General features: G+C 40.6%; 1 protein-coding gene and 1 long non-coding RNA gene across 2 annotated transcripts; one reads left to right on the top strand and one right to left on the bottom strand.

Annotated features, from left to right (window-relative positions):
• Positions 1-55,633: 55,633 nt before the first annotated feature.
• pwwp2b (PWWP domain containing 2B) lies at positions 55,634-115,230 on the bottom strand. Its single transcript, XM_076285260.1, has 3 exons — positions 114,952-115,230; positions 75,459-77,103; positions 55,634-56,263 (listed from the first exon to the last, which is right to left on the bottom strand). The coding sequence occupies exons 1-2, from the start codon at positions 115,086-115,088 to the stop codon at positions 75,459-75,461; spliced, it is 1,782 nt and encodes a 593-aa protein (XP_076141375.1). The 5' UTR covers positions 115,089-115,230; the 3' UTR covers positions 55,634-56,263.
• A 13,104-nt stretch (positions 115,231-128,334) lies between these two features.
• LOC143124788 (uncharacterized) lies at positions 128,335-129,171 on the top strand. Its single transcript, XR_012987081.1, has 3 exons — positions 128,335-128,397; positions 128,489-128,542; positions 129,135-129,171. It is a non-coding gene; the product is annotated as an uncharacterized LOC143124788 (long non-coding RNA).
• Positions 129,172-144,179: the final 15,008 nt, after the last annotated feature.

Raw genomic sequence — 144,179 nt, 5'->3', positions numbered from 1 at the left:
TCACTAATTCACGGATTGGGATAAATGCAGAGACCAAATTTCCCTCACAGGATCAAAAGAGTATATATACTTATACTTATTGCCAAACTCACCCTGTATGCTTTGCTGTGCGTGTGTGCAGAATAAAACTTCAGCAGTATCCATGTTCATTTTGGGTCTATTTTTGGGTTAATAATCAACACAACGCAGAAGTCTATCCAGTTATATATGCATGCACAAAACAAAAGTTGTGTTTGTGTATGTGTAAAGTAAAGTACGCAAAAACGTATGCACAAATTCTCTTGACATACAGTATGGCTTTGGGGGCATCTCATGTTTTTTCCTCCTTACAAGTAGGAAGCATGGTAGCATTGGTAACAACAATAATCCTAAATGTCATCCTAAACTGAGATAAAATGTCAAATTTCAAATGTTTCTGTAATTAGGTGACAAGACAATAGTTTAGTAGTGGATAGATGTATGCAGACCTATTCTTGCCCATGGACTATTTTACCTAAATAGACAAACACAACCACCACATTGCTGTAGACATGTTTCATGTATTTATGACAGTGGTGTGAAAATGAATTATGCTTTCCAAATGTAGGGTGACCCCGAGAGCAATTCTTGCATGAAACAAACTGTGTAAACAACTATGTATGAAACAGTCATTAGCATCTGTATGATGAATATTTCCATGTTACTGCCATTTCCCAATTCCCCCAGGGCCATCGCTTGAATGGGTGATTCTATCATGGAGGTCTCCTTTGAGGCCACCCTATACCCAGCCATAGCCTAATAAAAGGGCCCTGACAGATAATGATGATGCTTCCTATTTACGTTGCATCCCATTTAAACATTTGGGAAACCTCTCTAAAAAATGTCCCTCACTACTAGAAGTTTTGTTTTATACACCCTATACACTACCCTCAAACTGGCCTGAATGCATTTATTCTTCCTTGGATAATGGACAAGCCACAAATCATGATGGACAATGGGTGTGTGTGTGTGTGTGTGTGTGTGTGTGTGTGTGTGTGTGTGTGTGCCTGTGTGTGCCTGCAGCTAGGATTTAAGTCTAAGTGTGGAGAATGGAACACATCTGAAACACAAGGAACACACCCATACAAATGCATCACTTTGACCCAGTTGACCTCCCAAGACCCAAGACTTCATGCACAACCATGTGCTTGAAAATAACTCAAGGAAACCACATATGATTTGCTAATGTGATGTTATCTCATTAATCCTCTCCAAATTAAGTAAATCCACTATATACACCAACATAACAGCATTTTATTTCTGATTTGCAACATTATGGGTCCACTTTCAGATATGATAGACATTGACTTGTGTGTCTTACTTTATAAATTAGGGCCTACTTGAATCTTGTTGTCTAGGTTGCACTCTCACAAAAATAACCATGTTTTTTTTTTTTTTTGGGGGGGGGGGGGGGTGATTGGGATTACACAGAATTAAAGTAATATATTTTACATAGCCTATTCAAAATAGTTGATGTGAAACAGTAATGTTACATTTTATTTAGGAATCTTTTTTTCCCCAGAATGAATAAACTTACTTTTTCTTTTTCTGCATAATGCATGAAAATAGCCTCAGGCCAAATACTTTTGAAAGCATGGTAGTCCACAACTAAAATAAATAGGCTTACTAGATAGAGTATAAGAGCAGGCATCACTACACATCACTGATCCTAATGGAATAGTGAGCCAGGGGATGGGAGATGGGGGGATGGGTTAATCTAGAGACACTGGTGCCAGACAATGCCCTCATCCCTAGTGTCATGCCATCCATTGCTGGTGTGCTCACTGCCAGCAGCTTTCAATGACTGTGCTTCAAAACCCTCTTGTTACATTGAGGGCAAATAGAGGCCAGGGTTGTTCTTCATTTCTCTTGAAGTGAAATGAACAACAGACACTTCTTGACAACTGCTGTCACAACCCACAACCCCACACGTACCATTTCCATGAACTGCTAAGAATATCAATTTCCCAGTGGCATGCAGTGCACTGTATTTCTAAGGCAGTTCTTCTGTACGACACTTCACATAATACATGACACTAACAAATCTAATATGTGCTGTACTACTCATAAATAATTTAGTGGGGAGACATTATTTTAATGGTGTCATTTCAAAGAATCTATCACACACACACTCCTCTTCATAGGCCACTGTACATTGTTGCACCCACACCAGCATTGTCTCTTTAAAATACTGTATACAAACACTTTATATAAGACATAGCTTTAGTGAATTCATTCAGTGATTCAGATTAGCTTCAAAATGTAATGTCTTTGTCAATGCAACACTTTTCCACCAAATTCCACTTTTCCACAGACAAACCACACATTACATAGCCCAATTTAGAGTAGCCTAATCTCCTTGACACATGTAATAATCACCTCATTCAAACAAGTGTATACTTAGCTACTGTATTACAAAAAACTAAATCAGCTAAAGAGCATGCATCAACACACAAACTACCATGGCAATAACAGCAGCACACATAGGATACACAAACTCACCAAACACATTCAATAGTAAGTATAGCTCCAATTTGGAGGAGGCATCATTGCTTATGAATAAACATTTTTAATGTGAAGTACCTAGAGTATTTTTAAAAAAAGCTTTTGTTTGCATTGATGTTACTGAGACTGACAGTAGCTACACCAAGTTTTTCATAAAGTATTTTGTTGTGCAGGTTCACAGTTGGCTCATTGCTCATGATTAAACATCTTGGTGTACAAGATTTAACAATTCCCAAAGGGAAATTCAAACTTCCAGTCGCTCAGCACCACAATGGTACAAATAACAGTAGGAAAGCACATACAAATATGTTATATAGGTAGTTATTGAATAAAAAATAAAATGTAGGATAGTGTGGTTTATGTATAAATATTTCTGCAAAGATGCACTATGAGGAAATAGCATCACAAGGTTAATCAATAAATACTACTATGCTATCCTGTAGTACTACTTAGTCAATCAGTCCAGTCCATGCACTGTGTGCACATTCTTTGCTCCTCAGTCCTCCTCCCTCTCCCCCACAAGTTGTACAGGCTGATGGCACAAGGGACAAAGGACTTTTTTAGTCTCTCTGTGCAACACTCTGGGAGAAGTAATCTGTTGCTGAACAGGCTTCACTGGTGGATGATAGCGGTGTGCAGAGGATGGCTGGCATCATCAAAGATGGTCAGTAGTTTATTCAGTGTCTTTTTTTCTGCCACCAGGGAAATAATTTGACCAGTTTTTTTTTTCCTGAGCTGGCAAAGAGCTTAACAAAGTTCTCCAAAATCAAATACAAATCAGCAAACACTTCTTAACTAAATACTTACATGTTTGTTTATGAAACAGGTATGAAATAAACCCCAATTAAAGACTAACCTTTAATCTAAACTATTGCCTAATGTCTTTAAAAACTGGCTTGGTGGTTAAGCCAGCTATCTACCAATGAGGTAGGGTCTATGAAAGCATAACATTCATAATGTTACAGACCCTAAGACCAATTAAATCCCATTTCTCTGTGTTAGGCCCTGTTCCATTTCTCATTCTTCCTCTTCCTCTACCCCTTGTCCCTCGAAACAGAGTGGCAAGACATAGGGGTGAGAATATTCCCCTTAGAAATGGGACACCACAAGCCTACCATACGGGACAGCTGGGCCGATTGAAACATTTTTAATTAAACATAATTTGCAAAAAGGTCGTACCACACTGAAAGATAATATTTTGTCACTAGCAACCTACTCTTTCAAATGTCAGCTCTGAACGAAACCATTTAGGAAAAGCAAATGTGGAATGTGTGCAATGCTTCATTCATCCCTCCTGGTTGGGACGAATGAAAAAGGCATGGGGGACGAAAGTAACATACAGATGTTGAGAAGGCATTCGACCGTGTATGCTGATGATGTTTTGATTTTTGTGGTATCCTGATATTTATGTACTTACCTGCAGTACCACCCCACACCACAGGAGGTACAGTTGACCTTCAGGGTCACTGGATAATGAGTTAATGAATACACCAGAGTGTTAACTTCTGTTATGAAATAAATAATGACTATAATTATCGTGAGTGATTCATGATCATTAAAATACTGAAGTTACCACAATTTTCATGACTGAACCTGAGATATCCACCTCTAGCCTCATCGACAGCAAGTTCAGTGCTTTTTCAGGTTATAAAACTTAAATAAGTCTGAGGCCATGCCCCTGGGTAGCTTAAAGGATCAGAGTATTTGACAGAATGTATAAAACAATTTTGTTCTATTGCTTGAACGCATCAGATTAGATTTAGAGAAACGGAATACACTTTCTTGGCTTGGCCATGTGGCTATTTTAAAGATGAATATCCTCCTTAGACTGCTTTTTCCCATTCAGATTCCAGTTGTTTTTCCACATGAAACAATAAAAAGTTTGAATAGCTGGTTCAGCTCCTTTATATGGACTAGAAAGAAACCCCACATCAAGCTAGCAACATTATACCTCCAATCCTCAGAGGGTGAACTTGACCTCCCTGACATTCGAAAATACCAGCTTTGCGCACACCTCTACTTCAATACTGACTGGATGCGCAAAGACCCCACATCCCTTTGGTTAGCCCTCTAATATTTTCTAAAAATGATATTTAGAAAAATTCGTTTTTCCATTATTTTACAAATAAGGGACTTAATAAAAAGAAATACCATGGTTCTCTCTAACCAAAGTACTTCATGCATACAGTAGTAGTAGAACAATACCCTTTCTGAAAACTGATGAAGATGAAACTAAATCAAGAGATTTCAGATGATGAATGGGACAAGGAATGGTAAAATGTGAGAACTTTGAGTATCTGTAACAGAGTCAAAGCAATAAAGTAGAACATTTTACACAGAGTCCATATATCTCCATCTCAACGACACAAAATGAATGCTGACCTTTCTCCTCTAGGCCCCAAATGCAAAATAGAGATAGGCAGTCTTACTCATTGTTTATGGTCCTGCAGGAATATACAGATTGGGGGCAGCCGTGGCCTACTGGGGTGCGTTTCCCGTACAACTACGGAGGTTAGCTTTTTACTAATGTGGTACGATGCATCGTTCTACTAACCAACATGTAAGTTTCGACTGTTTCCCAAAACCGTCGTACTTACATAGTACTTTGTTAGTTTGAACCATGTTGGTTTCAACCAACATAGTTCGGACTACAATGGTTGCAGAATGTCGGGCTATGTCGGTTAGAGCCGAACGCATGAAGTCACGTAAAAGTAGGCTAATGAAATTTGACATTACATGACGTTTCCTGGGCCCAGCAGTTATAATATCATTAATAATAATAATAATAATAATAATAATAATAATGACAATAATTATTACAACAATAGGCAGTAATTTCAATAGGCCCTAGGCTATGTATGCTTTTTAAAAATATATATATTAGGCTATTAATAATAATAATAGGCATAATAATGATAATTTTAATAATAACGTCACAGCCTATTGAACGCAGCCTACTAATTAATCAGTGAAGCATAAATCGCCAACCGAGGAAATGTGAACAAGTAAGTTACACATTTAATGAAACACCACATACATATAAATACTGGCCAATACTTTTACGTGTGTTGTAGCGCGACAGTGTGGCGTGAAAGGATAGACATGTGCATTTCGGATCTTGCAGTCGTACGTTCGGGCCTGCATCATTTCCATTTTACAATGGTATTGGAATCTTGGATATAGGCTCAATCATTGAATATTCATATGATCGATTAGAACCTGTAGTCCTAGTTTTAACTAATGATTGGAGACCATATGCTTACTAGCCTACCTTATAGGCCCACAGTAGCCTAGTTCTGTGGTCCAGTGATGGTTTTTTTGCTCTTCCAACGCGATACCATAGTTGTCTATAAACTACGCAAATTGAACAGAGGTCACGCACTGTTTCAATGAATAAGGCAAATAAGCTGCTGATAATGAATACCACTTTGCTTGAATGCATTTAAAAGCCGTTTAAAAGCCATTTGTCTGAAAATGCACAGGGACATTATCAATGGCTTAGGATACATGTATATTATGTTCTATGAAAATGGGCATGGTTAGATTAGAATAAACTTTATTGTCATTGTGCAGAGCACAAGTACAAAGACAACCAAATGTACTTTGCGTCTAACCAAGTGCCAAAAGCAGAAAAGTGAAATGTGATATATAAAGTATAAACAGGTGGGGCATAGACAGGACAAGAAATATAGTGCAGTGTAGACAGTAGCCTACTGTAGTATACAGTTGGTTTGCAGAAGGTGGTTTAGAGTAATATAAATGAAATATAAATATGTGCAGTGTCTTAGCAGTTACCTTACAGTAAGAGCAGAATAAATATGGCTATGTAATATGAACAATGTTGAACAACATGTTGTTGTGTAAGTGCTTTGGGTGTCACTCTGTGCTAAAAGCGCTATATAAATTAATACTTTACTTCATAATTGCCCTTCATTTCAATTGAATTTCTTCATGCCTTTATGCAGCATTTTTCCCTGTTGCCCTTGTTATGTGTTTTCATTGTGACACTGAAAAACTGAATACTGTTACCACACACAAGTATTTCATGATATTTTAAATGAACAGATACAATGTTTTTTTTTTACCATATCTTTTCATCCATTGTAGTTATGAAGTTGTGTGTTGAATCACAACCACAAAATGACAGTTCACATAGCACAAATGTATTAATGCTCAAATGGTTGAAGGATCTGTGCCAGCTGTACCAATATACACACACACACACACACTCACACACAGTGTTACTGTAGGTGTTGCTCATGTTGTTGCCTTCTGCCGCTGAGATAGTAGCAAAGTCTATACTGTTGTTTTCAAAAGCATGTCTATATTCCCTGAGTGCACTGACATTTCAAGACCTACTTTATTCCATCAACCCCCTATGATAACACTAGCATGTCAACTGCTCCATCAAGGAGCCCAACAGCGAGGCAGAGGCGCGGTGCAACAACGCCCATAGCTTGTGGAGAGGGCCCTGGGCATGTGGAAACGGTGCTTTAGGTGTGTGAGCAAATCTGCTGGTGGCCTAAAGCTCCATCCATCAAAGGCGTGCAGTGTAGTTTTGGTGACGGCGCTTCTGCACAACATGGCCCTTCAGGATCACATCCCACTGCCGGCTGATGAGGAGCTGTTAGTGGAGGAGGTGGAAGAGGTCTTTCCAGTGGCTGCTGCACACCTTCCTGCTGGCCTGGAAGCACGCCGGGAATTAGTTGAACATATGTTTGCCCCCTAAACACCCATTCCCCACAATTCCCTGCCACATTCCCTGTTTTTTCCCTTTTGTTTGTTTGTTTATTAGAAATTGTCCCGTTTTGTTTCTGTTTTTTAGATTTCTTTTAGTTTGGTGGGGGTGCGGGGTAAATGTACTTAACTTTCCCACCATCACTTTCTCTCCATGATCCATCCCACACACACACACCCACACACACACACACACACACGTTTCCTATGAGCCATGACATTAAAATACACAGATTGAAAGGTCACAAACCAAAGGCAACTTACCATTTTTCCGCCTCCCATGACAAGCCTACGCATACCTGGGCCATGAAGGACAAGTTAAATCAGTGAAAATCATATCACATTTTGACACTGACCACAGCACTCTGCATGCTCACTTATCCACCAAGTCCTAGATGTCTTAAAGGCTACTCAACTTCACAGCAGCATTCTCCAATGTCATTGTAACAACATAATTCAGCTATGTGTTCAAATATCAAAATTGTATATTAATTAACAGTAGCCTAACTTCTCGCTTCTCGCAAAACATAGCTTGTGATCAGACAAGATACAACACAAACCCCATTCCACAGGCATACTCGCCTAACAACCATCGACTCAGTCTTGAACCCGTAACCACTATCATGTAGAGCACACACACTACCGTCTCTGCCACAGCACAGTCACTTCACCGCATCATTATGGGCTACATAGATTCCATATACCGTTAGCTATGTGTATGATTAGCAGATGCTTCATCTAAACACACTTAACATACGACTACAATGTAACGTTATCCTTTTATAACAATTACAATGCCAGCCTCACATAACAATACCGTTGGCATTCAAAAGGTTTATCACCAGATAACTTGACTGGGTGTTCGAAAGAATCTGTGCTGACACATTAGCATTAGGCTAGCACTTCTACATGTAAATTCATGAATAAAAACAACACAGATGATTGCGGTCACCATAATACTTCACCACGGACTGCTCTGTTGTAGGCTAACTCCAAAAAACGTCACTTTCCACTGTACCACATAACGTTGTCCAGTAATGTGCAATCGTAGCCTCCAGCAATGCTATGGTATCGTATCCCACAGCAATGTTATGGGATCGTTTAATGGCTACCTCTCATCCATCAACTATGCTTCTTACTACTTACTACAGGTCTAGAGGTGTAGCTGTAACTACACAACTTTACGATAGTGGTTGTGAACGTTAGTTGCTACTATGGATTTGGGAAACACTAACGCAGTGTAACGATGCATCATACTATGTAACTTCCACCACCATAGTTCAAACTATCGTTTTGGGGAACAGTTGTGTCGTACTTACATAGTTTCAACCATGTTAGTTGCTACCGTAGTTAGCAACGATGCTTTTGGGAAACGCACCCCTGGTTAGTGCTTCAGACTTGTAACCGGAGGGTTGCCTGTTCAAACCCCGAGTAGGCACAGCTTAAGTAGGCACAGCTTAAGTGCCCTTGAGCAAGGCACCTAACCTCTCACTGCTCCCCAAGCGCCGCTGTTGTTGCAGGCAGCTCACTGCGCCGGGATTAGTGTGTGCTTCACCTCACTGTGTGTTCACTGTGTGCTGAGTGTGTTTCACTAATTCACGGATTGGGATAAATGCAGAGACCAAATTTCCCTCATGGGATCAAAAGAGTATACTTATACTTAGAAGTTTTGGCACATGGTGGGGCAGGGGGTTAGTAGGATTTTATCTAAGAATCTGCTACTGTACCGGTATGTGAGCCACTATGCATGTTGCTTGGAATATCAAATGGCTTTATTGATGATGAATATGAACAGAAACTGTACAACATGTTAACTTTATGTGCTAGAAAATGTATTTTCTTAAACTGGATAACAGATAAAGTTCCCTCTAGACTACAATGCAATAATGTTGTAATGTCATACATTGGACTGAATATTGCAAACATATTTACACAAGGATTTACATAGGATTGGAATGTGTGGGTGTAACTACCTGTCATTTATTTTTTGTGTCTATAATTTCTGAGTCATCTGCTGTATGTTTCTGTGTCTGTGAGCCGAGTTGTAGTGTAGCTGATGTTTTTTTTTTTTTTGCTGTTTGTTATTGTATCTGTGTGCTATGACGGAGTATTAGGGCCGCACATGAAGAAAAAAATATTTTTGCCATGATGAGAATAAAGTTGAAATATCATGTCAAATTTAATCTTGACGTGTCAACGTTAACCTTGACATTTTCAGAATTAAGTTGACGTATCATATTGACTTTAATCTCGACATTTTATCTTGACATCAGAACTTTGGAGAGAAAACGACCGCTCCAAAGTAGGCTAGGGTAGGCTACAACCGGGACGATTGAAAAGGAGGACGAATGAAACATTCCAGTTTTTTTTTGAGTGCAACAACGATGCAGACATCATTTGGACAAAACATAAAACATGTTTACCTCTGTTGCTCAGCCAAATACTTTCCTGTTACATCCTTTTATCACAGAGTTACAAGCAATAAATTCGATAGTCAGAAGTAAACTTCATTAGCGGTTTGTTTATCTAAAGGCTCCCATCAGGTATACATCTAAAGGTTCGACTTCTTGCTTATTTGCTTCTTGCTTAGCCTAGACTATTAATTGTTCTCCCCACTCCCAGACTTTCACATTGCATGCTTGTTTGTAATGGATGCAAAACAGCTAGGCTATTGCTGAATGTCCATGGAGGGACAAATGAAGTGGTTGTCCCGACCAGGCAACCCCATGTATTCTAAGTAAATGCAGACATATCTGTGTTTATACTATATTTTATGTAGGTGAGACATGGAAAAGCAGTTTTAGAAAGATGAGTTTTGCCATGTTAACCTATGGAGACTGACGGCCTGTGGGTCATGAAGGGCACTTATTTGGATGTGCGGTGGCCTTACCCATGTAAAAACAGAGTGAAATAACATTTTATCCATTTAAATGGCATAGTGCATGGTATTTCCATAACCGCGAGATATACGCTTCATGGTGACGGCAATGAGTTGTTAACACACCAAGACATAGCAGCAATCTAACTGAATTAACATCTTTTTGAAGCCTACAGTAGGCCGACCATTCATGATTGTCACATATTGAAGTTGTGGGAAGTGAACATAGCTTAAACTGTATGTTTAAACTGTATTTCGAGTTTAATCAAGGATCTTTGGTTTTACGGTATTTAAAATGTTGGTATGTATTCACTGTAAATCACTGCATAAGTATTCCTTGATTATGGGGGGAAATTAAGGAGGAATTGGAAAAGTAAGGTTTAAATTCAGCAGGCACACACGTACACATTTCAAATAAAAAACTACTTAATTATAGAAGGGCTTTAAGGTCAAAGGCATTTATAAGGGAGGAAATAAAGGGGTTTTGCTTCATGGTCATAACATTTCTCATTTAAAGTGATTTTATCTTACAGCAAAAATTATATACCATAATGACTATAGGCCTATCTCAATAATATTTCCATTTTTAAGATTAGTACAATTCACAGGTCATGCTCTGTTTGCTGTATTATTTATGAAATGGTAGAGTCAGACAGACAGACAGACAAGCAAGGTTTAGCAATAACTGCTATCCAGGCACCTGCAGATTCTGTTTGATTCAGCCACACAGTGGTCCATCTGGTCCCAGATGCTTGCTTAATAGGGTTCTTTTAGGGGCCTCAGATGGATGGTGAATCCGAGTGGTTTCATCTACTAAAAGAAGGCATAAATCAAGACTGTTGAAGCAGGGATGAAGTGGGGGTTATCACCAGACGGCCTCCCTCTTGAGAGCTTTGCATTAAAGCATTAGTGAAATTAATTCATCTTTCATAAAAGGCTTGAGCTGTATCTGTGATCTATAACAACCAATTTCTCAGTGTTAGGCCTGAGGTGGATTGTATGAGTAGAGGGTCTAGACATACAACACAAATCTGCCCCTTTAAATGACTTAACATTATCTGGAGTGCTGCTGTCTACAGCATCATCCTACATTCATAAACCAAGAAAGAACATGTAATAAATCAGTAAATCATTTTTTTTTCAATGTATTTTTTTTTTCTGCTTGTTCACAATGCCAATGAATTCACAATATATTCAATGGCAATATATATATTGCCATTATAATATAATATATATCACTCAGTTGCCATAGTAAACAATATCCACAATGATTTGTGTAAATGCTGTGTGCTGTGTCCATTGCTACTATTGCTTGTCTGCTAGAAAATGAGTTTTTCTGATGCTACATCAAATTTAAACTAGATTGGGTACAATAATATTAAACTAGTATGCATGCCAAATGTGTGTTTATCTCTGAAATTCAATTGTTTTACTAATACTTATTTCATGTTTATTATTTATTAATTGCTCATTTTGATGTTAATGTAATGATTATTGATGTCATTGTAAGTCACTGTGGACAAAAAGTATCTGCTAAGAACCAAAAACATAAATTATCCAGTACCATTATTAGTAAACATGTGGCCATATTTTCAATGGTAGACAAAGTGCAAAGTCTATCAACAAGCAGTTCTCATGCATGAACTAAAGCTATTGTGTAGCATTTTGGAGCATTGAGCTGACTTCAGTGTTTGTGGTTAAGGTTTTGCTTATCTTTTAAATTAGTCATTTTCTTAGCAAACTTATTTTGCCTAGTTATTAAATTAGTTTGGTTAGGACTTTGCACTTTGCTCACCACAGAAATTAGAAGCCACAGTCTTAAGTGCTTTACAGAGTAACATATTTAAACCACCTAGGGCAAGAACCCAGTGGTGTCAAGGGAAAACTCCATTTTAAATGGTATAGGCCTATTAATAAATGAACATAGATCCAGTTCAGATCTTGGAAATTCATGTTATGTCATCTGTGTTTTGTTGTCCTATGTCTTTGGTATTATTTTAATTTGCCTCTGGAATGAATTAAGCAAAGCAGTAACTATGACCCAAGCTGAAACTCTTTAGCCTTTACTTTTGAGGAAACTTCTTCCTAAACCACTACTTATGTGTCTGATTTGACCTCTTTTTCTATCACATTATATCACAACTTCATGACTATGTAAGCTGTAACTGTACTGTAAACTGTAAACATTAAATTAGCATAAACTGGGTATGTTATGCAAATGCTCCACCTGCAGGTCAGATTGTGTACAGTTAAATTATTTTGGAAGACTTTGAGAGAAATCTACATGTATGAATGGAAAACCAGATGACATTGTATAATGCCTTCAAGTGAGACATCTTTATCCCTACTCGTAAAAACCAACCATATTACTTAAACAAAATATCTCACATCTTATCTTTGGTGGGTCCTGATGTATGTCAGTCAAAAGCAGAAATATTTCCCAGGCATTTTAATATCCGTATTAATGAACTCATGATTTGTCCTGTGGTGTGTGTGTCTCCTTTCTGTCCTTCACTGGGGTGAATGGTGTTAATGCTGACACTAGTGTAATGGGCATACGTTAATTAGAGTGAGGAGAAAAGTATGTGCCCTTTGACACTGGTTTCTGATGAGGTCATGACTAACTGTCCAATAACTTGTACAGATCATTACTACCACAGAAATTCTCATGAAATAAATTCTAATATTTATAAGTTATTACAATTATATCTCCCAATATTCTCTATGTACATATCTCTAGTATCCTGTACATCTAAAACATGTACTACTGGATATGGTATAAGTGAAAAGTGTAGGTTTAAAAGTGTTACATTTAGAGATGTTGAGTTGCTTTTGTTTTGTTAAGATATCAGTCATATAAAATACCAAAATATATCATTGAAATATAACTGAGAGAAATTGGAAGAAAATTCCTAAGAATAATGTCATATGGGACACAATTTTTAATCAGCCTAATCTAAAAAATAGAATCTTATACATTTCATACATTGTACTGACTTTTTTCGGTGGGACCTGTATTTTCACAACCTATTTATCTTTGTTTGGTACATATAATGTAAATAGATTTCTTAATAATATATGATAATTTATTGACTCCCACCTCTTCGTGAGATAAACTCAGAATTCAGCATGAGCTAAAATCTGCCTCAATGGGATTATATTCTTACGTTTCACAGAACAATATGTCACTTTACAAGTTTGTGGGGACTGAAGGCAATCTCTCAAGCGAGAAGAGCAAAAGAACCATCCATGGGATTTGATTCAGTTCACTAACCACTTGTCTATCAGCTTAAAAAGCTGCCTCTCTCAGGCCATAAAAAGTGAAAACTCTACAGGCCTCAACAACAACCTGCTGTAAGCAGAGAGGAATATATGAAGGGTTCACATGCTAAATTGTGAAGATGGACAAGGCCTAACGACATACGGTAGCGTAAACGTAAACATAATGTAAAGTAGAAAGGTGATTTCAGGGCAATAAAAAGGATTAGATAGATAGATAGATAGATAGACAGATAGATAGATAGATAGATAGATAGATAGATAGATAGATAGATAGATAGATAGATAGATACTTTATTGATCCCCAGGGGAAATTCAAGTGATATATGTGAATGGGCATGGGATACCCCATTCATCTTAAACCTAAGATAGAAGCCATAGTTTGGGAAAGCCATCAGAATTGTAATGGTTTTATTTATTTTTGTTTATCACATAGCTGTTCTTAAGCACGAGGAAAGCCATGTGTCATTATATTGATAGCATGATTTTTAAAAATTAAACATGCTGATTTTTCAAAAGTAAAAACATGAAGTTCTGTAAAATAGGTCACCCAACAGGAGGCAATAAAGAATGAATGAGCAGATAAGGTAAAGTAGCCTAAAGAAGCCCCTCTTGCTGTCTACACAGAAGTATTTATGTGGCATCAAGTAGTCTAATAATTCAAATAATCAATGTTCATGCTAAAAACAAGTGACATTTTTTTTACGTATAGTACATGATATGATACTGAGACATATCTACTCTGTATGGTAATAGATGCCTCTTTCTTCCTTCCCTATGCCCCCAGCATACCATTTGAATAACTGTTTATATTCAGCCTTCTGGAATTAATCTATTCACTTCAAAATGACGGCTACTAAACTTTAATTGTATGGAGACGTGTTGAAAGCAGTCTTTTTTCTTGTGGTTGTAGAATGTACAGTGTTTGTCTATCATGTCTAACCTTATTGATTACCTACCAGAATAACTTAAAATAATTAAAAGTATATTTTACATAGTTATAAAGTGGACTCTCATAAGCAGTACTTAATTTCTGTTGGTAAAATGGACTCTATTAAATGCTGCACTTGGGCCAAGGGGAGGCAGGGGAAATGACTAATCATCATAATTGCAGACAGAAAGACAATAACGTGCCATAAAAGTGAGTCTTTATAGCCTGCTCTGGCAATGTTACATCTTATCTCAAATCATACCAAATGCACTGCAGTGAGTAGACAGGGTGTGAGTAGAGCTAAACAGTTTTCTATATGAAAATCATAATATAAAAATGTATTTGTTTTGCTTTTATGTGTAAAACATGTAATTTTACAAGCTGACCCCTAAATAGATTTTCTTGCATTTCACTTGAGAAATGACCCATAAAAACAGTCATTTTGCACTGTGCCTTGACTTCTGTTTCTTCCAGAATAGCATAGGTCATTCCCTTGGGTGCTATCAAGAAAATTTTCTTAACATAGGAGTATCACTAGTGTTTCAGGGGTCGGTATATGAAAGTGGATTGCCTTTTTTGCTACACAAAATTACACTCACTGCTGTGTGTTCTCTACAGTACTCTCACAAGGATGTGCACAAACATTCTGAGGGCAAGGCTCGTGAGGGCATTTTTATTATTTTTTTCTATACAAAATGTTACACTTATACACTTTATAACTCTCAACTAAAAGACAACAGAGAAAATAATAGTAATAACAGTTTTTAATTTATTTTTTGTGTCATTCCTTTCTATACAATTAACATTAAGAATGTCTTATCAAACAAAAAAACTCAAAACAAACCGTATAGGTGACATTTGATTGGGGTCACTTGCGCTCACGGACGCAGAGGTCAAAAGAGGAGACCCAAGGACTAACAAGAACCAAGGAGCAGGACCGGAGCACACAATGCTTTAAGTTATTGGTAACACTTTATTTTAAGGTTCACATGTTAGCCACCAATACATACCTAATTAATACCTGTATTAGTGACTTGTAAGGCATGTGTTAGGCAACATTAACCATTTGTTAGGTGTGTATTCACAAATTTCTTGTTCATGATGAATTAGGCCTTTATTATTATGACCGCCGCGCAGCGAAGCGGCGGTCATATAGGTTTAGTCAGAATTTTATTTATTTATTTATTTTATTTTTTTCGCATGCCCAAATTTCCGTCAATGAGTCCCGGGACACTGAAAGACCTGGGTACACGAAACTTGGTGGGCATGTAACCCCACATGGATAGCATGGAACCATCATTTTTCGTTTTGATCTGTAGCCCCCCCCGCTGGACTGGACCCCCCGAAAGGAGGGTAGGGCAGACACAGTTTTCTGTGAATATCTCAAAAACCGTAGGGTTTAGGAGGACCATTTTTTTTGTATGTTGATCTCAAGGGGCCATGTCAACCCATTCCATAACCACTCATTTCATGTATAGCGCCACCTAGTTAAACACAAAAAAGTAAAAATGAGGTGTTGTAATTGAAGGTATCTGTGACCTAACATAGTCAAAACTGTACGAAATTGGAAGCGTAGGATCATTATGACAACCTCTGTATGCACGCCAAATTTTGTGGAATTCCGTTCATGGGGGGCCACACAATAAATTAATTTATGTTACTATACACCAACTGGCCTGTAGGTGGCCGGAGACAGTTTTCTGTGAATATCTCGAGAACTGTAGGGCCTAGGAGGTCCACCTTTTTTTTGTATGTTGGTATGTTGGGCATGTCAACCCATCCCATTACCACTTATTTCATGTATAGCGCCACCTAGTTAAAAATTAAAAAGCAAAAAATTAGGTGTTTTCATCACAATATCTCTGGCTGACATGGTCAAAACTGCACGAAATTGAAAGTGTAGGATCATTATGACACCCTTCATGTGGGGCCTTACAATAAAATAATTTATGTGTACATTTAGTGACTGTACACCAACAAGGATTCCCGGGACACTGAAAGACCGGGGTACACGAAACTTGGTGGGCATGTAACCCCACATGGATCGCATAGAACCATCATTTTTTGTTTTGATCTGTAGCCCCCCCCGCTGTACTGGAAAGGAGGGTAGGGCAAACACAGTTTTCTGTGAATATCTTGAGTAGGGCCTAGGATGACCAATTTTTTCCGTATGTTTGCCTCCAGGGGTCATGTTAACCCATTTCATGTGCACACATGTGCATAAACAGATACACACGCACACACATACATTCACAGTAATCATACGAATGACACATACTCATCCCATCCATCTGTGAGCCGGTGCTGCACTTCACTGTCTGGTCGAGGGGATTTCTCGGAACAGCAGCTGGAGCTACTCTGCGAAAGATCTGCCGAGGCCGGCTGTTTCTGACCAGTGAGCTGCCATGCCAACTGCCTGGAGTCTGGATTGAGCAGACTAACGTTAACGTTGAATGACTCTGCATTACGGACCAACTACGGTTGCTGTTAAAAGTTCACCGAGTTGCTGATCTACAAGATCGCCCATGACTTCGGACTGTTATGCTTCCAGTGATCTCCAGACTAACAAGGCCTAACGTTCACGTTATCTCCAGACTGCCAGTGAGATGAAGAACTTTGTTGGCGTTGCATGCATCGGTTGTGGAGACACAGCTGTGCGCAGTTTCACGCGAGTCATCATTGCCCTTGGACATTTTCAGCCGATTGGAAATTGGACTAATTTTTATTTTTAATTTTAATTTATTTTATTTATTAATTTGTCTGTCTTGTATGTCTTGGTGTCACGGGTACGCTAGCGACTACGCCGCTCCGTCCGGCATCTTTTGCGTTTGTTATTTCTTAAATGTAGTTCTGTCTTGGTGTCACGGGTACGCTGGCGACTACGCCGATCCGTCCGCTATTGTCTTTGTTAGTCTATGTGTCATTGGGTTGCACTCTGTGCACGTTAAATGCACTATAGCCTACAAATAAAACTGACTTGACTTGACTAGTATGTAGAGATCAAGGCTTACAAGGTCATTATTAAGATTATATCAATAATAAAGGCCTAATTCATCATGAACAAGACATTTGTGAATACACACCTAACAAATGGTTAATGTTGCCTAACACATGCCTTACAAGTCACTAATACAGGTATTAATTAGGTATGTATTGGTGGCTAACATGTGAACCTTAAAATAAAGTGTTACCAAGTTATTTTTATTAGCCTAGTGCAAACCGACTAACAATCAGTCAATTGCAATGATGTACAGATTTTAAAGAGCCAGAAATGTACTATCATTCAAGGCATTGGTTACTGGCCTAGGTGGGTGTGGTACATCAATTAACCAGTCCCGTGTAAGCACTCAGTAAAAACAAAACACCAAAAGGAAACAATATACAATACAATAAACAATATACTTTTTGTATAGGTGACATGTTGGTGCACATGATCAAATCAAGAAAACAGATAATTTTCTATTTTTATGTTTTGCCTGGTTGAAACACCTCATTCATCTGTCACCCATCTGATGAAGTTAGAGTGGTAGGCCCGCCCCACCTGGTTAATGTTACTATGCCCAACAACCTGTAGTTCGTACAGTAGCTCAAATCCAAAGTGACAACTGGACAGCCTGTCTCATATGTTTGTCACATGCAAGAAGAGTTTGACAGAGAGATAATAGATGCAGATCATGAAAAATGGTGAGCAATGTAATCCAAAGTTTGCTGATTTCTAAATTGTCAGTGACCAATAGCTTGGATGAAGATATATTCATTAGCCTAACGTTAGAACAAACTTGTTTGGCTGTAGCCAAATTACTAATGTCTAAGCCTAATAATAATAGCTTTTATAATAAACAACATGCCTTCTCTTTTGGCAATGGCAAGTGAAGGAGGATAAAATAGGCTACAATGCAAAAAGTGAACCCCAGGCGCTTTTTGTTCTCAATGCAGAACCGTGCTGAGACTACTCTACTACAAGTCATTGATCTGAGTTCGTTTAGAAGGCTGAAAGGGACCAAGTGTGACAACACCCGAAAATAAACCTTTTCTGTGCATAAAAGAAATGCATGCATAGCATGATGATGCATAGCATCATCAACTATATCACCGTATTTGTGATGTATGTATCATTTTTAATCATTGTCAAGTGGAATGTTAGTGGTGATGGAAAGGTTTTTGCATGCTTTTTAGCTTGCTCTTCATTGACCAAAACTCAATGCTGGTTTGATGATGCTATAACAATCAATAGGACAGTTATTGGGTCTGAACCATGGTTCTTTCCTAACTGGACTATTGCAATTCATAGTTAGCTGGCCTACTTGCTTGTGTAGTGAGACCATCACAGAAGATTTAGAATAACACACATCTAAATTCTCTGTTAGTTAATCTTCATTGGCTTCCTATAACAGCCAAACTTAAATTAAAATCCCTTGCTCTGGCCTATACTTACTGGATCTGTATTCTTCGTTGGTGGAATGAGTTGCCTTATGTTCTACATTCTTGTGATAGTTTTGGAAATTTTGAAAAAATATTTAAAGACCCAACTGTTCTTGGTTTGTATGTTTAAGTTGTTTGTTTGTACAGTATGAAAACTCATTATTATCATTGTATTTGATATTGTTATTATTACTTTTATTATTATGCTTAAAGTAGGCTTTTCAACTTTAAACTATTATCTTTAACTAATGTGTTGATATAGGCTACTGTAAGTCACTTTGGACCAAAGTGTCTACCAAATGTCATAAACAAAAACATATCTATATATATAAAGATAAACAGTCCATTGTTGAGGGAATATACAGAGCATGGAAGTATTAAAGAGGGCATGGAGGGCATGCCAGTGAAAAGTGGTGTCTACAGATCTCAAGCTGGATTTCAATGAAGTATCAACACTTTTGCCATTATTCTCCATATAATTGCAGTAAATATGTTTTTGACATTACTTTGTATACCTTATACCTCTCTTTCTGAACAAATAATTACAACTCCCTGATTTTCTGACATAATTTAAAGTGAGGCTTCCATAAAGCTTTCATGAGACAGTTCCTGAGCACTCATAGTTAACTGTGGAAGCCCTTCAACTCTGGCCAAGAGAGAGGTTTTGTAAGATACTCAAGATGTAATTAGATGGAAAGAATTAAGGACCTGAATCTAACTAAAGAGCATAACATCTAATCTAATTACATTGGCCTTTAATGAATCTATAATTAGGAGAGGAGTGCTGCACACAAACTAAGCATTGTAAAGTGAACTTCTGCATAGGCCATGCTAACTGAAACCGCCTTTGTATGTGATTAAAGTCCAGTTGGAAAAAATTACATTCTGAAATATGGTTATGTTTACGTTATGTCTTTATAGAAGAGCATCTCAATCTACCAAAGGGGTTCACTGTAAACCAGGTGGGCCTTGAATGATACCCATTCACCGAAGATAAATAAACAACAGTCTGTACTATCAGACCACTCATTATCAGCATAGGACCCGTGATTCAGGTTTTAAGTTTTTTTTAATCATTCACATGCTTTCATCAAAGACTTGTTAAAAGTTCCCTTTTCAAGGCATGTTCTCCAGACCAGGACGTGTCAGACTTCATGATACACACACATACACACACACAGACGCAAGTTTTTTTTACAATTGCTAACATACTTTTGTCTAATCTCTATTTACGTTTTCAAAACTCTAAATACAATTAGTACATCTGTCTATAGTGGACTATCTTTAACGGAATTCATGTTGATTTCACACAATATATGGTCAGTGAATCAGTGAACACATCTCTAGAATGCTTAGGCTACATTTTCTTTACAGACAAGTTTACCCAATACCACAATTATGGATCTTTCTGGTCTTATTTTTAAATGCTTAATAGAGCCTCAACTTCTAAAATAACAGATGTTCAAAATCTGTACTGAAATTGGTGATAAGCATTGGTGAAAGAACAGATTGTTGAATGACTGAGAAATGGTTGGTGTACTGTTGATTATGTAAAATAGATTAACCATAGCTGATTACCATCTCAATTGGAGACATAGCCTGATGTACTTTCACTGTAATTACATGGACATCAACAATACTGTAAAAAGGGACATTTTGGGTTGATTTTGTTCAATGTGAAGAACAACAAAGTGGAACAGAGAGAGATAATGGTGTGAGTTTGACCAGAAAGGTTAGGAGGAGAGGAAGCTGGTAGTGTTGGGAGAGTACTCTGTTGTCACTGATGAAATATAGAACAGGACAGGACCTATTGTATTTTTTGTCCCTTTTGTGGCTGGCTTTTTTACTGAATTTGTTTTTAGACTTTTGGATCCAAATGTCATTTAGGCCTATGTCGGACAGGCCTATCGCTGGCAGCTTTAATGTTGCTATTATAGTAAGTATAGGTAAATGCTTATTTGCAGTTGTAATGATTGAAAACTGTAGCCTAAATATTTTATTCCAGCATTTCTGTCACAAGGACGAATTATTCCATGTGTGTAAGGGTGCATAAGGGTGTGTAAGTCAAAAAAGCATATAACTACACACTCTTCAGCCTGCACACTCGATGTAAGGAGTTACACGTTTTGGGAGGAGCACCCCCAAAATCTGCCCATTTCGTATGTATACAACTTTTGCGGACATTCTGCCACTGACTTAAGCACCTTTCCAGCTACGCGCTCCCGAAGGCTGTATTAAGGTCGAGCGCCACTACAAGGTGAAACAGCATACATGTATTTGCTCGATGTTGGCTGTAGGCTAAAATACATGTAGGTTACACAGAACGTTACAAATTAACATTACAGTATCAAATTCGGTGCTTAATATGCTGATACAGATTTATGTTTTTCCCCATTACAGTGTCACACCGTGACATATTTCCCGACATTCATTGAATGAAAGTGAACGCACATCTACAAAAAATAAAACTATGGGTAGCCTATAAGGCTGAGCCAACATATGAAAAAAATAAAGAGATACCTTGTATCACTGTTATATAAGCTCTGAGAGTGTTTTATTAGGCTACAACGTTTCGACCAGAGCTCTTTGTCAGGCTACATTTTTAAAATGGAAAACCCTGTTATTATGACCGCCGCGCAGCGAAGCGGCGGTCATATAGGTTTAGTCAGATTTTTTTTTTTTTCTTTTTTTTCTTTCTTTTTGGCATGCCCAAATTTCCGTCAATGAGTCCCGGGACACTGAAAGACCGGGGTACACGAAACTTGGTGGGCATGTAACCCCACATGGATAGCATGGAACCATCGTTTTTCGTTTTGATCTGTAACCCCCCCGCTTGACTGGACCCCCCGAAAGGAGGGTAGGGCAGACACAGTTTTCTGTGAATATCTCGAAAACCGTAGGGTTTAGGAGGACCATTTTTTTTTGTATGTTGATCTCAAGGGGCCATGTCAACCCATTCCATAACCACTCATTTCATGTATAGCGCCACCTAGTTAAACACAAAAAAGTAAAAATGAGGTGTTGTAATTGAAGGTATCTGTGACCTAACATAGTCAAAACTGCACGAAATTGGAAGTGTAGGATCATTATGACACCCTCTGTATGCACGCCAAATTTTGTGGAATTCCGTTCATGGGGGGCCACACAATAAATTAATTTATGTTACTATACACCAACTGACCTGTAGGTGGCCGGAGACAGTTTTCTGTGAATATCTCGAGAACCGTAGGGCCTAGGACAGGGGTCGGGAACCTTTTTTGCCTGGAGAGCCACTTTTACCAATTTTTTTTTTTTTAATCTCAGAAGAGCCACATAAAGACGGTTACAAGAAAAAGTTTAGATATTTAACGTACATTAACTTTCATTCAACAGAGGATTTTTTAATACATTTTCTACTAGTTTTAAAAGTAATGTGCAAGTAACTTGAAATGTAAAGTGGAATGACAGAAGTATAGGCCTTAGGCTTCCCATGTAGGCTAAACACCACCCCCTATTTTCCCAGTGTTCTTTTGGTATGCAAAGTAACATCATAGTTAACAACACAACACTTAATTTTCATGACATGACAAGTCATTGGCGAAATTGAACATTAGGCCTACTGTACCAGAGATTAGATTTGGTGATGGCCTTGGAGTCTGCATGGCTGGCTCATATTCAGTGAGGTGAAGTTTCATGCAAGAATTGAGGCTGTCATCATTTAAGGGCAACTCCACGCAAAACTGTCATATATCCATAATGCCAACTAATTGTGTTGGCGTTACAGATGTGACAGTTTTGCGCGGAATTGCCCTTAAACGTGAGCGCAGGTTTGTCTTTATATTTTTCATATGTGAGAAAGATTTCTCATATGCAATTGGAACCGAACGTTGCAGTGTGTGATATATAACGGGCAGTTCAATTCGCGTTATGGAAACTTCCCCATTTCAGGCGCTTGTGGTCGCGCTCGCAAGCTGTGGTCACTGACGTTTCCTTTTGGACATTTTCCTTATCTACCCTACAGCAAGCGCACACATAAAAATTAAAGGGGAACACATTTTCTTTGTTTTGGATACAACCAGAGCCCTTCTATTAGACATTCTCTGATACAACCGTTAGCTAGCTGAATTTTTAAGTAAAGCATCAGCGGATGGAATGTTATCTCGGCACAGCATTGTCCAATAAAAAAACGCCTTTTTCATATCTGTAGTAGGCTACATCGACGTAACCGTGAACTTCAGCGGTAGAGAACAGACATGGAATGGATTAAACTACATGAACATATATTATATTTCGAACACTATTTTAACATTTTGATTTCAGTAGGTCCATTTTTTATTTAATACAGTACCAAATTTATTCATGACTTATTGAGTCAGGTTTGTCCGAGAGCCAGATGCAGTTCCCAAAAGAGCCACATGTGGCTCGCGAGCCATAGGTTCCCGACCCCTGGCCTAGGAGGTCCATCTTTTTTATGTATGTTGGTCTTAAGGGGGCATGTCAACCCATCCCATTACCACTTATTTCATGTATAGCGCCACCTAGTTAAAAATTAAAAAGCAAAAAATTAGGTGTTTGAATGCATGCCAAGTTTTGTGTACTTTCGTTCATGGGGGGCCTTACAATAAAATAATTTATGTGTACATTTAGTGACGTACACCAACAAGGATTCCCGGGACACTGAAAGACCGGGGTACACGAAACTTGGTGGGCATGTACCCCCACATGGATAGCATGGAACCGTCATTTTTCGTTTTGATCTGTAGCCCCCCCGCTGGACTGGACCCCCCGAAAGGAGGGTAGGGCAGACACAGTTCTCTGTGAATATCTTGAGAACTGTAGGGCCTGGGATGACCATTTTTTTCCGTATGTTTGCCTCCAGGGGTCATGTTAACCCATTTCATGTGCACACATGTGCACAAACACACACACACATACATTCACAGTAATCATACGTATGACACATACTCACACAGTAGACATATGTACGCTTGCATGCACAGGCACATACGCAGGCACAAACACAAGCACGCACGCACACCCACACACACACCCACACACACACACACACACACACACACTCACACACACACACACACACACACACACACACATAACATAAACATAACACAAACAATCAAGAATTTCTCAGAATTATAAACAGGCAAGATGGAGGTGGGATTGTATAAAATTAATTTTACATGTGAAATCTATGAACTAATCATGTTTTGGTACTTGTTGTCTAGCAGATACCAGTGAGAATTGAGTGTGGATAATGCAATTTAGTGAGACAGTTAGAATCATATAGGCCTTTCAGTGTGATTTCTTTTTGTGGAAAAAATGTGCTGGACTGGGCGGCGGTCATATTTTGTACCGCTCTGCGGTACATCTAGTTATCACCCACTTTGGATATTGGAGCTTACCGCTGTGCATCTTCAGTTTTAACGTGAAGTCATAATCCCATAGTCTACTTCGTTCGAATCTGTCAATTTCTTTCCAACTTGACCAAAGTCATCCTCACATTTGCACAGACATCTATTGTCAAGCAGCATAGTTAATATTCTCCTGTCTCTTGATTAATTTGTAGTGAAGGTTGGAATTGTTATTCCAGTCTCCCTACTGTATTTGAAGCTGCAGGTTTCAGTCTACAGAATCGTTAGCATAAATAATTGATATTCTTAAAAGCAGCAGCCATTGAAACAAACCTCAAAGCAAAAGTGCAATTTAAATTCTTTGTTAGGCTATGTGATGACACCATTTTGTTGTAGGCCGTTCTTTATTCAGTTCACCATGCTTATATTTTCAAAATTGACTGGTTTGTGTTCTTTCTGGATTTAAATGGCATTCAGAAGGTCAATGAGAAAGTCCACGTTCCACGTTTTCATATCAACTTAAGTTAACGAGGTGGTGGATCAGTCTGGTTCTACGTTGTGGATGTGACAGAATAGCAGAATATGCGTAACTGAAAGGTGCATAACTATGTGAAAGGATCTATGTGCAATTTACGCGCAAATGGGAGAATTTGCCCCTATATGAATAGCAATTCGTAACAGCTTAAATTTTAAAAGTAAGTTTGATCAATGCATTCAATCTGTTCAGTTCTTTTGAAGAAATAGCCTAAAGGTGGCCACCACACAGCCTTGGTGAGCTAAGCTATAAACATGTGTCAAAAATACACAAATAACAATCAATAACATCTTAAATGTTAAAAGTAGGGCTGTCAATCGATTAAAAAAAATTATCGAATTAATTACATACTCTGTGATTAATTAATCTAAATGAATCGCATATATGATTTTTGCTGTGAATATTTAAATTCAAATGAATCATTGAATAATCAGCATTAGTGACATTAAAGTTCAAAAACTCTTATTATTATTTTAATAATGGCCATAATAATCTATGATATGACCTAATATGCTGAGGAAATAAATTAAAAAGTGCTTCGGGAAGAAGTTTTTTTTTTATCACATACATTGCAGAGGACTTTATTTTAATCAACACTTTATTTTTATCAACACCATCAAGCCGTTTTTGAAAAGTAAATGTTCCAATCAATGATCTAGGCAGCACATTTTCTTCTCTCTTCTTCATTTTACAGTCTAATGGTTACTAACAGCTCGGGGTCAAAGGTCATACAGAATCGATTAATCTGCGTAATTTTTTTTATTCAGTTATTTTTTTCTCAAATTAATTAATCAAAGTTATTTTGACAGCCCTGGTTAAAAGTAAGTTTGATCAATAGTGCAAAATAAGACACCAACTGTTTCGATAACACACTTGTAACTCAATAAGCAATCAACTGTTTCCATAAATCATTTATAACTCATATTTCAGCCAGCATAAAAAGGATGACTGATACATGTTTCAACAGTAAGTTTTCAATGTGTGTACAAGAACAGGAACACACACACACAAGAATAGGAGGGAGGTATGGTGAGACTGCAACAAAAAAGGAGGCCTGACACAATTTAGGTTTTCAAAAAATAAAAAAGGTTTTGTTATAAAATGCAACCACAAATCAGAAAACAGAACTTTGAAGTATGTATGTTTTAGGTTGAATAGTTTTTGAGTGCTTTCATGCTTTCATCACATGCTCTGTTCAGATGGAAAGCATTGATAGCTAGAATGTAAAAAATATAATGAAATACATGCAGTATTTCATTTTGAGGCCTTCATTTATGGCAGAAGCCTCCAATCTGCAGATAGCTTTACAGGAGGCTAATCAACTAATTGAAGGCCTACAGAAAGAAATTGCCACCTTGAAAGACTGTGTTGATATGCTGACCGAGGACCATGAGAGACTGAAAGAGGGTAAAGCCAATTTTAGGACATTTCTAAAACAAACAAAACAAAACAATTGAAGGCAATAATGGTTGTACCCTGGACAATCCAGAGAATTTGAATTGTCTCTGTGAGACACTCTGGCAATGAGTAATGATGCACGTTACTTTTGCCACTTCTGATATAGGCGGGCCAAAGGCGAGCTAAACAGATGACAGTTAGTTAGCCAATTGCGTCAAAGTCAAGAATCAGTCAGTAAACATTGGTCGTATAGTCTTATCCAATTGCGTGCAGTGAGATTTTCAAATGCACGCTTGGTGCGGCCCCTCGAGTTGGGCCATTACATTATTCGTGGCCAGACCCTTAATCTTTCTAGATTACCAGGGTCTGGAATCTCCAGGCTATATTGGTTGCCTAATTAAGTCAGAAGGGAGGAGAGATGGCCATTAATGTCCCACCTCTAGAAAAGGCCCTAGGAATGAGGAAACTGGAGGAAGATGACACTGATAGCTCATCCTCCGGGATTTTTTTTGACCTCCGGGATTTTTTTATTTTTTTTTAAAGTTATTTAGCCTATTTGCAGCCCGTCGTGTAGGCCTAGGCCTAGCCTATAAATGCAGTTGCATCCATTTGGCTTGGGGGGTGACAGGTCAATCATTTGGCCACTTCATGACAGAATCAGTGTGTATTACGATCGCGCCCCCCTGCCCCACCCCTCAAGTGGATTTGTCCAAGCAGCCGCTAGTTCGAGTGCATGGTAGCCTAGGCTGTGTAAGTGCCCTCCGCTGGCTGGTGTTCACATTATCACAGTTTAACCGTAAACAGCAATCAGAGGTCTAGTTTTATTCCATAAATATATTGTTTTTATAGACGTTAGTTGCACACGCTACCAAGAGCTTCCATTTACTGCACCATGTAGGCTATAGTGCGGTTCTGTCAACATAAAAAAACTACGGGTAGCCTACAATTTTCGCACAACTTGGTGGAAAAGTGTAGCACAGGTTAAAGAAAACCCATTCATTTTTGGAGCTGATCCTACTGAAAAGGAACTTCAAAGTATTTCCCATATAGTAGGCCTAGCCTTTTAGCTCACAACGACAGTGAAAGTGAAACTTGGAAAGTGGTCTCTCCACCGAGTGTTACATTAGATGCACAATCAATTGCGAGTCGATGCAGGTTAGTGGTAGGTTAGTAACGAACGGTTTAGTATACACTTGTGGTGATAGCCTACAGTTAATGTGAATTATAACCAAAGTAAAGTAATTTCTGTCAACTATGACGATGTCCATGTTCAGTAGCCTATATTTTTTATTTAGTCAAGCAGTGACATGGGGCAGCCGTGGCCCACTGGTTAGCTCTCTGGACTTGTAACCGGAGGGTTGCCGGTTTGAGCCCCGACCAGTGGGCCGCGGCTGAAGTGCCCTTGAGCAAGGCACCTAACCCCTCACTGCTCCCCGAGCGCCGCCGTTGAAGCAGGCAGCTCACTGCGCCGGGATTAGTGTGTGCTTCACCTCACTGTGTGTTCACTGTGTGCTGTTTGTGTTTCACTAATTCACCGATTGGGTTAAATGCAGAGACCAAATTTCCCTCACGGGATAAAAAAAGTATATATACTTAATACTTATACTTATACTATACATGTGGTTTAATGCATTGGTTCTCAAAGTGGGGTCCGCAGCACATTGTCAGGGGGTCCCAGACAAAGTTTGCTACAAAATATGAAATTGTCTTATATGGCGAAAAATGCTACAGTATCAGTATTTGCCCAATTGATCTGCTGATACATTACATCAAAACACTTTACTATTAATTAACCGCCAACAAAATGAAAGTTATGTGAAGCAAACACTATGGGCTGTATTTTGGGTCACCAGCGCATGGCGTAATATTCTTTATTCACCCGCGGAAAGTTGAATTCGTTATTTTGCACATTTATTTTTTAAGCATTGCGCCCAGGAGTGTGGCAATTAACAACCTAGGGAGGGACCGGGCGCGTTGTCTAAAAATCGCTATCATACACCACCTAAACCTGGTCAGAAGTCAATGGCGAGTTGTTCATATGCTATTTTAAGAGCGCATGTCAACAGTCATATTAGCAGGTGCACGCACCATCCTTCTATCATTCATGAACGCACACCAGCGCACGTCCATGCAAAGCATTACAAATTGCACGATTACAATGGGAAACATAATTAGAATAAAGATATTACGAAATACTGTACATCTCATGATGATTAGTTATTCACCATCATTTGCAAATTGGTAATGACGGTTAAAAGTGATTAGGGGAGAGGCGAGAGACACGTATGGAGCACAGCTGAAGACGCACTGTCACGAGATATAAGCAATTCCTCTGCAGGATAAATGTTGTTTTATTTAGTCATTTGAGCAACATTAGGGTAAGTGTTGCTTTTTCCAGCCTATGTTTTCGATGGTAACCCATTGTCAGTCAATAGTGAAAGTAACTGCATATAACTGTCTTGTCGTTGACTGACTCCTTGGTGAAGTTAGTTTCACTTTGCCAATGAGTTCAAATAATAGACGAGTGCATATGCGTGAGGGCTATGCTAGGTTTTAGTAAAGCATGGTTTAAGAATGACTATTCCATACGGTCTCGCAAGCAGCCTCCTTCAAATGCGCCGTTGAATGCCAAAATGCCGATGCATTTATTTGACATATCGCGCGTTGCGCCGTTAAAGGGAATGACAGATGTCATTCTCATTGGTTTAAAATGATGTTACGCCCCAAACACACCCATATGACTGATTAAAAGACCTAGGAACACCTTGTTACGCCATGCGCTCCACTTTTGATAACGAAACCCCTCCCAATGTGATCTGGACATCCTACTAAATTTGAATAGACTTTTGACGAGTGACGATGCACTTTAGAATGTCATGATAGGGCCCTATGTGTTCAATACAATAGGCCTACATTTGACAAAGAAACAACAATCCATTAAAAAAAACCCTACATACTGTCAAAATTTGCTAACATGACTATTGTGGTATTGGCACTCTATGTTTTTAAAATCCATATAACATAAGCATAAGCAACAGAAAAAAAAGCTATACAGAAACATGATTAACTTAAGTTTTATGTGTTGCGATTTTGAGGGGTCCTTGGAGAATTTTCCACTCCATGAGGGGTCTCCGGCCCACAAAAGTTTGAGAACCCCTGGTTTAATGCATGGGGTAACATGACGTGAGACACACAGAAGATAAGCCTGTCTTTAGTAGCCTATCCCTGAATCCTGTCCCTCTCAAATCACTTTAAAGAGAGAGACCTCCGGACCCCCGTGTTATTGTGATTAGGAATAGGTCCAAATCTAAATGTTTTGGTTCAGTTTATGAAGTGTTGCTACAGCATAATACTGTGTGTTTGTTATTTTTATTTATTTATTTGTATTTATTTATTTATTTATTTTTATTTTTTTTTGGGGGGGGGGGTCGTCGGTCCAGCCAGTGGTGGGCCGATCCAGGAGAAAATTGCCAGGGCCGAATTTTGCTCCCAGTCCGACCCTGAGTGCATATGCACGAGCATTACACTCCACCCTCTCTCCTCCCTCAATCACACTCATTTTAATATGCTAACTAGAAGGACATTCGAGAGCACAGACCTCCGCGAAGACAAAATAGCCTATCCCGCAATATTAATAACAATGAAAACTCATCTGTGGATCCATTCATACTCAAACCTATTGCAAAGTTTAATAATTGAAATCATCAAATGAATAAAAAAGTTTATTTCCAGCGAATGCGAGGTAGAAGTGCTCATCTGACGAAATGGCAAGAATCTTACGTCTTTATCATCTGTAAATAATAAAAAAAACAGTAGTGGCAGAGCGTTGCAGTGGCTAAGCTATAGGAGACCGTGGCAGAATTATTGGCCAGTCTGCAAGTAGGTGACAGGGTTCGCATAACTGGGTTTGAATGCATTTGGACCATTACAACATAACTGCATTTATTAAAAAATCATTAAATCAATCGTACCACGCATCGTGCACCCGAATGGAATAAACTAAGTTGATCCAGGCCACCTCGCCACAACATTACGATTTCTGGATCATATCCCTATATTTGCACACAAGTGTGACAATAATGCGAATGCTTACTCGAGGAAAGTCAAAGTAGCCATGCAGTCAATCAGGGAAATATCTTATATTCGCGCTTATTAGTCAGCCTATCTATTCACATGCATGATCCTGTCCCATATGTATTTCTTTTAAAATGAAAACTATCGAAGATATGAAGGGAAAACACTTGGCAAATGTTAAGGCATGGGCGAATGTGTGAAGCCGACCCCATTTATCACAGGTTTTGTGGAAAGCTCTTCAAAATCTGAAATGTTTGATAAGCCAGTCATCAACAATCGCGTAACCAAATATTGGCGCTGTGTAGGCTATGTTTCACATTCCCTTTTAATTCTTATCCTCTAATAAGTCTACAGTTGTCATTATAGATAGGTTGTTGCATAACTTAGTATAATTTGCGCATGTTGCATGTCCAAATATAGAAACATAGGCCTACTTTCGAAGTGTTATCATTTTTAATAACCCACGTTTCACAATGTACTGTGCAAATAAAGGCCTAGACTCGCGATCAACTAATGTTGTTGCGCTGCATTGCCTCTAAGTGTCGCCAACTGACGATACACATTAGAAATGTGTGTACGCCAGACATGAAGTTTGCGTGGAGGACCGCACATTCTCACGTTTAAGTCAGTCTTTTTACATCCGGACGTGAGCGTGAGAAATGGCGTACGCAGCATTTTTGTGCATACTCAAGCCTTGTACATGAGGCCCCTGATCACTCCATCCACTGCTACAATCTGGTACTTTTTTATCCCTCGCTTTTGCCTCTGGATGAGTTTGGCTGTGTTGTGTTATTTCTGTGTTTTGTATATCCCTTTCTGTTTTTAGGACATTTGTATAACTTTTTTTCTTAGTTTACTTGTACAGCACTTTGGTCAACTGTTGTTGTTTTTAAAGGGCTTTATAATTATAAACCTAAACCTAAACCTAACCCTGAAATGAATTATTTAAAACACTCAGAGCTAGCGTTAAGAGCAAGGATAGTTTAAAGGAACCATGGGCCCTATCATGACATTCTAAAGTGCATCGTCACTCGTCAAAAGTCTATTCAAATTTAGTAGGATGTCCAGTTCACATTGGGAGGGGTTTCGTTCTCAAAAGTGGAGCGCATGGCGTAACAAGGTGTTCCTAGGTCTTTTAATCAGTCATATGGGTGTGTTTGGGGCGTAACATCATTTTAAACCAATGAGAATGACATCTGTCATTCCCTTTAACGGCGCAATGCGCGATATGTCAAATAAATGCATCGGTATTTTGGCATTCAACGGCGCATTTGAAGGAGGCTGCTTGCGAGACCGTATGGAATAGTCATTCTTAAACCATGCTTTACTAAAACCTAGCATAGCCTTCACGCATTTGCACTCGTCTATTATTTGTACTCATTGGCAAAGTGAAACTAACTTCACCAAGGAGTCAGTCAACAACAAGACAGTTATATGCAGTTACTTTCACTATTGACTGACAATGGGTTACCATCGAAAACATAGGCTGGAAAAAGCAACACTTACCCTAATGTTGCTCAAATGACTGAATAAAACAACATTTATCCTGCAGAGGAGTTGCTTATATCTCGTGACAGTGCGTCTTCAGCTGTGCTCCATACGTGTCTCTCGCCTCTCCCCTAATCACTTTTAACCGTCATTACCAATTTGCAAATGATGGTGAATAACTACTCATCATGAGATGTACAGTATTTCGTAATATCTTTATTCTAATTATGTTTCCCATTGTAATCGTGCAATTTGTAATGCTTTGCATGGACGTGCGCTGGTGTGCGTTCATGAATGATAGAAGGATGGTGCGTGCACCTGCCAATATGACTGTTGACATGCGCTCTTAAAATAGCATATGAACAACTCGCCATTGACTTCTGACCAGGTTTAGGTGGTGTATGATAGCGATTTTTAGACAATGCGCCAGGTCCCTCCCTAGGTTGTTAATTGCCACACCCCTGGGCGCAATGCTTAAAAAATAAACGTGCAAAATAACAAATTCAACTTCGCGCCGGTGAATAACGAACTTTACGCCATGCGCTGGTGACCCAAAATATAGCCCCATATGTAAGATTGTGGCCAAAACTGGTACTGCAATCACTTTCAAATTACTGTAGAGCAGTGTATCCCCTCCCCCTGCCCCCTGACTGGCAGAGCTGGCAACACGGATGCTGAAACACTACTGACTTTGTGATTAGTAGATAGGTGGAGGGTGGTGTATCAGGCCAAAACACAACATGACAACATCAACATCAGTTGAGGGCTGCAACTTCACTTTTTAAATAACAATATCCTGGCCGGACTACTGTTGTCAGTGATAGAAGTATTTGAAATGAACATGATTTCCCAATGTCTAGTGACATATTAGGGCCATTTTATGAATAATTGATACGGTTCCTTTAACCCTTAGAACCCTAAGCTGTTTTTAGGGCATTTTCACTACCTTTATTCATAAGGATTTATTCTGGTCATTGTAAGTGCCACACACACATATTATATATTGTTTTTTTCAGCAGAGTCTAGGCTATCCAGATCATTTCATGTAATAGTACTAGCATTGATTTTATTTAGATTTTTAAAGAATTAAAATATAAAAATTATATTATAATTATCATATTATAAAAATTCTTATATTTTGACCTGTATCTCACCACAGCAAGCTCATAGCTCTACATGCATTTCATGTGTGTGTAGGGCAGACTGTCCTGAAACGGGCAATATAATTGCCATGTTGGAGGGATACTCGGGCTGAGCAATTTACAGAAATATGTGGTGTGTGATTTACAGAAATAAATGCCATTTTTTATTTAGCGATGAAAAATGACCATTCTGCGCTCCATATCTGTGACACTACCTGATCTGACTGACTACCCCTTTTTGCCTGTTAGCCTGCGTGCCTATGTTGTATGCACTCATGATGATTCTCAACTTTTTACTGCATTGCCATGAACAAAGTAAAGGCAAAAAAGGTGTTTCTTTGTTGAACAAATTGGGATGCAATGTGAGCCTTGAATTGGATGCCATGCAGGAATTTGCTAGCATCTCAAATCCGGATTATGAACATGTTTTGCCATAGAGAAACACACGATAGCGTTGGATTATAAACATGCTTTGCCACAAAAACAGACAAAAACGTGGGGTAAGTCCAGCTATATGAAGTTATTATTTTGCTGTCACTTCGTCTGTTTTATAACCCAGAAGGATGTATTTGGTATCAAATGATAGCTCTGTGTCTCCTCTTTCATCTGACATACGTGGCATATCTATCCGATCACGGGTCCGCGAGTAATTCAAACGAGAGTAATGGGTGTGCAGCGTTGGTTTGTGTACATGACGTTAATATTTTGCAGTCACTTTGTCTGTTTTTATAAGCCAGAAAGATATCCATGGTACCAATGGATAGCCCTGTTTCTCTTCTTTCATCTGATATGCTTGCCATATCTATGCGATCACGGGTTCGCGAGTAATTCAAACGAGAGTAATGGGTGCGTAGGTGAACGCAGAGAAGTATAGACTGTAAATATGATGCAATTTGATTTAATTTCATGATTTTTTTTACATTTTCATACTTGATCGTACAGACAAGTGCGTAGGCTATTTGGAAAGCCCCACTTCTTCTCTGTCATGCAATAAAGGTTTCATCTCGTTGCGATGAACAGTCGCGGAGAAATGTAACAGAGAAGAAAGGGTGTGTTTTTTGACGCACTTTGCTTCAATCGGGTTCTAAGGGTTAAAGCAATTTGCAGAGACCTGCAGGAGCTTCTGTGAGCAGGAGCCCACTGCTACAGCCATCATTAAAAAGAAGGATGAGGGAACCTTGCTCGATGTCTACAAAAATGAAGTAGTTTGTGTTTTTGCCATCTTTAATGCCACATCAATCGAAGAACCTATTCACCACTTTAGTTGAGGGGCCACAAACATGATTAACTCATGAGCAACTAACTTTTAATTCATATAATTTCACAATTTTGCCATCATTAATAACACATCATTCATCATTGTTAAAGAGGGACCTATTCACCACTTTAGGTGAGGGGCCACAAACATGATGAACTCACAAGCAACTAACTTTTAATTTATGTAATTTCACAGTTTTGCCATCATTAATATCATGCCATTCATCAGTGTTAAAGAAGGACCTATTCACCACTTTAGCTGAGGGGCCACAAACATGATGAATACATGAGAAGCTAATGCTTAGTTAATGATGATGTGCATGCATAACATAATATGAACTCTTGTATTATTCCCTTAATAATTCAAGAAGTCTTACATGCATGAATTCAAGATAATTCATGTACAATAAGGCTGATTTGAATGCCATGAGTAGTTACTGTAATGACCACATTTGTGACAGAAAAATAAGTCGTAAACCATAATTCATAATGATATACCCACCATACTTAATGCTTTAGTTGATATGTTGTTCATGCATTAGGTCATGAATGACATATGGTGAACTCATGTAAATTCCTGATGATTCATGAGATATTAAGGCATGAAGTAATGCATAAATCATGAATGAATTAATACATGAATTCATGATGATTCATGTACCCTTACCGTAAAGAGTTACCAAATTATATTATTTTGCATTTCAAAATTGTTTTAAGTCCATATTAATAACAAAAGCATGTTTACCAGTGCATCTTGAATCAAATGAATACAAAGGAAGTTATATTCTAAACACACCAACATTTTGGGAAATTAGCTTATTCACCAACATATGTGTTGGGATTCACCCAGGCTGTTAAATAGTTGATAAAATCCAGATTTTCATTCAACAAAATTTGCAGTCTTTGCTATTTTTTCCTTGTAGGCCTACAAAGGGACTGGTTTTGGTCTCAGGGATATTGCAATATGGATGGTACCATATTCGACCCAAGTCATTTCCCAATCCCAACCCATGTCTCTCTCCCCACTCACTTCCTGTCAGCCTCTCACGGTTGTGAGTAAAAAATGTAAAAAATCACAAAAATATATTTAAAATATATATACTGAGGTCTGCACCTCATGATATACAGTGTTGTGATGGTTTGAAGTGGGGGTGAAGGTGTGTTGGGGAAAGGAGAAAATGGCATTATTATATATATATTTGTTCATTTTGTGATTAAAAATTTGGGAGCATTTGGCTTTGGTGGAAGTCTGATTATCTGTCTCGTATACTTTAAAGCATTCCATGTTTGGGGCAAACATATTTGTAAATGATTAGGCCCTTCTTAAATTGGCTAAATTTACAGAATAACATTTGAACGGGGTACTGTGTTTCCAGTTGCTAAATACATATTCATTCTGGATATTGCCTTATCCAAATAAATTGATAGTTCATGTAGGGTATGTTTTTACACCAATATGCATTATTTGGAAATGAGATCCAAGACTTCAGAGCATCTTGCTTAATTTTCTGCTCTTTCAGATGACCTGCACGAACACTAATATGCACTACCAATATCCTCATGTGAAATGGAAAGACCAAAAAAAGTGCTTTAGTGACCTCACACTTATGCAGGTAATTAGAATTAATGTGAAGTGTATATTACATTCTCTAATCATGTCACAGGACCTCAATTTGAACTGGCAGTAGACTGTCTCTCACCAGTGGCCTCATCCACCCTCACTCTCATCCAAAGCTGATCAATGTAGTCATTAATCACCACCTCGGTAAAGGGCCTTCTTAACAAATGCATTACTGGTAATGAAACCTTGTGGCAGTTGTCTTACCACACATGTGATGTAAAAGTTAGTCTGCCTGCTTACATTGAGTGTATACTCAAACAGACATGAAAGTATCTTAAATATAGGGTGTATTTTAGGGCAAGTATCAATGAGTCATTAAATGAAGATACATTTTGTTGTTTGGCCCATATTCTTTTTTAGTAAGGAAGAGCTGAACACAAGCAACTCAGACATCTGACCAGAGTAATACTGAGAGAGAAAAATGCAGTGGGTAAACCAGAGAGGTGGGACTAAGCGAGGCAACTGTCAACACAATTTATTGACAGTGTGTGTGTGTGTGTGTGTGTGTGTGTGTCTGTGTGTGCTTCGATGGGGAGAGGGTTAATGTAGTAGAGGACGAAAAAGCCTTCAGTGGGTGTTTATTTGCTCTGAACATGTGAGGTGATCAATATTTTTAATTTGGGTTGGAGTTATTATTTTTCACATCACTACTAGAGAGCAAACTAAAGTGCCCCATATTTTAGTTCTAAAATGATCGATATGACAGACTCACCTTCACTCCAGCACTCTCTAACTGAGGACTGCACCTCATGATATACAGTGTTGTGATGGTTTGAAGTGGGGGTGAAGGTGTGTTGGGGAAAGGAGAAAATGGCATTATTATCTATGTAGGGTGGCTCTCAAGAGACAGAGCTGATTTATTCTTTATCCAGCATTTCTACTGCCACCACTAAACCAATCCAGGGCAATGAACTGTGACCTGGGGGCTGCCTCTGACATCTAGTGCAAGAAATGTTCATGTAAAAAGTAAATAGTGTGCAAGTCAAGGACAGGAATCATTGGGAGGATTGGGGTTAAAATATAAGACACAATAAAATTCAGTATTTGAAGTGGTAAGCTGCAAATCCTGACTAACATGGTTGCTATTTTTTAGTTGTATTTGTTTAAGGTCACCAAAGAATGCATTTGTTATGTACTTATAGGGCCCTAGCACTGGAAGTGCATGTTATGGCCTGCACTGAAGGTGCAAAACCCAATTGTTTCTGTAAGGATTATCACTGTGGTGGGCGGGGCTCGCCACATACTGTTCTCTCTCTGATTCTTATATCCTCTTTGGAATGCAACTCCTCCTAGCAATTTGGTCATATCACAATTTTGATGTAATCTACGTGCTCCTCTTAGTAGCCTGTAATAGTAATGTATACAAATTTTAAAAAATTAAAATATCAAATAATTCCAGAAACAAAACATGATCCCCGGAGACAGCTTAGACAAACCAGTTAGATAACACTCTATCAGATAGATAGATAGATAGATAAATAGATACTTTATTGATCCCCAAGGGGAAATTCAAGGGTCTCAGTAGCATACAGACATCACACACAACATGCACTTACAGCAGAAATGGTAAACATAAGTATAAGTGTAAGAAAGATAAGAAAACTAACAAAACGTAATACTAAATTAAATTTAAAATGTCCAATGTGCTTGAGGGTGATCAAGCATAAGACGCTTGTAGTGACAGGGCCCTGGTAAGGTGCTCAAGGGAGTGAGTGTCATGGTGAAGGTGCAAAAAGTAGTCCAACCATAGTCCTTTAGTTATGTGTGCATGGCAAGGTGCTCAAGAAAGTGAGTGTCATGGTGAAGGTGCTAATATAGCATGAAAAACAGTGTAGCAGTAAAACAGTAGTGAAAACATTAGGCTGTGGACATTAGTAAAACAGTAGTAAAACAGTAGTAAAGCAGTAGTGGTCAGTCAGTACTCAAACATGGAGAGGGTGGAGAGGCAGACAGACTAAGCAGAGAAGTCTATCTCTCCTCTTCCCTTTAGTGAGGCATTGAACAGTTCAATGGCCCTGGGGACAAATGACTTCCTCAGCCTTTTAGTTGTGCATGGCAGTGAGCGAAGTCTCCAGCTGATCAAGCTCTTTTGCTTTTTAATAGTGCTGTAGAGTGGATGACATTCATTGTCCAAGATGTTGATCAGTTTGTTCAGGGTCCTTTTGTCAGATATTGAAGTGATGGACTCCAGTTCAGCTCCCACTACAGAGCCAGCCTTCCTTACCAGCCTGTCAAGTCGCCCAGCATCCTTCTTCTTTGTGCTTCCTCCCCAGCATACCACTGCATAGAAGAGGGCGCTGGCCACAACAGACTGGTAGAACATCCTGAGGAGCTTGCTGCACACATTGAAGGACCTCAGCCTCCTCAGGAAGTACAGTGGGCGATTGATGCCCAGATTCTAGCTGCCGCCGAAACTGACCCTGCTCCATCCAATGCTCCAGCTTCCCATGTCTACGTTCCCAGAAGTCTGCGCATTCCACTCCTCACGGCTGCCCACTCTTCTCTTGGGACTGGACACCCTGGTGCCAATGCCACTCTCTCCCTTCTCCAGAATCGCTATTGGTGGCCTGGAATGGCAAAGGATGTCTGCCAGTTAATCGCTCGCTGCTCAGAATGTGCAATGACCAAGACTCCACGCCACTTGCCAGCTGGCAAACTCCTCCCGTTACCCATTCCACAAAGGCCCTGGTCACACCTAGGCGTAGATTTTATCACGGATCTCCCTCCTTCCAATGGCAACACCTGCGTTCTTGTCATCGTAGACAGGTTCTCAAAGGCCTGCAAGCTGATTCCAATGAAGAGCCTCCCAACAGCAGCAGAAACAGCTGATGCATTATTCACACACGTTTTCCGGAACTTCGGCCTTCCCGAGGATATCGTGTCAGATCGTGGGCCCCAGTTCATCTCTCGATTCTGGCGGGCCTTCCTGCAAAGGTTGGGAGTAACTGTTAGCCTCTCCTCAGGTTATCACCCTCAAACAAACGGCCAAACTGAGCGGAAGATCCAGGAAATTGGTCGCTTCCTGCGCACATTCTGCCATGACAGCCAAAACAGCTGGGACCAGTTCCTCCCCTGGGCCGAATACGCGCAAAACTCCCTGCGCCAACCCTCCACTGGCCTTATAGACAAGTGCTATTTCAAGAAAAAGTCCTTGTATATGGGTCTAGAGGCATTTCTTAGTAAAAGTTGGGAACAGGACTTTTTATCATAATTAACATGTGCTGAATCCAACTAGCCCTGTTCCCAAGCAGAATTTTGAGTTTTTGACCATCTAATTAGCATAAACAAAATAGCTGCCAAAATGGCAATTTTGGCCACTTTCTTCGGACGGGCATTATTATACCATGTAAATAAATTAATATTGTTCACATCTGTGCATCTCAGAAATCTCCCGTGGGCAATAAATAAAAAGTAAAGGCTATGAAAAATATAAAAATGCAAAAAAAAACTAGTATTATGCTAACAAGCCTTATTATCACCTTATTATACTCTTGACTATGTTTACGGTCCTCTTTGGCAAAGAGTGTGGCCTGACTTCATTGGTAAACATCTTCTTCGTGGTGGGTGGACACATGTTTGGAGTTTAAAATCATTGGAGTTCCTTTGAACTAATCACGAACAACCATAGAAATATCAGTAGAATATTGCTATGTTTAAGTGTAATAAAGTGTGTACATTATAAATAGGGTTGGGTATCGTTTGGGTTTTATACGATACCGGTGCTAAATCGATACTTTCAAAACGGTGCCGGTGCCGAAATGGTGCCTGAACCGGTACTTTGTTGTTAAAATGTTTTAAATTAAAATGGTCTAAAGCATGAATTGCTTTTTTTATTGATAAGACAAATTTGAACATGAAATTGAACTGTTATATTCAATTTACTATCAATATCTCATTGCTCCTACGAATAATACATTTAAACGTTAAAACAGCTTGCCATGCATGCACACACAATGGTGAGCTCTGCTTTCAAGTTTACCCAGTGTAGGCGGTTTGTATGATGGAGGGGTGTGAGGAACCAGTGATGCGCTGAGCAGTTTTCACCATCCTTTACCGTCCTTTCCAGTCGGAGGTAGAGCAGTTGCCATACCATACTGTGACACAGTTGGTGAGGATGCTCTCAATGGTGCAGCAGTAGAGGTTTTGAAGTTCACCAGGATCTGAGGAGAGAGGTTGTGTTCTTTAGTCTCCTCAGGAAGAAGAGATGCTGGTGAGCCTTCTTGGCTCAAGGTAGAGGTGTTGAGGGTCCAAGAGCGGTCCACAGAGATGTGGACACCCAGAAACATGAACTGGTGACATGCTCCACCTCAGTCCTGTTGATGCGGATGTAGCTTTGTATGCTAGCTTTTGACTTCCTGAAGTCCACAATGAGGTCTTTGGTCCTTTGGTGTTGAGAGCCAGGTTGTTGTCGGTGCTCCGCGATGTTAGGTGCTGGACCTCCTCCCTGCAGGCTGTCTCATTATTGTTGCTGATGAGAGCAATCACCGTAGTGTTGTCTGCAAACTTGACAATGGTGTTAGAGCCATGTACAGGTATGCAGTTGTAGGTGAAGAGGGAGTAAAGGAGGGCTCAGCACACACCAGTGTTCAGGGTGAGGGTTGAGTGGGTGAGGTTATCTAATCTAACAGACTGCGGTCCAGAATCTAGTTTCAGAGGGAGGTATTGATGTCCAGTTCACTGAGTTTGGTGATCAGTTTGGAGGGGATAATGGTGTTGAATGCTGAACTGAAGTCAATGAACAGCATTTGTCACATAGGTGTTGCTATTGTCAAGGAGGGACAGGGCAGAGTGAATTGCCGTAAAGATGGCATCCTCTGTGCTCCTGTTTGCTCCTGCAAATTCTCTTGAAGCCTTCTATACTGCAAACAAAATCTACCTCTGTAGCACTAGTTATAAAGTTATTCATCTAGCTATTAATTCACAGGACATGCAATCATTTTACTAACACAAATGTTATGAAGAAATATGCACTTTATGGTAAAGGTACATGAATTATCATGAATTCATGCATGAATTAATTCATGATTTATGCATTACTTCATTCCTTTATATCCTATGAATCATCAGGAATTGACATGAATTCATATACTCTCATTCATGATGACCTCATGTATGAACAAAGAGCAAGTTTTAAAGTCCGCACATCCAAATGTCTGACCTGGGAGCAGGACAAACAAACGACCAGACAAAAAAGAGAAAAAGTCCGCTTCAACCAGGGTTTTCTGCTCCCACTTGTTTTTATTTTAGATAGTAATCACCCGAAACGTCACGGAAAAATAAAAACAAGTGGGAGCAGAAAACCCTGGTTGAAGCGGACTTTTTCTCATGTATGAACAACACATCAACTAAAGCATTAGGTGTGATGGGTATATCATTATGATTTATGATTTCTTAAGCATGATCATCATGATTACATGAATTTTAGGATAATTGCTCATGCATGCTCAAATAAAGTAGTGAATAATGACATGTGTTTAGAGAACTCCAAAGTTATGTTCAAATCAGAATTTGAGCAGTGATGACCACATTTTTGGCAGAAAAATAAAGTCATGATCATGCTTAATACATCATAATTCATAATGATGTGCCCACCGTACCTAATACTTTAGTAATGTGTTCATGTATGAGGTCTACTATGAACTATGTAAACTACTATGTGAACTACTATGAACTCAGTAAATTCCTGATGATTAATTAGATATTAATGAATGAAGTAATACCTAAATCATGAATTAATTAAAGTACCCTTACCGTAAAGTGTTACCGAAATGGGTAAAGGCCTGTGTAACTTACTCCGAGACTACATACATTACCAACCCAATTTGCTTCAATTATGTAAATGTAATGTAAATCAGGTTTTATGGCCAAGTATACTTGGGTATACAAGGAATTTGGTCTCTGCATGTATCCCATCCGTGAATTAGTGAACACACAGGTCACAAATTGAAGCACACATTAACCTGGAGCAGCTGCCTTGCTACAGTGATGCTCGGGGAGCAGTGAGGGGTTAGGTGCCTTGCTCAAGGGCACTTCAGCCGTGGATGTGGGCATGGGAGACTAGTGCTCAACCTTTCCACCACCCACATTTTTCCTACTGGTCGGGGATCGAACCGGCAACCCTTTGGTTTCAAGCCCGAAGACCTAACCAGGCCACAATTTTAAACTTTACATTTCATCACTACACATCTTTCTTGACCCTCAAAAAACGTAAGTCTCATTTGTCAAATACCGTGTGCCTGCTCAGTTATAAAATTTTAACAATTACATTTTTCAAAGGTTTTTTCAGGTAATTAACATGGGCATAATACTAGATTTTTTTTTTCTTTTTTTCACAGCCTGTATCCTTGATCTATTGGCCAAGGAAGATTTCTGTGAACAATATGAATTAATTTACATGGTATAATGACATCCGCCCAATGAAAGTGCCCAAAATCGCCATTTTGGCAACCATTTTGTTTATGCTAATTCGATGGTCATAAACTCAAAATTCAGCTTGGGAACAGGGCTAGTTGGATTCAGCACACCTTAATTATGTTAAAAAGTCCTGTTCCCAACTTTTACTAAAAAATGCCTCTAGGAAGCACATATCTCAAAAATATCACCTGTCTATGATAACAGGACGTAACAGGAAGGCATTTGGCTGAGCAACGGAGGTTAATATGCTCTATATTTTGTCCAAATGATGTCTGTCTATCATCGTTGCACTCGGAGAAAACCGGAATGTTTCATTTGTCCTGCGTTTCTTCTACGGCTGCAAACGGGATTCACTCGCAGTTAACCAAATATTTCTTTATTAGGGCAGGGCAGGCATATTTCTGGCTATTAAATTATTTATAAACCAGTCTGCTAAAGTCTGTAGTGGAGTCTGTGTAGGGTTTTCCAGGCTCCATTTCTTTTTACGAGACACCCTGCTCACAAGAGACATCTGCCGGTTGTTTGGGTTGTTGCAGCGTCGTTGCAGCGTCACTGGAAATATACAAATTAAAGTCGCGTGATACCACGTTATCCCGCGCCGACCGCGAGGGAAGCTGGCCAAATCGAAGCAATGCCCATTGTATGTGTTAGCTAGTTAAGCAGTTAGTTAGTTAGTCACTCAGTGTGTCTGTCTGTCTGTCTGTCTGTGTGTGTGTGTGTGTGTGTGTGTGTGTGTGTGTGTGTGTTAGTTAGTTAGTTAAGCAGTTAGTTATTTAGTTAGTCAGTCAGTCAGTTTGTCTGTCTGTCTGAGACTGTTCCCTGTTCTAACTCAGGATTTTCCCCACCCCTTCGAGTTGGGGGGGAGGGGGGTGTCGTCTAATGGCCCACAAGCTGATCTGATGTGTGAAGCTGCTCTTGGCCTGTCTCTGCTGGCTACTGTCATGGAAATAAGCTGTCATTGATTCGCAAGTACAGAAGTCAGCCTCATATGATGGGGGATGGTAGGCTCCAGCACTGGGGTTAGTGGCTTCCATCTGAAATAGTTTTTAATTTAGGTACAACAGCACATTTTTTGGGTGCACCTGAATTTTTTAGATGTTTACATTAAGTTTTTTTTGCTTGAAACTAGGCTATACACATACAAAATGACTGCTGTTCGAGTGCGTGTCTGCAATATATTGGGTAGCCTACTCTGTTCACTGAATGCTTAGTCAGTGCTGTGCGAAGAATTACACAAATAGGCCTACATGTAAATGGTTTTATTACTGCTTCAGTTACGCTTCTCTGTTCAGGATCTAGAGTGAACAGAGTGGCAAATATTAAATAGGCTAAAACTTGGCTGTAAACATCACTCAGTAGAAGCCAAGGTGAGAGATAGAAGGTAAGAAAAAGAGAGTTTGAAGAAGGCACCATGCTCATTAGGCTATATTATTTTGTGCGCAACTGACGCTATAGCTAATGCATGGACATAACGTTGTTCAATCAGACAATATTTCAGGTGGCCTAGAGATTTTTTTGGGATTAATTAGAAAGCTTGCTGATCCAAAGTTTCCAAATTTTTTTTGGTGGTAATTATTAAGGTCTGAGACCGAAACGTTGTGGTCTGTAGTGTTCTAATGAATAATTGCATGAGATCACTTTTAAACTACTGGTAATTATAACATAAAAAAACGTTTATTTAGCCGCAACAATCAAGTCAAGTCAAGTCAAGTTTATTTATATAACGCATTTCATAGAGGTCATTCAGAGGTCATTAAATGTGCTTTACATAAACAAAACCAAACAATAATAACAAATAAAAGCATAGAAAGGCAATATAGTCAAAAAAAAGTTAAAAGGTGAAGATCATAATAAAAAGAAAACATAAAACACAAGATAAAATAATTTAAAAATGAATAATAATTAGTAAGCAAAAACAAAGGCAAAAGTAGTAAAAAAGTAATAAAAGACAAGGTAGAATAATTTTCAAGGCAGATTCAGAATTTGTAACTCGGCACAGTTAGCAGAAAGTTTGGTCTTAAGTCTAGATTTAAAACTGGCTACAGTTGGGGCCTTTTTGATGTCATCCGAAAGTTGGTTCCACAGCTGAGCTGCATAGCAGCTAAAAGCTGCATCACCATGTTTAGTTCTAACAGTAGGTTTTACTAGCAGGTTTTAAACCTGGGACCTGAGAGGACGAGAAGGTGTGTACTGCTGAAGCATGTCTGACAGGTATTTAGGTGCTGCTTCATTTACTGATTTATAAACAAGCAATAGTGCTTTAAAGTCAATTCTGTGACTTACTGGAAGCCAGTGCAAGGACTTGGAGTAATGTGGTCAGTTCTTTTAGTTTTTGTTAAAATCCTAGCTGCTGCATTTTGTATCACCTGAAGCTGTTTAATTGTTTTTTTAGGAAGGCCTGTGAACAGTCCATTGCAGTAATCAACCCTGCTGGAGATAAATGCATGAATGAGTTTTTCTAAGTCATATTTTGACATCAGCCCTCTGAGTTTGGCAATATATCGCTTTCATGTGGCTGTTGAAATTTAGATCACTGTCAATTAATACACCAAGATTTTTAACTGTATCCTTTGCCTTCAACCCTTTTGTGTCAAGGAGAGTGGCAACCCTAAGTCTTTCTTCCTTTTTACCAAATATAATTACTTTTTTCTTTGTTCAGCTGAAGAAAATTTTGAGACATCCAGGTGTTGATTTGTTCTATACACTGACACATAGATTCAAGAGGACCATAGTCGTTTGGTGACAGAGCTAAGTAAATTTGTGTGTCATCTGCATAGCTATGATATGAAATCAAATTATTTTGGATGATTTGTCCAAGTGGGAGTATATAGAGGTTGAATAATAGTGGCCCCAAGATTGACCCCTGGGGAACACCACAGGTCAAGGACGTTGGTGTTGAGGTACAGTTTCCAATGGCAACAAAGAAGCTCCTTTCTTGTAGATATGATTTTAGCCAGCTGATAACTATGCCTGTAAATCCAACCCAGTGTTCTAGTCTGTGTAGTAAAATATTGTGATCAACAGTGTCAAATGCTGCACTAAGGTCCAGTAGCACTGATGTTTTACCTGAATCTGTGTTGAGGCGTATGTCATTGGAAACTTTAATGAGAGCTGTTTCAGTGCTGTGATTTGCCCGAAAACCAGACTGAAAGTAATCAAAATACCCATTTGATGTTAGGAAGGTGGTTAATTGATTAAAGACTACATTTTCAATAATTTTGCCAATAAAAGGTAGATTGGATATGGGCCTGTAATTGTTTAGCATGGGGGCATCCAGGTTATTCTTCTTGAGAAGTGGCTTTACAACAGCTGTTTTCAGTGACTTAGGAAAAGTGCCAGACAGCAGTGATACATTTACAATTTGAAGGACATCCGCCGCTATGAGGTGAAAAACAGTTTTGAAGAAATTGGTAGGCAGAGTGTCTAAGACACCTGTGGAAGAGCTAAGATTCTGTACCGTTTTTTCAAGTGTTTCGTAGTCTATCAAGTTGAACTCTGACATCAAGTTTAGGTTCCCTCTGTTTGTTGCTGGAAGTTCAGGTTGTTGAATTTGTAATTGAGCAGATATGTTGAGTCAGATTTGATCAATTTTACCTTTAAAAAAAAGATGAAAACTCATTGCATTTATTAGTTGAGAGAAGTTCAGGCGCTAATTGTGAGGGGGGATTAGTTAACTTATCAAGAGTTGAAAATAGAATACGAGTGTTATTTGAACTTCTATTGATAATGTTTTGACTGTCTTGGACTGTCTTGCTTTGCATATTTCAGAGTTATATGTGCGGAGCATCTCTGTTTTTTTTTAACACTTTAAATTTAACACTTTAAATTTTAAACTCCCTTACCAAGGAAGAAACCTTGGGCAGATCCACGGCTCAAGGGGCTAACCCAACTGCCAGGGGTCAGAAAGGCTAGGCAATCAAGGACATGGGTAGATGGAGGAGAAATCAAAAATAATAAATAAAAAGTTCTATGGAGATGTGCAAAAGTTGGAGAAAGTCAGATATGTGTGTGTGTGTGTGTGTGTGTGTGTGTGTGTGTGTGTGTGTGTGTTTGTGTGTGTTTTGACGTGTGATGAAATAAGAAAATAAAAAAAGGTCTGTAGCATAGGGAGAGGGATGTAAAAGTGCTAAAAGTCATGTAGGTGTGTGTGTGGTGGGGGGGTCATGAGTGCTGAGGAGTGAATGAGTGCAAAGTCAGTATAGTGTGAGTTCAGAGTTGGGAAATGTTTGAGAGTGCTGAGGAGTGAATGTGTGCAAAGTCAGTATAGTGTGAGTTTTTTTTACATTTTCAATGGTATCATACATTGGCATCACCAAAAGCCCAAATAAACACAACAAAACATACACACAAGAAAAGCAAAACAACAAAACAAAACAAAAAAGTCTGGATTTTTATGGTTCTAAAATGATCAATAAAGTATCATTACAATCATTCAGTCATTGATATGTATATATTCCATTTCCAACATTCCACTTGTAATCTTATCCTGTGTGTCAAATCCTTCATTACGTACATCTCTTTCACAAGTTTCAACCACTCATCCCGGTTAGGTGGTTCTGGTTTATACCATCTTTTTGTAATTTGCTGGCTGCAATCAAGATTTTGAATAAGTATCTATCGGTCTTTGCCACAGTGTTTCCTGCAATGTTGCCAAGATACAGTACTGCTGATGTCTTGGGTATTTGATAACCCAAGATTGAAACAATAATAAGGTGTACATCGTCCCAAAACTGAACAATGTTAGGGCAGAGCCAGAACACATGGGCATGGTTCACATTTATCTCCCCACATTTTCTCCAACAAGGTTGGGCTGATGATGTGTATTTGCTCCTAAGTTTAGGGGTAATAAAAAATCGTATTATGTTCTTCCAGCAGTGTTCTCTCCATGTTCGTGATGACGCAGTGGAGTGCTGGGTTCTCCATATGTGCAACCAGTCATCCTCAGAAATATTCACATTTAACTCTTTTTCCCATTTCTGTTTCACATATAGTGTGGTGTTTCCTTTAGTTTTTGGTTTAATACAGATATTATTCTGGTACTCCTGAAGTTATATGTCCCAATTACTGTTTTAATTACAGTATTTTTGTCAAATTTTATACCTGGTTTAACCTCCCTATCAAAGTAATCCCTTAGTTGTAAATATCTGAAATGGTCCAGGTTGCTCAATGAGAACTTTTTCTTTAAGTCCTGAAAACTCAGAATGCGCCCCTCCTTAATTATTTTACACATAGCTGTTATTCCACATGGTACCCAATGTTTGAATCTTTGGTCTTGGGTATTTGGAATGAATTGTTTGTCATACGCTGGCCACCTAAGTATTCTGATATCTGGCTCTAATTTATGTTTACGTATGATGTCAAACCACACTTTTAATGTAAATTGGGTGATGGTGTCCATCTGATTAAGGAAAAATTTGGCTTCATTAGCATCACCAATGAGACTTGAGACTTCCCTCCTCTGCACAAACTGCTTTAAGTTCTTCCATTTGGCTTCATAGCTTTTATCGCACCAGCAGACTATATGCTTGATTTGCGCTGCATGAAAATACTCCTTGAGGTTTGGTAGTGCCATTCCTCCATTTTGTTTTCCCAGTTGGAGAGTCTCAAATTTAATTCTTGGTCTTTGACCATTCCAAATAAACCTTGATATGGTTTTATTCCATGATCTAAATTGCTTCTCTGGTATCTCAATAGGTAGCGCTTAAAAGAGGTAGAGCAGGCGTGGAAGTATGTTCATCTTTGTTGTCACTATTCGTGAACTTAAGTCCAGAGATAGGACAGTCCACCTATCTGTATCATTTCTGATACTTCTGTCTATTTTGTCATAATTGGGTTCATATAAGCTTCCCATTGTTTTTGTTATTATAACCCCAAGGTATTTCATTGTCATTGATTTCCAGTGGAGTTTGTATTTTTGTTGTATCTCTTTGGATGGTGAGTAATTCAAAGTTAAGATCTGTGTTTTGGCTACATTCAGTTTATATCCAAAATAAAAACCAAAGGTCTCAAGTTGACTAATCAATTTAGGGATGGATTTATCTGGTTCTTTTAGATAGCAGATCACATCATCAGCAAAAAGGCCAATGATGTGCTCTTCACTGCCCATTCTGATGCCCTTAAGTTCCTTATTTTGTCTAATTGATTTGCCAATGGCTCTATAAAGATTGCAAACAGGGTTGGTGAGAGGCAACAGCCTTGTCTGGTTGATCGTTCTAGTTGTATGCTTTCTGTCAAGCTGCCATTGATTTTAATCCTTGCTGTTGGTTTCTGATAAAGTGTCTTGATACATTGAATTGCTTTTTTATTCAGTCCAAATTTTTTAAGGACCTTAAAGGAACGCCCAGTTAACACAATCAAAAGCCTTTTCAGCGTCAAGGTTTATGAATGCTGCACTGATGTTGTTATGTTTAACATGATCAAGAACATGTAAGGTTCTTCTTATGTTATCATGGGTTTGACGGCCCTTAATGAAACCTGTCTGATCTTCGTCGTTCATGAATTGTTCAAATCTTTTTGCAACAATGGAGGTGTATAATTTGTAATCTACATTAAGGATCGATATAGGTCAGTAACCTGAGCAGGTTTCGTTGTTATTCCCTTTTGGGATGACTGATATCACAGCTTCTTTCCATGATGGGGGTATTTCACCTTTCTCAAGTGTATGGTTAAAAGCTGACTCAAGCAGTGGAGTAAGTAGTTCTCTAAATGTTTTATACCATTCTGAAGGTAGACCGTCACTGCCTAGAGATTTGTTTGCCTTTAATCTGCTTATTGCTTTCTCTATTTCTGACATTGTAATTGGTTTGGTGAGGAGGTCATTCTGATGTTTCCCAATAGATGGTAAGTCAAGAGTCTGTAGAAAAGTTCTCATTTGATTGACATCGGCTGCTATAGGTTGACTGTAGAGACTCTTGTAGTATTTCATAAAATTCAAACCAATTCCCATAGATTTGTAGATATATCTCTCTTATCTTATGGATCGTTCTGTCAGCCTGTTGTGTTTTAGTCTTTTAGCTAACAATCTGGAAGCCCTAGGTCCTACTTCATAGTAAGATTATTTTAAGAATCTTGTCTTTTTCTCGATTTCTGCATCTAGTAATTTATCTATATTATTCCTTGCTTGTTTAATTTGGGGGAGTAGTAAGGGGTCCCTTGAGATTTTGTGTTGCTGTTCAATTTTAGTCAGTTTCTCTTTTTCTTTGAGAAAAACCTTCTCTTTAACCTTTTTCAAGGCCGCTGTTTTAGCTATTAATTTCCCTCTCAAAACTGCTTTTAGGGCATCCCATAAAATAACAGGACTTACTTCTCCATGATCATTTTCAGTCAAATATGTTGTAATTTCTTCTGTAACCTCATTAACCAGTACTTTATCATTTAGAATCCCAACATTTAGCCTCCATAGTTTTATTTTCTTTTGTGCATTTAATTGGATTTTTAGACTCACTGGACAGTGATCTGATACATCTGCTCCTTCAATTTCACACTCCTTTATCCTGTACAAGTCTATTTTATTTATAAAGAAGTAGTCAAGTCTGGCATAACTATCATGAGGTGGCGAATAGTGTGTATAATCCCTTTGGGTGGGGTGGAGTTCTCTCCATAAGTCAACTATGCCGAATTCCCTGAATGTAGTTTTTATTAGGGCTATTTAATTAATTACACACTCTGTGATTAATTAATCTAAATTAATCGCATATATAATTTTTCCTGTGACAGTATTTGAAATATTTAAATTCAAATCGAATCATTGAATAATCAGCATTAGTGACATTAAAGTTCAAAAACTCTTTTATTATTATTTTCACTGTTCAAATAATGGCCATAATAATGTATGATATGACCTAATATGCTGAGAAAATAAATTCAAAAGTGCTTCGGGAAGAGGTTTTTTTTTTCACTACAAGGCATTTCAGGCCACAGATATAACCTAGGGGACACAATGAAAATAAATTAACACTCCCCTCAATGTCAACACTATTTCTTTGCATTGAACTCCAGTGATATGCTAATTCCTTGCTGCAGACAGAGGACTTTATTTTAATCAACACTTTCTATTTTTAACACCATCAGGCCATTTTTTAAAAGTAAATGTTCCAATCAATGATCTAGGCAGCACATTTTCTTCTCTCCATCATTTTACAGTCTAATGGTTACTGACTAGAACGGCTCGGGGTCAAAGGTCATATGGAATCGATTAATCTGCACTATTTTTTTTAATCAGTTATTTTTTCTCAAATTAATTAATCAAAATGAATCAGTTATTTTGACAGCCCTAGTTTTTATCATTTTAGTGGCTTGGTCAGTTTTTTTTAGCTTTGTTTGTTGTGTCCAGCTTCTCATCCATCACTGTGTTAAAATCACCTCCACATATTAATATTCCCTCTGATTCCATAATTATTTTGTCAAGAAGAGATTTAACAAACTGCTTCCCACTGTTGGGTGGGGCATAAACATTAACCAAAGTCATTAATTTGTTTTCTAATTTTCCTTTCACTATAATAAACCTTCCTTCTTTATCTTTAATTGTTTTGATACATTCAAATTTCACTGTAATGAGTATACTGACACCTCTTCTACCCTTATTTCTAAAACAGCTATAGAAAGTATTGTTGAAGCCAAACTTCTTGAGTTTCTCACTTTCCTGATCAGTCAAATGTGTCTCTTGTAAGTAAATAAGCTGAGCTTTCTCTTTCCTCGGTTTGGACATTACCTTTTGGCGCTTAATGGGGTTATTCAGGCCATTTACATTCAATAACAATCAGGGGCGGAGCCAGACATTGTAAACATTCGGGGCTTAGCCCATTTAATTTTTTTTTAAAATAACCCCTTAAATAATGACTTCTAGTGAATTTTGTGTAAACTAATGGACACATTGAGACTTGAATGTTAGTTTCACATTTTTTAACAGATTCAAGGTATCTGACTGGCACTACACTGTGTAAAATTATAGTTTTGGGTCTTTCAAGAGGCAATATCTGTTCATATCTGTTTAGCATGTACTTAGTTAATTAAGTACATGTAGTTTGTATATTATAGTATTTGTTTATTTTCATTAGGCTATTGTTTGATATGACATTATTGTTTATTATTGCTATTCTCCTTCTTCCTCTTCCCTGATCTCATCTGTGTGACAAATATATAGAATATCTTATACTATAATATACATAATATTATGATATATTTTACAGTATGGCCAGTCATCATGATACAAGGGTATTTTAGAAGGAATGCATTATCATCTTGACATAGGCGTTTCTGCATTATATTAATTTTGTAATTTAGCAAGATTATTCATAGGTTTCATCAGGTCCCTTTACACAGGTGCATAAAATCAAGCACCTAGATTATGAATGCAGACTGCATGGTGCTTGATTAACACACTTATGGAAAGGGCCCTTTCCTCTCAATATATCATTGTAATGTTTTTTTTTTTAGTTAATAATTAGTTAGGCAGCCAAAACAACATAACATGACTTTTATATTTATGTGGACTCTTGGATTATAAGATCTGTGGTGGTGGATAGGATATCAACAAGGTTTTAAGGTAGGCTAACAGTTAACATTCTTTTGTGCAACATATGACACTGAAAAGTTGACATGGGCAGATAACTGTTAATGGGTCTTTCTGACATTTCAAAACAGTGTAGCCTATTTTATTACAAGACGAGGATCACTTTGTTTTGGGAGCTGGAATTTCTTATTCTGCAGTAGGCTTAGCTAGCCTATGAGAGTACTGAATTTGCCTTTACCGCCGACGAACGAGGACATTTAACGTTAACGTTAAGCATTTAGTGCTAGGGAGCTAGCCAAGTAGCCTAACGTTAGCCTGCCTAACTGACTGAAAGCTCTTAACGTGAAATCACCAACCTGAAACAACACTATCCGTCAGTTCACTGGGCGATGCTGTTGCTTGAACGGAGCTGGGTGGTCTTTTGAAAAGCTTTCTAATATCCAAAACGTTTCAACAACATGTACACAAAGTGTTTTATCACAGACTGTAAAAGTGACAGACTTCTGACAGAGGCTTTTTGGAACACCGAAGCCATGACGTAGCGTTGTCAAGGCAGCATTTTCACTGGATCTAAACAAATCAATCTAACCATTGAAATCACCATAGCGGATAGCCCAGAGACCTGGCATAGATCGTGTAGCAAGTCAAATTATTTTTCAATATTGGGCTTTGAAAATAAGGGATATATTTCCTCAGTAATAGAGCATTTTGTGACATTTATAGAGAAACCGAGGGTAAGTTATATTGGAAATAAGAATTGCCGGGAATTTAAAACACAAAAAAAAGATTCGGGGCTTAAGCCACCTAAGCCACCCCCTAGCTCCGCCACTGATAACAATATCTTAACATTATTCTCTATCATTCATATTGATGTAACTCCACAATCCAGACAGAAACGTAACAATTGCAAAAGGTGAACTCTGTAACAATAGTTGAACAAAAATAACATAAAGTTCTGCGACTTCAGAAAAAAGGATGAGTTTAAACATCCTTTGGATTCCCTGTTGGGGGGAGGAGGGGAAAATGCCTTGTGCACGTAGGGGCCCTTCCTAGTGAGAAAGTTATCTTCTCCACTAGAAATGTCCAACATTTGGCGCTAACGTGTCCTCAGTCGAATTGTAAAATTGAGCAGGTTGAGCCGTAAAACCTTCATTAACAAATAGAAAAGGTTTTACAAATAGAAAAGGTAATGCTGGATGTCTGGACTAGCCTACTTGGTTTGTAGGCCATTCCAAAGAAAAGCTATGGGGATCTTCACATTAAACAAAAAAGTAGCCTAAATGCTTGGTCATACTTTTGTTAAAAACAACAAAGAATACCTCGCTTTAGTGTCACTCCAGGAATGTGTGTGTATCTTCTTAATCTGTTCACTTTAGCTTATTCTCTAGGCTGTACATCTCTTCTGAATTCTGTGTCTCTCCCTTGCACGGTGAGCGGCTGTGTCGCTGGTGCTGATGGTTTTCCACGGGAGTAGCTCGTCCAGCCGCTCCTCCACTATCTTCATCGCGTTTGGGCTCCTTGTTTTTACAGTCACTTGAAATCCGCGTCGAATGAGATCCTCCGCTGCCTCCTGTGCATTCTCGTATGATTGTTGGCCAGATTCCCAATGGATTCGCATCTTGGTGTATGGAGTCTGGAAACGGATCCCCTTCTCTTTCAGGACTAGGGTTGCAAAATTCCGGGAATTTTCTAAGTTGGAAACTTTCTATGGGAATTAACGGGAATATATGGGAATTAACGGGAATAAACGGGAATTAATGGGAATAAACTGGGAATTTTTAATATGGCAAGTTAGTCTGGGAACAAGGAACTTAAATGTAGTGGACAAAAGCCCATCTTGCAGTCTAATATTAGTTAAAACAACCTGATTTAATGCAATTTCAGTCAAATTTCTACCCTGCAGATATGTCAATCACATGCACACAGCAATCGGCATAGGCTGCTAGACATAAAGTAAACCTATGGTGCGTTTATATGCATGGGGGAAAAATTTTCCAACCAATCAGATTTTGTTGTTGAGTGGTGTGGTGTATCTTGGGCAGTTCAGTGTTGCTAGTTTAGCACGCTAGTAAACCATAGGCAGAGAATGGGATTCCCGCTAGCATGCTAGCTAGCTTTGTATGCTAAGCTAAGCAAAAATAATAACATACAAATCATACTGCTTATTACGAAACAAAATGTTGATGTTTGTATATGAAACAGTTTGTATGAATTACCCAAAATTCCCAGTTAATTCCCGTAAATTCCCATTAATTCCCATAATTTCCTTTAATTCCATGATAGTTTCCAATTTTGAATATTTCTAAAATTCCCCAGCTTAACTTCCCATGGTAAGTTTCCGGAAATTTACTGGAAATTTTCCGCCCCTTTGCAACCCTATTCAGGACTGATTTGATCGGCCCGTACTCCTTACGTTTCTCTAAGATGTGTGCTGCATAATCATTATCAAAGTAAACTCGCTGCCCATCGACCTCTATCTTCTTCTGCCAGCCCTTTTGTAGAACCAACTCCTTAACATGAAATTGGAGAAAATTCACAATTATGGATCTAGGAGTTGACTGGCGGCTTTGGTGCAAGAGCTCTATGCGCTCGTTGAATCTGTAGGTCAATCTCAGATGGGAGTTCTAGCTGTTCTTTAAGCAGTTCGTTCACAAAGTTAATGACTGATTTTCCCTCTTTATCTTCTGGAATTCCGTAAATGCGCAGATTGTTTCGTCTGGAGCAGCTCTCCAAATCAACAATTTTATCTTGTATTTCGATGCTTTGCCTCAGCGTTGTAACCAGCGCGTCTTTGAATTCCATGCAGGATGACTCCAGTTCAGCTATCCGTGACTGCGCTTCAGTAATGCTAGCATTCTGTGTCTGTAACTCTCGCAAAACGTCGCCCTTAAACTCAGCGAAGTCATCCTTAATAGTTTTTATGGTATCACATTTAAATGCATTGAAATCATTTCTCATTTCTTCCTTCAAGTCTTTGAAGTCCTTCGAAAGTTGTGAAAGATGTTCGAGTATGGCATTTTGGCTGCTTTCGTTTTCTCTACACGTGGTTACCTCCTCCTCACCTTCTTTCCCATTTCCAGTTTTGGACTCCATAGTCTTTGGTCTAGTTTTGGTCAACTTTTTTTTGTTTTTCTGACTCGGTTGCATCTTTCCTACTCTTATCGTTGAATTATAACAATTTCAGTAGTACGTTAATATCTCAATGAGGTATTTCTCACATCGACTATGAGGAGCTCTCCTTCACACGTCCATCTCGCTCTAGCGCCTCCGGAAGTCCAGCGCGGAGCATCTCTTTATGGATTTCATAGTGGATCTGAAGTTTGTATTTACGCCATTTTCTTTCAGTCTTCCTACACTCTCTTTTTAGAAGTTTAACTGCTGGATTTTGCCTCCATGGTGCTTTCTGTTTGTCCTTAACTTTCTTGAATTGTAATGAATCAATGTCATCCATAATGTTTGCCATTTTTGCATTAAAGTGATCAAATAAGTCTTCTACAGAGTCTGACAGTTGACTTGACTTTAGTGAAAGTGCTTGTTCAAAGAGAGCACTTGTCTGATCATTTATGATTCTCCTTTTTACAATCATAGCTCTGTTTTGAGTGTGTGGGAACATAGACATCACTCTAATTTCTGAATTGTACAGGTGAATTTACTTGTTGAAAACTGTTAAATATGCCTCAATCTATACACCTCAGTGTTTTGCGAAAATAATATCTGGAAATTTGTTTATTAGTTAACTGCTTAATTAGGGGGCAGCCGTGGCCTACTGGTTAGCGCTTCAGGCTTGTAACCGGAGGGTTGCCGGTTCGAACCCCTACCAGTAGGAACGGCTGAAGTGCCCTTGAGCAAAGCACCTAACACCTCAGTGCTCCCCTAGCGCCGCTGTAGCAGGCAACTCATTGCGTCGGGATTAGTGTGTGATTCACCTCACTGTGTTCACTGTGTATGTAGTGTGTTTCAGTAATTCACGGATTGGGATAAATGCAGAGACCAAATTTCCCTCACGGGATCAAGAGTATATACTTATACTAATAAATCACCTGTCTTGAGACAAAAAGAACATGCACAAGGATCATTTGTGACTTAAATTAGTTTATTGGTCTGTGGCACTCACAGGGATGCAACTGACAAAACTTATGCAATGTATTTCCATTGATTGAACAGTTGGTGCTCCAACATTGCTGCAAAACATGAATCAACGGGATGGGGGAAATATCACCTCTCAATATAGCAATATAAAGTCTTTCTACCAATTTTTTCAGCAGCACATGAATAAAGGTATTGTTGCAAGAATATGGAAATAAAGCTTAATCTACAAACTTGAACGTCCCTTTAATTTCACATCTTTATTTCTTCAAAGATAACAAAAAGACTAAGAACACTTCTTTGACTGAAACCCAGAGATGACTTCAGAGTCAGAAAAGGATGAAATCAGTAAGCAGCAGTGTAGATATCTTACTGGATCATAGTTTTTGCTGATCATAAATACATTCAGTTTTATAGTTTTGTCACACCATGGTGAATTCAACAGTCTTTGCCCTTCAAAAATCCATCAGCCTTTTGCTCCCAAATCCAGAACTATTTTCACAATTTGGCAGCATACATCATTTCAAGTGTCCTATTGTACTTGCAGAAGTCACTGTAGGTGTCTTTAATAGATGACTACTCATTGAGAGTATTTCTAGCCTTCAGCAATCATGTGAACCTAGAAAAAAAATCAAAAAACATTGCAGAGAAATAATTAGATATATGGAATCATTCCTCATAAAAAACAGCCTTCTGCTATAATGCCCACATTTCCCACATTTTTCATTTATCACAAACCTACCTCTATCTATGATGGGTGAAGAAATGTTTACTTGCTAATGACATCAATTTATGAGGGCTTTCAGATTTACAATGTATGGAGTTACAGAATAAAATCATATCAAGAATTAACATAGATGATGGTGGCAAGGGTGCCTTCAGAAGGTAAGGTTGTTGCAGCAGCACTGAATAGGCTACGGCCAAATGACAGTTCAGCAAAAGAAAGGTTATGAAAGGTTAATACTCATGCATACAAATGAACGTGTTATCACCACAAAGTCAACAAAGAAAAGGTAACAGTTAGCAGCATGCATGCAATTCTTAGCTGGTTAGCTAATGTTACAACCCCAAAACAGAAAAAGTTGGGACATTGTGTAAAATGCCAATAAAAACAGAATGTGATAATATACAAGTCTCGTAAACCCATATATAGCAGCAAAAAGGACAGACAACATATTAATGTTGAAAATGAAATTTTGGACAATTTCATGGAAAATATTATTAATTTTGAATTTGACGCCAGCAACATGTTTAAAAGAAGCATTCAAATTACATTGTTTCATCATTTGTGCACACAGGCTTACACAGAGTGATGAATACCCTTACATCTTTACTTCTAAGAGACCCTTCCACTCTGGGATGCTCTTTTTCCTACCAAATCATGTTGCCAGTTATCCTAATTAGTTGTGAAACATTCCTCCTTTTGTTTTCTTTATTATTACACAACTTTCCCAGCATTTTGTTATCCCTGTCCCAACTTTATTTGAAACATGTAGCTGGTATCAAATTAAAAATTAACATATATTTTCCATAAAATAATCAAATTTGTAATTTTCAACATTTGATACGTTGTCTGTGTCCATTTTGTAACTAAATATGAGTTTAAGATTTTTGCACATTATTACAGTACATTCCGGTTTTATTCACATTTTACACAACATCCCAACTTTTTCTGTTTTGGGGTTGAAGAAGAACACAGCTGGATTGTTGGTGGTCAGCTGCTTGTCATCTACTTAAGCCGCCAGGGTTTAAAAATTAATAAATTGGATTTTTACATCAAAATTTCAAAAGGCCTTGGCTTGCAAGTGGTCAGAGATAAAGTCCTACTGTAAATGTGAAAATCATTGAGTATGACCAGAAGTTTATGAAGGGGGTAAATTTACTCATCTAATTTGCATATTATGACATCACTGGATGGCAACCACCGTGAATTATGCACATTTCAGTAAATATTAAATGTTGAACATATTTGAGCAGTTTTACTTTCTTTTTTTGTCATTTCACCAACATAACAAATTAACAGGAAAACAGTCACATGTAAACCAACAATAGTAAACTATTAATATAATCACAAACCCTATGCAATAAAGTAGCCTGGTCAAATCAGTTCCATATCGCGGGTGACTGAAGTTCTTCAGAGCCCTATTTTTACAACTCCTGCTGTCTATACCACGTCCATTACGGACACCATCATCACTATTGTCACTGGCACCTCCAACTATGTTGGGCAGAGGGTCGAAATAAGCATGGTATGCTTAGTGGACACTGTCGAAAAAGACGCACCTCCATTCACAGACGCTCCGTGACTATCAGTCAATAGACGATCGATCATATTCTCCTTCAGAATCAGAATAGGTGAATAACAGATCCAAGACTTCATCACACATGAATTTTTTTTCAACATTTGGTGTATTTCTGCTTCAATTTGTGCAAAACTAAGGCCCGCATCGCTTCCGCGTTATGGAGGAAATGCACGTCTTCTTCGTGTGTTTCTCGCGTGTTTTCGCGAGCTTCCTGAAAACTTTTTAAAAAAAAGGTCGAGCTTGAATCGAAGCTCTGGGTGTCTGCCAACTAGTGGTCAAGAGTACAAATGAGATTTTACACTGTACTCGCGTATATCGTCTGTTTTATTCAGTAATGACGCTTGTCGCAATATTGCGACATGGGCGGTTAGAGGGTTAAGATAACATTTGGCTAATTAATTAAGTGTTATGAAATGTTTGTGCCACAAAGGTTTCCCCTCCATATCACAAGCTAAATAGAATAGGCTACACACAACAACATAATAACAGCTCAATTGAACACTTATTTGATACTTATTATTAGGGAGCCTGGCAAACATGATATGTCTATATGTGACCCTGCAAGGCGAAACCAGTCGCTTTGCGCACGGTGCTATTTTGAGAAAATCCACGATAAACAAACGTACAGGTTAAAATGTTGAATTTCACTCTTTCACATAATTCGACAGTATACAGTCTACACTTTCATATTGTGAACAAATTTCACCAGGGGCGTGCAAAGACTTTTGAAGGGGCAGGGGCTCAAATTTAAAAAAAGGGCACATGGAACAAAATTTTCAGAACTTTATTTAAAACTTGTCTTTAGTGGGCATCTTTGCACTGCAGAATATAATATCATGTTTTATAGAACATAATGCATACAAAAGCTAGAAAAGATACACACAATTTGAATGGTGTAAACTGGAACTTAAGTTTTACATTCCCTAGCCTATAAAGCTTTAATCATCTGAACCTGAGCTGGACATTTTTTTTATTTTTGCATTTAAATTCTAGCATTATGCTATTTCAATGATGATGGTGGGACAGGCTATTATATGGTTTAGCAATTTGCAAAGTACAAGGACACAAGATACAAGGATACAAGGAAGTTTATTGTCACATGCATATAGTTACTGAAAGTAAGAAATGCAGTGAAATTATGTCTGGTGTCAGCCTATTTGTGCATTAATGGGGGGGGGGGGGGGTAAAAAGTGCAGTAGAAGAGGGGTTTAGTAGATTAAGTGGCAAGGGCTGCATAAAAAAGGTGGGGGAGGATTGGGATTGGGTGGGGGGCACCAACAAGGAGCACCCAAGAGCAACAGGGGCAAGGAAAAACTCCCTTACCAAGGAAGAAACCTTGGGCAGATCCACGGCTCAAGGGGCTAACCCAACTGCCAGGGGTCTTGGTGTGTGTGTGTTGGGGGGGATGACAGGGGAGATGGGATAGTGTGCTGTGTATGTGGGGAGGGCAGTGTGCAATATGTGTGTTGGAGAAGCTTCCTCATGAGACAATGTGCTGTGTATTGGGGGGGGGGGGGGGGGGGGGCAGTGTGCTGTAAGTATGTTGGGGATGTGTGTTGGAGAAGCTTCCTGATGAAATAATGTAAAGAAGTCTAATGTACTGATAAACATTTTATAAATTTTCATATTTATTCAATAGGAGTGCATGTACTGTAGGCCTACTGTAGCCAGGGCACAGACAGATAGGTCTTTTCAGTTTTCATTAGGCTATTGTCTACACAGAGATCATAAGCTATACGGCTACATCTTATTGATTAAATTCAAAGCTAATTTTAATAGCCTAGAAATCTAGACGCACCCTAGCGGCAGCAAATATGTTATTGCCTAGTCTGGCTTGTCAGGCTATAATTTTAATGTTTATCACAGTGAACTACCACCATTAGCAAGCTGGTGTCTTGCAGATTCACGTGCTGTGCGTGTGGCCACTGAATGAAATGACGCGTAATGTAGCCTACTGTAAACAGAGAACGACGTGTGAAGTTGGGTTAGTTAAACAACTACAGTAGCCTATGTCGTCGGCTTATGACAATTTAGAAAAGGTTTTATGAACTAGGTCTACTAACCTAAGCTACTATAACATAGTAACCTAAACAGAATATGTTATGAACGTTCAGCCTTAGATTTTCAAAGCTGCCAGGTTATTGAAATGGATGGACCATGACATGATTAAAACGGGTTTGATAGCCTACTTCATTAAACATGAAACAACTTTAAACATTTTATTCTCTATCTCTAAGCTGAATACTATTGCATGTTCAGATAGGCTAACTGCCAAGTGACCTTACCGTGCTCCCAAACGTCTCCTGCAGCACTGTGCCTTCGTGCACCTTCTGAGAGTTCACTGAATGTATGACGTCACAGATTGGTGGCCGCAAGGCATTTCAATTAACACAGAAAATTGTTATTTTTGTAAATTTGTAATTTCACAAACTATTAATGAGACATTTTAGCGAATATTCATGTTGGAACTAGCGGAAGTATTACAATTTTATAAGTATATTTTTTTGCCCTTTTTATGCCTTTAATGACAGGACAGTGAAGAATGACAGGAAGCGAGTGGGAGAGAGAGTCGGGGTGGGATCCGGAAAGGACCACGGGGCAGAATTCGAACCCGGGTCGCTGGCGTACGGTGCAGGTGCCCCAGCCAGTCGCACCACGGCCGGGGCCAAGTATTACAAATTTTAAAAAGTAAAAAACGGGTCTTGTCAAAAGGGCACTTGGACATCAAAGGGGCAAAAGGGCAGGTGCTAGAGCCCCTGTAGCCCCCCTTCTCTGCACATGTTTGAATTTCACGGATAAACATACATTTTGACTGTTAAACCCTTTCTTTATTTAGGTGAAGATTCAACACATTAGCAGTCATTCCCTTTGTCCAAGCCGCTATAAGGGTTTACGGTAGGGTACGGTAGAGCTAATTTACTCATTAGGCTACTCATTACTCGTTACTCAATACAGCTCTATATTGTTCTTGGCAGATGTAACCAAATATGAATGTGAAAGACTTGCCTTTCAGGGCACGAACGGTCAAAAGCACAAACTTTTAGAAATATCCTGGCGTCATTTTAGGGACCAGGGGCCTCATTTATAAAGCATTCTTACGCACAGATTTGATCTTAGACGGTGCGTACGCTCAAATCCATGCCAACGCTCAGATTTATAAAAAACGTCTTTGACGTGGAAAAGTGCTTATCTCCACGTCAGGTTCAAACTTGACGTACGACCATTTCCTTGTGGTAATGCCGGGGTACTGCAAGTAATCTGAGGTCTAAGTGCGATGCATTTTCAAAATTCCAAGACCAACGATCTCATGTCTTTCTTTGCCATATGCATGATCAATATCAGAAGATTTTTAAAGACGTTTTTGGACGCAGCTTATTGTTTCATGGTTTGGCATAAAACTGCTAATGAGAACTATAGCCCACTTAGGAAAGTGAAAAGACGTATAGCTTACTTATTTCACAATATCTAAACAAAAAACACCAAGACCTACGATAGAATAATTGAAACATTCTTACAGGTGATCTAGTATATTTAGTGTTTTCACCAATCTAATATTGACCATCAAATGTCCAATTGCCCTCGTTTAGGAAAGGAAGGCATTCAAAAAGGCATTCGAACAGTTTGATAATGTTGGAGGTTATTGTGCAGTATTGGGAATATAGGATAGTATTTGATCATACAGTTTTGAATGTTAAAAGTGAATAAACTTTTTTGAGAGGTGGATAAACTCTAATAAGAGGTGGGTAGGCCTAAACTCTATTTATGAAATTTCAGAGGTGGATAAACTGCGTTTACTCGCGTTTAGCCTCCACTACATCCTAATTTGCGCTCATAGGCCTATTCCCAGCTTCGTAACAGAAAGGTAATATTTGACTGTAAGCTATACAATGTAGACTATAGATATTTTATATCATATATAGCCTACACAACCAAGGGACGGAAGTTATCCTCTGAAAGCAGGGCATCTTCATATTTAGTGTTGCGTCGGAGTTGCGTAAAGAGGTGCAGAACGCGCACCTGTTTTCTTTTTTTTGACTGGCAGTGCCCAAGATCAGATGACAATAGGTGAGTTGAATAATGTAGGATAAAATATAAAGGTAAGCCTAAAGCAAACAATAAAGGACAATGTTTAAGCCATTGGACATTATTGAAAGAAAATGATAGCAAAGATATGCAGAATGAATGAAAAATGACCGGCGAACTAGGCTACTTTTTCAGCAAAAACATAGCCTACCCTAAAAGAAACGTTAAGCCTACATGACATATCACGCTTATAATTTAGTCCTCTGTTTTGTAGGCTAAATCAGGTTACCGTGGGTCATATTGGATACATACAGTAGCCTACTGTACCATAATGTACAGGATTATATAGGCCTAGAGGTCTTTCCTTCATAAGCTAGGCCTACCCTTTTTTTTTCTACAAAGTAGGCCTAAACATACGAAATGTTGATTATTCACATTACTGCAAGCAAAAGGAATGAAAGCGAGCAGAGGACAATAGACATGGATGCATAAGATCTCTTTCCAGAAAGCTTTGATGGAAAAAACATAATTAGGTAAGCTATTCGAACTGACGCATATAGGCTAGTTAACATCAGATGGCAAAGGCTAGGCCTATACAATGTTTTCAATATATAATTTTACATTAGCTACAGCATTTAGGCCATTGATTTCATTAACACATATGCTAATGATATTGATGAGGGGGTGTTTACAAGGCGGAGACCTAAAACCATCCGGCTGCGCACAAGTTGACGTTCATTTGTGATTTATAATGGGCACATCTGGAAGGGTGGCGTACGCACGTTTTTTTGTGCGTCCGTTCGTTTTCTCTGAATCACACGTACGATCATTTCAGAAATGATCTAAGATCAGATGAAGGATGGTTTCTACGCAACCCTTTTATAAATGAGGCCCCTGGAGAAGTTTTCCATTGAAGTAGGTTAGCACATTTTAAAAGTAGGCTATACACAATCTGTGTGCACACAGAACTTCCTCTCCCCTTACTTCCCCCGAAATACATTAATTATATTCTATAGTGACACCTTATGACCGTCCCAGGTATTAACTAGGGGGCAGAAAGAGACTCATTGCACGATTGAAACTGCATAGTCAGTCATCCGCTTCAAAGTCACGCTACCGTAAGGCTAATCATAGCTGTTCCCTCACACTATCGCACATGACAATTTTTACTTAAAAAGGTGATTTTCTGCTCTTCTGACGTATCATGATAGAACCATGCCAACTTTGGATGCGGTTATCTTAGCGATACTTTTTGCAATAACCTCGATATACAGTACATATCGTTGGAAAGCTTAGTTTATGCCCGTTCATGTGAGTACAATAACTTAATTTTGAAAAATATACCAAAACGTCTGGTTTCGCCTTGCAGGGTCACATATGTTGTGTTTTTCTTGTTTTTTCCCCCCTTACACTTCCTAGGTACAGGTGCCATTTAGGGTCAAACTTTGTTTTAGCAAATTTGGCCCACAGGAGGGGGTGAGCTCATTGGGAGAGAGGAGGCTGTGTAAGCCCAGAAATCACTCCACAGTACAGTAATTGAGCTGTTTTATTGCATGTGGGGAAGACCACACACATGTTAACATCTAGGGTAAAAATAAAACTTTAAACATCTCTACAAAACACATCTGGTATGATTACCAATCACTTAGAAACAACAAAACTCTAACCTGTTTTGTTTAGTTTTGACATAAAAATTAAGAAAAAAATATATCTAAAGGGGTTTTAGGAGAATTTAAAAAAAACTGTTTTGTAACTCCGTTACCAGGAAATGATGTTTTCCCCCACTCCCTCAATGGCATTAATCGCAAAAATGCACCATGGTAGGACACTTGATTTAGTATTTCATTTCAAATTGCAAGTTTAGGAAACCGGGCTCTACAGTGCACCCATTTCACTCGCACATGCGAGTAAAAATGATGCCGTGCGAGTGCAAAAAAATATTTAGGCGCACTGGTGCGAATGACTTCTAACCATGTCAATGTTTGTCTATAAAATACACCGCAACATCGAGAAACATTACTGGTGCAAACCATAGAATCACGTCGCGAATGCAGCATAAAAACTGCACCTCCCATCAACGTTAGCAGTTTCGCGTTGTGACTTGCTAGTAGTCGCTTCTATCAAATCCAAGAGCGCGCAGAAAAAGCGGAAAGTTAGACTAGCCAGCCAAGATGCAAAGATTGAAGAAATTAGTTCTTCTATCCACCGAAGTCATTGGATATAGGAGGAACAGGATGAGATTCTGAGAATGCAGTGAGAGAAGGAAAGGTAACCTAACATGCCTTTTAGCCCAGTTGATGTATTGGCTGCAATATGCAAAATATAGCTGTAGCGAACCGGCACAAAAGTAGCCTCCCGTAATACTCCCATTTTATTCAAAGGTAGAACGCTACTGACAACTCCAGGCTTCCACGCATGCTTGTTTGTTTACACCGAATACAAGCTGAAGTGCAAAACGAAATTAGGCCTAACGTTTGCCTACTGCCCCCATCAATGCAGATATTTCACTTAAAAACTAAAAGTATAAAACATATATCCTTGATTAGCCTATGTTGGGTTTTGTGGAAGAGAAAATGGACTGTTTTAGTAGTAGTATTAGGCAGTATGCTGTCAGATAGGTCACCATGGGCATATTTGGATTAGTTATAGATGGATTCACAAATAAATAAATTAGCCTACATTTGGCAGGATACTTAATAAACAGGCTAAATGCAAATATGTCAATGTATTATATTATTTTACATTAACAAAATGTAGGAAAATAGAACAGGCTGAAAATAAAGTAGGCATTGATCTTTTTCCTGTAGCCTAAATGTTGTCAGTCATTCTTAATATTCGCAATTGGTGCACTGGCATGTTTAACTGTTAGCTGCAGTATAATGTTAGATTGTGTGTAAGTTAAGTACAGAACTGACTGTGCGCCCACATTTTTGTCTGTGCTCCTAAATTTTTTAACTTGGGCGCACAAGTGCTCCTGAAAAAAAATGTTAGTGTAGAGCCCTGGGAAATATTATCAGGTTAAAATGTGTAAATCCAGATATGGTAACGGAGTTACAGCAAAGTCACAGAATTCTTTCTATATCTTCGGCTGAGATGTTCTGAACAGCCCCAAATTTGATGTGTATGGTCATGCTAAAAGCCTCTGAGGTCATGCCAACCCGCGGCTCCGGAGCCGCATGCGGCTCTTTGATCCCTCTGATGCGTCTCAGCTTTTGAAAATAATTAATGAGTAGCCCATTTAATTAAAATGTATTTTATTTTAAAAAAGGAGAGAAGAGATCCGAGGCACTCTTATAAATTAATAAAAGTCCTTTATTTTACTTTGAACCTGCCGACGCGTTTCGGTCGCTTCCGAGCCCTTCTCTCCTTTTTTGACATACATTCCTTTTGATCCTGATGAGCACCTGATTCTGGAATTCTACTCAGTCACCCACTGAGGCAATCACTTTTTCTCTCTCCATGTATTTTATTTTAGTTAGTTAATTTTCAAAATGTAATATTGTAGGTCTATCTGAGTAATTTATATAACTTTCCACCTCACTTGACTCCAAATCACCGATTTCCCTCCATTTCAGTCAACGAGAACACTTTCATTGTTATTGTTGATGTATGCGCTTGCTGTAGGCTAGATAAGGAAAATGTCAAAAAGGAAACGTCAGCGACCACAACTTGCAAGGGCGAACACAAGCGGGCTGAAATGGGAAAGTTTCCATCCGAAGACTGATTCTGAAAACGCGAAATGAACTGCCCATTATATATCGCACACTGCAACGAGTTAGTATTGCTGTGTTAACCCTGTTCGGTTCCACTTGCATGTGAGAAATCTTTCTCATAATTGTCAAGCGGGATCCAGGAGTGTGCTCCCCTGGGAGAAGATTTTGATAAATAGTCCCTTAGATTCTGGTGACTTTTGTGGATATAAATGGACATCATTCAGACATGAGATGAACAAACCCAATACAAGACTATATTACAGTAGCATCTTTGTGTAGAGCACCAGAGCTCCTGGGGACCTAGGCCTGTTCATTAATCCATTCCTGATTTTAACTAGTCACTTACCTGCATACTTATTGCTTGTATAGCATACTGAGACTACAGATACTACAGCCATACCAAAAAGGTCAGTGGGTGGCAATTATAATACTCAAAAGTAAACTAGGAATTGATTAGTAGCCTAACCATTGACTAAAGGGCATGAACAAGGAGACATTCATTTTTCTGCAAAATATGCACCATTTATTTTAAACATGTTATTGTTAAGTTTGTCGGACAGATTTCTTTTAAATTCTGGCGAGATGCCGTGTGTAATAAGAGAGCCCGCATGCCTCGAGACAGACAGAGGCGTAAGGACGAGTTTATCCTCCGCTAATTTCTGACACAAAGTGACGAGTGGATGAGCAATTGTAAACGACAGATCAGAGCTAGTGAGAGGAGCGGAAGGAATTTTGTTGAAGCGTGGATCGCTTTTTAATTTAGAGGCCGGAGCGGCCGCTCTGTTCCCCTCCAATTTCGCTCCGATACTGCTCACACCATGAGTCTGAGGCATGCCCAAATCCACCCAGAATTCATGTCTTTCTAATAAAACCAAGACCGTTGTTTTCAAAATTTCAAAGATATCGTTGATGGGGATGGAGTTTGCTAAATATTTTAGAAAGGAAACTGATAAGTCATACAAGTGTATTATTCCTACAAAACAACTAGATACAATGTAGACCATGTGGTGACACTGTTTCAGTGAGTAAAGATTCATTTTGGAATCTAAGAAGACACATTTCGCGGAAACATGAGTGTGTTACGGAGAGCAAAGAAAAACATGAGCAATTTGAATATGCTTCATATGAAGTAGAAGGCTGAAAGTAAAACTTGGATGCTAAGCCAGTATTCTTTAGGCAATTAATCCCACTGATCCCTTTAATTTTACGTTTATGTGTATTGACGTTGCCAAGCTTGTTCGTTGATGCACTATCAGTATCATTTTAAAATAAATGTTCTATGAGTGAAATTGCCGTTGCTCTTAGTTCTTTGGGATTTAAGTTTTCTGTTTGAGGTGACAATTCGGCTTGTATTTATTTCTCCTTCTTTTAAACTGGAGCGAGCATGGAGCGATTTCACTGGAGTGGGATGACGATACCTTTATCGACAAGTTGGGCGTCTTCCCCTGCTTCATAAAGTTGCACTCTATGACTCTGGCTACGTTTCACGTTGCCAGTGTGGGAAACACATTCGTAGTGTACGAGAAACACAAAAGAAATTTGCATGTGAGAACACACAAACCTGATTTTTTTTTCACATATACGTCACAGAGCGCTATCAGGCCAAATCAAATCAAATCAAAGCAAGTATTAATACATGAAATGGTGGCAGATCTAGGTAGCATAGACTCTGCTGAAAAAAACAATACATAGCATGTGAAAATAGTACTTACAATGACTAGGATAAATACTTAACTAGGGTTGGGCCCCCAAAACATGGTTCTAATAAGGCACCGGTGCCGACGCAAGCGGTAGTAACTACATCGAATAACAACGTAGATTTCGGCGTCTCATTTCGGTGCCACTTAAATCCGTTTTTTTTTTTATACGAGGCATCACCGAACGGCATGCGCCATCTCTAATGTCTTGCTCTGATAGCAACATCCAGATACAGTTAGCTACAGGGTGCGATTTGTGTAAAAACCAGAGGGGGGGATGATTTTGAATAAGTTTGTAACCCCCCCCCCCCAAAAAAAATAAAATAAATTAACGAACAATTCATAGCCTAGTAATGTCATGGCTAATAATACCCTATATTATTTTTGCCACCTTTGTAACATTTTAGTTTTAGTTTACCGTGGTGTATGACTTTAAACAGCAAGTGTGCTTGGTATGATGATCAGCTCCTCTAATGCAGGGTAGGACTACGTTTTGACAAGCATACACCTTGTTCTTGCCCCATCTGAAATGACTCCTCTACTTTTGCCGCCTCCATCCTTTCTGTATTTGTTGTGTAAAAAAACGTATATGATGGCACTGAAGTCTTAAGTTAGTGAATTACTAGACTGTTCTCACGTTGCAGCGCTTTACACAAATATCTCATATCTCATCTACAAGTGATATGCTTTAAGAAAATATATAGTTTAGGGCAGCGGTCCCCAACCACCGGTACCGGGCAGCGGGCAACTAAACTAACGTTTTTACATGGTATAGGCCTATATGCAGTTGTTTGATTGCACGCATGCTTGCATTTTGCAAGGTCTATTTTCTTACGTCTCTCTGTCCCGCCTTCAACACTTTTACATATTGCCTTCAGCGCTGCGCAGCCTCAGGTCAGCTCACTTCACTTGATCAGTTCTTGGCGAACGGTATGTCACACGAATTTAGCTAAACTGCTAGAATGAGCAACAAAAAAAAGCATCTTTAGCAGGTCACTGGCCAGAGTGTTTGAGTTGAGAGAGCCGCTGCCGAGATTTCTTACAGAAAAAAAGCTGCACATTTTAGTGATGAGGACTGGGTGTCAAAACTCGCTTACCTGTGTGACATATTCGGGTTGCTTAATGACCTCAACGTGTCACTCCAGGGGAGAATGACGACTGTCTTTAAACTGGCAGATAAAGTCGCTGCATTTAAAGCCAAGCTTGATTTGTGGGGACGACGAGTGGACCGGGGTGTATTTGATATGTTCCAAACAGTAGTGGGGGTTTTGGGAGAGACTGAGGCAGGGCCCTTTCTCTCGCAGCTGGTGCGCGATCACCTTGTTGCGCTTTCAAATGAGTTTGAGCGTTACTTCCCATCCTCCAAAGATCCACGGCAAACCAATGAGTGGGTCCGCAACCCATTTGTCAATATCCCAAATAGTCCTAACTTGTCAGCGCAGGAGGAAGAGCAGTTGATCGAAATTGCAAATGACGGTGGTCTTAAGAGTGTCTATAAGGAAACCTCTCTGGCGGGTTTTTGGATCAAAAACAAAGCAGAATATCCCGAGATAGCCGTAAAAGCGCTGAAACGTTGCTACCATTTCCCACCACCTATATGCGAGGCTGGGTTTTCGGCAATGACTGCAAGACTAAATTGCGCAATCGACTGGACATTTCAAACACACTGAGGGTGTGACTGTCTTCCATCATTCCATAAGCAGGGCTCCCACTGATTATATTCGTAATGCACGTTTAGTTCCCATGTTTTGTTCCCATATTTTGTTAAGCATGTTCACACTTATAGATGTAGCTTCAAGTTGTTCAATAGTCATAGTTCATATTGTTCAATTTTCACTTCTTCAAGTTCACGTTTTTCACATGTTTAAGAGATCGTTACCTTCACTGTTCATACATAACTGGAGCTAGTTCTTTTCAAGTAATGCATGCACAACACATATGGAACATGGAACCCCCGAACAGTCACAATACATTACCCATGCATGCATGCATCACATCTAGAGTTTATACGTATGCTTTTAGAAAATATACAGTGGGGAGAATAAGTACAGTGGGTCCCCGTTAAAAATTGACACTTCATTCACGATCATGGTGAATGGTGAAATGTAAGTACAACTGCAGCCGCTTGGGGGCAGCATAGTCCGCTGTGGAGTTCCACGGTCAAACCAGACGGCGCATTCGACAGCAAGGGCTGTATTAAACTTTGACTAACGTTTCGATGTTCGTTAGTCAAAAACATCGACACATCGAATTGTTAGTCAAAGTTTAATAATGTTCTGCACCTTTTACTAAAGAATAAAGAAAATTAAGAAGACATCTGAGCTGCACCGGCGTCTCTCCTTCTCTCTAAAATATCTGTCCTGGCCTGGTTGCAACGGATTGTGGCCAAACGACAGAAGCGCGGAGAACCCTCCTTTGTCTACCAAAGTGTGTTACTTTGTGCCCCGTGCTCCTCCACTGCTTGTGAAAGAAGGGGATGGGGAGGGGGGCTTAACGTGAAAACAAAACGGCAACGAGTCGTTTTAGGCTACAGGCCTTCATAATGGTAGGCTACAGGAAGAGGGGGGAGGGTATGGGATGACCAGAGCCGTCATCTATCGTCTTTCCAGGCACACAGCTCGTTATATAGCCTATCGACTGCCTTAACAGATAGGCTTTGCTCTTGGGTTTGGCCTTACAGCGAACTCAATGCTCTTGTTGCTTGCAGTTTGTTAAATAAAGCGATGCAGATTACATTATTTATTTCTGATTAATTGCGTCTTTTGATGTATTTTGCAACATTTACTTGTTAGGCTGGGCTACTGTCAATGTCCTGTACAGGTCAATGTTCAACAATTGCTGGTGTAGGCCTAGGCTATTAATCAATTAGGGACTGTTCGTTATTTATTTAATTAAGGGGCTACCGGAGGAGTTTTGGGAGCGTTAGTCAAAAAAGACGTGACCCTCCCTCGCCAGCAAGAATTTTTTCTATGACCCTCCAAAGTGATTGAGAAAAAACGCATGACCCTCCCCAGTCCCAACAATTTATTGATGCCTTAGGCTACTGGGTCAATTTGGGAGCTTGCATGCTACGACTCCTTCCTTGAAATGCCTTGAAAAGGCTGTCGTTTGCACAATTTCACAAATAATCACCGGGACCGAAACAAACCTGTCAACTTTTCCCGGGTTTATTGCGTATTTTAACTTTTTCCTCGCTGTCTTAAGCCTATGGTACGGTCCCGCGTCTGCGTCTGCGTCCCGCGCACGCGGCACTGGTGAGCGCGTGACGAGAATTGCGTAATTTTTATAGCATGCTTTCTTTGAGTCGACCGAAATTTAAGACCGCGCGTCAAAGTGACGCGTAGACTGCGCATGTGTGAAACGGAACTGCTGTAAACACTCCCCTCCAGTAGGTGGACCACATAGAAGAACAACACTTAAACGTAGAAACAAACCTAGACAGAAGAAGACTTGTTTGGTTACCATAACGACGATGGAACAGAGCGCCTGTCCTCAGCTTGCCTGGCTTTGAGTTACGTGAGACACCACGACATGGAGTCAACTTCGACCGATGTAAAGCCACAATCCACAGATACATTCTTTAACATTATATTTAACGGTCACTTTACCATCTATGGTGTAGAACCCAAAGTATTTCAAGACACCACATTTTAGATGAGTTGGGGACGTAATTACCTGTATGCTGGCCGTTCTGTGCGTTACCTTTGATTGTCGAAACAGGGTGGCTGCATGGGCTCATTGTGGCTACTGGCTATTATATTGGCTTGATTTGGTCATGAGCCCTGAATCATATAGCACTGAATGAGATGGCAAACAATAAAATAAAACTAATCATAGACTGTAGAAATGCGCTACACAACACTAAAAACCGAATAGTTTAATTAATAGTTCGACTACGGATATTTCACGTCACGTCATGTTCGAATAAAAAGTGACAGCCCTACTCCCTGCATAGAGAGCTGACATGACTTCGGATTAAATGCATCTTTTAAAAATGAGCGTAGCCTATGCTGAAATCAAATCGCGAAACCCAGAGCCAATTAAAGGTATCTATCTACAATGCTCAGGCGAAACCCAGTAACACTTGCTGATCGAGATGCATTCTCGCCTGTTCCGTATATAATGCGTTATCAATAGTGATTATAATAATAAAGGGAATGTAGCCTACCTCTCCCAGGTGCAATCATTATCACCTAGCCTACTCCTGAACAATGCTGAACTCAAATCTCGAAACTCGCCTGTCAACACCGGATGCATTATCATAATAATAATTGAAGGCATAACCTAGGCTACCTCTCGCTCTAAATACACCCATTATCACAGTGAGACATTATACATGAACACAAATAGTTACTTCAAAACTTTTATTGACACGTCATATTTACAGGTTTTTGGTTCATACTTTTTGGTATGAGGCAGGTGTGAAGACTCAATACAAATTTAATTGAGGACATATGTACGCACAACTCTTTCTTACCATGCTGTGTTTAGAAAAATGTCTTTACTTTGTATCGCAACAGTAATGCTGCCCTTGCAGCACCGAGTCACTTAGCTATAGGCTAAGTAGCCTAATAAGCAAGTAGGCTAAGCTAGTCTCTCAGCTATACCAACAGGTGTGCTGTGTGTGTTCTGGTGGATGATAAATGGAGCGATGCGATGGGCCAGCTTATCAAACTTCCCAGCAGACAGGCGAACGTACTCGTGATGCTTTTTCCTTCATCAGCTTCCTTCGTTCAGTGCTCGCACATCCCACGTTCTTCTTTTCTTCAGGCGTTTCAGGCTTCTTTGGTGGTTGTGTCCTACTTTCAGGCTCGACGTACCGCCCCCAGTTGGTGGGGCAGAGTATCACAGTTAATCCGTAGTGCGCAGGCGCTAACCTTAACGATTTAATGCGTATTCAGGACAGCAGAAATTGGAGTATGCTTCACGTCCACGGCAAAAATGACGCACGTCTTGGACACGCGCAAATGTGACGCACAACCATACCAGAGCCTTTAGGAGGAGCTGCAGGGCCGTCGCAAGGGGATGCGAGGCCCTGTGCGAACTTGACAGATGCAAGGCCCTTTTCACTTACGTGCATGAAATCATGCGATAGCTTACTTTACACATAGCCAAGGCTACCGTCGGTGTATTTTAATAGTAGCCTAGTCTAATAAGCTACACCAGCTTGCCTTTAAGAGGGGAAATTCAATTGTATAGCCTATAACATTAGCTGAGTCACATATTTGGCCATATGGTGTTTATCATAGGCTACATCACGAAACCAAATAGTGTAACAAAGGCAAACACTTTAACAGGGGGAATTAATTGGGCATGAATCATTGTGCTGAACTGTATTTGTCAATGAGCAGAAACACACACGACATTCAAACTATTGATAAGATGTACTGGTCTGTATCTATAGGCTAACATTGGACAAATAAATGACACTGACTCGCCATATCCTGACTCAGGAAAAAAAACATTTTCTTGCTTTGCCGCAAACTCAGCAATGAAATCATAGGCCAGTTTGCAGGTAGCCTAACGTCTTTTTCATAGAAGGGAGAGCCCAGTCTCTCCTGTGACATGGAGGTGCGCAAATAGTTTTTAATAGCCTGTTCAACTTCGAAAAGCTTCGTTCACCCGATGCCAGTCACTGATCGCAATTTCAAAGTTCGGAAAGCTTCATCTTTTTAAGTTTTAAGTGCAGTGGCCCCGATCTGCCCCCTTTGGAATTATATCTCGAGCCTATTATAAGGTCCAGTGCGTTATGTCCTGGGATTCGGATGTGCTCAAAAAGAAAAGAAAAAACACTTTTTTATAGATGGTTATGAGGAGCAATGTGAGAGAGAAATTTGATGATCATTGATCGTTGTTTTGGGACGTTAAGCCTTTTCCATAGGCGTCAGTGAAGGAGATTGAAGAGTGACCTGAAAAAAAACTCAGTGTCATTCAGACTCAACCCTCTTGTTGTTTTATTATCTTTTTCGTTGTCGTTTGAACGTTGGCAAGCAGGCATGTTGCGGTTGCAATTTAAGTGAAATTTCTACAGTAGGCCTACAACATGCTGTTAGGCTGGGCTACTGTCAATGTACTTTTACAGGTAAATGTTCAACAATTGCTGGTGATCAGGTTATATAATCAATTAGCTAAATCATTTGTCCAGCTGTTTAAACATTTTTTCGTGCTAAATTCAAACGCAAAAGGTGCTTTGATCTATTTTTCGTTTGAACGTCGGCAAGCAGGCATGCTTTGGTTGCAATGAATGAGGATAATTGCTTTTTTTTGCATTATTTTGAATATGACTTGCTCCAGTCTCAACAGCATGTACTTTTTCCACACGCTAAGTTCTAACACACATAGGCCTATCCCCTCTCGCTTTCTCTCTCTCCATCCCTGCACACGGTGCTTTCTTAAAGGAGCTGCACCATTTTACAACAATTGCATCTACATTTTCATATTAGAATGTTTTGTCAAGTGTAAGCTTAAACTACCGTGATCAATTTAAGTTCCCGTGCCCCCGCAGCGTCATGGAAGCAGTAAGTCAGTCGCATCAAAAATAGTAGTGGCACCCAAGTGACACCTTGTGGTTGTTTGTGTCAACTGCAGTTTGTGCCATTTCTGCTGAGAAAATGGGGTGCGTGATTCATGAAGGAACTAGAGGGTGACAATTTTTCGGGACTCCCGCGGGTCACGGTATTCCCGCGGGTTTCCCGCAGTACGGGAGTAAATTTCACTGTTGGTAACGTGATTGGGACGGGACAGGAAATAATAAACGGGAGCTGGCGGGAAGCCAGAGATTATTAACTTAAAAAATGACGCTGCAATGCAGTGAGTGCGCCCAAAGACGTGAGGCATTTCGTTTTAGAAAAGAGAACCAATTACAACCCACAATACGTTTGTTGTTGATTGGTAGCCTATCAGAGCAAGACAAGCAGCTGCCCTGTTCACAATCAATCAGCTTCAGCGATAGGCCCTAAGGCAAAATGGATGCAAAGAAACAGTTACAGGCGAAAGTATCAGCTGTCCGGGAAAGCGATTCTCGTTGAGTTTAATGTGTCATGCAATGTTGGGGCATGACACCTTGACGATCGCATTCCTCAATATATTTATCGCATAACCCTGGCGGAACACAAAAAATTGTTTTGTTTACTCATAGCAACGTTGCTATGCTTCGCTGGTTTAACGTGATGAGAACGGTGCAAACTTAACTGATGGGATGAGATCTAACTATGAAATGATTTAAGCATAGCCTACAGCAAAGTACTGTAAAATATGTAATTTTAATATAGCCCAAAATGATCGGCTATTAAAGAAAAGTTAGACAAGGCTTTCTGCCCTACCAAAATGTATGGTCACCGCACGCTACTGTAGCCTAACAGTCGGATAACTTTAGACATCAACATAGGGAGCGGGACGGGATTCGGGAGTCTTTCTCTCGGGATTTTGCGGGACAGAATTTTTTTGGGGGGGCTGTCACGTGATCGGGATATGACGGGAGTATTTGTGCGGGCTCGGGATGGGACGGGAGTGAAAATTGCTTTTGAACCCATGCTAAATTTGACTAAAAAGAGGAATATAAAAATCATCTGTTAGAAATTGATCTTTATGCCTTAATTAAAAAAAATGAGTAACAATCCAACCTTTAAAGACACCAATTTTCTTAGTGAATGAAGAATTTATCGTAAATAAATAAATGTTCTTCCTTAAATTGCAATGCCTTCGGAGTGAGGTATGTTAAATTCCCATAGAGGCAGGCAGATTTTTTATTTTTAAAGGCCACTTATTTCATGGATCCAGGATACTACAGTATGCATCCTGATAAAGTTCCCTTGGCCTTTTGGAATTAAAATAGCCCCAAATTCATAAATTCAATGTTTTTAAGACTTTTTAGACCCCACGGGAACCCTGTTTAAAAAGTCTACTTTGATCTGTGTTTTTGCTTGGATTTTTTTTTTGCTTGCATTAAAGACATACAAGTCACTCTATAATTATGTAACTGGAAGCCTTTATAAAAAAAAGCCAAACAAATACCGGTAAATAAAATTAACTGGGTGCAATAGTAATAGGCAATTGGTATATCATAACAAATTACTCACCTATGTCTCACAGTGAGAGATAAGAGAGGTGATCTCAGGACTCATGTGGCCAGTGGCCTTTGCAGCTTCCACAATGGCTCTGCGATATATCCCTTTCTTCTTGCGATTAAAACGCATTTGGAAAAATTCACAAAATGGGGAAAGTTTGGCGACAGTCAACAGAGAGGTGGTGGGTGAGCCGAACCATGACACCTTTGCTTCGGGCCAAGTAGTCTCGAATTTCGCTGTCTCTTTACAAATACCACTAATGCTTAGGACTCTGGCTGGCCACCAGGGGAACCCATGGATTTTTCCCCAAACCACATCACCAACCGTAACTGCATGACCTTCTTCAGTCACAAACTTGGACATGCTACGTGTGTGCAGACGGACAGTGAGGGGTGGCACAGTCTTACTTTCTCCATGTGAGGTGGAGGAGACAGCAACATCATCCCCAGGGGCCAGGTCACACAACTCTGGTGATGTACGATCTGAATTTAATGATTTTGATTCATCCAAACTGTCACTACTACAGACAGAAATACTTGAGGAGTGAGTCTTTCTCTTATGAAAGTTGATTAGCAGGGTGAGGTCACCACGGCCTGCTTCTTCATATGAGCTTTCTGACCATAACTCCAATGAGGCCTTGTCTCCTGAATTATCCAACTGTGAATGTTCAAAACCAGTTCCTTTTCTACACTTGAGGTCATCAGTCATTAGCTTAGCTTCATACATAGAATCATATTTTTGTTCTTCACTAGCACAATGTGAATTCAAGTTAATCTTTGGTGATGATATTCCTTGGGGCTCCAGAGGTCTTGGAAATTTTAGTTTAGGAATGGATACTGTTAAGCCTGTTAGGGTTGGATCCATGTCATGCATGGTCTTTACAGTCACTTGATTGTGACCATGAATCCCAAGTCCATTTTGCAGTAACTGCTTTGGGCAGAATGGCTTGACTGAGCCATGTACTCTAGAAGGGATTTTCATGACCTCACCTTTACCTTGAGGAGTACTATATGAGATCTTTATCACAGGACTACGGGGAACCATATCTGAAGCAGGGGATTTTTCAACTTCTGTTTTGTCTTTTCTGAACCTTTTGCTAACATAACTGGGCATGTCCACTTTCCTTTTAGTCTCTCCAAAGGTGTCATCATCATGTTTCAATCCCTTCATGGGGGATTCCTTAACATTTCTACCCTGAAGGGAATTCTCTTTCCTGGCTGACAGGTCTTCTGTTACATTTATGTCCTCATCACCATTGACCGTATTCTTGCACTTTTCACAAAGAACTTGACGCGGCCTCAAACGGATCGTACTCACAGTCAACCTTCCTGGCTCCCTAGTTCGTCTTTTCTTGTGCTTTATTCGTCGTGGAGGAGGCTGCGGTATCCACTGTCTGTAACTGTGACGAACCCAAAGTGGCTGAGGGAATGGGGCTCCTTCAAAATAAGACGGGTATGAGACCTGGCCAGCAAGCAATGGGACTGGTGAAGGGTCTGAGACATCTTGTTCAGGAAGGCCGTTTTCATCCTCTGCTTGCTGTAGTAGTGGAAAGGGCAGTTTACAGTCAGGTTCTTGGTTTGCAATTTCAAATTCCTGTCTTGAAGGATGACGATCGTTTGAATTCACTGTAATGTCAGGTAAGCAGAAGAGCCCGGATCTACAAAGATAAAAACAGAAAAAAAACAGAAGTTTAACTAAGTTCAGTTTAACATTGCGCCCCATGGGCATGTCAATTAAAAATACAGGTGTGGTCAGGCGCATGATCCAAAAATCACTATCTTAAAGCCACTAAAAATCATAACCCCACTGAACAAGAAAAAACAGGTCTAAAGCAGAAGGCGCATCCCAGACAACGACTCATCTGCAGGATGAATATCCTTAGGATTTTTATTCAGTCATTTGAACATTATTGGTATAAGTGTTGTTTTTCAGGCTTTGTTTTCAATTGTAACCCCATTTCAGTCAATAGTGAAAGTAAATAACTTAAGTGTAAAACTGTTTTGTCCTTGCCTATGAGACCACAGTGAAGTTAGTTTCAGTTTGCCTGGAGTTCAAATAATAGGCGAGTGCAGATGCATGTAGGCTATACTTTGCTAGTCACACATTTAGTAAGTGGAATCCTGGTGTTGCACAGTCTCACGGGCAAGCAGATTCCTTCAGATGTGCTGTCAAAATACAAACACGCTGTTTGATGCTGCACTCCTTGCTCTTAACTCATTGAGTGCCAAAAACGTAATATTACGTTTTTCCTTCCCATGCGTTGAGTGCCAAAAACTTAATATTACGTTTTTAGCTTTTTTTTTTAAATTACGGAACTAGACACTCTAACACACCTTATATGTGATTTTGGGAACTCTGTGATGAATGGAAATGAAATATATGACGATCGTGGAACTCATGAAAACGCACATCTGGACATTTTATCTGGACATTTTATCATAACTCGGTTGCCGTTTTGGGTCGAATCAGTGACGCATGCACGTCAGGTCAAAACCAGGCCATTTTCGTGGGTCTATCACTAGGTGGCAGTCTCGCTGATCACTTCCTGAAAAGTTTACAGAAGTAAGTAACAGGCAACATATTTCATATTTTATGAAAGATGTTATATCTCCATTTCTAGAAAAAAAACTGTGATTTTGATGAAAACTAGCCACTGTTTAGCTTGGGATTTCTCAGGAACAGAGGCGTGTAAAAATACACGGTTTGCACCCACCGAGAGCTTAAAGTCTCACCTTTTAATCGAGCTATTGTATGTGTTCATAGCTATAACACAGAATATGCTGTGGCTGTTCAAAAATCATCAACAATGGTCTAGATTGCTGGCACTCTAGGACAAAGCTCCCAAAAACATCTTGGCATTCAATGAGTTAAAGGACAGATGTCACTCTCATTGGTTTAAAGGATGTTAAGCCCAAAACATACCAAGAAACATAAGAACAACCCTTTTGAACAATGCGCCTGGCAAACTTATTATGCCACCAAGATAGAGATTTTAGACACACCTCATACAATGCATTTCAGACCCTCAAGATAGGGTCAGTGGGTCCCATTTAGAAGTGGCCAAATCATTCACGCAATCATTCCCGAGATTCACGCATCTGCGTGAAATGTATTACAACTTTTCGCCACGAGGTGACAGCTTAAATCCGCTGTAGCATTGCCGGTAGGGCTGGGATAAATTATTATTTTTTAAACGATTAATATAGCGATTATTTTTTCGATGCATCGATTAATCTAACGATTCATTTTTTCAGTCCGATTCGATTTCGATTCGATTATCTCCCCATTAATTCACTAATAGCAATTTATACATGTTGATTTACATATATGAATGAAAAAACATGAATTCCTTAACATTGTAATATGTTTATTGCTCTTAAAATTCCAAAAGAAAAGACTATACAAGTGCAAAGTAATGCATTCTTAGTCAGAGGTAGCATTCCATAAAGTTCATTAGTATAGGGCTAATTGAGTGCCTGTCACTTTAAGACGTAACACTAACACAGTTAAAAACCTGCTGATGTGTGGATGCAATTCATAACGTAGTTAGTTCGTACTTCTCCTTGGGACAAGCCCTTTTGAGTCTTGGAAAACTATTTTCCATTTACATCGGGATTTTGCAAACATTCAGTGTGAATAAAATGAGCCCTGCATGAGTAACGAAATTGACAAACAGCTGTAAGTAATCATGCTAAACCCGACATCCAAACAGCATTCTAATGTTAGCATTAGAGATATTGCTTGATTGCATAACCTAAATTAGTTTAGTCTCCTCAATGTAGCCTACTATGTTGTGATAGGACCTTAGCAGAGTTAACTTTAATGCAGCAGTTTTGAACAAATTTGCACAGCATGGTCATGATGCTAAGCGGATTTAATAGCGATTTAGCCTGCAGTGTTCTATGCAATGCTTCTACAATCCTTCAACAATCGTGAATATTTTGTTAAAAGTAGGGGTCGACCAATTATCGGCCGGGACGATTATTAGGGCCGATATTTTTTATATTTTTATAATAATTGGTATCGGTAATTTTTTCCACCAATAAGCCGATATTGAAATGGATAAAGAATGAAACGCGCTACTTTTTCTGTAAAGCGTCTCTCACTCCCTGCATTTGCTACTCTGTGGTCGAGAGCATTGTCCCGCCCACTACACCGTCTGATTTGTTAGTTAGCACGAATGCAGCCAATCAGGATCGACTAAGACTGAACACAGAGAAAGTTTAGGATTCTCACTGAGGCAGAGTGTAGATGGGCTTTTGGAGCTATTTTTCGAAAGTAAGGAAGGTACCTTACATTGCTGAAGTTGCAATGAATCACAATCATCTACACTGAAGTTACAAAAACACCACTTTGGACGCTATTGTCTCTTTGATCCGGATCAATAAGTAAAGCACCCACTTCCTTCATTTAGCGAATTCCCGATTGATGCACGTTAGTGATATGCTGTTTAGCCTAGGCTACTAGTTAGCCTACAAACTCGGGTGCTGCGCGTCAGGAGTTCTTTGCCTCTGCCTCGTCCATTAATTGTGAATAACGGGACACTTCGGCGGACGTTATCCCTTAGGCCTACATAGTAGACAAGTCCTAAATTATGCGATAGCGAACGTCAAAAAGTGTAGTTGCTCCTTTTTGAAACGGACTGTCAGAAAAGACTAGGCTACAGGCACCCAGGGCCAGACGTAATTTAATTCGACCTGAAGTAGCCTAAATCGCGGCCTGAGCTGGCTATTAACGTGCCTTTTAGGTTCACCAAAGTGTAGCCTACACATGGACACAAATTGCATGCTTAAATAGCCTAAGAACTATTTTTAAACTGTTTTTTTAAACTGTTCAACCGTAAATCTTGCCATCACGCATGCACCTCTTCCTCTCCCTCTCTCGTGCACTCACACACACGATGGCAAAGCATCCTCTTTGTGACAGGTCCCTTAACAAGCACATAGCCCATTGTGTAGGCCTAGTCTATGAAAATAATTGCTTTCACTCAGTTCTTGGATTAATATCATACACAGGATTTACATGTGATGCAAGTTGATAGACATTTGTGTATCAAAAGAAGAAAGAAAAGTTTGCATAATTAAATGGTTTTGAATGATTTTTTTGCAGCATATATGTATGACTCAGCTAATGTTATAGGCTATACAATTGAATTTCCCCTCTTAAAGACAAGCTGGTGTAGCTTATTAGACTAGGCTACTATTAAAATACACCGAAATAAATAACGAACAGTCCCTAATTAGCCTGTAGGCCTACACCAGCAATTGTTGAACATTGACCTGTACAGGACATTGACAGTAGCCCAGCCTAACAAGCAAATGTTGCAAAAGACATCAAAAGACGCAATTATAATGTAATCTGCATCGCTTTATTTAACAAACTGCAAGCAACAAGAGGATTGAGTTCGCTGTGAGGCCAAACCCAAGAGCAGAGCCTATCTGTTAAGGCAGTCGATAGGCTATATGGTAACGAGCTGTGTGTGCCTGGAAAGATGATAGATGATGGCTCTGGTCATCCCATACCCTCCCCCCATTTCCTGTAGCCTACCATTATGAAGGCCTGCGGGGACTAGCCTAAAACAACTCGTTGCCATTTTGGGACATTAAACTTTTTCACGTTAAGCCCCCCTCCCCCTTCCCCTTCTTTCACAAGCAGTGGGGGAGCGCGGGGCACAAAGTAACACTTTTTGGCTTTGGCTAAATATTTCTTAAATCATTTGAGTTTCACTAGTCACATGTTTTAACAAGCAACACTTGTTATTATGACTGTTTAGTCAGATTTATTTGTATTTTTTTATTTTTCGCATGCCCAAATTTCCGTCAAGGATTCCCGGGACACTGAAAGACCGGGGTACACGAAACTTGGTGGGCATGTAACCCCACATGGATAGCATGGAACCAAAGCGCAGACACAGTTTTCTGTGAATATCTCGAGAACCGTAGGGTTTAGGAGGACCATTTTTTTTTTGTATGTTTATCTCAAGGGGCCATGTCAACCCATTCCATAACCACTCATTTCATGTATAGCGCCACCTAGTTAAACACAAAAAAGTAAAAATGAGATGTTGTAATCGCAGGTATCTGTGACCTAACATAGTCAAAACTGCACGAAATTGGAAGTGTAGGAACACCCTCTGTATGCATGCCAAGTTTTATGGAATTCTGTTCATGGGGGGCCACACAATAAATTAATTTATGTTACTATACACCAACTGGCCTGTAGGTGGCCGGAGACAGTTTTCTGTGAATATCTCGAGAACCGTAGGGCCTAGGAGGTCCACCTTTTTTATGTATGTTGGTCTTAAGGGGGCATGTCAACCCATCCCATTACCACTTATTTCATGTATAGCGCCACCCAGAGCCATGTAAAGGTAGAGTTGGGACAATGGGTGTTCAAAATTCCGTTGGTCACGTGGTTTGTGTAAACCTCAACTAGTTCCCGGAAGTGATTGACAATGGATTAGAATGCATTAAATAGGCTACTGTTCAATGATAGACAGAGCCACGATTTTGGGTAATTGACAGTCAATAAATGCATTGATATACAATATTTATAACACAGTGTAATTATTGTGTAAACTATGTAGTTATCCTACCATTACAACAATATTAAATTAAATTCCAGATCTTATATCTTAGCCTGCTATATAAGGTGACCTTTTTTTCCGCCCTTTTACGTGTCACTTAATATTAATTTCTGTACAAAATCAAGACAGGAGATTCTTTAGAAAACACAATTGCACCCACCCCATAAGTGTATCTAAATTATCGCTATATAAAATAAATGACCTTGTACAGTGACTCGAAAAGCTGTAAACAGTGTTTTTGAGACTGCGTGTAGCCTACAAAAGCGCATGAAGCTCCTGTGAAATTTTTATTTTGCAACGAGAAACTAACACAGCTAGTCTAACATTACTTGTTTGAGTTTTCTACCCCGCGTTTCCTCTGGTAGTCACTGATCTGAGCTAATGAGCGAATTACCTAGCCAAGCCTAGCCTATCATTGCGGGAGAATAAAAAAAGTTTAAAAGTTTTCTAACATCTCCAGTGTAATTGTGGGCACCTATTAAGTAACCCCATGGTAATGCGAGTGATCATAATAAAATATAAAACGTGACATGTAAGTCCTTCGATAAATAACCAGGCTATGAACTCATAAACATGAACAGCATTTTGTCATCGTTTATCATTCACCGTGCTATGAACAGCATTAAGATGCTAGGCTAAAGAGCTTGAGATTCAGACAGGTGAGCACCTGGGAATGGTGTGCATCGTGTCAGAAAATAGCAATTTGATCAGTGATCATGCATCATCAGCGCAAGCTTGGTTTGAAACTTTCTGGGGATGGGGATTTTACACGATCCCTCATCACTGGGCTAGCCATCACTGGGCTAGTGTGCCCTGCTGTGTTAATATGACCGTGCTGATGCTAACAGCTGCAGCTCCCTCAAATCTAGGTTCTCTCATGCATATTAGGCTAGCTTTTGCCAATGAAAATGAATGCAAAATAAAAAAAAAAGTCCTGCTCCTAACTGAAGAAACGTTTACGTTACCAACAATGTTAACAACAGACTCAGTTTCACTGTTGCAAGTACAAAGTTGGCTATAAATATGCTTCGCCATATTAAATTTTAACGAACCAGCTAGCTTTGTGATAACAAAATCTTACCTTTTATGTGTTTAGTCCACTGAAAGTTATCCACATATCAAACGATTAAATCCACAGTTATGGAGGAATTGTTTTGGGGAAGCAGTTGCACTTTATCCCACTTTTGCTGCCCTTTTCAAAATTAAACCACTTAAATCCATAGCCTAGATGAGCATTGCGCATAACGTTACAACTATGTTGACATGATGGTAAAGCTAAATGCCCAAGACATGTCACGTCATAAAAGTTGTAGGCTACAAACGCAAAAACTTAATGACAGCTCGTTTGTGGTGTTGCCTAATTGAAATGGTATAGGCAAGGTTTATCTTATATTAGGTTATTATGTGTGGCACATTTATTGGGCTTTAGCTTCTTTTAATTTATTTGATAAGGAACTGATAAAAACTGAGCAGCAGAAAAGCTGTCATAGTCGATACATAAATAGTTTATTATTATAATTAGGTTATTAATACTATTACTTTACTACTATTACTGTTGTTACTGTTATTATTATTATTATTATTATTATTATTATTCGGATGAGCCAATAATGTAAATCTGAGTCTGAAATGTTGGCTACAAACAGTCTGTAACTGCACTGCTGCTATTATAAATTGTTAACTTTCGGGAACTATTTGAGGCTTCCATTAGCCGCCATTGTTGAAAAACAATGGAACATTAGCGTCAATGGAGTTGTCGCAACTCTACCTTTATATGGCTCTGGCGCCACCTAGTTAAAAATTAAAAAGCAAAAAATTAGGTGTTTTCATCACAATATCTCTGGCTGACAAGGTCAAAAATGCACAAAATTAAAAGTGTAGGATCATTATGGAACGCTCCGAATGCATGCCAAGTTTTGTGTACTTTCGTTCATGGGGGGCCGTTTGATCTGTAGCCCCCCCGCTGGACTGGACCCCCCAAAAGGAGGGTAGGGCAGACACAGTTCTCTGTGAATATCTTGAGAACTGTAGGGACTAGGATGACCATTTTTTTCCGTATGTTTGCCTCCAGGGGTCATGTTAACCCATTTCATGTGCACAAACAGATACACACACACATACATTCACAGTAATCATACGTATGACACATACTCACACAGTAGACATATGTACGCTTGCATGCACAGGCACATAAACACACACAAGCGCGCGCACGCACACGCACACTCAACATAAACATGTACATGCACACATTTCAAGAATTTCTCAGAATTATGAACAGGCAAGATGGAGGTGGGGTTGTATAAAATTAATTTTACATGTGAAATCTATGAACTAATCATGTTTTGGTACTTGTTGTCTAGCAGATACCAGTGAGAATTGAGTATGGATAATGCAATTTAGTGAGACAGTTAGAATCATATAGGCCTTTCAGCGTGATTTATTTTTGTGGAAAAAATGTGCTGGACCGCTCTACGGTACATCTAGTTGAACTAATAACAGACGTGTGTCGAAAATTGACTTTATTTTCCATACGGAGAAATAACATATGCAGAGTCTAACCAAGGTCAATCTTGCCAAAAAAAGCCCTCAAACCTGAAAACACATGAGGCAAAAAGTGTAAAACATCACAAAACTAACTAAACTAATACGCGCATATTTTTGTATTGCAATCATTGCACAATAGACAAGTAGCCTGCGGGGGTGGGTGGGTGTAGCTCTCTCTCTCTCTCACACACACAGTACCTTCCTTAGCCACAGTTAATTTTAGTGGTGATGTGTTATGGACATTGTTATGCACATTATTGACTGCAGTTTATTCTCATCAATGTCAGTCCATGAATGCATATTAGGGGTGTAACGGTTCATGTATTCGTATTGAACCGAAACGGTACGGGCGTCACGGTTCGGTGCATGAATTTACACGGAGAATACACGGTATAAAAATACATAAAACTCGTGTGCGGATTAATTAATGTCATGCGCAATTACTGTTAAGTAGCGAAAGTTACGGGAGTTCTTTAGCGACACCTAACGCTAATCTGTAGCCTCGCCTTAGCTCTGAAGCTCTGATTGGCGCCTATGTTTTTTTTTGTCAGGTCGTCAGTCGAGTCCGTCAGTCATTAGCAGCACTAAGGTTAGACCCACAAGAGTTAGAGGATCCGCTGGTCTATTTAAGATCGCAAGTTTGAGAACTTCAGTTACAGTAACGTTAGTACAGGCGAAAGAGTGGTGGATAAGATGAAACTGTGTGTCAGCGTTGTTCAGCAGTTATTGGGTATGTGAGTGGAATAAATGCTACACATATTCGAAGCCATCACCCAGATGATGTAGGCTACCAATCACTGAAACGAGGGGAAAAAACTTCCCCTGCGCTTCAGCAGCCTTTGGATACACATACAAATAGGGCCAAAACCTATGGCTTAAATTAAATGATTTCGTAATGACAGAAAGCTATGTAAATCGCATGGTAATTACCTTTATGTTGGGGTAACGTGTAACTTCTCACATGAGGAGCTGGTAGTGTTAAGTGCATAGACAGTAAAATAAAGTGACAACGCTAACCAGGCTAATAAACAAACCATGCTAGTACGGTGAGTTAACGTCAAAGGGCAAAGTCACGTGACTTCTAGTTGTAGTCTGTTTATGAAATGAAAGGAGCAATTTCGTTTAAAAAAAAAAGGCAAAATAGTGTGATATTTTCACAGTTAGTAGGCTAGATTATTACTTTACACACAATGAAAAATATTGAGGCAAATTGTAGACCCTTCCATATACAACTAAACACAGATGTTGAAGGTCTTGCTTAAGTGGATTTTTAAAAATCATTTTTCTATGTAATTTGCACTTTCAGAAATAAGAGATGCTGTAGGCCTATTTTCAGTTTTATAGCTGATTGTCTTATTTTGTTTACAAGTTACAGATGGAGTCTGGGTACTTATTGTACTGTTTAGCCTATATCTTACACACTTCAGGCTGTTGCAGATAGCTCAGGGAAGAGACTGTATGACACTAGGTGGTACAGCCTGAGACATGCACAATAAAAAAAATGCTTTCTGCATTTTTGTTTTGCTTTTCCCTCCATTGTACCGAACTCGTACCGAACCGTGATGTCCGAACCGAGGTATGAACCGAACCGTGACTTCTGTGTACCGTTACACCCCTAATGCATATTGATCAGTTGTTAATACTGTAGGCCTAGAAGTTGCATTTGAAAATGTTACTGTTTGTTTTTTTTATTTCAGCCACACTGTTTTAAAGTGGTTAGGACCATTATTTCACAGCAATTTTGAATAAGCCATACTGCAATACCGATTTCATGGTTGCACCATGCACATGTTCGCCGATTATGTGGCCCTCAGTTACCTATAAATTCAATGATGTGGCCCTCTATGAAAATTAGTTTGACACCCCTGCTCTAAAATATCTGTCCTGGCCTGGTTGCAACGGATTGTGGCCAAACGACAGGAGCGCGGAGAACCCTCCTTTGTCTACCAAAAAGTGTTACTTTGTGCCCCGCGCTCCCCACTGCTTGTGAAAGAAGGGGTGGGGGAGGGGGGCTTAACGTGAAAAAGCTTAATGTCCCAAAACGGCAAAGTCATAATGGTAGGCTACAGGAAGTGGGGGGAGGGTATGGGATGACCAGAGCCGTCTTCGCTGTGCTATTTAGAAAGCATCTTCTATTGTCTTTCCAGGTGCAAACAGCTCGTTATAGCCTATCGAGTGCCTTAACAGATAGGCTCTGCTCTTGGGTTTGGCCTCACAGCGAACTCAACCCTCTTGTTGCTTGCAGTTTGTTCAATAAAGCGATGCAGATTACATTATTTATTTCTGATTAATTGCGTCTTTTGATGTCTTTTGCAACATCTGCTTGTTAGGCTGGGCTACTGTCCTGTACAGGTAAATGTTCAACATTGCTGGTGTAGGCCTAGGCTATAATCAATTAGGGACTGTTCATTATTTATTTAAGGGGCTATCGGAGGAGTTTTGGGAGCGTAGTCAAAAAAGACGTGACCCTCCCTCGCCAGCAAGAAATTTTTCTATGACCCTCCAAAGTGATTAAGAAAAAACGCATGACCCTCCCCAGTCCCAACCATTTAGGCTATTGATGCCTTCTGTAGGCTACTGGGTCAATTTGGGAGCTTGCATGCTACGACTCCTTCCTTGAAATGCCTTGAAAAGGCTGTCGTTTGCACAATTTCACAAATAATCACCGGGACCGAAACAAACCTGTCAACTTTTCCCGGGTTTATCGCGTATTTTAACTTTTTCCTCGCTGTCTTAGGAGGAGCTGCAGGGCCGTCGCAAGGGGGTGCGAGACCCTGTGCGAACTTGACAGATGCATGAACTTACGTGCATGAAATCATGCGATAGCTTACTTTACACATAGCCAAGGCTACCGTCGGTGCATTTTAATAGTAGCCTAGTCTAATAAGCTACACCAGCTTGTCTTTAAGAGGGGAAATTGTATAGCCTATAACATTCGCTGAGTCACATATTTGGCCATATGGTGTTTATCATAGGCTACATCACAAAACCAAATAGTGTAACAAAGGCGAACACTTTAACAGGGGAAATTAATTGGGCATGAATCATTGTGCTGAACGGTATTTGTCAATGAGCAGAAACACACACGACATTCAAACTGTTGATAAGATGTGCACTATGGAAACTGGTCTGTAGGCTAACATGGACAAATAAATGACACTGACTCGCCATATCTTGCTTTGCCACAAACTCCCCAATGAAATCATAGGCCAGTTTGCAGGTAGCATAACGTCTTTTTCAATTCATAGAAGGGAGAGCCCAGTCTTTCCTGTGACACTGAGGTGCGCAAATAGTTTTTAATAGCCTGTTCAACTTCGAAAAGCTTCGTTCACCCGATGCCAGTCACTGATCGCAATTTCAAATTTTGGGAAGCTTCGTTCAATCTTTTTAAGTGTTAAGTGCAGTAGGCCCCTATCTGCCCCCTTTGGAATTGACCGATCCCAAGCCCCGCCCCCTTTTACTATGTCACAATGAGGACTTCGGAGGACCTCGGTCAACCTCGGTCAATTTTGAATTTTCTAGTGTCCGTTCTGTATGACAATACGCCAGTTATGCGAATGCTATAATGCTTCTTTTGCGAGTAGCCTAAGTAGCTAAATAACTAAAGAGCTTAAAAAGGTTCAAAGATAAGCCTGAGATACTTGTAGAAGTGACATCCGATATCCTGACCGTGTGAAACGTTAACACATAGGCCTAACTTTGCATAACTTTGGATAGGCTGCTACTTTTCAGTAAAGAAATCTGAGTGTGTACGAAAATGTTCCCTTTATTTGTGTTCATAACTACACACAAAAACATAACTAAATCTGGTTTCCACTGATGAAACGACAACATAAGCCTACGCAAAAAAATATACCTACCTTGCAGGAACTGAACTCGCACATTCATACGATTGGAAGACGCGCAAAAGGCTACACCTTCAATCACGTATCGCCTTAAACACATCAAGAACATACTTTCAGCTTTGCTACATTGCCATACTTGGGATAGAAGACTGTTGACAGAAATAGGCTAATGATCATTTTTTCAACAAACGCAATAATAGCCTACTGCGATGCATTATTGATGGCTGAACGAGAGATAGGCTACTGTCTTCTAAAGATCGAATCATGTGCTGATTCAAAACTATGCCTTGCTATAGGCTATGCAGTCTCGACATCGCCAATATTAGACCTAGCCTACTACATTGCCCACGTTTAAATTAATTATAGCTTAATGATGAAGTCTAGTGCAAGACAAACCACGTCTGCAAACTGCAGATAGCCTATGTCATGCGTGGTAGGCCTATGGGTTTGAACTCGGAGTGGTTTCTTTTCAATACACTTGTATCATGTTTATTTGAACTCTTCCTTCTAAAGCAGCCATTCAAAATAATAAGTAGACTCTCGGCCTACCGAAGAGAAGCTATCTCTCCACCTCCCCAACATGAGCTGCTTAACAGGCTAGTCACTCTCCCAAGTTGCGTGAACTTGGATCTGCAGCACTTGGTCCCGTCTTACTAATCCTCGAAATATGGTTAGATTTTGTTATGGACACGTCAACACCATATGTTCGCACAGACCTGTTTATTGAATCAGAGTCACATCTGCAGCAAATAAGGTAAACTACCTGCTCGGGATAACGTGCTAATTGTTTATCCAGTTAACATGCACCCCATTAAGATCCACGACACCGGATTTTTTTGTCCTCAATTTGTGGTGTTCGTTGATGACAGCGGACATTGTGAATGTGTCCTTCTGCATACTGAAGCCTTTCTGACCTCTGTTTTTTGAATATATCAATATTACTTGACGCCCAGAAATCCAGCATACACTGTTGCACTAGGCTAAATGTGCTGCGTCCCCATGTTGAACACGCGTTCTCGCACACTTTCCTGCAAAGTTGTCCGACTTAGCAACCGTAACTATGGGACTGACAATGGGAGGAGGGGCTTGGGATCGGTCAATTATATCTCGAGCCTATTATAAGGTCCAGTGCGTTATGTCCTGGGATTCGGACGTGCTCAAAAAGAAAAGAAAAAACACTTGTTGCTTTGATATCTTTTTCGTTGTCGTTTGAACGTCGGCAAGCAGGCATGTTGCGGTTGCAATTTAAGTGAAATTTCTACAGTAGGCCTACAACATGCAACATGCTTGTTAGGCTGGGCTACTGTCAATGTACTTGTACAGGTAAATGTTCAACAATTGCTGGTGTACAGGCTATAATCAATTAGCTAAATCATTTGTCTAGCTGAAAAAAATCGTGCTACATTCAAACGCAAAAGGTGCTTTGATATCTTATTCGTTTGAACGTCGGCAAGCATGCATGCTGCAGTTGCAATGAATGAGGATAATTGGTTTTATCTGGGATTTATTTTTTGCATTATTTTGAATATGACTCGCTCCAGTCTCAACAGCACGTCTACTTTTTCCACACGCATCTAAGTTCTAACACACATGTCCCCTCTGCTTTCTCTCTCTCCATCCCTGCGCACGGTGCTTTCTTAAGCTGCACCATCTTACAACAATTGCATCTACATTTTCATATTAGAATGTTTTGTCAAGTGTAAGCTTAAACTACCGTGATCAATTTAAGTTCCTGTGCCCCCGCTGAAAGTCTCATGCGCTTATCGTTACACTATCAAATCTATAAGTAACCGTGACAAATAGGGTATAAGATATATAAACTCACGCTATTGTATTATCATATATGTTAGGTAATGGCTCAGCTTTCTCTGATTGTTCTACTGACTTGGAAACTGCATCATAGAAGCAGTAAGTCAGATCGCATCAAAAATAGTAGTGGCAGAACTCCAAAGTGACACCTTGTGGTTGTTTGTGTCAACTGCAGTTTGTGCCATTTCTGCTGAGAAAATGGTGTGCGTGATTCCTGAAGGAACCCGTCCAAACTTAACTGGGACCCACTGTAGTTTGATAAGTTGATAGAAAGTGTCAAGACGCTAGTAGGGCTGGGCGATATGGCTGAAAACTATCACAATAAGTATTTCATATCAGTCGATATCGATAATTTATTGATTTTTTAAAAATCTATTTAAGATAGTTTCAAATGAATACTTTTTCTCCTTGGGACAGGCCCGTTTGAGTCTTGGAAAATACTTTTCCATTTGCATCGGGATTGAGATGATTAGAATTTAGCAGTCAATTTGAATGCAACAGTTTTGAACAAATTTGTGCAGCGTGCTAATGATGCTAACCGGATTTAATAGCAATTTAGCCAGTCGTCTTGCTCGATTGTGAATGTTTGGATTGCGTGCATGCTGAGGAGGGATGCACCTGTTGAGAGAGAGAGAGAGAGAGAGAACAGGGCAAGGACTCATTGAGAGTCTGTGTTGAGTAGGCCTACTTCTATCACCTACTCTGGTAGAGTTGCACATACTACAATGCATATATTTAGCCTATTTATTTATGGACAACGTAAGGCGGGAGGTGTGTTTTTCTTTTTAATTATCGAATGTTCTATCGAACGTATTTTTTATTGATATCGATTACATGTCTATTGCGATACATATCGCTATCGTTTTATTGGCCAGCCCTAGACGCTAGCCTTTTAAGAAATACACGCATTTCCGCCAGGTGAGCTGACCACCTAGGCTGGGTGAACCCAGCCTGATCTGAAGGCGGTTTCCTTTTCCGCCCAGCAGCTCAGGCTGGAAACTTGCACATCTCTTCCTCCTGCTTCCGTTACACTTTTGTGGGGGCCAATCACAAACTGACTTATCCACCTGGCACGCTATTCGCCTTAATCACCCAGCGACCAGAACGAGACTAAAGGGTACACTTGCCATTACACCTCAGTCCAGCAGATGGTGGTGGTAATGCACTCCATTTGCAAACTGCTAAAACTGCTGCTTTTTTTTGGCAGTTTGCAAACGGAGTGCATTACCACCACCATCTGCTTGACTTCAGTGCAATGGTAAGTGTACCCTTTAGCCTCGTTCTGGCCGCCGGGTGAATAAGGCGAATTGGCAGGTTTAAAACGATGATGATAGCGGGAGAGCCTGGAGGTTTCGCGTCGCTCTACAAACGTCACCCGGTTCGTTGGTCAGATTAGTGAATAACGATCCAATTGGGTACAGGGTCAAAGACTGGGTACAAAGAAACTGTTTTACGGAAGGTAGGCTAAACATTTGGCCAGTCACTGTGAAGTTAGGTTATGGTAGGCTTCTAGGGCTTCGACTGCACAATTAGTTTAGATTTAGATTCTAGTGAAAACATTGCGAAAACAATGCACAAAATTAATTGTGCTGGATGTTAACTGACAGGAAAGTAGCCTATAGATCAGGGGTGGGCAAACTTTTTGGCTCAAGGGCCACATTGGGTTCTGAAAACATGATGTTCTGATGACATAAGTTCCCATTGTAGATTATAATAATGACTCATGAACCATATGAATATGAAACTTAAGCTTAATAGCTTAATCAAATGTATATAACATTTATGTTATCTACCCCCAAAAATTAAATAAATTAATTTATGGTTGTGGTTATGGGATGGCAGACGCTTTTGTCCAAAGCAACATACACAAAGACAATACAATAGTTACATTTAACAGTGAACAATTTAAAATGTTGCTAAGACATTTAGCAATAAATAGATAATAATGTCAATTGAATCAATAGCCTAATGAAAATAAACAATAAAAAAGGAGAATATCAATAATACACAAAAATTAAATTCAACTACATGAACTACTTTCAACTACATGAAACTTAATAGTGAACCATCAAATACCCCTCAGATTTCAGTGCCCATTAGTCCCAACATTTAGCAGTATAATCAAACAGTAGAAAAGTAAATTAAAATCCCAAACTAAACGGAACATCTTCTGCTTTTGATAGCCTACTGGTATGCCGCTCCAAACGAAAAGCATGTCTCAAAATAAAATGCCTCGAATACAAGCCTGCCCCAAATAAAGGCCTGTGCTTTGCGCAGCCTAAGTAAATAAAAGACCGCGGACCAGGGTTCTTGCAAGTTTCAGTAAGTCAAATTTAAGACCTTTTTAAGACATTTTAAGACCATAAAGATTGTAATTTCAGACCTACACGACGCATTACCAAAGTAATATTCAAATCAAAGAAATTCTGAAAAAAAAAAGCATTTTATTTCAATTAATTCAGTCATTGAAAAAAAGCACTTAAAGGGGTCATAGAATGCAAAACCGTGCAGATGAGACAAAACACTAGTTTAGCTGCCTGCTCATTTACATCCACAGGAATTATAAAGCAGACAGTTCTTCAAGGATATCGAAAATGAGCCACGGTCGTAAATGCAGTGTTCCAGGCTGAAACTTAGGCTACAAAGAAAGCGGAGACTTTCCATATAGTCTTCCCAAGGATTCAAAAGTTCGAGGGGCATGGATAATGTTTTTCTACCAGAAGATCCCTGCAAAGTTCGACACTCCGTTATTAATTTGCAAAACATTTCACCGAAGGCAGTTTTCAAAACCTTGGACAGTTTAAAGATGGATTTGCTAAGCTGCTGTTACTGAAACGAGGGGCTGTTCCGACCGTAAGGTCATCACAACCGCATGCTGTAAGTATTATTTTGTCGCTAAGCAGTTATGCTAACGTGTATCTAGCAAGTAGAATGTGTGATTTAGTTAATTGGCAAGGCTATTTAATTTTCCTGTGTGTCATTCGGATAAAACCTGTGTTGTCATGTTAACCTACATTTTACTATGCATGTTTGTCGAGATCTCTAACAGGTTATGTTCTCCGCAAGATAGCTAACTAAAGCTGAGTAACACGATAGTTTGGTTGCTAAGTAAGCTGTAATATAACCCACATAAGTCTTTGACGTCAGAAGTGGAAACAACATGTTATCAATTCAAATGATATCTAGTCGATATGTTGAAAACTGTGTTGTCTAAATACAATGGATTTATTTGCACATTCTTATTTTAGAACATTACAAGAGCGACAACATGACAAACGCAGCATGCCAAACAAATGCTCCAAGTGTGGCATCTTGCGGGGCTTAGAATATTAGCAAATGCTTTTGCTGTGAGTTAACAGCTTGGTGTGTGCATGCAAAAGTGACTTTCCCTTGTGTTATAACATTTCTGTTGTTTGGTTTAGGTTTTATCTTGCAGCCATGCACTTCAATGAGAATGCTGAGTCCCCACAACAGAAGACAGCTAAGGAGAAACTATGTACAGACTTGTCAAACAATTTGTAAGTTTAATAAAATATACTTTTTTATTACAAACAACAAATCAAAATGTGCAAAAGTATAGGCACTAAAAATAACTTATCGATTCACACACAACAGGCTGTCTTAGACCTGATGCTACTGGTGTCGAAATCATCATCAGTACTGTAAACAAAGCACAATGTTCAGGGCCATACAATTTGTTTATTGTACAGTATATAGTCTACAATGCATTGTATTACAGTATCCAATATAAGTCCTCTTTCTTGTCCTCTTCGAGATCATCAAAGACCCTCTTCCTGATTGGGATGCCGTCCAGCGGATTCCTGTGCCCCAAGACTTGTGTGCTCAGCTTGACAGACCTTCCATGGAGGATGCTGTTGCTAAACACGAGTCACGGTTCAGTCGACAAGGGAAGGGGTCTGAATCCAACGTACTGCCCTGAAGTATCCGGACGCTCCCTCCATATGCGTAGCACCACACACGAGGGGATCATGACACGCAGGGTGCGATTTGTGTAAAAACCAGAGGGGGGGATGATTTTGAATAAGTTTGTAACCCCCCCCCCCAAAAAAAAAAAAAAAAAATGAACAAACGATTCATAGCCTACATAGCCTAGTAATATCATGGCTAATAATAGCCTATATTCATTTTGCCACCTTTGTAACATTTTAGTTTTAGTTTACCGTGGTGCTTGGAGTGTGCTTGGTATGATGATCAGCTGCAGTGTAGGACTACGTTTTGACAAGCATAGCCTACACATTGCACTACACGCTGAGTAGGCTACGTGCATTCTCTCTCCTGCTGATTTGCGTTCAGTAGCCAAGTGCGTAATATTGCAAGCATTGGCTACAGTGCAGTGAGAGTAGGGCAACTTGAAGTTTTATGAAAAAAATTTACGAACTAGAACATAAAGACCATGAAGCTTCTATTTCTTGCAGCTGTTAACCCATTCGCGCTGGATGACGCAACATTGATCCTCCCGCTGGATGTTGCTGCGTAGCGCAACATTGACCCTCCCGCTGGATGCTGCGTAGCGCAGCATGCTTTTTATTTCATGTTTTTAGGTGCTACAGAGGCTTAGATATAAAATTTTGGTAGACGTTGACAATTTTTTGTACGTTTTCAGAAAACCCTCAGGAAATAAGGTTATTTAGTCTAGAATGCCATAGGATTCTATAGGCGTTTTTAGCAGGCATTTTAGGAGTAAATGGGTTAAAACACCCGCTAGATAGTTTAAATACCCACCAACATTCGTTTTTGCAGTACAGATTATTTCTTTGTCTACTAGGCCTAGCCTACTGGCTGATTTATCAAACGAGTGCTTTCTCGTTCGTCCTCCGCAAACTACAGGTGTTTCGGTAGAGAGCCATTGAATAAGCGATGCCAAGCAATTTCTGTAACACTTTTTGTGACATTCAGCACTCATTTAATGTAAGTTCCTTCGGACAATAGGCCTACGTTCTACTCTACGTGCAGTTGTCCTCCATCTCAGTTGCATCAGTTTTCTAATTTTGATAAATTTGAAAGGTTCTAAAATATGACGATATGCTTCACTGAATCCTTCTCGTTTTCTTTCATTTGTCCAGCTAACTTTTCCATTGAAACTAGCCATTTATGATGGATTACACATTCGACATTCTGAAATGTCCTGCACGATCAAGGCCAAATTAAGTTATCACGCAGCCACTGTGTCAGCAGCATGAGTGCTGACGGTGACGGTGCGTTTCTGATGTCATATTATTATGTAGGCTAGCCTACTAGACTGTTCTCACGTTGCAGCGCTTTACTTATATGAAGTAGCATTAATCAATATGAGGGGCAGAGGGGGATAAATGTTGTCCCCACCGGGGATAAAAATAATATAGCAGAGGTAGGGAAAGGAAAACCAGAGGTGGGGAAATCCCCCCCCCCTACAAATCGCACCCTGATGACACGGAAGCTTCTAAGGAAACCTCAGCACCTACTCACAAAAGACCTGTAGGCCAAGTCACTTCATTGCCTGCAACGAGAACAGGGTGGAAAAGCAAATTTTTTACTATAAAAAATCTTTTACATTAGAGTATCACTGGACGATTTGTCATTTTGTGGTGTTGATCAAACTGTGTTTTTGCAATATGCTGAACCAATAATGAATGTGTATTGGTTAAAAATATTTTATTTATATACTGTAACTGCTAACACTTGTATCAAATTGTCCTCACCTTTCCATCCCTCTGATTCTCAAACGGCCATGGTCAGCTCTGTAAATATTCATTGCATTTTCCAAAGAATAAATAGAGGCACAACGGATCGAGGCCATGATGGTCATTCAGGTCAGCTCCTCAGGAACCTGGGCCATTCTTTTCATAACCTGTAAAAACAAACATAATTTCCCTGCTGTTATTTCGTAATTTTGAATGAGCAGGAAGCTCAAAGTAGCTTAAGTAAATGTCTCCAGTTTTAGTTACCAGAGTTGTAAGATCACATATTAGGCTACTACATGGAAAGAAGGTAATAATCTCAATCAGATGTCAGCAGGATAGTTACAAGATTACATTAGACCTACTGACTGTACCTACTGTATTTTAAACAGTGATATTTATAGGATTTTTGATCATTGTACTCTATTCCATGGTATGTAAATTGCCCCTTGGGGATAAATAAAAGTGTTTTTGAATTGACACAAACGAGAGTAGGCCTAGTCATATTTTCGTTGACCTCGTTTCACTTCAGCCATAGGCTACAAACTGCACAGAGCTCCTGCCCAACTAACTGGACGTCCCGTTGTAAGATCATACATTACTACATGGAAAGAAGGTAAAAATCTAGATAATGAGATGACTTAATCAGCAGGATAGTAGTTACACGAGTACATTAGACCTACTGACACAAACGTAATATTTTTATTGACGCGAGCAGTAGGCTACTCGTTTCACTTCAGCCATATAGCCTACGAACTGCACAGAGCTCCTGCCCAGCTAATTGGACGTCCTGTTGTAAGATCGCATATTACTACTACAATAATGTAACTCCTAATCAGATGACCTATTCAGCAGGAGAATATACTTACTGACTAAAACGAGTAGCAGCTACTTTCCTTGCAAGCAGCACTCCTTTCACTACAGCATAGCCTGAACTGCCCACGACTGGCTACGAACTTTTCAGCTAGCTTCTAACTGGACATCTTGACAAAAATTGACAAAGGGTACAAGTTGTAAAACATTTGTTTGTGTGCAAATTAATAACTTCTGTTGCTTACAATGCTAAAAACAAAGCCAATACAATGTTTAGCTTAGTCTACGACACTAACGTGCGAGTATTGCACTAGTATTACAGCTAGCTAACTGGCCTACGTGTGGCAAACTCAAGTAAATGACAAAACTTACCACTCTGAAGTAGTCATTTCCAATCTATGGGCGACTGGTTGCTCCTCTATTTCAGATTCTTCCTCTGATTCAGGGTCAAATATGCTGTTCAACGCCTATGTCTCCATAGTATTTCCACCTTGGCTGTTTCAGTGAGTGCTGTCGGCCATGTTTGAGTCTTTGCTCTCGTTGGAAAACCAACCAATCAGCACGCAGTTCATCTAAATATTCATGAGCATACCATAAAAGGAAGAAAACCTCTCGTTTCATTCTAGGGCTTTTAACCAGGCTTGCATTAGGGCACATAGAACAGCACATATGCCATTTTCCAACCAATGTTACACACCCTATTCAGAGACCTTAAGGACCAGCACAAAATACCCTATATCATCATTCTATCATCCCTTTAACTTAATTTACTGATAAAGCAACCACATTAGTAACCTTCCACAACCAACAACGTCTACAACCCAAATGATTTTGACATTGCTCACTTGCAGTATACTCAAGAACATCTGTGTCACATGCCAAATGCCAAAAACCTTTGGCCCAAAATGAAAACAGGCTAAAACAAACTTGACCTCAAATAGATTTCAGCTCATATTTATTTACATTACAAAACAGAGAAGGACGTCTTTGCAATTACTGAATCAGGGAACATCACTTAAAAGAGATCGCTAATCTCACTATTGCTATTAAATGAGTGGTGTTTAGTCATCGTGTGTAGTAGGTCGTTCGACGGAGGTGCAATGACATTGCGCTGGAGACCGGAGGGACCAGGCATTGAGAAGGACCATGGCAGGGGTGAGGCACAAAACTGGATAGCACAAAACTGTGTCCGCTGAAGGCATTCTCATTCAGGCGTAATAATCCAGTCACTAACCGATTTGTCAGCTGCAGCTCAACCTTGTTGCTGGAAGTTAGCCTACAGGGACTATTTTCAGGTGCTGCATGATATCATTGTGCTGCTGTGCCCATGGTGTTCCTTGATTATTACGCTGGAATAAGAGTATAGTTCCATTAAATCAGCCTAGAAAATCGCCACGTTTCATTTTCCGTTGGTCTTATTACACTTTCTAACTTGAGAGGAGACAAGTTTTAAATAGGAAAATTCGTAGAAATCTTTCACTTTTAAACGTGATGCTAGCAGGCGAGATGCTAATGGACTAATTCGATTCAATGATCTATGCTAGGCTGGAGCTAAAAGTGGTATCGCCAGACTCAGATAACGGCTGGATGGATGAACTGGAGAAAAGTAAAAATCAATTGTTTAACTCAAAGGGAGGTGGAAAATGAGTATAATTCCCCAAATGGTGGAATATCCCTTTGTATCTTAATTTTTTTACTTTTTTCCCTCATTATTTTCACTTTATGTCTGTTTTTTTAAGTGTCTGAAACAAACATGAACTTAAACATTAACCGCATCATTTTGATTGTACGCTCCTTACCCAATAACTAGGCCTATTCATTCCACTAGTTTGTTCTATGCCAATAGATCTTCATCAATACGTCAGTATGTCACAGAGTGCATGTCTGAAATATGTATGATTAACACACTACATTTTCCTACAGGTAGTCATGCTCATGAAGTGCTGGGACCCCCTGTTCAGGAGCAGAAACTCCTGCAGCCAGATGGTCCTGTACATTGTCACCATGCCTCGTCTCAATGGCTCTCTCGTCTGCGGGACGGTTATTAGCTACGTCAAAGTCAACGACTTCAGGCTTGACAATGTCCCAGTTGGCGATGCAAAGGTTAGTGCAGAATGGCACAACATGTCACAACATGGGGTACAAAAGCAGGACTGACTTCCAAAGCTTAAAAAAAAAGAGACATTGAACTCCACATTGCCTTCATTATCCCAAATGCCCTCTCAATTACATTTCTAGCCTGTGCTTGCCCGTTGTTGTAGTGTGCATGAACAGGGTTGTCATAAGACAAATAGGCTCACTCAGGTCTGCACCATCCCCAAGAATGTTCCACCATGCAGGTGGGTACAAGCCCTCCATACACGGAACTGTTTATAAGCATTCTGACATTGTGTCAGAGCCAGGGTACCCTACAAAAACATTCACAAATTTGACCTGGTGGTCACAGATGGCCTGCATCTGTACAGAATAAAACAACAGGCAGCATCAGCTGATGGTGGCTTTATGCAGATGTGGCAGATATCTACCCACCACTTCCAGGTTCTGAGGATACACAATAACCCTCCGGAGAATGGCCACGACAGCCGTGCAGATCCGGTGGATGATGTAATGTACCGTTGACCGTGGTATATCAAAAGCCCTGGACACCACAGGGTAAGACGCTGCATGGGCAAGCCAATACAGAAACACAAGTACCTCTACGTGTGTCTGCCATCCATGGTCAGAGTCTGACCTCAGTGACTCGGTGAGCGCAGTGATTGTCTGCCGTGACAAGCTGAGATTCGGCTTCAGATCTCCATCACTGAAGTACAGCCACAGGATGGGAACAGCTTTATTCAGTGGGCAGTAGGATGTTGGACCCGATGTCTGTCAATGAATTATTGTGCAAAGTTTTTAGTATGGGGAATTGTGTAATTTTAGGAACGATTCATATAGATTTTTGCAACTGGTGTTTTTTTTACATGCTAGGACCCCATTGAATACAAAACAACCTGTTTCCAATTTTTTTCTTCATTTTCAGTGCCAAAATTCAAGATGGCGGACAATATATGCGGAAAAATAATATAAAGGCTTAAAGTGGTCAACTTTTTGATAAATATACACCTAATAAGGTAAACAAGTGAGATACAGACTATTTTCAAAAGATGTATTGAATCATTTGCCAAAAAAAATGGAAAAAATGAAAAAAAAAGAGAAAAAAAATATTCATCTTGTTTCATTATTGAAGAGTTCAACAAAACATTGTCATTGTCACTCAAGTATTTATCCTCACCACTGTCACTTTCTTTTTAATATTGGCGTACATCTCCTCAAAGCCTTCACACCTGCAAAGTTGCGTGAATGGTAAGTTGTTACTCTTGCAAGAACACCTTCTACTGCATTGGCTGGCAAGACAACAACACTTCACAAGTTCCACAACAGCCTCTGGTGCTGGTGGAAGTTTTGACAGAACAGGAGCCCATTGCCCATCAACAATTTGTCTCCATCCCAGTGATAGTCAGTCAAAAATCTTTGGAGCAGGCACTGTATCTTGTGCCCAAACATTTGCTTGCCTGTGTGCTCTCAGAATTTCAATTTAATTTCACTTATAGATCGCCAAAACATTACACATGTCTCATGGCGCTTAACAGAGTGTTTAACATTCAGACAGAGCCCATGAGTAACTAGCCTCGTGAGACCATCCTGATCTCGCGAGCTTCAGGGTTTCACTCGCAGATCAGTCTGGATACTTTCCGTTAAAGAGAATTTGGAGCAGTTCACCAAACGAACGTCCAATCAGCGTTGGCTTTGAGGCGGGTTGAGGTGTGACGCAACGAACAACATGACGGCATCCACAGAGATGAGCATAGCTATCGCGCAAGTTTTATTCAAATTAGAAAGTATTCCTGGGTAAGCTGTGAAGCTATGAGTCTCATCCATGCAGCTGGGAGGAATGAAAGACACAGACATCCTCCACGGCTGATTCCAGTTCACAATGGAGGAATATACTTTCTTCAGAAGTGTAGGGCCTACCGTGAAAACTTGATGGGAATTGTCGTTGATTAGGTTCATGTCACATACAAATGGTAAGTTAAAACATCTTAACGTTAGTCACGTTACCTAACTTAATTGTATGTTAAACGAAGGCATTAGAAGAACACTTTGTTCATCTAATTGGTTGATTTGGCCCGTCGATAACCAACAAAGGTAGTGATAGACAGATGGTTTATCCAATCAGCTAACCAGTATTTCCGCCCCTTCCCAAAAGTTCTTCAATGAAAAGTACCCAGATGGATATGCGGAGCAAATCCATCTGGCGGAGTCAGGTTAATGAGTAACAGAGGCGAGGAAAAACTCCCAAGAATGGGAGAAACATATAGGATGAAACCTCAAGCAGATCCACGACTCAAGGGCCTGACCCATCTGCCTGGGGTCAGTTACAGGACAGTAAGGTCTATATACAGAGAATAGAACATGGAGCCACCTAAGGTATATTGTTACAAAGTGGTTGGATGGTTACATAACCAGTATGATAATGCATGAATCCTATTTAGTGTTAAGTTCAAATAGTCCAGTGTAGGGGATGAATTGTCCATAGGGATTAGGAGTTGTCATCAGGCAAATAGTGGGCCGCTAGGCTGCGCGGGCAGGAATCCGAGCATGGGGACAGCAATAGGCGATGGTAGGGCAATCATAGGGATGGGATTTCCCTAGTTCCCGAGTTTTTCCACTTCCTGGTTGGGTTTTAGAGTTTTAAACATGTTCCACCAAAGGGCTTTAGCTGTTTGAAAACCATGTTTTGAGGAGCTGACACACAAATTTCGTCTGGAGATGGATGAGGACCTACTACAAGCCTACAAAGTGTGTTAATGACACCATCATGACTTGATTGACTTGAAACAGAAACCTTTCCTTTCCCACGGGATAAACGGTAAATGGCGGGACAAACGGTTGACTTTCAATTTCCTGATAGGATAGGATACAATAGGATACCCGATAGGTCCACAGACTCTATACATGATGTTATTGGCCTGACCGAAGTTTGGTTTTTCCACCTCACAAGCCAATGGAGAGTTGCTAGACTACCCTGGCTGCAAATTACATTTGCTGCCGCTAGGGTGCGTCAAGATTTCTAAGCTGAGATTTTGTCGACATTCTCCAGTGCCAATGATAACGAGACTGTCTTTGTCGATGTCTGGTACCCTGCGAAGGGCAAGCACCAAGACATCTGTGTGACGTGTAGATATGTGGGGTTTTGCCAAAATTACTTACTGCTACTGCCACCTTTGTGTGTGTGAAGTTTGCATAGTTCCACAGCTTTATGAGCAAGGTAGAGGATGAGGTTGGCTTCGGTTTCCTTCGATCCCAGGAAAGCTTTAAAGTCTTTGATTGGTGTAGTCTTGTATTTTGTATCCCTTATCATGTGCTTTTCCCATTGTATGGACCGGTCTCGTCCTGTCTTTCATGGAGTTTGTGATGGCATAGTTGTTAAATAATAAGTATATGTCATTGTAGCCTCGTGCCTTACTTTCAACATTTTCAAAGAAGCATTCTGCCAGATCTTTTTATGTCAGTTTATGTCACTTTTCCTGACCATCTCCTGCACAACAGCCATGCCATCTATTAAGATGCTATCCAATGTTTGTGTTAATTGCACTGAGCTACTCTCTGTAGATTGTTCAGAGGAAACCAGTCACAATTCATGGATGAAGGCATGTAGTGGGCAGCATTAGGCTTGCATATAATCAACAAATTCATATGTTCCCACAAGTTCCTGCAAGTCCTGTTAACAGAATTATTGAAGACCAAAGAGCTCATTGTGGACTTCAGGAAGTCTAAAGCTAGCACACACACCCATTCCCATCAATGGGACTGAAGTGGAGTGTATCACCAGCTTCAGATTTCTGGGTGTCCACATCTCTGAGGACCTCTCTTGGACCCTCAACACCTCTACCCTGATTAAGAAGGCTTACCAGCATCTCTTCTATCTGAGGAGGCTAAAGAAGGTCCACCGGCCTCCTCAGATCCTGGTGAACTTCTACCCCTGCACCATCAAGCGTCTAGCTCTCCATCCCAGTGACAACCAACCAACTAAGACCCCTAGCCCCCACCCCCGCCCAATGCCTCCTTGCCTGTGCCTGTTGAGGTGTCCACGACCATGGCAACCTTGATAGGGACAACAAGGAGGCAGACCCCCTCCACACACACAATGTATGTTGTTCATATATTGTTCACATTACATAGCCATATTTATTCTGCTCTTATAAGGTAACTGCTAATACACTGCACATATTTATATTACTCTAAACCTCTCTACCTTATATAAATCAACTGTATACTACTGTCTACACTGCACTATATTTCTTGACCTGTCTATGCACCACCTGTCTATACTTTGTATATCACATTGCACTTTTCTCCTTTTTTGCACTTCTGGTTAGACGCAAACCACATTTAGTTGTCTTCATACTTATACTCTGCAATGACAATAAAGTTGAATCTAATATACTCTAATCTAATCTACTGGGGTGAGTGAAGAACATTACTTTAATTCAAATGATTATTAGGTTATGTGAAGGAAACTTTTAATCAGTCAATGTGTATTTCTGTGTATGCCAATAAATAGCATAATGGTGGTTACACCCATCACTGGTTGATAATCATGACATCTCATGTCACCCATGGTCATATTTATTACCTAAGTCATTCAATTTTATTAGAAAATGTATGTATATAATGATAATACCTAACATATATCCATTTAAAATGTTTAAAAAGGCGATTATTTGTCATTTTTGGTGATATATCCGCCATCTTGGATTTTGGACCTGTGCAGTCCGGGGAAAAATTGGAAACAGGTAGTTTTGCAAACTATAGGGTATGAAGAAGTGAAAAAACATAATTTGCAAAAATCTATATGAAATGTTCCAAACACCTTTTTTTGCTACATATCGCCCTGCACTATTTAGAAATAAGAAGCTATATTTTTCCATATAAAATGTAAATGTTTTACTGTGAACTAATGAATGAATGAACTCAATCCTGTACCTGATTAACATGTTCTCTCATTCAGAATTAAGTGATAAAACTGTAACTGTCAGTGTCAACTATTTCATCAACCTGTTATCAGTTACCTGTAGCAACTATCAAATATTTTAAAAGGTAACGTTAAAGTTAGTCAAAGTTGTGAGGTGTTTATGGTATCTGCAGACGCCTTTGTCCAAGGTGACTTACAATAACTTTTATAATTGTTGTACAACACAACGTGGTAATAAATTAGCTTGCCCAGTCAATTAATTAAGTAATGTGGGGTTCTTGTTTTTATCTCATATTGACAGTCAACAACAGCCTCAATTTAAAACACTGATGAAGAGAATACAAACATGTTTTACCCAGCTCCTAGAAAAATGCATTAAAAACTGCCTGCAAGTAGCTCTTCACGACAATATACAACAACGCCTTCTGGCCGTGATATCAAGTGCCATTCTCGTTGCATAGGACATTTTTCAAAAATACATTCAATCGGATCAATCAAAACAAGGCGAATGACCGGCTCTGAGGTAAATTCTCTGAGGTGTCTTTAAATTTTCACTGCATCCATCAGTGTGCATCATCAGGGGTCAAAGGACTGGCAAGATGGCTGCCCAAGATCTCCGAATTGTGTGCTTACTACTCACTCGCATACATAAAGAACATACTAAATTGACAGTTGAGTAGAACAATCTTAACCAACGTTTTTGAACTATTCTTTGACTAACTTATATTGCCCTTCTATGCTTTTATGTGTTATTATTGTTTTGTTTATGTAAAGCACATTGAATGACCTCTGTGTATGAAATGCGCTATATAAATAAACTTGACATTAGTATACTGACTATTCGGATGCAGCCTATATGTTTCCTTTGTCATTCAATAATAATGGTCATTGTACAAATTTGAAGTCAACAAGAAAGAACATATAATACACTGGATATGAAAGCACTACAAAAACTGTCAGCATTCCTACCCAAAAAGATTCGCCCACTATTACTTCCATTTAAGAAAAAGAATGGCCTGATATGAAGGTTATCCGTTTTGATTAATACATTAAATAAAAAGGTTAATGAGCTGGGCGATAAAACGATAGCGATATATATTGCGATAGACATGTAACCGATATCAATGAAAAAATATGTTCGATAGAACATTCAATAATTAAAAGCAACACACACCTCCCGCCTTATGATGTCCATAAATAAATAGCATAAATATATCTTGCATTGGTTCAAGGTTCAAAGTGTTTTGTCATATACAGCAAGGAAAACAGGTTTTCTCTGTGCAATGAAATTCTTTCATTGCTGTCCACACTGATGCCGAGTTTATATATAAAAGCGTACAAATACAAACAATAGATACAATACAATAAGTAATAAGAGCAATGGCAAAAGTATCAAAAGTATCTGATATAAAGTGCCGGACGTGCATGCATTGAATGCAATGAGTGTTGTGCAAAATGCAGGTAGGTGCGGGTGGGTGTAAAAGTACGTTATCAGGGTGGTCCATGGATTCCTGTCAACTGTTAAGGAGTCTGATGATCACAGAGGGGAAGAAAGAGTTTTTTTAGGCGTGATGTTATGCATTTCACACTTCTGTACCTCCGGCCTGAGGGTAGAAGTGTGAACAGTCTGTGTTGTGGGTGGGTGGGGTCTTTGAGCATGGAGGCAGCTCTCCTGTGGACACTGCGATGGTAGATGCTCTGCTGTGAGGGAGGTAGAGTCCTGGTAATCCTTTCAGCAGTCTTAACCACTCTCTGCAGGCGACTGCGATCCGCAGCAGTAGTGCTGCCATACCACGCTGTGATGCAGCTGGTTAAGGTGCTCAACAATGCAGCTGTAGAAGTTGCTGTGGGTGACATGCCAAACTTCCTCAGCCTCCTCAGGAAATACAGCTGTTGTTGGGCCTTCTTAACCAGCTGTGTGGTGTTCAGTGACCAGGTGGGGTCTTCACTGATGTGAACACCCAGGTATTTGAAACTGCTCACCCTCTCCACTTCAAGCTCCCAGATAAACAGTGGTTGATGAGGTCTACTCTCCTTCCTTCCTCCATCATCTCCTTTGTCTTGTCTGAGTTTTTGTTGTCCTCACACCTTTGCTAAGTTACGGGGACGCTGGCGAGACACACCGCTCCGTCTGGCATCATGTTTTTGTTTGTTTTTATGTAATGTTTGTAATTTTATGTAATGTCATGTTTATTTTTTGTATTGATTTGTCTAGTTAAATGTTTTCTCTCTTTATTTACGTTAGTTTCCGTGTTATTCTCTTAGTCCTTTTTACTGCTTTCAAGTCAGCTGATGTTGTTAACGTCTGTCCATTGGGAGCTTGCCATGGCTACCTTTTGCCCTGGGCCTCTTATATCCTTCCCATCCATCTGTGAGCCGGTGCTGCACTTCGCTGTCTGGTCGAGGGGATTTCTCGGGACAGCAGCTGGAGCTACTCTGCGAAAGATCTGCCGAGGCTGCCGAGCTGTTTCTGACCTGTGAGCTGCCATGCCAACTGCCTGGAGTCTGGATTAAGCAGACTAACGTTAATGTTAACGTTAACGTTGAAGAACTCTGCATTACGGACCAACAAACTGTCGCTGTTATAAGTCCACAGAGTAACTGATCTACAAGATCGCCCATGACTTTTGAACTGGTATGCTTCCAGTGATCTCCAGACTAACAACGTTCACGTTATCTCCAGACTGCCAGTGAGTGTAAAGAACTTTGTTGGCGTTGCATCGGTTGTGGAGACACAGCTGTGCGCAGTTTCACGCGAGTCATCATTGCCCTTGGACATTTTCAGCCGGTTGGAAATTGGACTAATTCTCTTTTTTTATTTTTTATTTATTTGTTTGTTGTCTGTCTTGCTGTCACGGGTACGCTGGCGACTACGCCGCTCCGTCCGGCATCTTTTGTGTTTGTTATTTCTTGTAGTTATTTCTTGTAGTTCTATGTCTTGGTGTCACAGGTACGCTGGCGACTATGCTGCTCCGTCCGCTATTGTCTTTGTTAGTCTATGTGTCAATGACAATGTCTTATATGTGGAGCGCTTTGGGTTGCACTCTGTGCATGTTAAATGCGCTATACAAATAAAACTGACTTGACTTGACACCTCCCTCCTGTAGGCCGCTTCATCACCCCCAGTGATGCGACTGATTACTGCAGTGTCATCCGCAAACTTCAGGATGATGTTGTCCTTGTGGGAGGCGACGCAGTCATGGGTAAACAGGGTGTAGAGAATGTGGCTGAGGACACATCCCTGTGGGGTGCCAAAGTTGGTGATGATGCTGGCTGAGGTCTTATTGCCAATCCTGACAGACTGAGGCCTGCCAGTCAAGAAGTCTAGGAGCCAGTCACAGAGGGTGGGGTGCAAGCCAAGTGTAAGCGGTTTGTGGGTGAACTAGTATGTATTGTAGCTAGTATACAATTCTACCAGAGTAGACGATAGAAGTAGGCCTACCTTAACACAGACTCTCATTGAGTCCTTGCCCCGAGCACTCTCTCTCTCTCCCTCTCAACAGACGCATCCCTCTTCAGCATGCACATTTAATCCACATTAAACATTCACAATTGTGCAAGACGATTGGCTAAATTGCTATTGAATCCGGTTAGCATCATTACCAAGCTGCATGAATTTGTTCAAAACTGTTGCATTCAAGTTGACTGCTTAATTCTTATCCTCTCAATCCCGATGTAAATGGAAGAGTATTTTCCAAGACTTAAACAGGCCTGTCCCAAGGAGAAAAAGTATTCATTTGAAACTTAAACACACCAGAAAAAGAAACGTCCAACTATGATAAACTAGCAAATTAAGCTACTTTGTTTACAATATTTCCAGGCTTCAACCAGTGCTGCTTTTCATTCAGACTTGCACATTTATTTATTTGAGTGTTTTTCATGATTGTGTTGACATTTCTTTCCCCTGTTTGCTTTGATTGATAACTGAGGTGATTAAAATCAGGTTAAGTTTAAAATAAGTGTTTAAATGTAACTTTTTTTCTTCTGGTCCTTATCTGAAATAGGTAAAAAAATATCAATAGTTATCGACATCGACTGATATGAGATACAGTTTTCAGCCATATCGCCCAGCCCTAATACTGTTTATGTTTGCATTTAATTTAACCTGTAATGCCTATTATTTTACTGTCTGTGATAACATTCATTAAGCAAAGAGTTAGTGTCAAGCATCCACTATTGTTTAGCTATTGAATTTACAGGAAGCTAAACACTGACATTTCCCAGCATTACTTTTTAATATTGTAACTGTTTGTAACTGATGGATAATTTGTAGCACGGTATAGCAGAACTGAATAAGGTACTGGCTATATAACCACAATTGTTACCCACATCATACAATGAAACTCATGTTGCTCCACATTATAGGTTTTTAAGAACTTAATGTATTCAACTGTATAACTGAATGTATTCTTTATTTGTGGTATTGGTTGGTATATTTTGTTACTGTTAAAGCCTATTGTGCAAGCTTGCTATTTGTGCCCAATAGATTCCAATTTTTGTGACCATTATGATTATCAAGTGATATGGACCAGATTAATTACTTCATGAACTGACATGCTACCTGATAAACGGGTCAAAAACGGACAGGGGCCGGATTAGATTTTTGAATATCTATCCATAAATTGCAGGAAGGTCTGTCTGTCTGTGTGTCTGTTCCTCACATATCTGTCGAACCGTTGGCCTGATTGATTTGAAACTTGCCCGGTGTCTGGCTACGGGCATGATGGGCCTACACGATTCGGGGAAAAATATGAATCACGATTTTTTAGCTTAGAATTGATATCACAATTCAATGGCACAATTTTTTTTCTCACGAAGTGTAATGTTTATTGCACGCATAAACCATAACAATACAAAACAAATTAGCAGTACCAAACATAGATTTTTTGCCACCTTTAGCACATTGTGCATCCCCACAAGCCTCTAAACATGGAGGATTCAATGAATAAAGAAAACACTAGCCATTTAAGTACAGTAGGCTACCAAAATTAGTATAACATATTTAACTAAATATGGTCCTGATACTTGCTCTATCTGAACTCCTTGAACATGTCCTTACTAGTGTTGTCACAATACCAAAATTATGACTTCGATACGATACCTGCCATAAATATCATGATGCTCGATACTAAAACGATACTACGGAGATAGATATCTGGAGAAGAAAGGACTCATACCTATTTTATAGTCAGTAAAATAGTAGGCCTACTTTGTGTGATTAAGTCCTTTATTGTTTGTTATAGTTCATTTACATTCATCTTTAGGCCATCTGATGTACAGTATAGGCTACCCTAGGCCTTCCCGTGTTCATGGGATTTCCTTGACAGTTGCAAAGGGGAAAATGTGAGGATAGTCTTCTTTGCACCCAGTGTACAAGTACGACGTTCCAACCACTCAGGTCTTCGTCAGATAGGCCTACACCATTACCTGTTGCAATATATCTGTGTGCATTCCTACACTACGTCTATTTCTTTGATAACATGATATGCTACCACGTACTGTAACAATAAGCCGCTATTATTATTAGGACTCAACACGCTTTGGTGGTATGCTGTGGGCTTTAATTAGCGGTCTACATGCCATGACAAATATTACCAGTAGTACTGACTGAACATGAAATAGATCGTTTACAAGTTATGGTAATATTCTGGCGTGAACATTGTGCTTTCATCACGTTAGGGACTGTTAGTCATTTATAAACGGGGCCACCGGAGGAATTTTGAGTACTTCAATCAAAAGTTGCATGACCCTCCCCTGCCTGCAAGAAAATTTTCAACGACCTTCCAGCAGCAATTTCAAAAAACACATGACCCTCCCCGGCCAATTGTCGATACCTTCCACCCACGCTTTTAAGCGCTATGAGAACACATCGGCTTGAGCTACCGTTCTAAAATCAACCTCTGCTTTCTGATCTTACACATCACACTTCACCAAGATGGTGGCCATTTCAGTAGATTTACTCACTAACATTGTTGTGGAAACACAATAAGCATGGAAACAAAATGCACACTTCCTGCAACTGCATTAGCCTACTTGGAATAAGTTACTCCTCTAGTAAGTATTCACATGAAATAAAACAATAAAACATTGAGACCATTCAACAAAGCACACTGGGTAATAACAAATTCAACACATGAACTTGTTGCTATGGACTCGTCTCTAGGCTTCCTCAGTCATTGTAAAGCTGCCGAAGCTGAACATACACTCCTTCCTTCTCAAATGACTTGAAAAGGCCGTTTGCACAATTTCACAAATAATCACAGGGACCGAAAAATACCTTAGTCCTGCATTCTGGCCTGTATCTGTGTTGTCCTGTTGTTACCCCTTGCCCTTCCAGTGAAACAGATGTATTCAAATCATTGTTTTGCTTGCTTGAATGCGAACTCACAAGAAAGAGTGATGTTAACCTAGGCCTATTTAAGTTAGCGACGTGGTTGTCGTGAGAGCATGATTCATTGGCGCTTGCAGTGTTCGGCCGTAGGCTATGTCTACGTGCGCACCTGCCAGGCTACTCAGCTACGAGTAGACAAAGAATTCCCCCTGTATATTCACTCCAAGTTGGCCTACCATAACTTACCAACACTACACTGTAGACCATAAACTGGCTATTTATATGACCCATGTATTTGTTCAACTTAATGAAGCAGAATTACTCACTGCTACTTGGAACGTAACGCATTTTTGTTGGCAGGAGAGAGAATGACAGCGATTAACAAATTAAACTTGTTGCTGGTTACCAATAAATAGGGCCTACTATATATTTTTTTGCAAACAACAAAAACAGAAAGGATGGAGACAGCAAAGCTAGAGATGGGCAGGAACAAGGTCAATTGGTAGAAATGCTTGTCAAAATGTTAGGAGCTGGATGTGTGGATGAATGAAGCACAAGTATGCTTTATGGTAAGCATGCACACTGTTTAAAGTTAGGCTACATGGTAAGCTACAAGTAAACCAAAGTTAAATTTAGCTTTTTTAGGGCTGGATAAAGTTGACCAAATGGATATAGGCTGTTAGGCATGAATAAAGTAGGCTACTTTGTTGCTCCAACCCTTCCAACGTTAATGGGGACGAATGTTGACATTTTCCGTATTTTCCGTGAGAAACCCGGGAAATCTCCCTTATTTTCATTGTTCAATGTTGACAGAGCTATGGAACGAAAGAGAACGTTATATGACGACAGAAATCAACAATCAAACAAGCCACTTTGATTTTTTGCTGTTTTCATTAATACAAAAGATGGGTGACCCCCCCTCCTAGACAAAAAAAAAGTTAGGTGATCCTCCCCTCAACAAAGAATAAAAAGACATGACCTTCCCCTATTTTCCTCCGGTGGCCCCGTTTATAAATAACGAACAGTCCCTTAGCACCCTATGATTACAGCTTGTTATGTCTCGTCAAAATTCATTGATGAAGGAAGGTTCGCTTTATCCCAGAGAACCATACTCGTTTCACTTAGGCTAGACTAAAACATAAGAGAAGAACTTGGACTAACCATGTAGTCGTGTTTTCTATAGCATATTCGTTAACCTGTCGTTCTTTGAACTCTTTAAAAATGTTGGGATATGTCTGCGAGGTGTTTAGCCAAGTTCCATGCGTAGCCTACTGCTTTTAAATGACTTTGAAACATATTTTACAAACGGGCCTCTGTGTACCTGATGGCTTGCCTTCACTATTCGTGATGTATCCGAAATAGTTGCAGATTTCACTGCACCTTTTGTTTTGTCCACAAGGCCTAGAACTGTCGGCAAAGAACTATGTTGACGTTGGCTGCGCACTCACTCACTCAAAGCTGCCTGCTTGACACGCCCACTTGCCTAGATGCGTGCAAGGAGCAGTGAGAGCAGCAGTTCACAGACACAGAACTTTATTATTTTAATAAAGTATCGATTCTAAAAACGTCTGAAATCATATCGTTTTTTGCGTGAAGGCATCGTGATACCTTTTTAGCATCGATACACCGTGCAACACTAGTCCTTACATAATTAAAACAAGTCTGCTGCAGCTGCAGCTATAGCTTCAGACTCTAGAGAAATTGACTTTGTCACTTGCCAATTTAAAGGTGCTCTAAGCGATGCTCGGTAATGACACTTCTGTTGACTTTCAAACAAAACAGAGAGCTAGCTCGCTACTTCCTCCCCCTCCCGTGCTGCTCCAGTGCAATTTAAACTCTCCTAAACGCGCATCTCGTCTGTGATTTGCTGGAACAGTTTGTTATGTTTGTATGGGCTAGGTTTGCCCAGGTTGTTTTTGCTGCTGTTTCTGGAACCTGGGCTGTCCACAGAGATCACATTGTTTTACAGTGTTCAGGATACAGACAGCTAGCGATTGGTTAGGTGATGTTTGCAGTGACATAAAATGTTTTAGCCTAAAAATGTGTGGCATCTCTTAGAGCACCTTTAAGGACAGTATCAAAAACAGAATGATCTCTTAGCACACTCTTGAACTGCTTGCCTTTTAGAGAATTAACATTCAACTGGCCATGTAGTTCGGTTTGAGACTAAGTGGTTGGCTGATTCTCATCACTAGTACCCAATGTGTTTTGCAGTAGCCTACCCTAGGCTACAGAACATTTCTTAAAAGTTATTTCTCCACCACTGGCTCATTTTATCAAACGGGTGCTTTCTCTACATCCTCCGCCACCTGTGGTTGTATAGAGTAACCTATGAACATATTGATCTCAATGGTGCTTTTTGCCCATGTTCAGGGTGGAATAAAAAAGAAAGATTTGTATAAGACAAGTCCAATTGGTGTTTTTAAAAAGAAGGGCTCATGGAGAATAAAGAAAACAATATTTTAAAAAATCTTTGTATATTCCCACAAGGTGTTTGGGCGCTCTGAAAATGAGAACCAAAATGATTTTTCAGACTTGTTAGGTCTGCTGTTCAGACCCTGAAGGATTTTTTTTTTCTGTTCATTGCTTTTTGTGAGAGTGTTTCTACTTACCTCAGTAAGGAAAATAAATCAAGAGCCTATGTTGAGTACCAATAATGTCTTCTGAAGGCCTAAACAGAGCCCAGACAAAAACTCCAATACAATTTTGATAAACTTTGAGGGACAGCTATGACCATGCAGGATCATCCAGACCAAACGTGACGATTTTGCTACACTATTCCTATTTCTGTACCAGCCACCTCCCCCCATAAAACGGTCTGTATCTTGGAAAGTATTGATCTTACATAAAAGTAATTTTACAGTGTGTCTCCTGGGTAACATAGGTACACCTGGTAATTGTTTCAGATTTTTTTGAGACCTGTGCGTGGGCCCTGGTTGAATTGACGTGGAATGACCCATTTGTATGTCGCTTTGGACAAAAGTGTCTGCCAAATCCCATAACCATATCCATATATTTGGAAAAATTGACTCAGTGGTCGGTTCATTGAGGACGGAAATTTCATCAGTATGTGACGATCTGACGAGCTAACTTCCTCTACTAATGCTCTGCGGGCAACATTGGACTTGCATGCTAACTGACTAGGTGAACTTGAAAATACTGCTTTGTTCTGCGGGGATTCACACCTGCAGACCACCATTGATACCCTGGTCGGTGAGGTATCGTCACTGAAATCCAAATGCGAGGAACTGGAGAGTAGATTTAGGCATTGTCTGCAGTTATAATTTATTTGCCTCGGGTGTACTTTGGAGTGGGTAAGACGTTTTTTAGTGGCAGGCCAACACATACTGATGACTTGGACTAGCCTAGCACCTGCGAACTCTGCAACTAGAAGAACTGGATAAAACATGCTGAAAACGGTCTCCACTGATAAATATCACACTTGCTAACTTGGAAATGAGGACCTATGTCCAAAGTCCTGAACACTGTATATTTTACATCATATGTTTTGCATTTTCATACAGTTTTTAACTAAGTTTATGTATAAGTAAGTATAAGTATATACTCTTTTGATCCTGTGAGGGAAATTTGGTCTCTGCATTTATCCCAATCCGTGAATTAGTGAAACACATACAGCAGCCGTGGTTAGCACTCTGGACTTGTAACTGGAGGGTTGCCGGTTCGAGCCCCGACCAGTCACCGAACCCCTCACTGCTCCCCGAGCGCCGCCATTGTAGCAGGCAGCTCACTGCGCCGGGATTAGTGTGTGCTTCACCTCACTGTGTGTGCACAAGGGCACTTCAGCCGTGCCTACTGGTCGGGGTTCGAACCGGCAACCCTCCGGTTACAAGTCCGAAGTGCTAACCAGTAGGACATGGCTGCCTGGCACGGCTATGTAGTTTACTCATATGGAGGCTAGTGGATCATGAGGAGATGTTTGCTGAATGTGACAAAAAATGTTATGGGCTAACTTTACATGAATGAAAAGCATGCTATCGCTGACTGCACCTTTAACATTTCAAAGGGCTGTAGTTTCCAAACATTGATTTCAAAACATGATTTAAAAAAATGTCTAATTTATGTCTAACCCTACTATAGCCTACTAGTGAAATACGGTGACCCAGAGCCATATAAAGGTACCTTTATATGGCTCTGCTGTGACCTATAATAACAAGTGAATTCGTATATCCGACTGGATCAAGGCTGGTCAACATCGACCCTGCATGTGTGGCCTTCACAATTAGAATATGTTTTGTTGGAAAAGTGGCCCAATCTTGCAATCTTCAGTCCACACCGTTAACTACTGGTGTTACAACGAAACTTGATCAAACATTAAATAAGATTTCCAGAGTGTCAAGCCATTATTAAGTCCTCCTCGTATTATTTTCAGACGTTTTATCGGCTTGACCGACAATGGGATCTGATATTCTCTTCGGTTTCACCGTTTCTACGAAGGTCATCTTCCAAACTGATGCATGTGTTTACATCGGTGTTTAAGTTAAGCCAGACGGTGTTGAAGATAAAGAAAACAAAGCTACCCTAATGTTAATTAGCTAGGCAATGACTGCTTTAACTATCCAGCTAGCTCGGGCTTTGTCTAGCAAATGGTCATGTGGGCCAAACAGAATTCAGCGGTTTTAACACTGTCAATAACGATGACCGTATCTAATGTGTAGACATTTATGTTAACAGTTGAAAACAGCCATCATATCTAACATAATCTGTCCAATGTTAAACTTCGGTTAACGTTATTCTGTTCAGTTACTAACGTTTGCAAGTAACGTTGGGCTAGGCCATAAATTAAATTGGCATTTAACTTAACGTTAAGGTTAGGGCGTAAACACAGAGGTGGTCATGCAAATTGGAGAACACTAAACTTACTTTTTAGTAGAGTCAAGTAATATGCCCGTGTAGCTCCTTTCTTGATATGTTAGCGTGACCACCAATGTATCATTTAGTATTTGCTCAATAGTCACCGGTATCCGTGAGCCGGCCCGCAGCTCTTCCGTTAAAGCCATGGTTCTGAGTGGGTTTGTTTAGTTCTAGTAACGTACAATTCGAACCACGTCGCGGTACCGCTGTGTCAACCTTACAACAATTCGTTCTTGTGAACAATTCCCGTTCCTTTTCACCAGCGCATGAAACGACGATTTACCAACGCAAAACACCTCAAGCTACTACTTCCTGCGGTCAATAGGGCGGAGCTAAGGGTGCATCTTTTTCTTCTTCAGGGTTTAATGGCAGATTGGACACCTATCGGTGCATTACCGCCACCTGCAGGATGATTCAGCCCATTATCTCATCAGCCTCTTAGATTCTGGCAGCTAGGCCAGAAGCTTTTAAAAACCTAACTAGGCTTGATGTGACATTAGTATCATACAATCCAAGTAGAGTAGAGATAGTAGCAGTGGTAACACCCAGGTTGTGAAGTTCATTAAAAAGTACACGCCTAACCCCACTGTATTGAATGCAATCTAGCAATACATGGGAAACTGTCTCAGAGACTTTACACACCTCACATACCCCATCCTGATGCTTGCCAATTAAGTGCAAATAAGCATTTAATGCGCAGTGCCCCAACCTAAGGCGAGTTAAAGTAACTTGCTGGGACCTATCCCCAGATGCGTTGCTAGTGGGCTTGACAGCCGGCTGAATTGAATAAAGGTGTCTACCTTTTATATCCTGATCCCACTGAAACTGCCATGACTGGAAAACCCCCTCCATCAATCTACCTCTCAGCTCTGCTCTTCCTGGACTGAGATGAATTGAAATGGTAACCCACAAGAAGGCGACCTCATGCCCCAGCTTATAAAGATTATACCACTTTAAAATAATTTCCCAGATAAGATCAGGCCTAGCATTTGAAGACCGGCTTTTTAAACTGTTAAGGACTGAAAAAGAGTCTGAGCAGATTACCGCCTCTCTGGGTCCTTCTTCCAGCACCCACTGAAGGGCTTTCAGGATAGCCACAGATTCTGCTGTGAAAACAGCCATATCATTATTTAGTCTGAATCCCATTCTTACGTTAGATTGAGGGATGAAGAATGCACAGCCAGTTTTTCCCGACTCTGGGTCTTTGGACCCATCAGTATAAATTTGCACACTGGAGTCCCAGTTAAGCTGAATGTACTCCATAGATGAGTCGCTGGAGAATTCTGCATCTTCATTATGTTTGTCCTCATGTAATTTGAAGTCAAACTGGGGGGAAGGGAGAAGCCAGTTAGGGACTGATCCCCAATTAAAGATTTTTGCTGGCACTAGATCTAATAGCTTAAAATCTTTGGCCCATTTTAAGCATTGCATAATAAAAGTTTCCTGGTTTATTATTAAATTCAAAGTGGTCAGCCAGGATGGCACTTGCCGGGCAACCACTAACTTTCTCCCTTAACCTATTCCAATAGTGCAGAGAGAGCTGGATTCTTCTTAAGGATAAGGGTTTCTCTCCCGTTTCAATAAGTAGAGCAGAGACAGATGTGGAGGTAAATGCCTCGCAGCAAATCCTGAGAGCTTTGGACTGAACTATGTCTAACTTTTTCAGAACAGATGTTGCAGCCCCTCCATAAACCTGGCACCCATAGTCAAATATTGATCTTATCATGGCTTGGTAAACAGTCAGGAGTGTGCCCTTGTCCGCCCCCCAAGAGAAGCCTGTAAGACATCTCATCACGTTAATCACCTTACTAGTTTTGACTACAGTTTTAGAGATATGGCTGTTCCAGTTTAGCTTGCTATCAAACCATACTCCCAAATATCTGAAACTATCCACTTTTTCTACGGGGGTGCCATACAAGGTCAAGGAGCCATCCCACTTTTTCCTGGCACGACTAAACACAACATACTTTGTCTTAGAGACAGAGATTTTAAAACCCCATTTAGATGCCCATTCCTCTATTGTTTTTAATTCACCCTGAATCTTCTTAGTTATAAATGGGATGTTTCTTCCTCTAACCCATATGGCCCCATCGTCAGCATAGAGCGACTTCCCTACACCTTGGCCTAGGTCAATGAATATGTCATTGATCATGACATTAAAAAGCACTGGGCTGATCACGCTACCTTGTGGGGTCCCATTATCAACACGGACCACACCTGAGAAAGATCCACCTACTCTAACCTGAATTGTACGCTCTTCCAGGAAATTCTTGATCCACCAGAACATTCTTCCATCAATACCGTATCTAACTAATTTAATAAGGAGACCCTCCCTCCATAACATGTCGTAAGCCTTTTCAATATCTAAGAAGGCGGCAATAAGGGACTCCTTATTGGTCAAAGCTTTCCTGACTTCCAGATCTAAAGCAACCACATTATCCATAGTGCCCCTACCCGTTCCTAAATCCACTTTGATAATCCACCAATATTCCCTTCACTTCTAAATGGTGGACCAGTCTGTCTGTAATCATCCTCTCCATGATCTTACAAACAACCGAAGTAAGGGCTATAGGCCTGTATGAGGATGGTGAGCTAGGATCCTTCCCCGGTTTCAAAATAGGAATGACAACAGCATGCTTCCAGGTCTTAGGTAACTTACCTTGATTCCAGATTTCATTCATAAGGCTGAGCAGCTCTTCTAAAACAAGATCAGATACATGATTAAACATTTTATAGTAAAGATTGTCCATTCCTGGGGTTGTATTCCTATTTTTAGCTATGGCTCCTTTAAGCTCATCTAGGGAAAGGAAGACATTATAGTCCCGACATCGCAACTCTTGGGGAAATACATAATTCCTTATTGTCTGAGCCCTAATTTCCCTACTTTCCTCATCAACTAAGAGGTTAGCCTTTTCCAAGGAGGATACTGCTACCTTTATTCCATCTATTAGAACAGGGAAGTTAGTTCGCCTCCCTACTCCATTCATTCCCCCTCGGACCACAGTTGAGTAATTGGTGTTTCACCTGACAAACTGGAGCAGTAATCCCTCCAACTATTTTTCTTAGCAGATTTTATTACTTTCCTTACCAAAGCCCTACAGTATTTATACTGCACCAGGTTATCAGGGGAAGGGTATCTACGCAGGGCCCTAAAGGCCTTATTTCTTTTCCTGATTACCTCATCATACTCTTCGTTCCACCAAGGGACCACTTTCTTCTGTGGGGCCTTGCCTTTTTTAGGAATAGCAGAAGAAGCTGCCGCAGATATGGTACTTGAAAAGGCCTGATTCCACTCGTCTATAGACCCGTCCTTAAGATCAGACAAAAATTCATCACATAAACATTCAAACTTTTCCCAATCTGCTTTATGAAAGTTAAATTTCCCCCCTATCCTGTCAGTTTCTGCCTTTAACCTGAATCCAAAAGTTCCTAAGGTTGGAAAATGGTCACTCCCCATGTTGTCTGGGTCAAGCACCTCCCACTCACTCTTACCTGCTAACTCTCCCGAAACAATCATCAAATCTAAACATGAAGGAGTTAAAGAACCCAACTGGATCCTCGTTGGGCGCCCATCATTCAGACAAACTAGATTAAATTCATCCATAACAGACTCAACCACTAACCCATTACTGTCAGTTTTCTCACTGCCCCATAGGCCATTATGTGCATTAAAATCACCTGTCCATATAACTGGAGGTCTAACTTGTCTCAATACATGTTCTAACTCATCTACATTTAGTTTCTGACAAGGATTATAGAAATTCAATAAGGTTATTCTTCCAGTGTTACCCCAGATTTCAGTCACAACAATTTCTAGGTTTGTATCTACTGACAGGGTCCTATATTCAATGCCTACTTTAATAAAGGTGGCACAGCCCCCTCCTTGTCTATCACTTCTATCTTTGCGAATAGATACGTACCCAGGCAATACAAAATCTAGAACAGGCTTCAACCATGTCTCTTGAACACATATAATATGAAACTCAACTTCATTGGATGAGACACACCTCTTTAATTCCTGTCCATTCCCAATTAGACTACGAGCATTCCATTGTAAAAGGTTAAAGGACATCTACCCTACTGCTGTCCCTCCTTCCTCACTACCCTGTGACACCATGGGCCGACCTTCACTATTTTTGAGGAATTTAAACAATGATTCTGGAGAAATGTACATTTGGAAATATTTTTCCGCAGCATTGGAGACTAACCTTATCACATCTGACCTGCTCTTTGAGATTCTTGATGCTGAGATTACTTCAGAAATAAATGCCAGAAACTCTATCTTTTTGAAGACAAAACTGTCCTTAGGAGGGCTATGTACAATTTGCACTCTTGCAGGCTGGGAGGGTTGCTGAGAGTAGCGATTGCCATGATTTTCCTCACCATTTACTCTTTTCAAGGCTTCAGCATATGACACACGTTCATTTGTCCTAACCCTCTGTACTTCTAAGGCTTTCACATAATGAGGACAGCCCTTATATGCAGCACTGTGCTCTTCCCCACAATTTGGACAACATAAAGAAGACTCCGGTTGACAATCCCCATAGTTATGATCCCCTCCACACTTACCGCACTTCCTTCTACCTCGACACACAGCCGCAACATGCCCAAACCTCTGACAATTAAAGCACCTGAGAGGTGGTCTAATATACGGCTTCACTTGAAAGCTCAGGTACCCCAAACCAACTCTTTGTGGAATACATTCTGAGGCAAACGTTAGCAGTACTGTCTGACTATCAACTTTCTCATTGTTCCTAGTTACTTGGAACCGTCTAGCATCAGTAATTTTAGCATTACCCCCCCCTAACTTTCTGCAAGATCTCCTCAACTGTTATATCAACGGGAACCCCATAAATCACTCCCTTAGCTGTCATATTTGATCCCGGCTCATAAACCTCCACATCGCATTTATTTAAGGACTTCAGGGCTAAAGCCTTTAATTGCTGGGCTTTGGATTTACACACAACCAATATCTTTCCATTAGCAAGAGTTTTTGCATAAAGAAAACTTCCTATTTCTTTTCCTAAATACTCAGCCAGTTTAATCGGGTTCATCCCCCTGCCTCCATTGCCACTCAGTTTCAAGATTACCTTAAATTCACTAACTCGTCTTTCTTTCACGGGCCGAGACTCTCCTTCACTCCCGGTGCCTCTATCCTTCCTTTTCCTGTGTGCCACTAACTGAAATCCATCATCCCCACTATCCATACTATCAGTAAACCCCCCCCCAACCCCATAATCATCCCCCGCAGGCATACTACGAGAACTCATAGCAGCCGAAAACCTGGTGTTACCACTGTTTCCAGACTCTCTCCAGTCACACGTCTCGTCTCCCGCGACCTTCCTCAGCCCTAAGGGTGCATCCGAATCATGGAGGTATTATATACGTTAGACCGGCACATCCGGGAACTTGACTCGTGACAAACGTTCCCGCCCCTTTCGGGGGGAAAACAAACAACCCCTCTCATTAAGTCCAACGCAAATTAGGGTCAATAAACGTAATTCGTACAGAAATCGCAGGAGTAAATAATAACAAAAAAGACCACAAATCAATATGACCACTCAATACATAACCACTTTGCCGGTCGTTGACCGTGAAAGATACCTACAAAAGCTTAATTCAATTAATATAAAAAACATGTCCCTTCAGTCTCCCGAGTACGAAGTGGTGCAACAACCCCACTCAGTACCCGGACATTTACTCGTAGCCTATCGCATCGAGTCTCCAGGTAAGTAACTAAATTGTTTTCCTGTATTTTTGCCTTCATATTTGAATTTTAATGTAGTGTAGTTGACTCACAGGCTCAGATGTAAAGTATGTTAGTTAGATAATTCCGAGATATGATCATTTCTGTCATAGCCGTTAAGTGTTAGCCTAGATTTCTGTTTTCTTTGGTCTGATTCATTTTTGGTGTAACGTTGGTTGTTTGTCTTTTGAAGACTAATGAACGATATTATAATTTCATAAAGATGTAATAACTAGGCTAATATTTATTTGCCAACAAAGCTGTAGCCTAACCCACCTGCAACTTTTCGTCATGTCTACCGGTTCACTTTGGCTTGTTCTGAGGGAATGTTCTCCCCTCAAAAGGGGCATGGTGCAAACAACCTGCTCTGTGTGACGCGGGTCCGGTTGTAAGTATATAACTGGAGAGAGTGACTAAGTCCCGCCCTCCATACAAATGAATGGTGGAGGCTAGGCTAGTAAATCCGGCCAATTCATAGTCAACGCCATCTTGAACACTGGGGTTCGGATCCAGCGCCAGTCGACTCTGACCATGCGCCAGTTACAAAGCTGGAAATGACGCATGGACCAACGTCGATTTTTATTGGATATTCTGTAAAAAGAGTGTCATCCTCCAGTAAGAGGGTGGCGATAATGCACATAAAGTCCTTGCCTCATAACAAGAAGAAGAAAAAGTTGCTCGGGAACGCGCATGGAGTCCGAGTGGAGTCGCCCTGAAGCGCAACTTAATTTCATTGGATAACACAGCGGCTCTAACTAGGAGCGGTCTGCTTGCTGTCCTGCTGCAAATATGCATTCGAACTTGACGTGAAATATCCGTAGTCGAACTATAAATAAACTATTCGGTTTTTAGTGCCAAGTGTAGCGCATTTTTACAGTCTATGATTAGTTCGTTTTTTATTTTATTGTTTGCCATCTCATAGCGGGTGCTCTAAACGTATTCTAGCGTTGGCCCATGACCAAATCAAGCCAATAATAGCCAGTAGCCACAATAATGACTGGAGCCAGAGCCCTCAATAGCCACCCTGTTTTGAAAATAATATTGAAGATAGTATTGAAGATAACGCACAAAACGGTCAGCCTGAGCGGACAATTACGTCCCCAACTCATCTAAAATGTGGAGTCTTTACTTTGAGTTGTACACCGCAGATGGTAAAGTAACGGTTAAAGAGAATGTTGTCTGCGGACTCAGCAAAAAACAGTTTACTTACGCATCCACGACGTCCAATCTTCGCGCTCACCTGTGGAGTTACCATCCAAATGAAGCAGCGGTGTCAGAGGCACAGTAGACGGCCAGAGCATCGCCAGGCGTCCAACATCGTATGATTGCATTTCCGTAAATCCTAAATTATGTCCAGGGTCTGCTATTTACTTAGGCTGCAAAGCACAGGTATTTATTTGAGGTATGCTTATTTGAGGCAGACCTTTATTTCTTACATTGTACGTTATTGTGAGACATGCGTTTTGTTTGGAGCGGCATACCAGGCTATCAAACGCAGACGATTTTCGGCTTTGGTATGGGATTTAATTTACTTTTTGACTTTTATTATATAGTTAAATGTTGAGGCTGATGGGCATTTAAATATAGAGGGTATTTGATGATCACTGTAAAGTTTCGTGTAGTTGAAAAAGTGTTGGAATTTCCAGCTGTTTATTGCGAGACAAGGCCATTTTCATTCATTGAACGTGCGCTGTGCTCTAATGGAATCCTTATTGCATAGAGAAGTAGCCTAAATTGAGTTTTTTTTTTAAATTATGCATGGTTTACTTTTTATTAAATTCGTAGGCTGGAATGCCTCGCGGCAATAATTGTGTTTAAATGTAGTAGCCTAGTGCTTCAGCCTCTGGCAAGCTCCAAAGGGGGCGGCTATAGGTCTTTATGCCGCTGTTGTGTAATTTTTTGTCTTTAATCATGTTTAGGCTACGTTTGTTCGGGACAAACAACAACGAAACAAGATCAATACAATTTTCTTTATTTGTTTATTTGTCATATGATGGATAAACAACCATAATATGCACGTCTTCTCATAGGATCCTCAAGAAATACGCACTGAATAACGTTTGGCTGTAGCCGCCGGATAGGTACCCGCCCACCAACATGTACGCGCATGAGAGCTCGTGCCCAACACGGATTTTCGTGCATGGAGCTGGTTCCAAATGCTCCATGCAGCGCCATATTTGAAAATGGCGTATGCTAACATGCCGAAGCTAATCTGCACGCCGACACACATGACGCACGCCGCGAAAAACTACAGTAACCTCGAAGAACTACAGAGCCCGGTCCTCCTATCTTTAGTGTTGTTATAGCGATACTACGATTGAATGTAATTGGAGATATCCTGCGCATCGAGAATGGCACTCGACATTGCCGTCGTATATCATCGCGAAAGCAGCTTTTTATGCATTTCTGTAGGAGCTGGGGAAGACATTTGTATGCCCCCGTTAAATTCTCCCCCACTGTTGAACTTGTTTAACGCTAGCTGACCGAACTAAAGATACAACAAAAACCACACGTTACTTGAAAGAACAAAATCATCTGATAATCAAACGAGTTTGAAGAATAACGTAGAGCGTTTGCACAACAACTACACAATACAACCAGTTGAACAGCTTAGCCTAGGCTACATAGGCTATCGTGAATCTCTTTGGACAAAAGCATCTGCCAAACAAACATCTCACCCCTTCGACTGAAAACTTTAGTTCAGGTGATACAGGTAGCTGCTTGATGTAATAGCTGACAGCTACAGTTTAAGAACAAGTTAACCAAGAACAGGATCAGCCCTAATCAAAAAATCACATGAGAGAAGGTAAGACATACATACCTTCAATTATCAATTAATTAAAAAGTGACAGGTGGGCGGGACTTCCGGTTAATGAAGGTCAAAGGTCTTTGATTTCCGGTGAGGGCGGGACATCCGGTCTTTGAACTAGTCATCAATTGACTCTGACAGGTTGTTTGAATGTGGCGGGTTGCTTTTGGTAGGAGTCATGTGTCTGGGGGAGGGGGCTGTGTGTGTGTGTGTGTGTGTGTATGTGTGTGTGTGTGTGTGTGTGTGTGTGTGTGTGTGTGTGTTTGTGTGTGTGTGTGTGTGTGTGTGTGGGTGTGTGTGTGTGTGAGGGTGTGTGTGTGTGCAGGGGTGGGGACGGTACACGGATGTGCTGGTAATGGGGGAGCGTGTGTACAGGGTGTGTGTGTGTGTGTGTGTGTGTGTGTGTGTGTGTGTGTGTCCAGGGGTGGGGGTGGTACACGGATGTGTTGGTAATGGGCGAGCGTGTGTCCAGGGTGGGGGTGTGCAGGGGTGTGTGTGTGTGTGGGGGTGTGTGTGTGTGTGTGTCCAGGGGTGGGGGCGGTACACGGATGTGTTGGTAATGGGCGAGTGTGTGTCCATGGGTGGGGGTGTACCGGGGGTGTGTCTGTGTGTGTGTGTGTGTGTGTGTGTCTGTGTGCAAGGGTGTGTGTGTGTGTGTCCAGGGGTGGGGGCGGTACACGGATGCGTTGGTAATGGGTGAGCGTGTGTCCAGGGTGGGGGTGTACACGAATGTGTTGGTCATGGCTGTGGGGTGTCCTGTAGGGGGATGTCATGGGAGTGTCATGCGCGAGCAATTATGAGCGGCGCTGTTAGGGAGAATAAAAGCGGTGTAAAAGTATGGGTAAAGATAGCAAAGCTAGTTTATCAACTCCTGAAAATGCGGGGCCTAGTAGCGAGAGAAAACATTAAGAGAAATCATTAAGAAAAGACACAAGAGAAAGCTATAGGCATCAGTATAGGCATCTGTTGAGTATGGATGCCTTTGAATTTGGCGGGGGTGCTTTTGGTAGGAGTCATGTGTCTGGGGGAGGGGGCTGTCTGTGTAAGCGTGTGCATGTGTGTATTGTGTCTGAGAGAGGGGGCGAGAGAGAGAGGAGGGGGTTTGTATGACAGTGTGTATGCTTAAAGTTTTAGTGATATGAACCTGAATAAAAGAATCAAGGAGGTGATGATGCCAAGAGCCTAAAAAGGTTTCAGCCATGTGTCTGTGAACTAAAATAAAACATAAATCCTACATTTAAGCTGAACTTTAAGGTTCAGGGTCATGCATGTCTAATGTCATGGCTCCAGGGCCCTGAGGGAGTAGGTTGTGAGTGTGTGTGTGTGTGTGTGTGTGTATGTGTGTGCGTGTGTGTGTGGTGTGTGTGTGTGTGTGTGTGTGTGTGCATGGGTGTGGGGGTGTCTGATGTGCAGGGGATGCATGGTGTGTGTCATGCCTAGACAATAATGGGGTGTCATGCCTAGACAATTATCAAAAATGATCCAAAAAATGTGTCTGTATAAAAAAAGGTTGGTAGCAACAGAGTTTTACATTCAAATTCATCAAGATTTTCATCAAGTCATTGAAAAGAATAAAATGTATCAGACAGCAGAGAAGTGTGAGAGGGTAGGGGATGGGCCAAAGGTCTGTGTATGCGCGTGTGTGTGTGTGTGCATGTGTATGTGTGTCTGAGAGAGGGGTAAGAGAGAGAGGAGGGGGTTTGTATGACTGTGTGTATGCTTCAAGTTTTAGTGATATGAACCTGAATAAAAGAATCAAGGAGGTGATGATGCCAAGAGCCTAAAAAGGTTTCCGCCATGTGTCTGTGAACTAAAATAAAAAATAAAACCTACATTTAAGCTGAACTTTAAGGTTCAGGGTCATGCATGTCTAATGTCATGGCTCCAGGGCCCTGAGGGCGTAGGTTGTGTATGTGTGTGTGTGTGTGTGTGTGTGTGTGTGTGTGTGTGTGTGTGTGTGTGTGTGCATGTCTGCTTGAGAGTGAGAAAGAAAAAGGTTGGAATGTTTAGTTATGTTTATGTGTTTAGGATGATTAAACTGAATGTGAATGAACTGAATGATCTGATCCTGTCCAGAACCTTCTTTCATATATATTTCTGTGAACTAGAATAAAAAATAAATCATAAATGTAATGTTCAGGGGTAAGCGTGTCTAATACCTAAGCTGGTGTGCCTAATGACCTAGAACAATGCATCTTTTTTGCCAAAATTTGGGACGGGGGTGAAATGAGGTATAAAACTTTGGGGGTCTGGACATAGTCATAACTGACATCATCACCGTGAATCGTCATACAGCAGAGGCATTTGTGAAGAGATTCATCATGGCAGAGCAACCTGACCAGGCAAGTATGTAAATTGTATTTTTTTCATTTTCTACTATTTCGTTGTATTATCTCTGATTTAATAGATGTTTTTTTTTTGTTTGTCTTGTTAGTATGAGCTGGAATATCTACGGGTAAGTAGAAGATCAAGCTTGCCCATTTTGATTTCACACACATTTCATTTCTGCCATAAACATGTCATGGTATCTGAAAAATGGTTTTGTTTTAGTTCCTGCAGATCCGAAGTACCTCACCTGACAGCGGCCTTAGCGGTGACAACTACAGCCCGGCATCCCCGAGTCCAAGCTTTTACCCCGGTACGTAGTTGCTTATCTACTTTGCTAGGGACAGTGTAGAATGTATACGGGCATTATTCATGTGTTTTGTTTTTTTGTTCTGTATAGAAGATCCGTTAACACTCCATAATAAGGTGCCATAATAAATAGCAAGCTAGTAATTACCTAACCCTTTGTTAATTGTTACTAAAATATCTATTTGGCACAAGTTAATAGTTTTTTCATCATTAATTAAATATTAGTTGTTTGCATAAAATCTGTATGTTAATGTTTTAACAAATCTATTAACTAATATTGTATTAATATATGTTAATAGTTAACTAAATATATTTTTGGCACTAATTAACAGTTATTTCTTACATCATTTAAATGTTAAATGTTTATTTATTATTATTTACAAACTATATGCTAATATAAAAGTTAATGACATATCATTATTTATCTAGCTTTTATGATTAGCTTTGTTGAGAATTTATGGAATTTATGGTTTATGGCTTTATGGTCTTGTGGGGTGCATACGGCACCCTACTGCCAGTGGTTGGTTGTGTGAGAGTTTGCGCTCCTCTTCTTCCACTTCATCCTTATTGGATACCTTTGTGGTTGGCTGTCCTGTAATTGGTGACTCTCTGTCTAGTCTTTGAAAGTAGTGTACTCTTTGCCTTTGGAAGTACTATTTGGTTGCTGCTTGGATTTGGTGAAATTCAGGGGAGGGGTGTAACAGAGTTAGAAATGTAGTTTAGTGTTTGTATGTGATTTTCGCCGTAATTAAGCAGCTTTATTGATATTGGTGTTTTGGAGCCCCCTTTGGAGAAACGCTATACTGCAGTTCTGCTGCGTTTTGTCCTTGTATTGTTGCCATAGCCGATCAGAAGCGGTATGCTTTGCATTGGGTAGGTTGACTGTGTAAAGCACTCCCCACTTTTGTAACTGTGAAATGTTGTTTAAGTTGAAAACTTTGATATACCAACTGTATTATGTTACTTTACATGTATTTTTAAGATTTGGGTGCAATTCTAGCGACTTAGAGAACGTTTATTAATGTTTTCATTATGACCACGAGTTCATACACACTGAGTCTAACGTGACTAGCTGTAAACTCCGCTAGCAACTTTCCATGCATTCAGTGTAGTTAAGCAGTTTAGCTTAGTGTGCATGGAAAGTGCAATTCAGTCTAGCAGGAAATGAATGTACATTTAGTTTAGCATTATGTTTATGCATTACCTCCGTATGGTCTACGTCTGTGACTGTTTAGTGAGTCTCAGAATATTAATAAACTGTCGTTCTGTGCACCTGAACATTCCATGTCTCCCTTGCTAGTAGGGCTCACAGTGATGGTATAGGAATGCATGTAATATAGCCCATTCAACTACTTGTTGTTTTGTTTTAACTTTTCCTAAAAGAATAAATGTGATAAGCCAGTTTTGGTCTCAATCCCTTCACTGTCTGACTATAGTTATATATTACTAATATATTAATAAAGCTTAACCAACTTTATTATAAGGGTCCCCCATACTGATAGTTATATATTACTAATATATTAATTAAGCTTAACCAACTTTATTATAAGGGGCTCCACACTGATAGCTATATATTACTAATATATTAATTAAGCTTAACCAACTTTATTATAAGGGTCCCCCATACTGATAGTAATATATTACTAATATATTAATTAAGCTTAACCAACTTTATTATAAGGACCCTACGCTTATAGCTATATACCACTAATATATTAATTAAGCTTAGCCAACTTTATTGCAAGCGGTTCCGGCGCTGACAACAGTGGCAACATGTCAAGGTAGCTCCATGTTTTTTTCTTGAATTTCCCCTTGGGGATCAATAAAGTATCTATCTATCTATTGTAAGGGTCTTATGGAGAGTGGTTCATATTTGGATAGGCAGAAGCACAGTTTAATAACAATTAGTTAAATAATAATATGTCATTAACTTTTCTATTAACATATACAGTAGTTTGCAAATAAACATTAAACATTTAAATGATGTAAGATGTAACTGTTAATTAGTAATCACATATTAATGCAATATTAGTTAATAGATTTGCTAAAGCATTAACATACAGTTTTTATGCAAACAACTAATATTTAATTAATGATGAAAAAACTATTAACTTGTACCAAATAGATATGTTAGTAACAATTAACAAAGGGTTAGGTAATTACTAGTTTGCTATTTATTATGGCACCTTATTATGGAGTGTTACCGAAGATCCCGATGTTGTCCAGAGGGGTCGTCCGAATTCTCCAACCCTGAGCTTGTACCAAGGTAGGCTATAGTTCTTCCTGCGTATAATTTGGAGGTGTGATAATGTTTTGTTTTATGCAGTGCTAAATTTGTTTTTTCTTCTGTTTAAAAGACTCTGATGCAGAGCTGTACCGGCCAACTACCCCTCACGAAAGTGGGGGCGAAGGTATGTACCTACACAATATTATGGGAGAGAGCGTTTGTGAGTGTGTGTGTGGGTGCGGTGAGGCAGAGGCGCTGACGTTTATAAAGATTACAAGTTAAAAAATGTTGTACATTTTTTCAAGTTTTTCCAATCTAAAATTTTAAAAATGTTTTAAAAATTTCTCAAGTAAAAAAAAAAAAAGATAAAAGGTTACCGCAACCGGGTCTCGATCCCGGGACCTCCCGCTATTGTTAAATAACGGGTGCGATCACACCAACCTTCGCCATTGCGGTAGTGTAAATATGTGCTTTTTCCCCCTTAGAATATGATGTTGTATGACGTAGGGTCGGGACATGCGAGGGTGCTTGAAAGAGTGTAGTAGGCGGGTGTCTCTGTTTGCCTGCTGGAGAGAGGGGGAAGGGGGAGGTTGTATGTCTGCAGGCCTGCAGGAGAGGGGGAGGTAGGGTCTATGTGTGTAGGTGTGCGGAGAAAGAGAGAGAGAGAGAGAGAGAGAGAGAGAGAGAGAGAAATTGTCATTTTGTAGGCTATGTGTTTACGACAAGAATACATGATGTTGAGTCATTTTGTATCTTTTTCTACGGTTGCTCTTTAGAACCTGGAGACCGTGAAGTCCCCCGAGCCGAACGTGGTGTGCCCCGAGCCGAACGTGGTGTGCCCAGGCCCGAACGTGGAGCCCCCAGAGGAGTCCCACCAAACAGCCCCGCCTCCCCCCGAGCCGCGTGGGGTGCCATACAGGAGACGCTGGCATTAATGAACGAGACGGTATTGTACGCGTTATCATTCAGAACTCATGCTGAGCTCCAACGACTGACCTATGGTGTTTGGAACACTATCCGTTTAAGTGTGAGAGACCCCCACGTGTATTTCGAATTGTGTTCGGCTTTAAATCATTTACATCTGTACTTTGATTACTTTGTTGAAAATCAAATATGTGATATTATGCAAGTGTCCCGAGATTGTATTGGTGACTATATGGAGGGGGCGCGGGGTGCTGCCGCTGTGCGGAGATTTGATCTGATTTGAAAAAATGTATGGTCAGCGGCTTGTTTGTTTGTTTGTTTAGTTTGATTTGTTTTGGGTTTATTGTACTTAGCATGTATATTGGGTCTACAACCAGCGTTGAAAATGGAGCAGGACATTGACTTAGCTAATATCCCTGAAAATTATAGACGCGTCATAGATGAAATACAAACTTTAAACCCTTCGGGACCGCCTCCGCCAAGTGTAATTTTACCCCGTGACCAGCAAGAGGTAGAGGGGAATAGTCAAGAGGCATGTTCACCATCCGATAGCTTATTACATAGTCAAGAGGCATGGTCACCATCCGATAGCTTATTACATAGTCAAGAGGCATGGTCACCATCCGATAGCTTATTACTCCAGGCATCAGATGATTTTTATCGAGAGTGTTGGTCGCCCTCAGACAGCGTTATCTTAGAGCACCTACAAGAATCGCCCAACCTACATTATGCCCAAACAGACCCTTTGGAAGGAACCAGTTCTATGCATAGGGGCTCTTCAGACCAGACAGGGGCCGGGGGAAATGATCCCTGTAACGTAGAGAGTGCTGAATTGGTTTTATCATCTGATATACACCTGACTAAATTTAACGCTAGGGAACAACGTTATGTCGTTCCGTTACCTCAACAGGACGTGCCTGATTTTGCCCAATTTTACATACGGGTGATCTCTGGTTTAGATAGTTTAGTCGCGAGATTAATACCTTTATCCAATCACGGCGACGTAATTCAAGTCAGACTTGAGATTGATGATTCGGCAGCCGCACCGACAGTAATTTTGAGAGGTGATATGCAAGATTTTTCCGACCTGTATGACATGTTAGATAGACTGGTCCAGTCTAATGCAGAGCTACTGGTGAGGTCAAACTCATTTGTCCTGGTGGCCACTATCGTTTCCCCTCCAAATGGAGGTATGAAGCGGAAACTGTGCGATGTGTTTTTAGAAGACATCATAGATAAAAAGGCCCGTCATCTCTTTATAGTGCGCAACGAAACAAATAACATGTGTTTCAGCGTGTGTCTAGCGCATTTGATGTATCCTGACATATGTGACAGAGAAGCTTTTGTGAAGGGGGGTGAGCTTCACGCGGCAGTAGGGCTGACCAGTGACCAGGGCGTTACTTTCGCCGACATTGTCTTGTTTGAGTGTCACTTGCAATGTAACATTGTTGTTTTCTTTAGAACGGAGGGCACTAACGACCTAGAGCATTTTCGTACCCATCAGACCCCGTATGTCCGTAGGACTACGCACTATTTTTTTCTATTTAAGGACCACTACTACGGTGTTAAGTCCGTCACGGGCTTTTTAGGTTGTGTCCACTTCTGCGAGTACTGTCTCAAAGGCTACCAAAGACCCGGGGCTCACGCTTGCGCTATGACATGTTCTACCTGTTGCGATACCTCTTGTCAGTGGGTGGCGCCTCGGTACTGCCGTCTATGTAACAGGTGTTGTCGTTCTGACGCCTGTTTCGCACGCCACCAGGAACCTCAAACTAGTCGAGCACCCTTCCTATCCAATTGTGCCCTCCACAAGAAATGTAGCGATTGTGGTTATGTGTACTGCACAACCGGAGCGGCGCATAAGTGCATGACTAAGGTTTGTCAAACTTGCGCTGAAAAGTTGACCGTAAGCAATGATGATGATGGTTCTGAGCGACCTATGACTGAGGCTGAACTCCGCGCGCACCAATGCTTCATACAGCCTATAATGCCCTCTGGCAAAGCCCCGTGTAAACTGATTTTCTACGATTTTGAAACATGCCAAGACCAGGGGGGTCTACACATACCCATTTATGTCAGTGCTCTGACCTGTGGTAACGTATGGTTTAGGGCTTCAGGCAGAGAGTGTGTGGCCAAGTTTTTCAAGCATTTTCGTCGCCCCAAATTCAGAAACTACACCTTTCTAGCACATAACGCTCGAGGTTTCGATCATTATCTGATATTGAATCATATGGTGTCCCAAGGCGTGACCCCTGAACTCATCATGAACGGAGCAAAAGTGATTAGAATGCATGACTCGGCCAATAGACAGACCTACATCGACAGCCTCTCTTTCCTCACTATGAAATTAAGTGACATACCGAAAGCAATGGGGGTGAGTGATTCTGCGAAAGGCTATTTTCCGCATTATTTTTCATCTTTGAGTAAGATGACATATGTTGGACCTTACCCCGAACCGAGCGCTTACGGTGTAGACCAGATGCAGGAATCAGAGAGGCTTAAATTCTTTGAATGGTACGAAGGTGTGAAACATCAGACGTTTGATTTCCGGAAGGAATTGAGATTTTACTGTGATAATGACGTTTCTATACTGAAAGCGGGAATGATGCGCTTTAGGGAGGAAACTCTAGCTGAAACGTGGGTAGACCCCTTCTCATGCACCACCCTGTCTGCCCTCTGTCTAAAAATCTTGCGTACAAATTTCCTACCTGCTAATACTCTCGCCATACCCCCGGCAGACAATTACAGCAGGCAAAGCAAGAGCTTCTCGCACAGTTCCATACAATGGCTTCTTTATCTGTGTGAATCACAGAGGGTGGTTATTCGACACGCCTTAAATGGCGGAGAGGTTAAAATAGGTCAATATTTTGTGGACGGGTTTTCAGTGCAGAATGGGGAGAGGGTCTGTTACGAATTCCTGGGTTGCTTTTATCATGCCTGCCCCGAGTGTTTCAGAGCTCAAGACATATGCCCCCTCACCAAAATCCCATTCGGTACTATGTACCAACGTACGTTGGTAAAACTTGAAGCTTTGAGATCTATCCACGGTTGCCGCGTTGAATTTATTTGGGAACACTCCTGGCGAGAGATGTGTAAGCAGGCTGACGTGGCAGATTTTCTAAAGCGGCTAGAATTACCGCCACCATTCTCCCCTCGCAGTTCTCTTTATGGCGGTCGAACCTCGGCTATATGTCTACGCTACACTGCCCGGCCTGGCGAGCGCTTGGAATATGTTGATGTCACATCATTGTATCCCTACGTTAACGCCTACTTTGATTATCCTATAGGTCACCCCGTGATTATTCGGGAAAACTTTGAGGACCCTCGCCAATACTTTGGCTTAATTCAAGCTACAGTGTATCCCCCCCGAGGGCTTTTCTTTCCTGTTCTACCCTATAAAACAAGTACCGGTAAACTAATGTTCACGCTATGCCGCACTTGCGCTGAGTTGAATGTACAAGACCGTTCTTGCCAACACTCGGAGGCAGATAGGTCCCTCACGGGTATCTGGGTGACTGCTGAATTGACTAAAGCCCTAGATATGGGCTACCGAGTGGTCAAAATATTTGAGGTGTGGCATTTTCCAGAGAGAAGCTCTGAGCTGTTCAAAGACTACATTCTTTCTTTTGTGAAAAGCAAGCAGGAAGCCTCGGGCTACCCTGACTGGGCTACTTCGCCCGCGCTGCAACAGCAGTATGTGGCAGACTATAAACGACACCAGGGGGTGTCTTTAAGCCCCGAGAAAATTCAATACAACGCCGCCAAGCGTTCGCTGGCCAAGCAGCTCTGCAATTCTGCATGGGGCAGATTGAGTTTAAGGCCTGATTTAGTGCAGACCAGTTTTGCTAGCAAAGCCGAAGATTTTTTCCAGTATCTTTTTTCCGATCAGTTTGAGGTGACCGAGTTCAGTTTCTTAAATGAGGATGTGGCTCTGGTACAGTGGCGCCGTGCCTCTAAATATGTCAACCCTCCCGCTAAAGCTAATGTCATCATAGGCAGTTTTACCACAGCCTACGGCCGCTTAGAACTCTACAAATATTTGCATAAGCTTCAGGATCGTGTATTTTACCATGATACGGACTCTGTAGTATATCGAAGCAGCCAATCCGAGGAGGGCCTAGAGTTGTCGTCTTACCTGGGGGGATTGACTAATGAATTACAGGCGGGCGAATTCATCAGCGAATGGGTGAGTTCGGGGCCAAAATCTTATGCCTTCCGAACTAATTCGGGCAGGGTGGTGCTTAAAGTTAAGGGCATCACTAAAAATTTCGAAAATTGTCAGAGAATTAATTTGGACTCTGTCTGTGAGATGGTGGAGGCATATGTGCGCGATCCTCAGAGACTCCGCTCCATACACACGCTACAACGGCGCATCACTCGCAATAAAAGGAGTTTCACGCTGCATACCCAAACACTCGAAAAAAGATTTTCAGTAGTGTACGATAAAAGACGTCTGATGCCTGATTACTCCACTCTACCCTTTGGATATTAACTATTTTCTGAGGATATTCAGGAGACCCGCAGGAATTATCTAGGATGTCTTGGGGAGCAGATATTGAAGTGAATTATGATTTACGCCTCAAGTTACCGTTTTCAGCGCTGGTTGTAGGACCGAGTCAGAGTGGGAAAACTTATCTCATGAAAACTGTTTTGGAAAACTGTGAACGGGTATTGTCTCAGAAACCTGACAACATTGTATGGATATATTCTTCTTTTCAACCCCTGTATCACGTGTTGAAGCAAAAAATAAACATTACATTTGTGAAAAACATCCCGGACTCTCTGAATGATGACAAATTATTTCCACCAGGCCGACATCACTTGTTGATTTTAGACGATGTTCTAATGACTGCGGGGGACCACCCCGAGGTTTTCAAATTGTTCACGGAGTACGCTCATCATCGGTTAATATCTGTGTTTTATCTGGTTCAAAATGTCTTTCATCAGGGTAAACATTCCAGGACTCTCAGTCTGAACACCCAGTACATGTTCCTGTTCAAAAACCCACGTGACAAACTGCAGATAAGCGTTCTAGCCAGCCAGATGTTTCCTCGCAAAAAGTCTTTCTTTTTACAGGCCTATGAAGACGCAACGGGAAAACCCTACGGGTATTTATTGGTTGATTTGACTCAAACTTGTCCAGATAAACTACGTCTGCGTTCAGGTATTACCACGGGGGAGACACCAGTGGTTTACGTGCCCTCCGAGTAAGCGGCCATGTCTTCACGGATTAAAAGAAACTTGTCTTTTTTACACGCCTTAATCACCGCTAAGCCTCGGGAGCGTAAAGAGCTGTTGGCACACTGTTCATCGGATGCCTTGCGTGCCTTATGTGAAATAGCACTTAATACGCTGAAAGGCAACAAAATAAAAAGTTCATTAAGGTGTTATCGGACAAACACGTTGGGCTGAAAAAAAAAAAGAAATTGGTCTTGCAAACAGGCGGTTTTCTAGTGCCTTTACTAAGCGTTGCTCTACCTTTCCTGACAAGCTTGCTATTCCCCTCGAGGAAATAGAGAGAGAAACGGAGATGAGAGATGGTCAGAAAATGTTTCTAGTTTCAGACGCTGACATGAAAAGGTTACAACCGCCGACTCACAGACCTGAGAGCGAAATACTCCGACAGTCTGTTATGGGGACTCTGGACGAACGCATGCGCGAGATTTTAAATCGCACGGACCTGGACCTCCACGATAAACTTAAACTGTACAACCAATTGCTTCATAGGTATATGAATATTCAAAAGCAAGGCTTTCAGGGCCAGCAGGAAATTAAGCTTACCCTGTCTGACAGTGTACCTAGCGATCCGGCTGAAGAGGTAACAACGGTTGAGCCTCAAGACAAAATTATAGCCGACGTGTTGGCTCACCTGCCCCAGCGTTTAAATACAAAAGCCAGGTCCATTTTGGCTAAACTACAGGACACTGGGGGGGTCGGAGGACCGGCATGGACCCCTACAGGGGAATTTATAGACCATGGCCACGCGGTGGCGGGCTCACACATGGTAGATCTCATTAGACACTTGACAGTCTCCAACAAAAGCATGGCGGGGCAAAGACCCCCAGGTTGGCAACTATTTCTAAAAAATGTAGCTCAACGTCACATCCCCCTGAGTGATCTCGTGAACCGAGAGGCTAGGCAGGCGGTCATGGCACTACGACAGAAAAAAACACATCTTACCACACCCTCGCCCTCTTTGCTCGATCATCACCCCCCGCCCCAGACATCCACGCCTAGTACGGCACCCCGAAGGCGTTCAAAGACAGGATCTCAGACATTCAACCTATTCGAGGTGACACCTCCCTGGGAGAGAGGTTTTGACACAGGTGGTTCATTTTCAAACACAAGCCTAGCCCCGTCCCCGACAACAGCCTCTTCTAGGCGGAGTTGGCTAGGAATGTGATACATTGCTGGTGATGTACTATCTGTATTTATGTATCGGCCTGTTTCTGGTAAACGGAATAATAAAAACACAACAGAGTTCAATAAAAACTTTTATTGTTCTATTTCATTCTAGTCTATTTTTATAACATCATGCATTAACAATTATGACATTCTTTAAACCTAAGGAGAGAGCAGGCATTTTGTCCTGCAGGTTTAGCACCCGCTGTCCTTAGACACCGTTGATAGCGGTTGACAAATTTGTGAACCATAATGTCATTTTTAAGCGGGTCTGCAGAATACATGTCCAGCACATCGGCCATAGGCACGCCTCTCATTCTTTGTGATAAGTAAAATACACAATGTTGACCGCAAGCTTGGGACCCTATGTCTTGAACTTGACGCGTGTTGTAGTGGATTTCTCGAGCATGTTTCAATAAAAAGGGGGTAATGGTTTCGGGATAGTGAACATAGTGGGGAGGATATCCGAAGCTATCATAAAATTCGGCCTTCTCCCGGGACTCGATGATCAGAGCCAGCCAGTGTTCACCCCCTTGAGAACTCGGGTGGGTATTTACCACCAAACAGCGGGGTCCTGAGCGTCGATGCTGGTCAGGTAACATGTCACAGGCGAAGACACCGAGAAAATTAGATCCTAAGAGAGGTCTCAATAAAGCTTCTATTTCAAGGGTGTTCATGTTCATATACTTTTTAAGCTAATAAAAGTCCACCAGCACTTGCCTTCTGGCGTTAATTTCCAACACTGAATCAAAACAGGCGTAAGCGATCAGGGTCAGAGTATCTGCAAGGGGTTGTCGGAATCTCATTTCTAGTCTTAGGCTCCCCTTTGCGGGTGGTGAAAGAACTGCACCATTATTGTTATCGTCCGAATCCAAATTAAACGCAAATAACGCATATCCGCGCGAGAATTCTCCAAGATCAATGCTGAGGCTGTGGTCTTTCAGATGGCGACCCGTAGACAGAATGAGATTGTAGAATTCACGAGTGCAAATGTTCTGGTCAAAGTTGGGTTGGAAGGGCTTTGCAGGTATCTGACGCCCATCCAAGCTTAAAGCCAGGTATTCACAATTCGCATGTATAAAATTAAATGCATTATGCGTGTAACTCCCCGTGAATCCTCGATTATCGGTTAGGCATAAGACTAAACGTCGGGGCAATGTACCTAAAAATAGGTTCTCTTGATTGCACACGGCTCCCCTGAGGTAGTGAGTAACTTTTCACCACAGTGCGTGTAAAGGGGTACAGAGCATTCGCCTTTAACAACGCCGCTTCGTGACCCAGACGTACGGCCGGGGAAACGGTGACTTTCTTGACAAAAATGCTGGCGGCCAGGATGTGCAGTTTGTAGGTAGACTGGGCAGGGGCCATAAGGCAAAACATCTTTGGCCCTAGTCAATTTGATTCTCAAATCCACCGCATTCAACAAAAGCCTGTCGCTAAAGAACATGTCACAATGCAAGGGTCCCATCAGCTCAAACTCCCGACTGTCGCGGCTGATTTGCGCACGCGCATTGAGCCCCAAATTAGGACCGGCTGGGGAGCGAGTGGCATCCATTTCGCCGGCTGTATCTTTGTAAAACAAACCGGCTGTAAACTGTCCTTGCAATGAGGACGGCGCATAATTAAGCAAGCAATCGAGAATACAGCGATAGGCGTAAGTTGCGCTTGTGTGACTAATTAATCGATCCCCCAAAGTCACGTCGCACTGCGAAAATATGGTGTTGAGGGGGTAGTTAATTAAACCCACATTGTCCGTATTATCTATCGGAGTATCATCCTGTTCTGTAATTTTCATACGCAGGTAAATAAGTGTGTTATTAAGATCTAAGTATTTTGAACCGTCACCCGGGCAAAAAAACTCCAGGGGTCCATTATGAGTGAGGGCGGCGAGAGGGGCTATTTCTACATAACTCGTGGCTTCCACAGACAACTGTGTCAGCGGGGGAGCAAATAGGTCGAGATCAGACCTGGTGCATTCATGACCCACGCTGAAAGCCATCTTTTAGAAGATATCTCGTCTGGATTTTTTCCTCCCTCGAGTTTTACGAGCAGCGGGCTGACGTGTACCTCGGCGTCTGGTTCTGCGGCTTTTTGACGTCTGCCGTTTTTTTTTAAGGAGGGTACGGATACGTTGACCAGGGGGGCGTCTAGAGCGTGCGAGGGTCAGCAGTCCACGCCCCTCTTGAGTCTCAGGTTGCGGCCCGGCTGTCATACGCTTTATGGCCGCAGATGTCAGATCTGAGGCAATGCTTGTAGCCGCCTGTTTTAAATGAGGGCGCGCCATCGCGAACCCCTTTTTAGCCAGAGGTACAAAGAAACGAAACATTCTAGCTAAGGTGGACCCCAATCCGTAGCCATACTGTACACTAGACCCTGAGAATCCGGGCAGATCACCTCCTGCTTGTGACACGTAATAAGGAATCAGTCGTTTCGGATCATACTCCATGTTGTAAAGGGGAGGTTGAGGCCGGCGACCGGAGCTGGATGATGTTCTGCTTCAAAGCGTCGGCAGGCGTAGAGATGTCTTGGCCGGTCTGAAGTGTAATTTAACTATGACCTTACCATAAGTAAAGTTGATGAATTTATTCTGATCGTTTTTCAACTCAATTCTGATGTTCTCTATTTGTGACTGGCTGACGGGCATGTAGTGCGGGCGATCGTATTGAATGTTGACGATATCATGCGGCTGGCCTTTAATTTCTACTGTTCTGAGGAGAGGGGCAAAAGTGTCACCGACTCTATGACTATGTACAACGTCGCTGTACACATACAAGTTGTACATTCCGCCTCTTATATCCGCGGGATAGGGCGCGTCGACCCCGCCGGTGCTGATAAGTCCCAAGTCTTGCAACCCGAGAATATGTCTCAAGGTGGTGGAGAGTTCCAGGAATAGGTCGTCATTGCCTCTGAAATGAATTTTATTTTTTATCGGGCAGTAGACGAGTCTAATAGTCAACGTCTGCTTCTCAAAGGTAGAGTTAATTTCACGCACTAAGCTAGGGATGTCTCTGTAATGACCGGAGGTGATGTGGATCCTCTTTGTTACATGCTCCACATTAGGTATTTTAGGATTAGGAATAAACGTGACATTTATCCATCGCGCGTCATTTTCAATTAATCTCCAAGTTCGCGGATAACTCAACTCGCACAAAGCCGCATCCCAGCGTCCAGAGGCCAGGTCAATAGGCTGAGCAAGGTGCACCACATAGTTGGAGCTCGTATTGTTTGGGTAAGTGCCCTGGCTACTGTTGGAGGGTAATGTTAAATAAAATCCGTCATATTCATCACCCATAACTCGCCCTTCACAATGTATTTTTACCCTACGTCCTTGAGCTCTTTGGCTAGAATCCACGAATTGAATTTGTCAGGCCAGTTTTGCCATTTTACAAAGCAATAACGTTTTCCGCCCCTGGTGGTGGTCTGTAGAACTTTATCCACGTAAAACACTTTGTTGGTCCCCACCGTGACTTTCTGCAGCTCTGGCTCGTAAAAAGTACCTTTGATCTCTTCACCGTCAAAATCCTGGATTTTATACACCGGAGGCTGGCGCTCGTGTCTCTCCTTGACAGTAAATAGCTCGGAGGTGAACGTCTGTTCGTAGCGTTTATCAAACACGCCCCTTAATTTAGACAGACGCACGGTGTCACCTCGGAGGAATTTAAACTTTGTTTTTTTAACAGGCTCCCTGTCCACACCATACAGCGTTTGAAATACCTCGAGAGTGTTTTCAGGCTTCACGTCAACGGGTCTCATACCTATACTGGAGTGAAAACTGTGATTATAGCTATGGAGAAGATCAGGTAGAACGTCGATGTAGCGACGGGTGTTTTTCGCTATGAAATATCGCCACATGCGACTTTTGAGAGTCAGGTTAAACCTTTCCACTACTGAAGCTTTATTCGCTGGCGGTGCTGAAATGTTTGATATTGTAACGGGCAGTCAGTTTTTGGAAATCCTTATTAAAAAACTCTTTACCATCATCAGTTTGTAATTTAGCAGGTATCCCAGACTGCTGTAAAACATCATCAAAGGTGGCTGTCACTTCAGCCCCTGTTTTAGTTTTTAAAGTGCGCGCGTAGGCACGTTTGGAAAACACGTCAATCACGGTCAGCATATAGCGTACGCCGTCGTTTTCAGTTTTTAAGCTTTGCATATCGCAGAGATCTGCCTGGAACTGGTAGAGCGGTCGAGGCGCAAACACTCTGTTGCGAGGGAACTTGAGGCGCGCAGGCCTGTGTAATGTATAAGCATCTTGTTCAGCTAGCCAGTGGGCCAATCGCTGGCCATCCACTTTATGCCCGAGTTTTGCTTCCAAAGCATTTTGCAGACGCTCTTTACCGCCGTAGGCCCCGCTGTCGGCCGGCGTGTAATATGTTTGACTCATTAATCGGGGGGTTAGCCGCTGGGGCTTTTTTCCCTTACCACCTCCCCCGTCCATGGCCCGCTGTGTAATGATTTTATTGCAACGCTGATACACATGAATGTAAGGAGGCGTGTCATTAGTTTAACATATATTTTTTTTTTTTTTTTTTTTGGTGTTAGTGAAAAACATACAGGGTTATATACACGTTACATATATAATAAAACATTTAAGTATAGATACAAACATAGTCATTTGATATTAGTTATGAAAATGTAAATAAAAATGAAAACGTAATCATTTTAAAAAGCAGCAGCTAGAACCCAAACATTACAGAACCAGCTAATTGTATAAATACACCTTGGGACCTATGGTTCTCAATCAGATAGGCATGAATATGCTGAATCAGTTTATCCACATCATCAGAGGTAGCAGCCCCCGATTTTAATTGGGCCTGGGTCACATCTACAATTAAGACATATAAACACAACAGATGCCCTTGGTTGAAATTGGTTAAATGATCCAGTAATACATCAAAGGCACTCTCCAAAACAACACCCCGCCTCTCCACCATTTTTGACACATGCCCCCTCCACTCCTCTGACTCCAAGCGATGTCTCGCGTCGGCCAGCAAAAGCCTCAGACGTTGCGCATTAGCCGAGTCTGACTCAGAACAGTCACCGACAGAGTACACGGCGCTGTCATTCGTTTCCTGGGCTAAACACATTTTCAATAGGCGAATTAAACGTCCCACCACGAACCGGCTAAAAGCCAAGTGGAAAATGGCAGACAGTAGGCAACCCATGTTTAATACTCCAGGGTACCAACAATGTCCTGACTGGAGATCTCCCCCTCCTCCGTCTCCACCTCCTCCTCATGCACAATTTTCAGAACAGGCGGTGCATTTTCTTTGTCCGAGACCTCTGCACTGTTCTTCACGATGTCCTTGCTCTGTATAAGGCAGCGGGCACTGTGGAGTTTGCAATACTGAGCGGTGTTTTCCTCATGCTTCAGAACCCTCTCTCTGGCCACAGTCCACATACGCACGGCGGTGCAACCTAGCTCTTCGATGTCAGGAACGGTTTTACCCAGAGTCTCCAGATCCTCAAAGATCCTTTCGGCAATAAGCGGGGCCTCCTTTAGATCATTGAGAATACATTCGGCCATACCCCGTACTCTGGACTCGTGAGGTTTCATGCCCCGCTTCCCTAGTTGACGCATCAGATTAGACAGGAAGGAGGGGGTCCACAGCTTCATGACCAGGTCTTCGAAATTGTTGTAAAAGTAATAAAGAGGGGGGTCCTGCAGACATTCATGACGCCTCTGACTAGGATGCTGTATGGCACATCCCTGACAGTGATCTTTCAGACGCCGCCGCGTCACCACATCCGCAATTGGTAGGACGTAAGCTTTGACGGTATCGATCATCCGCTGGTTCACAGGCCACACCATATGCAGATAGTCAGGCCTGTTCTTATACACTTCAGGGTCGGCCATGGCGGGAGTTCTCTGTAGAGGTTGGCGTTGATGGATAATGAGTTGGTTTTTCTTAAGACCCGGAGTTCTTATATACGGTAGCTGGCGTGTAGTGGGAGGGGTTAAGGAGGGGGTCTCATAGTATCACAAGTCTTCTTCACCATCCTGCAGAATACACCGACTGATTTTCACCACACTGCGTAGAATGCGACTTTTCGCAAATAATTCTTGAATATGGTCACTATGTTGATCCACCATTTCTTGCCAAACACGCAGAGGTACCCGGATGCTGTCGGAGAACGGGGCCCTATCCAGCTCGTCGCCCGACTGCCTGGAGACCACCACATAAGAACCCTCTCCGTCTCTCACGGTACAGAAACAGCGCACATATACTTTCACACGGTCCTGGGGGCTAGTTTGCCACACAGATCCCACCGCCTCAGAGCGGCCTACTCGACCCGCCAATGCACACCGCACAATCTCTTGACACGTTTTCCAATCCGATGATTTCAGCAGCAGCTTGCTCTCCAAAGGCTCAGTACCCAGTTCCACGTCCTCTGTGTAGAGACACAGCTGGCCCAGCTGAAACAGAAATTTGTAACACAAAGCTTTACCCTCCCAACTCACACGGCCGCATAACCACGCCGGGGGTGGCTCCTGCGTGCGAGAAAGAATATTTTCAGAGCTTTTTCTCTTAGGGGCACCACTTAGCCGCTCGCTACTAGGCCCCGCATTTTCAGGAGTTGATAAACTAGCCATTTTTACTTTGCTATCTTTACCCATACTTTTACACCGCTTTTATTCTCCCTAACAGCGCCGCTCATAATTGCTCGCGCATGACACTCCCATGACATCCCCCTACAGGACACCCCACAGCCATGACCAACACATTCGTGTACACCCCCACCCTGGACACACGCTCACCCATTACCAACGCATCCGTGTACCGCCCCCACCCCTGGACACACACACACACACCCTTGCACACAGACACACACACACACACACACACACAGACACACCCCCGGTACACCCCCACCCATGGACACACACTCGCCCATTACCAACACATCCGTGTACCGCCCCCACCCCTGGACACACACACACACACCCCCCCCCACACCCCCATCCCGGCACACCCCCACCCTGGACACACGCTCGCCCATTACCAACACATCCGTGTACCACCCCCACCCCTGGACACACACACCCACACACACACACACACACACACACACACACACACACCCCTGTACACACACTCCCCCATTACCAGCACATCCGTGTACCGTCCCCACCCCTGCACACACACACACCCTCACACACACACACACACCCACACACACACACACACACACACACACACACATACACACACACACACACACACACAGCCCCCTCCCCCAGACACATGACTCCTACCAAAAGCAACCCGCCACATTCAAACAACCTGTCAGAGTCAATTGATGACTAGTTCAAAGACCGGATGTCCCGCCCTCACCGGAAATCAAAGACCTTTGACCTTCATTAACCGGAAGTCCCGCCCACCTGTCACTTTTTAATTAATTGATAATTGAAGGTATGTATGTCTTACCTTCTCTCACATGTTATAGGACAATTATTTGTCTTGGCTTTAATCATATGAAGGCAGTTGGCTACTTTTCCCACAGCTCTCTCTCCTCAAACTCCCTGGACATTACTTTCAAACTGAGCTAGTTCAGACAAAGACCACTGGACTGCCTATGCTCATTTAAACAATTGAGCAAAACCTTCTTGCAGTCGTTTTTAAATAAATTTGAAACAGATTCAAAAACATCTTATTTAAAAAAAAAGCATCACAGTAGAAAAGGAATGGTCACATTTATATATCAATGTTTATTATATAAACATAAAATGGGCACGCACAGTAGGGGTGTAAAGATAAACCTATTCATACCTTACCATTTAGGTACAGGATGTTCAATACAGATGCAAATGCAGCCTTTAACAGTAATCAACAGCAGAATGTTATGCCATGAACATATAAGTGGTGACCATTATGTCAGTTTACTCAACTAACATCAAAAAACAATTGACGCTTTTTAAAAATACTACTTCCATTGAGAACATATATTGTTAATGAACTTTAGGTTAGCAGTGGCAAAAATGAACCTAATGACAAAACTGAGGTACAAGCCAGTTTTGTGTATCATTACACCCCTAGTACTCAGGCATTGGTGTGTGTGTGTGTTATTGAGTGTCTCTTCTGGTTGTTTGGTTTCCTCTACACATGTTGGGGTGATGCAATCTGTAAAACAGAAATAAGAGAAGAACACAGTCAGAAAAATACTACAGAAACAAACTATTCTAAATACTTTGAATTGTCTGTTTATTAAATTAAGATATAAACAGATCTGGAACTGTGGAGCGAAATAAACCAGTCTCCAATTCCTCAAAGATCAATATTTATAATGTTTCCTTCATAGATAAATGCAGTTTCCTACGAAGTTAGAGCAGACTAGCCTATAATAACACTATTTATGATATTAATGCCAGAGACTTTCTAATGTGGAGACACAGTACTCAAAAAATACTCCATAGAAATGCATGGGGCTAGTTTGTCACGCCAATATGGCCGTTGTCTACACATATCCCACCCCTTCCTCGGCAAAACGTTGAC

This window comes from Alosa pseudoharengus, unplaced genomic scaffold (assembly GCF_046254945.1).
Source record: "Alosa pseudoharengus isolate Yale_2024_CS ecotype anadromous, Long Island Sound unplaced genomic scaffold, YU_APseudo_1.1 YU_APseudo_1.1_scf_15, whole genome shotgun sequence".
Lineage (NCBI taxonomy): Eukaryota > Metazoa > Chordata > Actinopteri > Clupeiformes > Clupeidae > Alosa > Alosa pseudoharengus.
This window is presented reverse-complemented; position numbering and strand designations above follow the sequence as displayed.

What these genes read in the sequence shown, in the direction of transcription:
- pwwp2b (XM_076285260.1), bottom strand. Translation starts at nt 115,088, where the DNA reads ATGGCTTTAACGGAAGAGCTGCGGGCCGGCTCACGGATACCGGTGACT. An exon ending in TTACTTGACTCTACTAAAAA is followed by an intron (nt 77,104 to 114,951) that starts GTAAGTTTAGTG and finishes TTATCTTTGTAG; the next exon opens with ATCCGGGCTCTTCTGCTTAC.